This window comes from Acromyrmex echinatior, chromosome 4 (genome assembly GCF_024713525.1).
Source record: "Acromyrmex echinatior isolate Ae372 chromosome 4, ASM2471352v2, whole genome shotgun sequence".
NCBI classification, from domain to species: domain Eukaryota; kingdom Metazoa; phylum Arthropoda; class Insecta; order Hymenoptera; family Formicidae; genus Acromyrmex; species Acromyrmex echinatior.
In genome coordinates, this window is record NC_141855.1 from 12,245,982 (window position 1) to 12,360,288 (window position 114,307).

Consider the following 114,307-nt stretch of genomic DNA (forward strand, 5'->3'; position numbering starts at 1 on the left):
AAACATTTACGGGAAGTTTTACTCCATTATTTTAAAGAAAAGCTACGGAAACGCATCGTTTGCTCGTAGATATTTACGGTGAGCATGCTCCATCGAATACCACTTGCAAAGAATGGTTTCAGTGATTCAACAATAGTAATTTCGACATGCGTAACAAAAAATGTACCAAAAAAATTTGAAGATGCAGAATTGCATATTACAAGCTGCTGAAATCGTCCGAAATCGTCACTGGCGATCGTTATCGACTCAATCAATTGATATATTTGAATCAAACTTTGAAAGAAAAACGACCGGAATGGGATAATAGGCATGACAAGCTAATTTTGCTACATGACAACGCTAGGCCACACGTTGCAAAACCGGTCAAGAAATACTTGGAAGGAGTGAAGTGGGAAATTCTGCCTCATCCGCTGTATTCACCAAACTGCTCTTTCAGATTTTCGGTCCAGTCGACCCTTTCTGGAGAGCGATTCAATTCTTATGAAAGTATCAAAAAATGACTTGATGAATGGATTGCTTCAAAAAAACCAGATTTCTTCTTTCAAGGAATCCGTTTATTACCTGTAAGGTGGGAGAAAGTTGTCGCTTCCGATGGAGCATACTTTGAATGAACTCACTTTGTGTTGTGTTTGTTTAAATAAATACATCTTTTTTATTAAGAAAGAGCGGAAACTTATTCCCATACCCATATATATCGGCTGATTACTACGTAAAAATTTCAATTGTAGCGCTCTTGTACACAGTAAGAGAAGAGAAAATAAAAATAAAAGATAAGAAAAGAAAAATTATGTATTTGTGCTGGAAACGGTCAACTCTCGTTCAAGGTGAGTCCCAAAATTTTCCGAACTTTTGAAATAAAACAACAACGGTTTACTTTTTTTTTCAAATTCAAATTGTTTATTCAAAGTAGTCCCCGTCGGACTCAATACAACGTTTGGCACGATCTAAAAGCATTTCAAATGAGTGTTTTATGTCGTTCAAAGGCACGTCCTTCAGAATAGTGGTACAAGCCCTTTGGATGTCTTCTACGTCCACATACCGCTTTCCTTTCATGGACAAATGCATTTTGCCGAATAGGTAGAAGTCACAAGGTGCCATATCAGGCGAATACGGGGAATGGTTGATTGTTAAAATGTGATTTTTAGTCAAAAAATCAGTGACAAGTGTCGAACGGTGAGATGGCGCATTATCGTGTAACAAGGCCTACTTTTTGTAGGCCCAAATGTTCGGTCAAAATGCGATAAATCGTTGATTTGGTGATGTTCAATTCCATTTCCATGTATCTCACTGAAGATTTTGGCTCATGCTTGATGAAATTACGCACAACTTCGATGGAATTTTCGTTAATTGTCGATTTTGGGCGACCTGTATGTGCGTCGTCATTTATGTCCTCACGACCGTTCTTGAATCGCGTATACCACTCATAAACACTGGCACGGGCTACACAATTATCACCATAAACTTGTTTCATCAAATTATGGGTTTCGGTAAATGTTTTACCAAGTTTAAAACAAAACTTAATATTGGCTCTTTGTTCGAAGTTCATTCTCGTACCGATGTATACTGACACTTGAGACGCCATAACTTCGTTTCCACTGAACCAAATGTCATGAAATTTTTACTGGAAGTCAGCTAGGGATGTACCTTTCAAACGCGCAATCGAATACACGGATGGCGCCACCCGACCTATCCCTATTGAAAAAGTTCGGAAAATTTTGGGACGCACCTTGTATTAACTTTCATTTTGAATTTTCTTTATTTTTATATATTCGAGTGTTAATTTAACATAATGTGACTATGTATTTACAGATTTTGCGTGAAATTGATGTTCAAAGATTCTTGCATTAGAATGACACTATTTATGAACGCTATTGATGAATACGCGAACGAGTAACGTAAAAACAATATACATTTAAACGTAACGAATAATTAAAATACGCGTTAATTTAACACTACATAATACCAATTTTCTCAAAAGAGAAGAGAAAAAAAAGGGAAATATTGCTTGATCAAAAAGTTTCCGGAATTCATTCAGAAAATTCAAAATACAAGTTTATTCATCAAAAGTGATATTGTTCCCTTCAAAGTACTCTCCAGCGACTACAACGCACTTATGCCAGCGCTTGATCCAGCTCTCGAAACATTTCTGGAACTCTATTATTGGTATAGCCATCAGAGCCGTCTTCGATTTTTCCATTACCTCCTTTTGGCTGTTAAAACGCGTTCCCCGCAGGTTTTTTGACTCGATCGAACAGAAAAAAATCGCAGGGAGCCATATCGGGTGAATTCGATGGCTGTTGGATGGTATTCGTTGTTGCAAACTCGTTGTTGCAAATTCAACTCCATTTTTAAAACTGTAAAAAATCGAAAACACGCGCAGAGGTAGATGTACTCAAGACGGCATAATTTTTGCAAATGTCAAGCTGGCGATAAAATTTGATGAAAATGTCAATGATATGTGGCAACCTAACCAAAAAAAAAGAACTCAAATCAGCTGACTCAGAGCATCAGAGATGGTCTCTTCCGGAAACTTTTTGATCAAGCTGGTACTTCCAGTTTATTTACAAATTGTGATATTAGTTTCGGCGATTCAACAATGGTGATTTCGACATGCATAACAAAGAACGCGAAAATGCACCAAATAAATTTCTAGAGAAAAGAATTGATAATATTATAAGCTGCTGAAATCATTCATTTTTGGGGAATTTATTCTCTTATGTAATATTGTGTAACCTTTTGAAATATTCATCTTACTTTAAACAAAAAATATCCTTAATCCAAAAATTCGAGTGAGTCGTCCAGAATATGTAATTTATGTTAATTTGTTGCAATTAATATTTATTAGAGGTGTGCGGGATCCCAAAATTCCTGAAACCTGATGCTTGGGACGGGACAGAAAGACGCGGATCGAGTTTGCACGCGATCCTAAAAATTTCGGGATTCCCAAGAATGTTAGGTTTTCCTGCAAATTTCGGGATTCTCAAGAGTGAGTCAGATTTCCCGAGAATCTTCGAAATATCCTATATTGTATGGAATCTTTTAATATTATTTTCATCAATCTATAATATTAATATTTCTAGTACTGGATTTTCTCCGAAATATACAATATTTTTATTTTTCTGTCTTTATCTATGATAAAAGAGCCTGCTGTATGATTTACAATAAAACAGAAAATTTTGTAAAGTGAAAACTCAACGACAGAAATAAAAAATCTAAAACTATGACCATATTCAACAAAACAGATACATTCTACTTGAATTCCAACATTTTTAGAAATTCCGAACATTCCGAAAAACATTCCCGTCCCGACCCGATCTTGCACACTCCTATTATTGATATTATTGAAACATTTCTTAAGATTAAAAAAGTGTTTTATTATTGAGTCATCTCTTAATCACAATTATAAAATATTAATCACAATTATATGAAATATTAAACAATCGTTCATGTAATTTACATAAAATCAAACTTTTCATTAAAATGTGATAATTTTTTAATATTTATAAATTGATAATATATAATATTTATAATGTATAATATTTATTATACTATAATTTTTTAATATTTTTTATTTGATTCTATATAATTTTTGTTTTGTTGCTTTATTTAAAGTTCAGAAAAAGTTTACCGGTCAAGAGGTAAACAAAAAATATTTTGAAAAGAAGGCGGTGAGTTAAAAAAGGTTGGGAAATTATGATCTATATCTATATCTACGCTCATACAACAAGGATCATGCGGAATACATTTAGCTTGCACATAATTTGGCTCTCAAACATTCAAATAACGTGATTCTAATAACAAAATATTGCGCGCAAAGAGATTGCAACAAATTGTGTTAAAGATTGAGGACAACTTATTTCATTTGTGTTCGCGCAAATGCCGATTTTCCTTGTCGTTGTGTTGTTACTGTAAGGTGCTGCTTCCCAGACAGTTTACTAGACTATCGGTAACATTCTAAGATATCCGATTCTGGCTATCCGGGACATTGTTCACTGCATGTTGTACATAAGGCTTACAGCATTGCCAAAAAGAGGAACCGAAATTTGGACGATCGTCACACATAAATAACTCGTATTTTGTGACATTGAATATGTAAAAGAAATGTTTTGTATAAACAATTTTCAAATAATTTTCTAAAAAATTCGAGCCGTATGTAACTAAAAAAATTATAAAAAATTTTGTTTTATATTTTTTAGAGTAAGAACAAAAAAATAGTTGTTTAAATGATTTAAGTTGATTAAATTGATTAAATTCAAAAAAATTATTTAAAGAATGTGATTAGAATTAAGATACTTATACTTAAAAAATGCTTTTAGCTTAATGTTTCAAATTGATATATACATTATATATATGTTTATACACACACATACTCATACATGCATAAACAAATAGTCTTGAAAATTTCATACAGCAGCAAAATTTTTTTCTAAATTGCTTTAATGCCACGCGAAAATATCAATCTTTAGTTTTAAAATCCAATTTGTTTTGTTTCATTTTGAAATTGTTCCATTTTCTGAATCATTTTTTGTATCCTCAATAAATTTAGAAAAAATTGATTATATAAAATAAGATACCTTGTAAAATTTTTTAATTATGATTATTAAAATTCTAATTTTTATATCTTTATACATTTTATATAATTACAATAATGTTATTGATAACATTATTATTACAAATTTGTATTAAAATTATTATTAGTAACTATAATAATACTACTATAATACTACTATTTTTATTTTTATTAAGGAATAATAATAGTAGATATCACTATTATTAATTTTCGTGTAAGAATACAAATCTTAAAAGTAAAATATATAAATTAATTGCTCCGGTATATTGACAACCTGTACACTTCTTTGATTAAAATATGAGCTTCCTAGATTTTACCATCTTTATCTTCTGAGTAAATTTCTGAATACGCCTACTATTATGCAACCAAGTATACTTTCCTATAATAAATAATAATGCAAAAATGAATACAAAATGGACCATTCAATGAGTTTGGTGCAAGAAATTACTTGATTGATTTATTTAATAATTAAATACTCTTTTGATTAATATTATTGATTACATACATTGTTATTCCACAAAATAAACTTTTTTTTATTCTTTTTCATCTACGTTATTTACATTTTTCTGGATAATTTTGTAGAAAGTATGATCTTCCTGATTATTTAAATACTTGACGTCTCGAAACAAATTCCATAGAAGCTGGTCGACCTTGTCTTCGTTTGGAAACGTGTCAGTGCTCCTATTTGAACATAATTTGTGATTCACGTTGCAGAATAAATGTGCATTTTGCATAAGATCATCGGTTACACACATGACTTCCACGTCTTAAGACGTCTAATGAGGAAAACTGTTTGTTAGCTGAGTTAGAGGGAGTCGACTAGTTTACAATTCAAGAGCAATTATATGACTATTTGAAGATATGAGACAAATCTAATAGCGCAAGCATCAGAGAAAACGAAGGTGTAATCGGTGCTTCAAGATGATTTTAGACTCCCGAGCACTCTCTTTGTGCGCCGTTTCCGCTATATGAAAGAAAGTCATAAGTATCATGTTGCATAACGATCGCTGGGAGAAATGCAGATCATATGCAGTAATTTTAACGTCGAACGATGATTGAATCTGTTCTATTTGCCTGTTGCATCTTTCAACATCTCAGCACATAGTAAAATTTTCCCATTGAAGAATTTATGTAATTATTATATAATTAAAATTTAATTTAAAATTATTATAGAAATAATTTTAATATAAAATTTTCATACTCTCTCTCTCTCTCTCTCTCTCTCTCTCTCCCTCTCATTTTCTTTGTTCAGTTACGTTAATTAAATCGCTCATAATTAAAATAAATACATATGCATAAAATACATATGCAAGTCTCTATTTTTATAATTTTCCATTAAACATATACAACAGTATCTCCTTATCTTATTTACCGAAATATAAAAAATCCGTAATAATTCTATGATTCAATAAATAATAATTAATTTTTTTCTCGCAATTATTATATTTATTGCGATTCTGGTTCACAAATACGAATCAAATTGTGATTGTATGTTTATATTGCGGACACCATGTATATTTCGTGTATAATGTGTCAAGTATATATATATATATATATATATATATATATATATATATATATAATCAAATATTGAATAAGCTATCGCATATATTCAGAATATTAATGCGTAGTTGGTTCGAAGTTCTATATATGCCTTTCATCGTATAAATAAAATCTCGTTTTATATATAGATTGATTTTATCTTCAGCAAATGGCAGTAGAATACTTTAAATCTTAATAGATGATAAAGAAAAAGTTTAAAAGTATAAAAAGACATAAAATGATGTAATTATAATATATACAATCATTTTTATATAAATTAATAAATATTATTTGAATCATATAATTCAGCGGGATTAATATTTTTCTTATAATTTTTGTTAACCTACATTGCTTATATGTGATGCAACATTTATAAAATTTTTATCAGATTTATTAATTATGCATTTTTGTTTACAATTTTAAATGCTGTGCAAGAAATGTATGTAAATGGAAATTATTAAACAGAAAATATCTGTAAATTACAATCTATCGTTATCTAAAGAAAAAAATGACCAACAAATAAGAGATCTAAAAAGAAGATCGCCTTGGCGTAATCAATATTCACAACACATTTATTTTTACTATTGGTAATTCTACATTCTAAAAATTCTATCTAGTTAAAAAATTTCGTTTTTATTTATACTTTACACAAACATGTTTACTTACATTCAATCAAATATTTAAATAAATATATTAATAAATAAAATCATCATAAATAATTACATCTTATATTTTAAATTGTTATTTATTATCTATTATTTTTTATTTCTTTATAATATTTATATTTCCTATTAATTAATATTTTAATGTATATTAATAGTCTTATTATTATTTTGCTTTTTTATTTTTTTTTACCGTTTTTTAAAATATTTTGTTTTTAATGCATTTGTGCAATGAAAATGCACATTATTGTAAGTACGTATAATGTATACTATACGGTACATACATATAGTTTACCATGGTCATACACATCATACTAACATCGCAATAAGATTGCCAGAGCACCGTTCCGGTTTCTACTCAAATTTCACTCGCATAGTAGGTAATATTGCGAAAAGAGCATGGAGCGTTACATTTATCGTTTCGCTAACAATTAACTAATTAAATATTTTTATTACAAATTTTTTCCGTTGAATTTCAAGAAAAATTTAACTTTTTTTATCTATTAAAATAAGATTTAAAAATTTGTAAAATACATATTTATTTCTAATAAAATTTTCTATTAATCAATAAAGTAGAATAAATAAAAATCCGTTACGTTATTTTTATAGAATACTTAAAAGATTACTGAGAGATAATGGATATATTAGGTGTTGGAATTAATTCGTAGCGTTTTGAAAAAATGAAAGAATGTTATTTATTTCACATGAGCATTAAAAAATACATTAATGAAAGTACTTCCCATCACTTGTAAAACGCTACGAATTAATTCCAACACCTAATAATAATTTATAATAAATGAATAATTATTCCTTGTTCTTCGATTTTGGGATAAATTTATAAACAAATTATGAATAAAATAAAGAAAAATGTATTTAAACAAACCATATCAAATATTCTATAGCAATTATTGCAATTTTGATTATAACTATTGATTCAAAACAAAGAATTTAATATGTTATTGTGAACTCACAATTTTTTAAAGTAAAGATTATAATGCATCCAGTTTTATACTTTTTATCAAAAGCATTAAAATTTTTATATCTTAACAAGAAATAAATTGAACAAATTGTAGAACATTCTATATATTGCATGTATAATTATTTCTTACTATCTGATTATCTCATTATCTAACACATTTTAAAAAATAAATATTACATAAATAAATTATATAACATTCTACTTCTAGATTTTACTATATATTCTACATTCTACAGAAGAAACTATAAGATACTTGCTGAGTATATAGAGACATTATAATATTTTTTAAGGTAAAGGAATAGTTTGAGAAAACGATTGATGTTTCTTAAAATATAAAGTAGTAAGTTTTGTTTTCGTGTTTTACAATCATATACATCAATAAGATATTCTTTCGTTAAAAGAATAGATAATAAAAAATTTATTTTATTAATTAGGTGATAAAGGAATTTCTCTTTTATTATATGAAAAAGATAATATTTAATCCATATTTAATCAATATTTTTTAATAATCATTTTAATAATAATTTTTTAACATTTATATTTTAGTATGATTTTAATAATATTGTTTAATACTGTATATATATATATATATATATATATATATATATATATATATATATATATACACATATAAAATATGTAACAGATAGTATTTTTTAACTTTTATTGGAAAACCGGTTTAAAATTACATATTTTCTTCACAAATTATTATAATGTATTCTTTATTTAGTGTAATGTATATGTGTTCTCTATTTTTTCATATATTTTTTTAATAAAACATTCTCTATTTTTGCATATAGCTTAGTAAGATTAAAATTTTTAGTGAATAAAATCTTTATGAATAAGAACATTATTATTGAGAATCTCTTCCTCTTAGACAGACCGGTTCCATACCAGTTCCGTTTTACCTTGAACCAAATGTAGGACATATGTTGCGAGAAGGATCTAACATACAAAGCGAGATTTTGCACTTTATTTAACATTTTCTGAAATGAAAAATTATGTCGTGACTCGATAGCTATTTAAAAAAAAAAAATTATCTGAAGATATAATATTTCTTTAAGATAAATTTCTTATTAGCCAAGAGTTTTTTCCAAAATTAGATGTCATACGTAACACATCTGAATATTACTTTAAACATTTCCATGATTCTCGATTTGTTTAAACGCTATTGGAGAAGCGTAAAGCTTGCCCCTCCCCTTTAAGCAAACTGTTTTACTCAAAACGGATGATTGCACAAGCAGGTGTTTGATTGTCCGCACAGTCTTGCTGCGCTTTAGCAAAGCCAGTTTTCGCTGAGCCTCGTCGCGGTCAGGCGGCCACTCTTACTCTTGTACGGTCTCTCAGTTTCCTGGTCGCACTCTCGATTTCAATCTTCTGTTGGTTTCTGCGCGAGATAAGTACGCGAAACAGAATCTCGCAATTGTGATTGGTATATAGTGTTTACATGCAAATCTGATGTATCTTAAAATTACTTTGATATACGTGTTTTTTATGAATATTAAATATTAAAATTTTTTAATATTAAAATTTGTTTAAGAAACTTTAAAGTACTCACAATATTCATCTTTATTTGAATGTTGCAATAAAAAGTCTAAAACATAAAATTTTTACATAAAATGTTACAATTTCTAGATTCTAAACTGATACAAATCTGTTTGCGAAACTCCTAATTGTTTAAGCAATGCATTATTAAGAACTTAACTTTAATGTAATTTTGAATAAAGTGTTTCCATAAAAATCTTTAAGTTTAAACATTTTTATAATTTTTAAATCTTTTGATGTTTTACGTTTGATATTATTTCAAAGTTGTGAATTCATGATTTTGCTTAAAACAAACTAGAAATTTTACAAACAGATTTTCTTCATCTTAAAATAAAATAAAGTAATATTTGTGTAACAAAGAAAAAGGGCTACAAGCCAAAAATTATTTTATAAAATTAAACATCACTAATTTTATTATTTCTTGTATCTTTTAGCAATTTGAAAATTTAATTTTTTTTAATAAAAGATTTTTACTAAGAACTTTTATTAATTCTGCATCCTAAAAAAACTTTAATAGTTGAGAGATCTTACTAGCAATAAGCTGAAGAACTTGGATTTTGACCTTTGAATGTTCGGAAGTTACGTATACAGGATGTTCAGTAAAGGTCTGCACGATTTTTTAGACACTTCCAACAATTAAAAAAAAGTTGAAAGATGAATATTTATATTAAACGTGCGATTAAAAAATTAAAAAAAATTTTTTTTTCATAGAATGTTAATGTCATCTTAAATTTTTAAATAATAGCATTAAATAATTTTTTCTAATAATATTATAAGAATTATAGGAATATTCAAAACATTCAAATCATTATCGAAATGTCATTTTTATTAATGTTTTATTAATTTTATTGATATTTAATATCAAATTTTCAGCATTATTTCTAACAGCAGTACTTACAACCTCTGACTAGAATACAGAATATAAATACATACATACATACATACATGTTTATTTAATGAAATATACAATAAAATCAATAAAAATGATATTTCAATAGTAATTATATACTATGTATGTACTCCTTTTTGAAAACACGCGCCGAAATGATTTTTCTTGAAACACTAATAATACTAATAACACTTCTACTAAATTACCTCAGTAACATCACGAGTTAAAATTGACTAGCAATTTAACAATTTTTTATGCTTTTTCGCATTTTTGAAATCTTAATTATGCTGATTGTGAGTGACATATTAAATTTATTAAATAATTAATTCTTACTGCGAAAAATATTATCTCGACCAGGAACCCGGATCTCTTGCATTCCTTGCAAAAATTATATGATGCTATTTAAAAAATTTAAAATGGCTTTGATTTTTTATGAAAAAAATTTGTTTTTAATTTTTTATCGCATGTAATAGTATAAAATAGATGAATTCACCTTTCAACATTTTCTTAACTTAAAAGTATTTGAAAAATCGTGCTGTTACGCTTTGTATGTATGTTTTTGTACAGAAATTACGTATATTAGAAATTATTATACAAAGATGGAACAAAATCATATTTAAATCTTTTTTAATCTTTTCAAGTTTAAATTATATTAAAACCGCAACTGTGCCATTTTTTTCTGACAATTTTTCTTTTTAAATTAATTTGGATTTGTATGTGGAGTTTTAGATTTTTGTAAACTTTTCATAAATAATTATAATGAATTACAAGTAATTTTATTTTTATGGTAACAATTCTTTCTCGTAAAAAATTAGCTTTACTTTGAATCGCGATTAGATTAATTATTTAGACCCGCGGTTTTGTTAAAGTAAAGTATTATTTTATTTTTCTTTACAATATTTTGTATGAGAAGTCGCTTTTTTTCAAAGATAAATATTTGAAAATTTGTTTTATAAATTTTATATTTTTATAAACATAATTTTTGATTTTTATCTTATATTTAATGTACAAATATAGAGAAGGAAAAAAAGAAAAAAATTTTTGAGAATTTAATTAACTCCACGTTTACTTTAAAAATAAATTCTTTATTTGCTAAGTTTTTGAATATATTTTTTGATACGGAATTAACTGAAATATCTTAAATTAAAATCTCAAAGGATTTCATTATTGCTAACAAGTAGGACAAAAATTTTATTGTAAATTTGAAGATTTTGTTCTCAAATCTTGTTTAAAAGTTAAAAAGTTTCTTTTTTATCTTTAAATATTTAAAATCTTTGCTACATTTTAAGTTTGTTTCTTATTCCTGCACTCTCTAAACTGGTGCATTCGATACAATAAATTGAAGAAAACAAATATATTTGTTTAACTTATTGCACTGTGTGCATCAATTTAGAGAGTATAAAAATAAAGAACAGATCTTTTATCTATAATTTATTTTAAAAAAAAAGTGTGTGGACAAACATGTTACATCAGGAGCAAAATGTGCATGAAAAAAAGCAGAGAAGAAAATTCTTGAAGACATAACACTGCAAAATAAATCAAACTTAACCGTGTCATTTCAAACTACTATCAGTGAACATTTCAAACGATTTTCAATGATCAACAATTTTTGATATGTATTCAATAATTTATAGATAGTTGTCCAGTTGGTGTTGTGCAATCAAACAAATAGACTTGTTAAAAAAGAGACAAAACAAACCCTTAAAAATAAATTATTTAAAATATTAAATACGAAAAAAAATAAAAGTGTTGCTTCAAAATATATTTTTAAAAAATTACACTTGTAATAATTTCTGTGAAGAGAATATTTATTAAAAAGATATATTTTGACGAGTAATAGGATAATTAAGAATAGAGTACTTAAAAACATTTTTCCAAGAAACTTTTATTGAAACTGTTGAAAAAATAATATTCTACAATACTTTGTAGAAGGACATGCTCAAATACAATTGAATAAGTGTGAAAATATGAGTAATGTAAACAAGGAAATATGACTTAAGTAAAGAAGAATCGCGCAAAGGTGCTCGTCAGTCAACTTCACGTCAACCGATCTCATGCTCCAAGAAGATTTCATTCGAAGAAATTAGCAAGCAGCATTGTAGTTAACATTTTTTTCATTTAAATTTTACAGGTAAATATTTTTATCGTTAATTATTAATCTTACTGAGTCATTTTATAGAATATCCGCAAACAAAATACATTTAATACGTATATTTAATTAGTAATGCATTAATATTTGTTAATATGCAGTAATATATATGTCATATAAATATTAATATTAAGAAATAACGTTCACAAATAAGCTAAAGTTATTGGAATCTCTTTGATTGGCATTTCTGTAATGATCCTAGCGAGATTGCAGTTGACGTTTGTGCTAGCGTCATCGAATGGCAATTTTTTTCTTCCTGTAATGATATAAAGTTGACCGAATGGAAATTACCGACGCAACAAAAAAGATTTTGTAATACTTGATGCGTCAAGTTCGGAATAGAATATCTATCTTATATATCTTATGTATAACAGAATGAAATATTATATCCAGTCTACATAAAATGGCTAATTTCATTAATTATTAATTATACGCGTTCAAATTTTCTAATTTTAATAAATATATTTACATATATAGTAAAACACACACATCCACACACACATGCGCGCGTATAAATTAATTAAAATATGATTATATAATATTAGAAGTAATTTAACGAATTGTAATTTAAGTACTTATAAACTAAAGATTTTAACGAAAAATTTCTAATAATGTAAACTAATACAAAATAAAATTAATTTGAAAAATTAAGCAACAAACATTTCGACGTAAGTTAAAATTTTATTATTAGATAATGATAATCTATTCACATTTTATTATATTAGGTGTTGGAATTAATTCGTAGCGTTTTTTAATGAAAGAATGTTATTTATTTCACATGAGCATTAAAAAATACATTGATGAAAGTACTTCCCATCACTTGTAAAACGCTACGAATTAATTCCAACACCTAATATAAATTTTACATAAATATAAAAAAAATTTGAATTAATTCGGAGAACTTTCTGTGGCAATACTAATGAACTAGCTTGATAAACAGATTTCGTTTGACAACGACGTAAGCAAGTTCATCAGGAAGAAACGACGGGAGAGTCGAAAGAAAGGAAAGCGATCGGACGTAACCTTAAGCAGTCTTTCTTCGCTGGCCTCCTCTTTCGTAATACATCTCTCTTGCTCGCGTAAAGAAATGAGCAAATTACGTGAAAGCAACGGCGTTGCGTAGCATGTAGCTTACTCATCGCTCATATTTTTCGGTTACACGTTTAATGTAATAACATGTTAACGCAGATTTTGTAACACAGGTCGCTTCCTTTTCAATTATTCATCGATATAATATATTTTATTAATATTTTATAATGTCTTTAAAATCTTGGACAGATATAAAATTTTTGTCAATTTCGTTAAATTTATATTGTTCATGTTTTAATTGTTTGCAGTAAACTTCATTTATTTATTTTTATTTTCGCACAATAAAGATTTTTGGTATATAGTCAATCGCGCTAAGAACGTGTGTGTGTGTGTGTGTGTGTGTGTGATATTTATATTAGCTTATTAAAAAACTACAGAAATTACTTTTAATTCAATTTGGTGTATAATAGATAATTCATTAAATAAAATGTATTAAAAATGTATTAAAAATAAATTTTTATACAAAGAAGTAAAATTAAGATAGTACCTTTTTACATTATTATTATATATTATTCACACACACACACACACACACACACACACACACACCGGAATTATAGCAAAGATGATTGCTATGCTACCGATAAAACTCTTGACAATATGACCTAATTAATTAGTAATATGAAGTAATGATTTCTCAACGAATCGAGAAGTTACACCTTGCAATTTAGAAATGCGAATGAATCATCAAATTTGTAATTTCTCCAAAAAAAAAACAAAATAAATAAGCACAAGTGCAAAAAAGTCTTATCTTCTATATAAATTCAAATTAAGACTAAAATCTTCAAAATAAGATTACAATATTTTTACTTATATGAGCATATTACGATTAATTTAAGAATAGTCTTTTTTCTATGCGGTCATCATGATTGAATATAATCTTAATCTACTAGTTTGTTCATTTTTGCAATAAAATTTTTCTCAATGACAAACGTATTATATTTTTAAACTATAGTTGAATTAATTGTTTATACATATAACACATGATCGACTTATATCAGTGTCTCGTAAATTGTTAGTGATGTAATACCATGACAGACACTCTCACTTATCTGACCGGTCTTGCTAGAGCAAGAGATTCTGAACTCGCGCAAATATGTTGTGCAGTAGATCGCATAGGATTATAATTTATCATTTGATAGTTGAAGAAATACAAAATTATATAATTGCCAAAGAAGAAATACTAAGCTTTTAACTCTATGCTCAGTAGAGTCTAAAAATAAACAGAAGAGAGAGAAACGGATGAAGGAAGTGGAAATATATGATCTTATCTCTCTTTTAGAAATGGAGAGTGCGAACACACCGAGCACGCTGATGGAGATGAAAACACGAAGACAACCATTCCGGTCGCAAGTATCGACCTTGGACACGAGACGGAGACAGGCTGTTTGCGTAAGAAGAGCTTTCAAGAAATATGGATCCAAAAACAATCCCCATATCGTTCTCGACGGTCTCAATATGACCGTGCCAAAGGGCACAATGTAAGTATCTTCTGTGTGTTAACATCTTAGTAATGAATCAATAACAATAAGTAATTAATAAATAATTTATACGAAGAGAATTCAAGTTATGCATACAGGTCTCAAATGTTTTAGTAATTAGTATAAATTATAAGATAAAGAGAGTTAAAAAATAATAGAGTTTTTAAATATAATAAAAATTTTAATTGTTAATGTAATTATTAAATAAGTAATTTATAGATTATTAAATAAGTAATTAAATAAGTAAAATTTATATAAAGTAAAATTGTTTTCTTTCTTTCTGATTTATTTAATGTTTAATAAATGCTTTATTACGACAGTTATGGGCTACTTGGTGCGAGCGGTTGCGGAAAAACCACTTTACTGTCGTGCATCGTTGGTCGGAGACGTTTGAATTCTGGCGAAATATGGGTGTTGGGAGGCCGACCAGGTTCCAAAGGATCCGGTGTGCCCGGTCCCCGGGTCGGTTACATGCCACAGGAGATTGCGCTTTACGGCGAGTTCTCCATTCGGGAAACATTTATTTATTTCGGCTGGTGCGCCGGTATGACGACAGAAGAAGTAGATGAAAAGCTGATTTTTCTGCTCAAGGTAAAAAATTTCCGGATCATGGAAAGTCGAAATTTCGAAAGGAGTTTCTATAGAGCTAAAACTTCCAGTTCTTTTTAAATGTCTTTCTAAATATTTAATTCCTTTTCTTTCAAAATTTAAAGAAAAGAAAATATCTTCGTCACAGATATATTGGAGCACAGTATTATTTTCCGATTTTATTTACTTATGTAATTCTCTGTATTCTCTGATTACAGTTTTTACAACTACCGTCCGAAAATCGTTTTGTTAAGAATCTCTCAGGTGGTCAGCAAAGGAGAGTATCTCTCGCGGCTGCCATTTTAGCCGAGCCTGAACTCTTGATTCTGGATGAACCGACAGTCGGAGTGGATCCTATTCTTCGTCAAAGTATTTGGGATCATTTGGTGCACCTCACCAAGGATGGCAACAAGACCATCATTATTACCACGCATTACATCGAAGAAACTAGGTAAGTTGCTACATAATTATTACATTTAGTAACATTACGTCTAATATCATATTTATTACATTTTATTATATTAGTATTTTATACATTCGATACTTTCACTTCATGACTTTCACTTTACAAACTAAATCAAACCTTGTCTTATTAGTTGTACAGGAAGCATTATAAATTGAATCAGTTAATATTTTCATAACTAGAATAAGAAAACAAAAAATTAATTAAAATGTTTTGATGCAATTAAAATTTCTCCATCAATTGTCCGTTTTATTGAAAAAAAAAATAATGTTGCAGTTATAGCAAAAAATTATCTAGTTAAAATTATCTAGTAGAAAAATTAGCTAAAATGAATAAATATCTAGGAAGAATTGCAATATTGGATATGTTTTATATCTAATCAATATGGATGGCAGAAACAAAATTTATATCTGAATTATTTCTCATCAAGAAAATTTCTTTGTACCGTTCAATCAGATGATCTGTGACTGTGATTTATATTTAGCAGTGATTCATATTTGATTTAATTATAAGAAAACAAATTTTCTTGCATACGTTGTTAGAATATTGTACTATAAATTCTACATTTATGATATATAATTTTCTATTAGATACAAAAAACAACAATAATTAATTCTAGCTGGAGTAGTAAAATATTTTTTTGCGTCTTATATAAAAATTACTTCGTAATGCTGTCGGCAATTAAAATGGAATAATTTTAATAAGACGCAAAAAAATATTTTGCTATTCCAGCTAGAATTAATTATTGTATCTGATAAAAAATTATAATTGCTGACATTATTATCCAAGTTATATGATTGAAATTTTTTTTCAATAAATAATTTAAAAAATTTTAAAAATATGTATTTTCCAGACAAGCTGGTATTATCGGTTTAATGAGAAACGGTAAGTTTCTGGCAGAGGAATCGCCGACGAAACTAATGGAAATGCATCAATTAGATACTTTGGAAGAGGTCTTTTTGAAGTTGAGCAAAAGGCAGAATCTGGGATTAAGAAGGAGAAGCAGTATTTTGAGCAGTGTAACAGGCCTTCCGCCAGAAGATGTAGTAAGTACAAATGCAAAAGAATTTTGACATATTTTGGAAACAAGTTATATTTTTATATGCTGTGGTGAAATTATTAATAAGGAATTTATATCTATTTATAAAGAGTTTTATCGACGGTTATACTGTTTATAAAGAGTTTTATTGATGGTTATACTGTTTGGAAGCACGTTGCACTGTCTGAAAACACACACACACACACACATTTGTTGACTAAACATTTTATATACACTTAAAAAATGATAATAGAAATGTTTGAGACTGTGTTGTTAAATAAAACATTTCATAAGAAACGCTTTGAAAAACATACGAAACACTCGAAGATTTTATTTCGGCGTGTATCAAAACAATCTTACAATGTCGCTTAAACATGTTCGAATGGCTACAAATATGATATATATGCAAGTATGTATACTATATATATGTATAGTATATATATATATATATAATAAATAATTTACATTGAATTATTTAAAGCATTAAAAATCCAGCTTCGACCATTCATAAGTAGAGACGAAATAAAAAATGACTTACAATTAGAATATAATAAAAGGTGCAGCATGAGATTTTTCACCATTTTTACTCATAAATAAAATGATTCCTTGAAAGAAAGGAACTCTCTAAATTAATTTCAAAAAAATTAAATTCGAAAACAAAAGTAAATGTTTTGATTTTTTTATTTTGAATGGAAATTAATTCAAGGACGTGACATTTCTGGAATCCTGGCGAAAACAATTTATTGAGAGTTTATAAGAAATTTATTTAGGTAAATAATTCATTTCAGTTTTCAAACATTCATCGAATTGTTTATAAGATAAAAATTCAAGAAGTTATTTATTATTCATGAAGTTATTTAGGAGATACTCACGACTATATTTGGCAGGGTTGGCAAGAAACGTGTTATTTGTAACGTCGTTACTATTACAAGGTACTTTTTTCGGTAATAAATGGATAACGACGTTATATTTTCTTCTGAGTAATGTTTATGGTAATGCAATTACATTTTAGGGGTAACAGTAACGATTTCACTAGTTACTTTTATCGTTACTTTCTAACTACGTAAAAGTTTAGTCATAACTATAGCCCTAGAAAACAGACATGAAACATTAACGGTCTAATTGGCTGTCTAAACTCTACTCGATCACGTCTTTTTTTCATCGTATTTACACAATTCACACGTATAACTCAGATATAATCTAGACAAATATTTAATTTCTTAAAATAAAATTTTTTCTGTGTCAGATCTCACAAATTAAATATATGTATATAATGCAGATTACAAGCAATATTATTTTTTTTATTATAATATTATATAATTTTACTCTTAGGGTATTCACAATAAGTCGTTCATATCTTGTTTCTTTTCTTCGAAATACAGCACCATAAATAATTTTTTCTATCTTTTCCTTTTTAAATATACAACTTTATCAATGTTTTTTAAAGATGTTAAAATATATATAAGAATCTATTCATAATTTTTGTATATTTGCAAAAATTCTGAAAATTAATCCACACACAAACGACCCATCATGCACAGTAAAAAAAAATATTAAAATTGTATATATTTTAAGAGTTAAACGTATAATTTAAAAATATTATTAAAAATAATACGAAAAATTAATTTATTTAAGTAAAATTACAAAAATTACAAAAAATGCAGTGTATATTATGTGATATGACAGCATCTATTTTATTCATGAAAATAACGCACAAAGTTTATTATAGGCATATATTTTTGGGCTCTATTTCTTTATTAAAAAATAGAATTTTGACATATTTTTTACATTTACTGTAAAAATTTACATATAATATTCTATTAATATCAAGAAAAAAAAAGTAACGGAAAAATAACTACTTGTTATAATTTGAGTAACGATAACGGTAATGAATTACTTTTGTAAATCAATAACGAGTAACGGGAACGAGTTATTTTTTTAGGAAAAAGAACGGTAACAATAACAAATTATTTTTATGAGGTAATGTTGTCAATCTTAATGGATAGGTGTTTCGATAGAAAAGTATTGTGTGGTATTTTTAGAATGTTGCAAATGTTTAGAAGATGTCTTAATCCAACTCCCTCACACGTGCAATATTCCGAAAATACCACACAATACTTCTCAAACGCCTATCGAACGTAGTGAATATCTCCTAAATAATGCCATGTTTAAATTTCTATCTTATAAACAATTCAATAAGTACACAACAAGAATATTAAAGCCTATAATAGTAATAGTAATAGTAATAGTAATAGTCAAAGCTAGATTTTTAATGCTTTAGATAATTCAATGTGAATTATATATATTGTATTATATACATATACATGCATATATATCATATTTATAGTCATTCGAATTGCGCGCCGAATTGCTTTATTTTGCCGGACTTATAAACACAATTAAACTATCATAATAATGTCATGAATTCAATTAAATTGACAAGCATTTTTAATAATTTTTATGCTCAATCCAGTATCATATTAAAAAGATGTTAGTGTGCTGAAAAACTGTAAATAAATTTATTGCAAAAAATATTACCTGGACCGAGAGTCGAACCCAGATCTTTTATATTTCATACGAACGTATTCTAAACCTTTAAACTATCGACGCTAATTCAATAAATGTTTTAAAAGTCAAAGAAACATCTACTTAAAATTTGAGTATTTATGTTCTCAATATATCTTATTAAAACATTTTTTAATATCTCTTTGTTTTGTAGGACGAAATAGATGAAATGAGTGGTGAATTCGGAGATAATGTGAGCATATCTAGTCGACGGAAAAGTATAGCCATTGTGGATGGTGGCAATGTACGAGTAATAATTTCTTATATATGTATAGCATTTTTAACTTTACTTATTAAAATAGAGCTATTTAATTATTTTTATAGTAATTATTTATTAGTTTAAATAATTTTTTACATAATTTGATATAATTGCTAAATAAATTTTATTTATTCTTGTATGTCTTTTAATAGGTGTCAGCATTGCCACCGGAAGAAAAAGGTTCTTCCAAACATACTATTAATCCAATGCACATGAAAGCTCTTATCTGGAAAAACTTTTTATGGATGTGGCGAAACGTCGGGTAATTAAATTCGTTTAATCACATTTCTATATTAAATTTGCTTTCATTTCTTATTCTCTAATTGTAATTTTTCATTTCTTATTTTCACTTACATCTTACAGGATGATGTTATTTATCATTGGTTTACCGGTCGCCCAAATAGTCCTCTTCTGCATCTCCATTGGTAAAGATCCTATAGGATTAAAATTAGCCATTGCCAACCACGAACTCAACAACAGTATGCAACCGTGCATTCCTGGAACCGGATGCGATTGGTCGCTATTAAGCTGCCGATATCTTCAATACTTACAGAAAAAAACTATACAGTTGTTACCCTACAACAGTGATGAAGAAGCCAGAAATGCAGTGGTAAAAGGATGGGCATGGGGAGCTATAACGTTTCCATCCAACTATTCCGAAGCTCTCATGGCAAGGATAGATTTCGGTAGAGATGCCGAGGAATGGGACATTAATTTCTCAGAGATAAAAATTATCATGGACATGTCTAGTAAGTCTCTTTGAACGTGAAATAGAACGAAATAATTTTTTATGTTTTTATGTGCAGCATTTTAAATGTTGCATTTTAAAAGACTCAATCTTGAAAAATAGACATTTTCCGATAATTAATAAAAAAAAATAACATAATTTTTATTTGAGAGTTCTGATATAAACGTACTACTCTAACTCAATATACCTTCGCAGATCAACAAATAGGCCAGCTATTACAAAAGAATCTCTTATACGCATATCTGGATTTCGCTAAGGAACTCACTATGGCCTGCAATTATAGCGAGAAGTTAACGAACATACCCATAAGCGTAAGTAAACAATTATGGGTGCGTTCCGATATTCACTGCCAGTGCTGAAAATTTATAGCGCACGTAACGTATACTGTATAGTTTCAGCACTGGCAGTATATCGGAACGCACCCTATGTTAATATGCCCATATAGGGTCGCCAGCAGTTACAAAAAAACTAACGCTTGACGAACGCTACACGACTGTCAACTGACGGCCAAGATTCTATCAGGCAGTACTGGGCTATCACCGGTAAATAACTGCCTAAAAGTTGGACCCAATACTGGGATCATCCATCCAGTACTGCATCAGTAGTCTGCCAATACTGCGCCTAGTATTTCTTCTCGAGAATTCTTTCTTGAGAAATTCTTGAAAAAAACAATAAATTTAAATTTCACACTTCTCGAGAAGTTATTGTTATTTCTCGAGAAATCAAAAATTGTATTCTGAATTATTACTGGTATGAGAACTCAAAGCTTGGAACAACTTTTCCATGCATTGTGTACCATTAAATCTACTTTTACGCAAAATGAGCTCAATTTTTCCATTGCAAATGATTTTGTAACAAAAAAACTATTTCGACTAGCTAATGTTAAATGCTTCTTGTTTTTTTTTAAAGATATTTCAAACCACAAAAATAATTTCTAGAAAAGAGAATAAATAAAATCGTTTAAATTTATTTTAATGATTCATAATTTAGAAGAACATGAGAGAACACAATTATTTTAATTTTTATGTAGCAATTGTTAGTTGAAAACAAGTAATTTTTCTTTATTAAAAAATTTTTTAAAAAGTTATGTATTTAAATTAATTTATAAAAAAATTATTTGAGTACAAATGTATTTTATTTCTCATCTATTAAGTATGTAATATACTTAATAGTGTAATTATAATATGTACTATATATTTCTATATAAATTTATATATGTATAAGTATTAATATAAAATACGAAGATGTAATTAATTGTAAGAGTTAAATCATGTTTTCTTTTATTATATACAATTTTTCGAGATTTCTCGAGAAATCTTGTAAAATTAAAATTGCTCTATTAAATCTATAGTGTCAAATTTAATTATCGTTTCAGTATAAAATAACGATATATTTGGTAGGAGCAATGGCAACTCACATTAAGTTAAATTTGACACTATAGATTTAACAGTGTATTTCTCTTTCTCTAGAAATAAAAAATGTCGAGAAATCAGAAACACTAATTGCGCTAGTGCCTGGACTGTGGCAATCAGTAATGGCCCAGTACTAAGCCGATTATAAAATTCCATATATGGAAGTAGAGATAATGTAATTTTGTCTAATTTCTGTCACTATGCATAGCGTTTTAATATTATAATTATCTTTGTTACGTTATTGTAAATTATTATTTACAACAATTTATATCTATTGTTATAATTGTTACGTTAGTTTAAAACGCCAATCTTTGGACCTCATGACCCTAACTTCACGGATTTTGCAGCGCCCGGAGTAATTCTAACGTAAGTATATATTTATCTTAATGTCAACATAATAAAATAGTGTACATATACATTAAATTTAATTGTCTTCTTTCAAGAAAAATTTGTTAGCATTAAAAGAATTCGTGTTTTTTCAGAATTATTTTCTTTCTCTCAGTCGCATTGACGTCGGGCGCTATGCTGCTAGAGAGAAATGAGGGTCTGCTAGAAAGAAGCCTTGTAGCAGGTCTGTATAAAAAAAAAAGAGAAAAATATTTAAAACCGTAATAAGCAAAGATATATTCCGATCTTAGATAAATCCTAAATAAATCCTAGATAGATAAATTTTGGGGTATACACATATCTGCTGGAATTTAAATTAATAAATCTTGGAATTGATAAATAATTAATTTTGTAATCTTATACAGGCGTCACTGGTACGGAGATTCTCTTTGGTCAAGTAATCACGCAATTCACGGTAATGTTCGGGCAAGTTGTGATGGTCCTCATAGTCTCATTCGCGATCTTCAAAGTCACTTGCGAAGGCGACATTGGTTGGATCACCGTATTAATCACCCTTACGGGCCTTTGCGGCATGTGCTTCGGTAATCCATTCATTATCTTAAAATTGAATCATCGCGTGAAGTATCAAATCCCAAAAATTTTACAAAACTTTCTTACATAAAATTTTTTATAATTATTATATTTAAATGATATAATTCTTTTGCAAAGATACACTGAATTTTTATTAAATGTTTGCGATTATTCATCAAGTTACAATAACTTTGTAAAAACATAAAAAGAAGAAATTGAAGATTTTATGTAAGAGATTATGAAAAAAGTGTTTTCTTGTCAAAAAAAAAACGTTACACTACACTTTTGTTGATTATATATACTTTGTTTCTTCAAAAATTATTCGAAAACAAATTTAATTTTCAGGATTTGTAATCGCCTGTTTCTGTGACAATGAAAGGAACGCCACATACGTGGCGATGGGTTCTTTTCTTCCAATTGTGATGTTGTGCGGCATTATCTGGCCCATAGAGGGCATGCATCCGATTTTGAAATACATTAGTTTTTTACTACCTCTAACGAAGAGCACAGATTCGATGAGATCAATGCTGGCTAGAGGTTGGACGATATCAGAACCGTCTGTTTATTACGGCTTTATCTCTACTTTCATCTGGATCAGCATTTTCATGAGCTTGTCGATATTGCTAATTAAATTTAGAAAGGGTTAATTTAAAGAAAATAATTTTATAAATATTGTATAAAAGGTTCATCAAATCTCTCTATAAACTGTAATTTAATGAAGTTAAATAAATAAAATAATTCTAATTGTTATACATATTTAGATATCACATACAATCTAATTCATGTAAAATTAAATTAGATTTCAATTTATTTAAATAAAAATATATTGAGAATTTTAAGTATGACCGTATATGTGAATACATTAAATATGATAAAGAAAATCAAGATCGGTCAAATTTTGAATGTTACAAATAATACATTCTATATTCTTTTGTTAAATCAATTAAATAAAAATTTTCTCAATTTTTGTTATTATAATTATTATCAGATAATTTTAGATAAAAACTAAATCGCAGCCTTCTTAAAAAAAAAAAAACCCAAAGTTACACATATTTGTATAAAAAAGTATTATATTGTTATATAATTCATAGCATATAATATTAAAACAATATAAATGTATAATGTAATATTAAAAATCTGAACATTTCTAAATGACTTGTCGTGTTTGATGATGAAAAAGACAGAAGACTTGTAACCAATTGTATAAGGTAAATATTGCTTGCAATATTTCATTGCGTTTGACATGCAAACCATCTAGGAAGAATCTCACGAAGAAAACAATGATCTCCACAATAATGACACAGAGTTGCATGAGCAACCATGGTGTATGTAGCATAGGGTATTCCTACCAAAGCAAAGCTATGTATTTATTTAGAAATAACAATTGCTTTTATAAATCTTTATATATAAAAATATCATATATATATATATATATATATATATATATATATATAAAATATCATATAATTTTCATAATATATTTTTAAATAAATTATTTTTAAATAAATTATTTTTTAAATACTTTTTTACTTACTGTGATCGCGCCTAACATAATTAAAGTATAATGCTCGATTCCCAGGATCGACGTCATTAACTTCAAATCTCTCTCGACAGTAAAGGGCACTGCAATTATTATTTATCAATTTATAATTTATTAACTTCTTGATTACAGATGTACAGTTAAAAAATTTTTCAATTAATGAAATACTATAATACCTTTGAAATACTATCTAATAATACAATAATTATTACCTTCTTGATTATTCCTATGGCGTGATAATATCCTAGGAATTTTATAATTTATTGTGCGTATTATGTCAAAAGCCGTGACTACCTGACGAAATTTTTTATTAATAGTAAACAGCACTTAAATATTCATTTATTTTTTTTATCTGATATATGTATTTAAATTAGCAAGGGAATATTACGATAGACTAACGGTCCCAATGAGGCCCAGAACAATCACATATAATGAACTACCCATTACATAATTATTGCACAAGGAACAGGCCATTCGTCCGATTTTCTGCAAAATAAAACTAGTATTATCACAACAACAAAAATAATTGTTTTTGAAAATTGTAAGAAACATTTAATTACTAAGTGTCCACTATGGACTCTTCGTCGACTGTGAAAGACCATAATTCACTTTATATCTCAATTTTTTGAGTCTGGAAAAATTGTGTTTCTTCTTTAAATTAAATAATGCAAATAATGTATAGCAATGTTAAATAGTTTAAACGTTCCGTTTAATAACGGAATAGGTTCAATTAATTTTATTATATTTGTACATTTACTTTCCGAAAATTTTAGAGGTTTGTTTTTCGCTCTATGAAATTGCACCTTCATGCATTTTCAATATATCGCAATTTAACATGAGCTATAAATTAATATATGTGAATTGAACATATTTAATGTAACAAATTATTCCAAGCAATATAATGGATATAATTGGATCAAACACTCAATATAATTTTAACATAAAGAACAGATTTTTGACAGGATTATTTCACACGAGATATTTATTCGTACAAATACATAAATTATGTAAATAATATGTAACGTGTTAATAAAAATAGCTTATAGTTTTTAAAATCGATTCCGATCGATTTGCGTAAAATCACAAACGAAGTCAATAACGTGAAGTTTTGCAACTATAACAAAATAATTATGTAATTCTATTTTTTTCTTTTTATCATCGTCACATTACATTGATTAATTGGTTTTCCATTCTACAATATTTTTTAATCTTTATCTCATTATATCGTTTTGCAAATTTATCAGTTTGCTGCGTAATTTCTATTCTTTGTTACATGTGTATGCTACTTGTTGCTTAAAAAATAATATATAAGCCATAATTAACATAATGTATGTGCATTTTAAGTATACTAATATATTTGGCTGATAAAAACAAATTTATCAATCATTTACGTGACCTATTAATTACAATGGATTATCAATCAAGTCGCGTTCAAACCATTCATGAAGATTATCTAAAAAGAATGAAAGAACATCGAACAAAAACGGTACATCAATATAATATTATAGTATTTACATACATTATAATATAATAATAACATTTGTTTTTTAGTTGCATATGTATGGCCCACGCTCAAGGCGTGTAACATACATATAATACACAAAATATCTACTTTATAGATAGAAATATAATTATGTGGACAGTTTGATAAGTCGATGTCATTTTAAAAGAAGACTATGTTAAAAAATAAGTTAAATAAAAAAAAGTTTAAAAAAGTTAAAAAAAGTCATTCATTCACCAAATTGTCCTCAAACATAATAAGTTCTTCATATTTTTTTTAATAATATGAATTCAGTATACTTCCATATTATTCAATTTTTTGAAAAACGAATTCTTTTTCACGATTTTGTTTATCTTTTTACAGCTAGCTGAAGCTAAAATATCACCTCATTTATTTAAGACTCATTCTCAAGTAATTAAGAAAGATGAGAAATCGCTGAAAAAGAAAACGTTTTTTTACCACGAAGGTTTCAAGATAATCAGAGCAATGTCCTTGGCATTATTGATATTGATTTTGTGCTATTACGGATCAACGGAATACAATGTTTTGCAGAATGGGCAGATTCTTCGCGGTTTCCCCTCCAGAAAGGCCATCTTGACATTTAGTTTCGGCTATTCCATCTCACGCACTATACTATCTGTAGTTACAGTTAGCATGCTTATTTATTCCATTTTAATGGTAAACAAAATTATTATCAACTGATATAGTTTTGTATATACTTTTCTATGCTTTAGTTTCATTTTATAAATCTTGATTACGCATTTTAGAAGCAGCCGCAACTTAGTTTGCCTTTCATAGGCTTCTTTTTAGCCGAGTTGGTGTGCGATTTTTGTGATGTGATCATAATGATCTGGTATTTCTTCGAACATCTTCAAATACAAACTGCATTACTTTATACTACAGGACTTCTTCTGTTGCTCTGTAATTATTTTTATCCGTCTTTCATTTTTTACGGAGAAACAATTATTGCAAACAGAAATCTGATACATATCGAATTATCCCATAATTCATCCCGAAAACGGCTCATAGACAGGTAGAGCGTACTAAAATGAATCCGCTGCAAAAAACTGCAAGAGACAAAAATTGTTTATTTTCTTCTCTTAGAACTCTAAGAATTTTTTCAGAATTTTTTATCAACTTTTTAGTACTGTATTTTCTTATTTTTACTGACATGAGAAAATATTATTAAAAAATTCTGAAAAATTCTCAGAACTTTATAAGAAAAAAATAAAGAATTTTGTTTCTTACAATTTTTGTGAAAACAGTTTGTGAAAATAGTATTTTAGAAAAAAGATAGTATTTGAGAAAAAAATTATTGAAGATCATTATTCGGCAATTTTTAGTAATTAATATCTTTACTAAACTTAACTGTTGCGAATTACAAAATGGTAAAGGACTTTTCGACTCAGTTTAATCCGTTCTACCTGCCCATGAGCGTTGTCGAGTGAATTACGGGACAAATCCTGTATGTATCTCTTCTGTTCACAATAAAATAGACAAGCTATCATTATAATACTAACCAAGTATATATAGAAATAATTTAAGTTAAAGTAGAATTTTTATTAAAATTTGTATACTTTCTCTCTCTCTCTCTCTCTCTCTCTCTCTCTCTCTCTCTCTCTCTTTCTTAAACTATTTCAGAAATTTAAAAGATATTATATGAAACAAAATATCATGTATTTAAGATCTATCTCATCTATTTATTATTTATTTTATATAGTTTATTGCCATTTTTTAATTTATTTTTATATAATAAATACTTATATATACGTCAATTTTTTTATATTTAGTGACAGAAATATGGACATGGCTAGATATTGTGTGGCTCTACGAACATCGAAACTTCAAAATATATTAAACAATGATGATAAATGTCAAGAATAATGGAAATCGATAAAAATTTAAATTTCTAATTATTCTCCGAATTTCGTATTCCTATACTGTATACACGTTTTTCTCATAAATCTTTTCAAACAAATCATACATATATTGATTCTTATAAATTAAAAATATGTTTATTTCCAAAACATATAATTTTTTAATTTCGTAATAGAATTCATTTTTCATGTCATCAAAATATAATCATTGCAGATTTTTTTATTAATTCTTTATTTTTATATTTATGTTTCGGAAAGATTATATTAAATTCTATGAAAAATGAAAATTATATCTTCTATGACTTATATAACTAAATATTTAGATTATATTGTAAGTTCCCAAGATTTTCCAGACTTATATACTGTAGGACAATCGAAAGCATTGACCGAACAGTGCGATTTTAAATCAAGTACTCGCACCTCGGCACAATTATCAATCCTAAAAAGACAAGAGTTCACGAATATATATGACAACATTCTGTATATATCTCATAAGTAGAGAAAAATCGCATTATGAGATAGGCGCCTAATATGAGATAGCGGCGTTTCCGCTAAACTAGTAAACGCTCTATTATTAGTTCCATCATAAATTTATTGTTCTTGGATTGAAAACTTTAGTGGAAAATTCATTATTAGATCGTGCATGTAGTAGTTGTAAAAAAAGATTTTAGAATTTGGATATCTTGTCAAGTTTCGTTGAGATGAAATTTTAAAATCTTGTGTATTATTTAATAGAAGTAAATATTTGGCAATAAATTCTTCATGTAGTGATAGAGTAAGATCATACTAATAAAAAAATATATGATATGTTGAATTGCTTAATTATAGAAGTTAGATTTGATGATTGTAAAACTGCATGGAAATCATAATATGAGATATCCAGGTTATTTCTAATATGAAATAATCTATGCTCTCATGTCATAGTGAAAAATCATTGTTAAAGTATAAATGTTATTGTATAATAATAAAAAGCACAATCGAAATAAACATTGATATCTGTTTCTGCGATGCTTGGTTCCAACTACCTGAAGACGAGTCAGCTAGGTACAATGCATCGCATACTTATTTTATACGTGCACTGATTGTGTTTATTTGTATTTTAGAAACATTAAATAAAGTTTTTTTTTTAATTGCAATTCTGACGTACGTTTTATTATCGATTTCTCGAGACATCTCATATTAGGACAATTTTTTGATTTTGCGATTTGCTCACTTTTTACATTTCTTTAATTTATAAAAAAAAATAAAATTTGAATTAAATTTTACATAACATTATCTTAAAGCTTATTAAATTCCCTCCAAAAGAGAAACCTATTATTTTTTCAAATTCTGCCTATAGACTTCTAGCATTTACCCAAAATGAACTCGGTATCTCATAATAGGGGCCTTTTCTCTATATGTATACCTCGGACAAAATTTGTCCAATGCATCCTTCAAACTATAAATTTGCGTTGTATTCTTGGATATTTCCTGTATTAGAAAGCCTAGAAATGCTTGACAATGCACATCTGTCGCTTGTAAATCGATCGTTGGATCAATCGTAATTAATTTGTCCGGTATGCAATCTCGTTTCTCCACTTTACTACAAAAATAAAACAGAAGTGTTAAAAATAATATTAATTACTTATTTTTAAGTGTTTATCTACTTACTTCCATCGTGATTTATTGATAACTGATAAATTGCAATATGCGCTGGGATGCATTGCAACTCCGGGGAAGTTCCAAAGCAGATACGCTCTCGCCGCCATCAGCAACAATTCATTATTCAAATTTTTTGCAATATGCGATAATTTTGTTCTAGCAAGTATAAATATAATATTAAAATATAATTTTATTGACAAATTGAAATAAACAAAAAAACAATTCAATTTTAAATAGACAAAAAGAATTCGTAGTGATAATATTATGTGACATTTTATATCATACATTTTATATCATAAAAAAAATTATCTTTTTATTATTATAAATATATTTCTTATGCTAGCGCTTCAAAAATTACTTTTCATAATTGTTAAATATAGTATTATATATTAAAACATAAAAATGCATTAAAAAATGTGTGTACATTCTAAATATTAATTATTATTAAATTCAAAAATCTTATATTTATTACTTGCTGAAAAATTTGTCAATTAATAATTCGGCGATGTGAATATTAGCATTTTGAGTGGTCAGTGCCATTTTAAGATAAATTTCCGATGTGTTCGGTGTATTGGAAGTACGCATCAAATTGATTAAGTATATCTATAAAAAAATTAACTGTAATTATTCTTGTAATCAAGGTTAAATTTTATTTTCTTTGAATAAAGAAAAGAATTAACTAAGATGATAAAATCTATGTTTCATTCAAAGTTAAGATTGTGTATGTGCGCGCGCGCGCGCGCGTGTGTGTGTGATTACTCGCAAATATTTATATTAAAAAAGAGAACATTATATTAAAAATTACTTATTAATCATTTGTATGTCAAACGTAAATTAAATAGAATTAATAGAATTTTGATATACATTCAAATTTGGTTGTTCTCTTGCTGCAGCCTCAATATAACAGAATTCTTTTCCAGACCAGACTTGCGTAGCTTCCTTCACGAAATAGACATTAATGGAACATTCATCTTCGGAAATCTTCAAATCTTCACTTGAATAAATTATAATTTGTATATTTCTTGATTAAAAGGAAATCATTTAAAATTCAATTAAAATTAAATCATTAAATATAATACATTTTTACATAAATTAAAAAAATTAATTACTAAGTGTTGAAAACATCCGGTATAAATTGAAAATATTAATCAATCAAATATTTAAAACAAATTAATTTGATTATTTTTATTTGCTTTTTTTAATTTATTTTACGAAAATAAGAATTTCATCTCTTTACTCAGTGATTGTTTTTTAAATATTATTTCATTAAATTATAATTATTAATAATAATTATTAGTACCAGCAATTGTCATTGTTTGTTATGGGTGAACAAAATATCGCCGTGACAAAAGCAAGAAAAATAAAACTGAGAAGGATAAGACACGCTGTCATAAACGAACTGAAAAGATCGTTCGGCCATCTTCTTAATTGATTTGCGGTGCCCTTAAGCATCAGGCTGTGGTGGCTATAAATCGGATCTTCAACATATACATACGGAAGATCAATGACCTTGTTTTTATCTTCATTCAAGAAAGGAAGTTTGTCTTCGCTAAAACCTAGAAATTTTTTAATCCTTTTTCATAAATATATAAATATTTATAAATATATATAAATATATATAAATATATTATTGTTTTATAAATAATATTTATCAACAAAATATTATTTGAGCAAATATTAGATATTTTTATAATAAATATTCCCAAATAGTTAAATGACTTTTCAATGACATACATCTTATTGACGTTATCATTTAATGTCATCTTGCTATATGGATTATTCCATTATCATATGATGTAAATATAATAAATTTTTATAATCACATTATGCAAAAACCAAAGAAAATTTTTATAAAGATTTTGTGTTTCTTTACACGTTATACATTATAATTGCAGAATTCTGAGAATTTTTATAAAACTAAAATTTAAAAGAAATATAATATTATGTGACATTTTATATCATTTTATATCACTTTTTATATAATACTTGTTAGGATAATAAATACATACAGGATCATAAATATATACATTCACATACTTACGTTCAGTTTTCCGCATTCCAACAGTTTTATTGCACTGCACCTTTAATCGATCTACTTAGAAGCTTCAAAGTCTCGATGTAATTTAACGAGTGGACACTTTTAGCAAAGCCAAGCTGATTTAAATCCAGTCACAGCGACCGATATTGAGAAATCGATGAGTTGTCCATATTGTGCAATTCAAATGTATCACACTTTCGCAAGTTAAATGCGAATTTGCTCGATAGAGAGACGTTACATACCCTTAGGGCTTATTCATAGTCCGTTCTTATTTCAAGACTGTCTTAATAAGTAATGTCTTAAGACGCTAATATACGATCCTCTGACTGGTTCGTGATTTTTTAAGACTGTACTTAAGACGGTCTTGAATATAAGATTTGACTATGAATACCGTCCCTAAAGTATTTATCTAACTTATCCTAGTACACTAATGGTTTCTTTGTCGAATCTGTTCACCGGCATAAGACTATTTCTTTTTACATCACATCTAATTAAGTCGCATGTAATTTAATACATTATAACAAACGTTTGATTATTTTACAAGATCTTTTACCCGTGAGATTTACTTTTTAGATAAATGTAGAGCGGGTTTCCTGACTGACACGATTCAAGTCTATCGAAACGCGCCGCAATTCTCGAAGTATCGAAACAATCGCGACAATCGACGGCAATATTCGATAAAGAAAGAGAGGGTTTTCACTCATAAAGATAAAACGTGGGTATGTTTTATCTCGGACTTCTCTCTGATAAAATCATTGAAATAAAATTTGTAATATTTTACGATTAAAAATAACGAATTAATAACGACAGTCCATTTAATGTAGTACCATTCGTTATTCTTCTGCCTTTTTTATCCTGAATTATATTGTACGCATTCATTAAAGTGCTTTGAGGTTAAGTCTCTCGTCGTGAATTGTTTGAATTAGGAACGAGCTTCAAAGAAGAAATAATGTCGGCCGCAAAGCCTGAAGTAAAGAATTGGAAGGAGTACAATCGTAAACGGAAGGAATTTCGAAAACAATGCAAGGAGGAAAAATTGGCAAAGAAGATGAAGAAGGCAGAACTCGAAAAAGAATTAAAAAATGAGACGCAGGAATATACAGAAGAAAGTAATACGAAGTACGAGCGGAGGGACATCTGTACTATCAGCATAGCGGTACCTGGGTCAATCCTTGACAATGCGCAATCCCCAGAACTACGTACCTATTTGGCAGGACAGATTGCACGTGCTGCATGTATCTACAAGGTGGATGAGATCGTGGTGTTTGATGACAAGGGCGAGATCACGGAGGATGAGAAGAGGAAGGTCAAGAAGGACGATATGCTGGGTGAGGCTAGGCTCGGGTGTCTACAACTAGCCAGGATACTACAATATCTCGAGTGTCCACAATATCTGAGAAAGTACTTCTTTCCAATCCACAAGGACTTACAGTACGCGGGTGTGCTAAATCCATTGGATGCACCACATCATCTAAGACAGGAGAATGAATTTTTATATAGAGAGGGTATAGTTACTAATAAGCCCATAAAGGCTGGCAGAGGTTCTCAAGTGAATGTAGGATTGTTAAATGAGGTTCATGTAGATAAGGTGCTGATGACTGGGTTAAGAGTAACAGTAAAAATACCACCTGATCAGCCAAATCGGAAGAAAATGAAAGGTATTATTGTACCGCCTAACATGCCACGTGCAGAGACTGGTATCTATTGGGGCTATAATGTCAAACTAGCCAAAAATCTAACAGAGGTGTTGACAAATTGTCAATATAAAGAAGGATATGATTTGATGATTGGAACATCTGATAAAGGAACATCGATCGATGAGATAAAAGCAAAGAGTTTAGAATATCACCACTGTCTCATAGTATTTGGAGGTCTCGCTGGATTAGAAGCTGCCATAGATGTGGATCCACATTTAAATGATGATTCATCTGTAATCTTTGATAAATATATAAATACGTGCCCACAGCAAGGCTCACGAACAATTAGAACAGAAGAAGCTATTCTCTTGACTTTAGCTGAATTGAGAACTAAATTAGTAGCTAAAGAAATCTTAGAAAAATAATAGTTGCATAAATGGTTGAAATAGTGAAATAAAATAAATACATTTATCTGTTCTAAAGTTATTGAATTTTATCACATTAATTGATACTTTATCAAAAATACAAATTCATCATTCACATCTTTGTACATATATATTTTTTATACATATATATAAAATGCCAAATTTATTGCAGAAACGCTTTGTATATTTACAGTATCCTCAGTTGTCACCGCTGTGTTGAATGATTGTGTCCCAAATAGCAATTTACTGTGTCTCTAAGTGTCGTTATTACTTTAGCTTGATCAGCAGAATTTATAACAGATGTGCCTGATACGATCATATTGGCACCAGCCTAAAAAGTAATATTAACATGAAAATAATTAATGATTTATAGCAAATTCACACAATCACACACTAGATTAGTACACTAAAGTTGCTGTACATAAAATTAATAAATTTAATTGTAAAAACTCAAATATTTTATCTAAAATAATGATTGTCATATCATTTAACAGAAAATGTATTATTTCATTGTCAAAATTGATTATATTATGCTATTGCATTGAAACACTATATAAAAAAACCTTTTTAATATGCTTAAATCTAGTGTAATACGAATGAATCGAGATCACTATTATAATTTTACATGTGCCAACGTCTGATTGAATTATTTATATATTGCAGTAATTTTTGACAAATTGCACCTTTGCACAAGCTTCAATTGTAGCTAATCCAATTCCACCATCAACTTCAATATCTAGTTCAGGATAGTTCTCCCTTAACCATGCAACTTTCTTTAACATTGGTTCCATAAATTTCTGTCCACCAAAACCAGGTTCCACAGTCATTACTAAAATCATGTCTGCTAAATCCGCGTAATTTGTCACCACATCCACAGGCGTTCCTGGCTTAAGTGCCACACCAACCTGTTTTTTAATTGATTTCATTAATTAAATGTAATAATATTAACAAATATTAATTTTTGTAAAGAGTACCAACCTTCATTCCTGCTTCCTTCACTTTCCTGCAAACTAAAGGAACATCCTCTACTGGCTCCACATGGAATGTATACTGATCTACACCAGCTTCAGCCATGGGTTCGATCCACTGTAATTATTTCAATAAAATAGAGTTATTTCTATAAAATAGAGTTTACTTTGGTCAAAATTTTAATAATACACAGCACGTATATCAAAATTTTAACATAATACAGTTTTAAAAGTATGACATTTTGAGATGTCTTATGTCCTGATTTTGGACATATATAGGTATATGTCTAGGTATCTTTAAAAATTTTGGCCAAATTAAAGTTACTTCATTTTACAATAAATTATTAAGCCTGCATTTAAAATGTGCTTATAATGTTAGCGCATTAACATGTTACAACTTGCGTTACTACAGAATTTCAAAGATGGGTTTTTATACATAAAAAACGCACACGTTCTGAATTTATAAAATTTAAAACATGTCTTGCAGTTTCTAAGAAAAACTTTGTTTCGCGTACACCTGGGGTATTTTTTCGTTAACCAATCAAAAACTATCACAGCTATCTTCAGAAATCAAAAGACAAAGATAGCCTTAGCCGTGGTTGCTTCTGATTGCATAAAGAAAAAACGCCAATGGTCTCTCTTGAGAGCGAGTGTGGCAGAGTAGACAGCGCACTAGTCCTGCTATGTTAGAGATGGGGGGTTTAATTTCCGGTAAGACCAAAATATTTTCATACATTCGTTCTCCTCTCGGAAGGAAGCGGCAATTCATCGAGAGTATCCTTACTAAGAATATTTCTCTAAACAAAAACTTTATTGTTTGGAATCGACATTAAACTGTTAAACTCCCATATGAACTGTGTACAACTAGCATGCACACCACAAGTATATGAGAGAAGTCACTACATTTAGACACAAGCAACAGGATTAAAAAAAAGAGATACCTGCTCCGGTTTGGATACCATCATGTGTGTCTCGAGGAAAGCATCTTTTATTTTACTACGAAGACATTTGACAATCGGATGACCAAACGTTAGATTTGGAACAAAATGACCGTCCATCACATCTAAGTGCAAGTAATCCGCGCCATTATCCAATAACTTTTGCGATTCTTTATAAATTTGCGCCAGATCACTGTTCAAAATCGACGGGCCAATTTTAGCGCTCAAATTCTTTGCCATGTCCGAATATATCAACGTGCGCAGATAAGAATGTTCCACGAAGCTGCTCGCAAAAAATATACGTACACACGTACACTATGTGTTGTTCTACACATAGATAAATTAGAATAAAAAATATTCAGCGTGATGTACGTATTATGAAACGAGATTCATGTATCTGGTGATAACCTATATTGCTCAACGGTCAACATAAATCAACATGAGCATCAGTGTTGCCGCGGGTCAAAAAATAATTTCACTAAAAAAATCCCTTCACAATTCACTAAAAGGCCCCAAAATTCATATAAATTATGTAGATTGACTGCATTCAGCCAGAAAACAACTTTAAGATTCTTGATTGGTTTATGTTAATATGGTCCACTAATTTAGATCCAATGGAGGAATTGAAAATAAGATCAATGAGAGGAGTAGAGGACGCTGACATAAAAATTTATTAAATAAAGAAAGTATTGGATCATCTAAAAAGTATCCGCGGTACTTTGTCATTAGATATATGACCATCAACACACATCTAGTGACAAAAAATCGCGGATACTTTTTAGATAACTCAATAATTCACTAAATCACCAAAAGATCTTAAAAATCACTAAATTAGTGAAAAAACCGGCAACACTGACTAGCATGCTTGATTCAGATTAAGTTAGTCTTGATTTCTGCTAACACGTGGAAATTGGAAATCCATGAAATATGAATGAAATCAACAAACAATTGTCTGGGACATGGAATTTGATCATAAAACCATGATTTCAAGCTTAATTTCATGTTTGACATTTATAGAATGCTATAAGTCTTCTCTGAATGTTTATTTCATAATGTAAACAAATCTTATTAACGGAGCATATCGAAATGGAAGTTCCTATCGAGACACGAAAACCATCGAAGATTGGCTTATTTTTTATTGCCGCTACAGGTTCGTTAATATTGTTTTTATTGAATTTAAATTAATCAGTTGCGCTGATTTCAATAAGCTGGTTTCTCTCAGGCGGGATTGCAACAGCAATTAGCGTCGTGTGTTTTCCATTTATCAGTCCTGCATTTCGTAAGATATGTTTACCGTATGTGCCAGCTACGCGTCAACAAATAAAGAATGTTATTCGAGCGTTAAACGGCCGCTCTGGTTCCTTGATTGATCTCGGCAGTGGCGATGGACGTATTGTAAGTATGATAATCACGAGTCACGTGAATTATCGAATTACAAGCAAAGAATATTATGGTTACTTTTCTTTTAAGAGACATAATCGACACAAGTATCGTTTTATCTTTGTTATTTATTGAACGTCAAGGAGAGAAAATGACATTTATGCCAATTGCTTTCCTTTTAAAAGATTTTGGATACTTTCCAGCTAGAGATACAGATAGTACAGTGAATGCTTTCCAGCAAGAGATACAAAGTTTGTTTTTTATTCCTATATGAACTAGATTACATTGAATCCTTCTTTCTTGTTTTTGCCAAATACCAAATATATCTGGTTCACTTTAAGTTCTAAAAATGTATTACTACTTTTCAGTATAAAAAACAAATCTAGTATATCACTGTGATCATTTCAGCTTTATTTAATATTGACAAACAAAAAGGATATAATAATTCATTATGTTATATTGTATCATCTGTGTCTCTCGCTGGAAAGAATTCAAAGTTTTCTAAAAGAAAAATAGCCTATAAGTCGACACTGAACGCATGTAAAACTTGTGTGTAAGGTCTTCTTGACTGAACTTTTGCACTAGTTCATCTTTCTTCTTCTTTTTTCCTCCTGAAGGAAAGATGGACTGATGGGCGTTAACTTTTGTGGGAAGTGTATAGAATACTCCATCAGAATTTTTTATATATAGAATTTCACATGTGAATTATTTTTTCAAAATAATTAGTGTTGATAATAACTAGTGCTTTTTTCTGCCTTGAAAACTCTTCTTGAGAAGATTAAAAACGTATATTGTTCTATGTTGCAGCAAGTTCAATTTCAGAGATTAGTCTTTTAATTATAATATTTTTTCCTTGTTTAAAATCTTAACATTGTTCCAGTCAGTCATTTATATATGTTATATACATTATATGAGTCGTTATATACATTATATAACAGAATATAATTTTTTATGCATTAGATGTAAGTATTTAATAAAATAAAATTTCTGGAATATAATTTTTATGAACAATTCTTATTAATATAATATTTTATAAATATAAAATTTTAATTAATGACTAGAAGTTTAACAACTTTAAAAGAGTATTCTTAAAAAAATATAGTTGATAACTCTATACGCAAGACATGCTACGTGAAATGCAAAACAGGGATAAACTTTTTTTCTAAACTGTTTTCAACGATCGCAACAAATGATAATTTATAAATAGGTTCTCACAGCGGCAAAACGTGGCTTTAAAGCCTATGGTATCGAGTTAAATACCTGGCTAGTATGGTATTCGAGGCTTCAAGCACTGATTAACGGTCTGTCGAGCAACACTGTGTTTCACAAACAAGATTTATGGAAACATCATCTAGGAAAATATGATAATGTCGTTATATTTGGAGTAGATCAAATGGTACATTTTTCCTTAATATTCATCTTTGAGAAAAAACAAAATGTATATCAAGAAATCGTCTTTTTTACAGATGGAAGATATTGAAAAAAAGTTTAAAAATGAATTGCGCAAGGATTCCCTCGTAATCGCATGTAGATTTCCTCTTCCTAACACGCATCCTGTTATGACGATTGGACATGGAGTTGACACCATTTGGGTTTACAAGATACCTCAGAGTTGAATTTAAGGTAACAAAGGATATATGGATTGAATAAATTATAGTACAAAATAATTGTTGTATATTTAATACTATTATGTGTTTATTAAAGTACATAAAATGTACAACATTAACAATCTTTGTATTTACAGTAAGAAAATAAATCTGTATTATTCCTAGATTAATGTGTCGTGAATAATTAAATAAATTATGTTATTTGTTATGTTTATGAACAGCTCTGATCTACTTATATAATCTCTATCATGCTGTCTTAAATTTTAATACACTTTTCAACTCATAAATTTCTGTTATTATAACTACTCAATGCAATAAATATGCATTTTGCACGTACGTGCAACGTTTTCCTATCTGTTACATTTAAATCTATTTTTTGAAATGTAATTTTTGAACACTATAGGATTCTTTTAAAATACATAATGATATGTACGCAATTGCATTTGTAAATAATTAATATTAAGTATTATATAAATGCAATTGTATATACACAATCTATAAGATTTTAATTATATATGATTAATGATCTGTGATAAAGAATTGAGCAATGAGATTTAAAAATCCGATAACAGGTATAGCTAAATGAAATAATATCGAATATATACTTAGCTTTCCTTTTTTCTTCAAAATGGATAAATGTAGTAAATTCGGGAAAGTGAAAACGTAGATAAGTCCGCTTAAAGCGCCAGTATACCTGACAATAGTTCCGATGTAAGGTACAAACGTCGCGAAAATGATACATATAGAAACTAATACGAGATTAATGAAGAGCACTAAGCTTCTGTTAGGCGCTCTTTTCCATATCCATGAGAGTAATTGAATACGTAGCACATACGCGAGTAAAGGATAGACAGTCACTAATTGAAAAAGTAGCACCATACGAGCACCTATCGTAAGGCCATCCCATTTTTGAAAATTATTTAGTAAGTTCTACAATAAAATAAGATCTAGTTTAGAAAACATATAAATTGTTATGTCATATTGAATATTTTATCGTTTTTACAGAAAGATATTATGCGTACTTACATCTTCTATACACGACTTAGGCAGTGGAAAGCACATAAAAAACCCTACTCCAACGATGATATAAGTTAATGTGACGAGGAAATATGCTATGGTTAAATCCCTTCCCTAAAAATAAAATCATTTCTATTTACTTTTTGCAAGGGATTAATACACAAGAAAAAAAATTTAAAATAACTAACATTCTTTTCTTGATTGCGATTATTCTGCATTATGTTGATTACAATATTGTGGATAAAGAATGACATTGCTAACAGTCCAGTAAGTGCGGGAAACGTGGGCCGTATTACCCAACTTGTTGTCCATTCGACTTGGTCCATGTTGATACCCCACGACGCTGATTTTATTACAACGAAGATAATCAGATACATAACTGACACTGTTCCTGTGAGATACATATTAAAAATTTATATTTCGTAATAGCAGATTTTTAATCAGAATTGTATATACGATAAGATATTAAAAGTATATATATTCAGATGATATATTAAATATAAAAATGGCTAATGATGCATATATATGTATACTTACCGAGGGAATTAAACTTTGTGAAAAATGTCGTACTATTAAAATTTAAAAGAGGAAATATTAGTAAGGCCAAAAACATAGGCACTGTATTTCGTAAATCCCATGTTGGTCCCAGCATATCATATGTTTTCTCAATTACAATGGTATTATTGTCTTGGAACTCTTTCGGGCACAATACTGTAAATTGAAGCGATAAAACCACTTCAGTGGAGACATTATTCTCGAGGAATAAATTAAAACTTTATATCTATATATGTATATATACCTTCTTTATATGAAATGTTCTCAGATATACGATGTGTTGACGAGCCAGCTATGCTATCTGTAAAATGAAAATATTTTCCGAGATAGTTCACGTGGACACATATCTTATATTTATGTTTAGGATGAGAATATTTACCATAAATAAAATTGACGCTATTATACAGGAAATTGGCCATTAATATCCAGTAAGCTATAGTTGCGCCCAGCAATACCGCAATACTAAAAATTCTAGCGGTATGTTCTGCCCATTTGCCGAGATATATCCGGCACAAGTCTAAAACTTCTATATCTGATCCACCACCTAATTAATCGCAATATCACTAATTATATCACACGTTATGATTTATGATAAAAGTTTTATGATAGAAGAGTTTTTTACCATGATATGCATGTGCAACTACGAGACGATAAGCGGTGTATAGGCATAAACCGCTCATCAGCAAGTTGAGGATGATTCCAGGAAAGAATCCGGCCATCGTAATTCCCCATGGCATCGTCAGTAATGATGATCCCAGTATTGTATTCCAAATTGAAAATCTAAAACATAAAAATTAAATAGATTTGTATTATTTTCATAATATATGTAATTTTCACAGAATCTGTAAATTTGTTTTAATATAATCTTTATTCAAAGATCAGAGTTATAAAAGGTACACACACACACACACACACACACACACACACACACACACACACACACACACACACATATAAAATCATCATATTTTCATATAGATATATATAATACATAATCATATATATTCTATACAAGGTGTCCCAAAATTCGCGCATTCAGAGTACAAGACGTGATACTTTATAATAAAACAAACAATTTTTTCTTTTTGCAAAATTGCGCCTGACAAGTAATTTTTGCAGAAGAGCAAGTTGAAGTTATACGAGTAAACACAAAAATTATTTATCGGACGTAATTTTGCTAAAGATAAAAGTTGTTTGTTTTAGCATAAAATATGTTTTGTACTCCGAATGCGCAAATTTTAGAACACCTTAATACATACATATAATTCTATGTTAAATATCTTTCGTAGTTTTATTCTAATTCTTGAATTTATGAAAAATCTCAGAGAAAGAAATTATTAATTGAGATCGCGTCGAAAAATTTCTAGTCGTTTTATCATAAAAATGCGAATTAGCTCGGATATCCTATATACAAATGCTATATACAAGTATGGGATATACTTATCAGCAATTTCCTCTTAAATAATGTGCATATTACATTACGTTCATGTCACGCAAACATTTCTCCGATAATCGACACTTTGTATATCGTGTTCATGCTCATAAAAGATATTCCTATCTGTCTTGTTCACAAGATCAGTTGCGCATTAGAATATTTTTATCACTCGGTTATCTAATACAAATCCCATAGGCGTATTAGATACATATATATATGTATATATATACGCGTGGCGTATAAACCGCAAGTATATGGATCAAGAACAATGCGTATCTTTATCCTACCTATCCTATCTTTATTGAACTTGATTCGATATTGTAAAGGCCACTTCACGAAATCGTAATAATGCGCCTCTTTTGTGACCGCGAGATAACCGCGTGATTTCTCGGAATATTTTCGATCAAGACACACTTTCGGATATGGTGCAATCAACACTCGATTTCTTAAACTATCTTAAAATATCTTTTTTTCATTCTAATTTTATTATTTATCTTCGTTCTAATTTTTTTTACTTATTTGTCGGACGAGAGCCAAAACTTACTTCATCATTAAACGCCTTCATTTTTTATGTAAACATATCGAAAATACCGAGCAAACTGACGTTAAAAATGTCATTTTGATGTCAAATATCATCAAATTGTTTGCTGTTACGACTAATACTTATCTTATTTTTTAATTTCTAATCTTGCTATACATTATTTTTAATTTATTGTCTTCTCCTTCTGTTTATCTTCTTAAGAAAATAGATTACATTATAAAAAAATAGAAAAAGAAATAAAGAAAAGAAAGAAACACAAAAATTAATTAGAAACATTTTGTATAATTTATAGTATATAATTTTATAGTATACAATTTTATATAAGTATAATATGACACTATATATGATCGACGATTTTATATTATTAAAGTTTATACTATAAATAGTTTATACTATAAATAGAGCATATAAAGTTGCGATTTACATGACTATTTCAAACATATCCATCTCTTTTTTTTTTAATTGTTCTGTTTATCCATTGGACGAATCGGAGCGAGATTTAATTTCATTTTTAAAATAAATTTATAATGAATTATGAAATCATAAACCGCATATGATAATTTACGAGGAAAAATATCTGTAGCAAAAATTTAAAAAAAGAAAAATTCGACCTTTTTCTCTATTAACTGAATATTAACCTTTCATGAACCAGGTGGAAAATCAACATAGATCGGATATATCTTATATCCCATGCTATACTTCATTAATAATTAATATACTATAATTTAGTATAATTGATAACACATTCTTCAGTTGCACCGGCAACATGCGCGAAGTACTTTTTAGAAAGTTATAGAAATTCATCTTGCTGGGATGTCATATCCTGGTTAACGAAATGAATTCGGTTAAAAACACCGCGAGTAATCATTATTGATTGTTTCTATTTTTTAGATTAATATACAGGATATCTTGCAATTTTTAGTCAAACGTTTTTGTATAAATAGAGCAGACTAAACTAAGTCGAAAAGTCCTGTACCATTTTGCAATTTTTACAATAGTTAACAAGCTTATTTCTTTAAAAGTTGAGGATGCACAATATTATTATATTATTATATTGTAGTTAGATATTTTAATAAAATCTTATTTTTGAAAGAGTACATAAATTTGTCATGAGTTCTGAAAATCAGTAAAATAAATCTCTGTAAAATTAATCCAAAAATGTCGATTTCGACTCCATCCGAAAAAATGTGACTCCATTAGTTTCTCTCTGGTATTCATAGTCCGTTTTATTTCAAGACTGATTTAAGTAATGTTTTAAGACATTAATACGGCCTTCTGATTTGTGACTTCTTAAGACTGTACTTAAGATCTTAAACATAATTTACAGTCTTGAACGTAAGATCTAACTATGAGTATTTTTATTTTCTCTCTCTTTCTCTCTCTCTCTCTCTCTTTCTCTCTGTCATTTAATAAGACTTATCTAGCTTCGGTTTCGATTTCGTTTTCGGCCGAAATGATAATTGAAAATTTATTTTCGGTCGGAAGTCAAAATGTGGTTTCGGATTATAGCGATATGTGCAACATACACATGATGTGTGTATTTAATTAATTATATTATACAATTTAGTATATCATTCTTTAAATACATTGCTGAAATTAGGATAATTTAATAAAAAGTTACTAGTTAATACGTATCAAGTGCTCGATGTAAATTAATAAAAGAGTAAATTAAACTGATAAAATTACTCTTACATCGAAGAAATCATCAGACATTGTTGTGAATAAAAAAAACGTTAATGTTAAATCTAAGCCTATATAGGAGTAATAAGAGTAAATTGTATATACATATATCTTGAAACAAAATAGTAATAGTAAATAAAAGTAAGTAAATTTACTGGAATATTTATAATAATATTTGTAATATTTATAATATATGTATATATGTATATTTATTTCATTGTTAACAATAACTCGGTTCAAGATACACAATCGATCTCCTGATCTCATTGCACGCTTTTCAATTCTCATTCTCATCGTGAAAATTAGCTTCGCGTGCGGATCGGTGGTAGAGAGAATGAGAGAGTACCGCGGTGTATCACGGTGGCCGGTGCTCGGCAGAAGTGCAGCTCCGGTGCGCGGCGCGCGCGCCCACCGCCCGGCCTCATCCAGCGGTGACTGGTGACTTGGTGAGAGGCGGCGGCGGTGGCGGCGGCGGCGGATTGCCGGCTAAGGGCATTCACCTTCTCGGGGCGATCGTCTGTTGCCCGGGCAACAGACAGAGCGGTAACCCCTTCGGGGCGTCCCGTCGCGCCGCGCTCTAGACGCTCCGCTTTCCGATCGTCGTCGCGCGGCGCGGCGCGACGCGGAGCGTACACCTTCGTTCCCGCGTCTCGGAAACGAGCGGCCGTGTGCCGTGTCCCGGCCTCGGGCTTTAAGGATTAAGAAAAGGACACGAGGGCACGAAGCGAATCGAGAATAGAACGACCGTGCCGCTCGCCCGCTCGTTTTCCAGACGCGGGAACGGGAGGAAGCGGGTCATCAGCTCCGCGAGTTATAGTCGTTAATCGCGCGTGTGTTGCCGACAGTCAGGACGCGAATCGTGATGCACGACGATTCCATCTACGGGAAAGCCTACGAGATCGCGGCGGCTACAACGGTAAGTCTACTAAACCAGTGTCTTCGAATATACTGCTCGTTAAAAGGCCTTCACGTCGGCGTCCAGTCATGCACGATCATGTATTTAGGTTATATCAGTCACATGTAGAGACGTGACGGTGTGTTCTGTACTTTGCGCGAGTATAAAGCGTCTTGCCTCTCGCGCGTGGATTCGATTAGAGGCGTGATTGACCCGTCGATTTCGCGAGAGACGTAAGTGTCATTAATTTGTTTATGTTAACTGATAATTGACGAGAGAAAACAGTTACGACATTGATCGATTCCCCTTATATCGCTGGCTATAAAAAGAAGAGACGGAGATGATTTCTCTCTTGATTTTCATCGCAGAGGGAGATACCTTTTTCGCGCTATTTCTCCTCCGAGGACAAAGGAAGTCGGGACAGCGGAAGGGAAAAACCTGCGCGTTAAGGACCATGTTTATTTTTTAGATCTATCGTTTTTACGCGGTAACGCTAGTCGTCAATAAATCTGTTTACGTTGCTTGAAATTCCCAAAAATGTTTGCATTTAAAACGAGATAAACATATATATTTGAATGTTGAAAAGAGAGAAAGTGAAGATTCTAAGGCCTGATGAAATGTGAGTTTAACTTTAATCTCGGTCCAATTTACTTTTTTCTTTTTCTAATTCTAAGCTCGTCAGTAAACGAGAATGGATTAAAATGAATTGAAATTCTTAATCTATTCGAATGTGTATTTTAAATACAAAAACTTTTTTGGATTAAATTGAATTTAAAAAACTTTACACTTCCTATCCAGAATTTTGAATTGAGCAGATTCACAATCTCACTTTTAAAAATTGAATCTATTTTTTTGTTGAAAGACATAGAAAATGTGCTTCATGCAATACCTATAAATAAATAAAAAGAAATTGGGCATTGAAATGAATTTGGATTTGCAAACGTTAAAATGAATCTTTTTTAATTTACTGAGAGAATTAAGCCCATTATCTATTAATGTAGATTAACTTTTATCTTGGATTAATTTACTCATCTTTTTTCAATTCTAATAGAAGATAAAAAAAATTAATTAAATCGAGATTAAAGTTAATCTTGATAGAACCGGGTCTAATTAAAATAAGAATAGATACAGAGGAAGTTGTAAGATTAGAAATTAATCTACATTAGCGGAAACAAGCATAAGTATAAAAAAAATATAAACAACGCAAACAGATCTAGTGATTAGTAACGCGGATTAATTTCGTGCGTTTTGCAAACCTGAACTACGAAATTACTATGTATTAATACCGCGCTTTATCTTGACGGCGCTCGCTTTTTAACGCGCAACGCGAGATTATTTGCGCGCCATGATAGCGTCTCTAAAATAATAGTGTTGTCGATTTCGCCCCTAACGTCGCGCACACGCACGCACACACACGTATCGGTTTGATGCGATGAAGAAAGAATCAATTCAAGATGCGCTGATGCAAGTTTCGATCCGGTTGCCATCAGCCATCTACGTAAGATAAATGACTGTATCGAGAGATTTACCCCGTATGTACCGATTGTAGAATATGCTCGAGCAAAAAGAGATAAACAAAACACACCACGTTAAACGATGCACGATAAACAATATATTTTACCAGCGTTGATAAGCGCGTCGTCATCGATTTCTATTTTTTTTACTTCTTAACATCCCCTTTTCTATTCTTTTGCGTACACCATCCGCTGGAGAGTCAATTATAGCCGAGATGGGCGAGGAAGTGACTTCTCGAATCATCGGCCTGGTGCAAACGCTCCATGTGAAATATTTCTTTAAATCTTTCTTTTCGATCATAAAGTAGGAGTGAACAAGCATTAAAACTTGCTATTGGAAAAGTTATAACAATGTGTATGGATATTAAATTATTGAATATTTCACTGAGTCGATGAAATAATTAAGAATTAGTTATATCGAAATTGATTTTTTTGGAAAGTTGTATTATTATTATTATTATTATTATTATTAGGGATGGGTGTGCCGAATAGTGAATTTGTCGAATTTACCGGATTTACTTAACTTATATGAAGAGATTGGAAAAGTAAATATAAAAGTAAATGTATGTTTTTTTTTACAATAAAGCAAAAAGATTGCGAATTGGAGATTAGAATTTAATTAATTAGAGTAAAATAAATATTTCAATTCACTCCATTCACAGTTCTCAATCTCTAATGTAGAAAATAAATAGACTCAAGTAATACAGAAACATTGTATGTTTCTTCTGAAAATATGAAATTATGTAGCAAATAATAAACGCAAAAGATAATTTTGATTGTATAATTTTTTAAATTATATTACGTCATTATTGTTAAACAATAATCAAACGGTGATAAACATATTTAGTTAAATTGGCCACATATGAAATATTTGGATCTCACATGATGTTTTAAAAATCTATCATTTCTCATGTAAACATTCAAGTGATCTACAGACAACCTAACCAAATATTTATTAGTACAAATACTTATTAGTACAAATATTTATTGATAAAAATTTGGTATAATTATCTTTAGTACAATTATTATTATCATTACTGTATATCTTTATTTTTGCTTCTTTTTGCATACGTTCTATTTTTGTAAACTGTTGCGTTTCTTATGCTGCTTATCTGCATATCAGTTATTGAATTTATATTTATATTCTATTTCTTATTCCACTCATCTGCTTATCTGCGTATCTGTTACTAAATTCTATTTATTTTCAATTTTATTGTATTTTTATTTCTGCTTCGGATTTAGATTTTTAGACACAGCATTACTGCTGATGCTTCATCCATTGTCTTTCTTTATCGCGTTTATATTACTGTTCTTGTTTTTACGCATCAATATTATGTATTATTATATTTATTAGTATACCTACGCGATATAAGTTATTAATATAAAATGATTTTATAAATTATATTAATATAAAAGGTATATATTATTTACTTATTGCATTTGTAAAATTTGTGTTGTGTTTGAATAAATTTATTTAACTATCCGGCCAAATTGATTAAACATCGGACAGTTATCAGATATCCGGCACATCCCTAATTATTGTAGAAATACTAAAACAATATTCTATATATTATAAGTAAGAGATGCGCCCTACGTTAACGAATTAATATTACAAAAGTGCACACCAACACAAGTTCAAGATTCGATTACAATTTTAGTATTTTAATCTTTGAAGAGAAGGGAAATATACAAGTGATACATAAATTTAATTATCTCTTTCAATTTTCTGTAAAAAATATGCAACATTTTTGTATTACATGAGTCTATTTCTATTTTCTACACTAGAGATTGAAAATCGAACCAATTTTAATCTTAATCTGTTGAATGCTGTCTCTGCTTGGCTTAGGAAAGCGTATTTAGGGCAAACCTAGGAAAGGATATCGATCGGTGTGACTCATTGATTTTAAGGGGGTCCGTCCATTAAGAGCACATATAAGCGTAGTTCGAAAAATTTTACATGTCCCACCCTCCTATTTTCATATTCACAAATTTTTCGTATTCTTATTAAATTTTTTTCTATTCACAGATTTTATTTCAAGACACTTACATAGTGACCAGTGAACTTTGCTTCGGTTTGAGATCCTTGCAAGAAGTCTGTATGATATCAGGTTGAAATTGCAGAGGTCCAGGCACAAAGTCTATCTCGTGCGCTTTCTTTGTATTGGAATTTTCGTTCATCAGTGTCTAGCAATAAAAAAATTACAGAAAAGTGATATATAAAATTAAAGAAAATCTTTTATTATCTGCATTAATGCATTTATTGATCATTCAAGTACATATATTAACATTTTTATTTTTTATCATATTTCATATATATGAACGTATAATGAATTTTCAAATTTTTAAGAGGTTTTAGCAGTTTTGACATTTATAAATTATTTTCTTCATTAAAATTGATTTGATTCGCTATTTTTAATTAATATCGATGTAGAACTTAAATTTAAACAAATGAACTTATTATTTTTGTGAAGAAAAAAAGAAAGTGGAGGAAAAATGAAATTTGTTTATTATAAAGCTTAATTTGTATTTATATTTCAATGTATTTTATGAATACACAATAAATTAAATTAAAAACAAATGCAATATTAAATTGAATAAAAAACATGAAATACCATAATCATTTTTTAACAATTCGTCACTTAAACGTTGCTACATTTTAAACATGTTTTGATTAAAAAGCTGATTTTCGTAATCCAGAAAAAAAAAATTACACAAACAGTTATATTATTCTTACCAAGTCTATATTGCGTGGCTCGTAATTTTTTTCGCTTATTGTGCAAGGTGAATTTGCCATTGTGGAAACGAATAATTCACTATTTTTCGTTGAAGAAATTGACCTCTTTGGTGTAGCTAATATCGTGTTGTAACTGGAGTCTATGCTCCCGTATCTAGATAAGATAACAGAAAATACATATTCATAATTAATGAGATCCTTTGTAGATCCTTTATAAATAATATAAATATGATAGATACATGTTACTATATATCTACATTATTATATCCATTATTAATATTAAATCTATTATTATAGACGCTTTTAATTTATATACGTAACACATGTTAACAACATTAGCCAACAGCAGTCTGATTGAAAATAATCCCATTAATTCAATGGTAATATTAATAAAATAAATATAAATAAATCATATTCTTGCTTTAATCTTTTCAGATCCGATTTTATTGGAACCGTGCTAAAAAGTTTCTTTTTAATTTAATTCATATGCGCTTTAATAAACAATTCATATTAAACAATTTTTTTTTTCAAAATTTTGACTTTTTCCAGTATATACATTATTACATGTCGATGTTAGATTCAGATGATATCAATAGAATTAAATAATTTTATTGGATAATGTCTTTAAATTTGATATACATTACAATGTGTAATATATTTAAAAGAGTTAATACAATGTTATTTGTTTCATTAATATTGTTATTTTGAATAAGTAAGATTATTTTTAATTAGACTGTTGTTGGTTAATGCTGTTAGTACAATATTATTTTTTTCCATGTATATATTATTAATTATATGGAAAAATATAATACGTTACATCTCCCTCTCGCAGATGCATTTCATGCACATCTTACATCAAAGAGCAGCTGGCCGGGCTTGGATCTAAATCGCTGGTGTCCGAATCGTCGAATATCACCAGTTCCGGACTCGTGCGAGAGTCCGAAGAGAGTAACGGCGTGCTCTCGGATCCGCTGTCTCGCGTCAGCGAGGAGTCGCTGCCTGGGTAAACACGGATCTTATACATAATGTCTCGGAAGTTGAAAGTTAACAAAAAAAAAATGCAATGCAAAAAAGTTTCTTTTTCCGTTTAACACTTCGGCGCTTCCTCGAAGGCAGCTCAGTTGCTCAGAATGGCGAATATGGAGCGGAGCATGCAAAGATGCACTAGAAAACACGAAACTAAACGACGAGCATTCTACATCGCGTTGAACTATATAATCATGCTGGATGAGATTTCTTCTTGCGTCATCATTTTTTTTTCTTTTCTTCTTTTTTTAAACACAAATCCGATCTGTTATGATCCGAATACGTATCACCCCAAGAGGTGCGAGCACCAGATAACGGATTCAATAACTGGCTTCTTACGACATTTATTGCAGTTTTATCGGAATGACAAATGTGTCTCTCTTCGATCCAAATTAACTGATTAATAACCGGGATCGCGTGAAAAGTTATCGTCGGGAATTTTGGTGACACGATAATCCGATATCAGCGTATTATCCGTGGTCGCTGTGAAACTGAAAAATTTTGACTCACTATCTTTTTCTTTTCTCTCTAACGCGATCGATCACGACCTGGTCCCTGTGATGTAGATTGGACGACCGGCAAGATCCGGAGGATTGAGAAGGATCTTCGCTCCCGTGGGAAGCTCCCGGTTACCGATCGCGCGCCCTCGTCTGGAAAACTGGGTTTTGGAGTAGGTACGTCCCCGTTTTATAAACTCGGACTTTGTATCAGTGGTATCCTTGACTTAGCACGCCTCCCTCCAGCCGCGTTTTTCAACGAACTTGCCTCGCGCGCGTCAAACGAACGTGGCTAAAAACCGTTGATCGACCCGATCGGTTGTGACGATCGCATAATTTTCGTAATTCGAGATTCTCTTGGCCTTCTTCTTGGTACCGATGTTCTTGCGGCTCCAGGACATCCGTGACTAACACAAGGGAGATTCCTGTCTTTCTCGCCTTGTATTCCATTTGACACTCACATATGGAAAGAACAATTTTGTTATAATTTTTAAATATCTCTCAAATTTATCATTGTTAAATTCATAATGTTAAATTACATCTAATTTGAGTTATTTCTTTATAGGTCGCCAATGTTCCTACTTAATATGTCATTAATTTAATTAAAATAATTTAACTCAAGAAAATGTATTAAATTTGACTCAAATTTAGTTTATCACTTACTAAGTGCGTACTTAATATATGTGTATGGACATTGTTTATTTTAAAATTAATTATAGAAATGGAGTTTACATTACATTTTGAATACATATGGAAGTAAAAAATAACAGAATGTTATTTAACTCAAAGGATTGAGTTGCCATCGTTTCTTTGACACGTCACAGTGATCTGAAAATCTACAGATCTCAAAATAATTTTGTTGAACACAAAAAATTAAAACAATTATATAGGATTTTCAATGAATAATGCTATAAAAGGCATTTTGACATTTCAGCAACCAGCTTGACCTACATAATTATTTTGATGATACTTTTTGAAGAAAGATAAAATGAACGAAACATTGGCATTCCGAGATAACCGTGAAACACTTAGATTCTATAATTATTTCAATGGTTTATTTGATGTTATAAATGTTTTGAAGCATTCTTTAATTGAATCAATTATCAAATAAAATTTTTTTTTCTAATTGATCAATCAAATGCTTCGAAATATTCATATCATTAAATGGACTGTACATTAAATCTCTGAAAGCTTAAATCCTCTCGGAATAAAAATTGCACTGATGTGCGATTTAATATTGTTTATTTTTTTTTACAGATGTTTTTACAGATCAAATTACAATCTAAGTGGAAATAGTCGCTAACTTATTATCTAATTCGAATTGTCGACGCAAATCAGCCTGAGTGCTTATAATTTTGCTTGCTTCGCAGTTCATTCTCTTCTCACGCGTTGACTGCGAAATAACCCCGTGAATAACCTTCCGTCCATCTCAATTTCGATCATTTATGATAGGCTTTTCCCGCGGGGATTCTCGGTATTTCTCGAGAGAAGTAAAGTTTTTTAAACAGATTTTTATTATGAAAAATTAATAATATCCTCTCGATGTTAAATGGTACTCACGAAATACTACAAGACTTCTCTTTTAGAAATTAAACGTGTCTATCCTTTTTATTATTAACACTTTAAAACGTCAAACTCGCGACCCTATCCACTTATCTCTTAGCGATGCATACGTAAGACGCCCGAGACTAGTCGCTTTGTACATTTGTTATCTTAATTCAAGCAATGTAAAGCTTGCTGACGTAAGTCTATCGACTTCTTACACAGCTTTCAACTTAAAGCAACGAATTGTCACGTTTGTGATATTCTCTCATCTTTGGTCTATTGAACACTACAAGAATAAAGCCTACATTTGCAGAAAATTGTCACGCATCCATTTCTATTTTCTTGTTTAGTTTCCGCGTTATTAAACCCCACGTCATTTATCTGCAAAACTTATCTCTATTACGCAATTACATTCTTTCGTTGTTTTGCCTATTCATCCGCTCAGAAAGTGTCTACAATTTTACAAATAGAAAATCTTCGTTATTGTTAGAACTAAGAAAATTGGAGCACAAAACTCGAAAAATGGAGTAACCAACGAGTAAATACAAATTCATATACGATACATTTATTTCACATTATACACAAATATTATTCTCTTTTCAAGAATAGTTCTACTTGACATCAACTGTCGCATCAAAGATAGCATTTATAAACTCAGGCACACATTTACATGTCTAAAAGATCTTGATAGATCATGATAAAGACTTTTTTTAGATATACATGTCTAAAAGATGTCAAAAAACCGTCTTTATGACGTCTTTTAGATATGCGTGTTGTTAAGAAGATAATTTGATTAATCGAAAAAGGAAATTATTTTTCACTTATAGCGAATTCGATTGGACGCATCAGTGTGCACTAGTGCACATTAAAGTTATAATATCATACACAAAATAACATAAAGATATGTTTATACATAAACAGAGAAATCGATTAAATCCTGAAATACTCAATACATTTTATTGTATTATTAGGTAAAATATGTATTTTATAATTCGAAATATTTGCATTTCACTTTTATACTCAAATTAAATCAGTGTACAAACGGTTTTAATATGCACTAGTGCTTCCAATCGAATTCGCCAGAATCGAATATAATAAAAGTCTTTGTGTTTTTCTTATAGAAAAAAGACAGACTTTTTAGTAATCAGTTGAATGAAAAAAAACTTACGTAGCCAAGAATTTTATGTTTTTCTGTCTTTTTTTACGCGCATATACAATAGCAAGATTATTATCGAAAAGATATGGTTTTCCATAATCTGATAAGAATAAATCTGATTTATGAAAATTAATTTTTCTAGAAAAACGCGCGTTTAAGGTTTAATAATATTATTTTAACATTGTCCCAAGTTCCCAGCAATCATTTAAAAATAAGTTATAATATTTCGTGTTATAATTGCTGGTTAATGAAGAAAAAATTATACGAAATTTCTTTGAAACTCGATCTCAATTTTCGAAGTAACTTTGCGCGGATTTTAGAAAATGAGAGATAGATATCCAAATAGAACACAAGTCATGATATCAGAATGACTCCAAAATGATTACTAAAAGTCACTTTTCAATCATTTACGAATCATTTTAACGTTATTTTGTTGTTATCGTGACTGTTCTGCTTAGATTATAGAATTTGTAAATACTTATTAAAGGAATCTATAACAATTCCTTATATAATAAAATTCCTAGACAAAACAAGATGGGAGAGAATTTCAGAAAAGTATACCCAGTATTTTATTGACATTGTAATGTGTCACTGCACTTGTCTTAACACCAAGATACTACCGTATCTCTTGATTTGAGGTATTAATTAAAATAAATACTAATTACAATAAATTATCTTCGTAACGTCGTAATTATGAAAATGGAGTTACGCATTTTATTGATATACAATTGTCAAAATATGTAATCGATCTCTAGTATTCTTTCTATTTCTCCTTTTCATTCTTTTCGAATTTCTTTCCTGCAGAACGCAGGATGTCCGCAGAATCCAACCAAAATAATCAACAATTTACGATATTTTAACCTGTCTTTGTGTCCTTATGAGTTGACAAATCATTTTGAGGAAAAGAAGAAGACTACTTTCCTTTTAGACGACACAGTCAAGACAGTCGAGACAAACATCGTTCTTTTGACATTCAATGAATAACAACGGCTGCGGCGAGCATTAAGTAAGGAATACAACAAAAAAAGAACGACATTTATGTGTTCGATCGTGTCTCCTAAAAGGAAAACAACCAAAGTGTCAACGATTCTCGAGAGCACGACAACCTTAACCACTGACGGCTGATGCTGGTACCGCTGATGGTCCATGGCCATGTGATTTCGGTTGTGGCGTGCACGTGCGCACTCCCGGCTGGCGGCTCCCGCGATAACTGGCGGTTGGCGCGCGGCGCGCGGCGCGCGATCTTCCAAAATGGCGGCAACCGGGCACTCGTGCCCTTGCGTGTCATTGACAGACCAAGTTCGGTCTGCCGCCGACAGTTATCGGACGGCACGGACGGTTGTCGCAAGTGTTTGATCTCTGTACAGTTTATCTCCTCGCCAGTCACGACAGATTAACCTCAATTTCCAGTTCCTCGCCTCATCGTTTTTTTTTTCTGTATCAGTTGCAGCATTCCTGCGAAAGTACCTTACAAGCATGACCGCGATATCAGTGACGAGCCTGACGGTGAACACCCGGGTGTACGAGGGCCAAAAGCCGGGCACCTCGGGCCTACGAAAAGCCGTCAAGATCTTCCAACAAGAGCACTATACGGAAAACTTCGTGCAGGCGACACTGCACGCCCTGGGCGATCAGCTGACCGGCTGCACCCTCGTCGTCGGCGGCGACGGACGATTTTACGTGAAGGAAGCGGTGACGAAAATCATCCGAATCGCCGCGGCAAACGGGGTAAAGGCCAAAGAATAGATTGATATAATAGCAAATTCAGTCACTCGCATTACACTAAATTAGTAGCACAATTAAAAGCAGCTGTACATGAAATTAATGAAGTTAAATATGGAAACATAAATATAAATATATAATAAATATATAATATTATCACGTTTAATAGAGAATACACTTGTATTATTTTATTGTCAGAGTTGATTATATTATGCCATCGCATTTAGATACTTTATATAAAGCAGTCTTTTGATATGTACTAATCTAGCACAGTGTGAGTGAAATTCTAAGAATTAGAAGAAGATAACAAGTAAATTAAATAGAGATTAAAGTTAATCTATATTGGATAAAAATGAACATAAGATATAACAGAAGAATTCATTGATGACAGCAATTATGTTTAACAGATTTAGCAAACTTGATATTAAAAAACATAGATTTATGTAATTTTTTTATAACACATACATTATTTGATGATTTGACATTAACAACTTTATTTAATTAAAGTAATATAATTGGACAATTGTAAGAGATTATAAAATTATAAGATTATGATGTATAGACATCAGATATATTGTAATTTTTTTTTAGGTAAGGAAGTTAATAGTTGGACAAAATGGCATTCTCTCGACGCCAGCGGTGTCGACTATAATACGAAAGTATAAAACGCAAGGAGGGATCGTTTTAACTGCGTCGCACAATCCTGGTGGTCCTGATGCCGACTTTGGCATTAAATTTAATTGCGACAATGGCGGCCCGGCTCCAGACAACGTAACGAATAAAATCTACGAGATTACTAAAACGCTCCAGAGTTATAAAATTATTCCTGATATTAGTATAGATATTGACAAAGTGCAGAGTGTCTCTATTGAAGTGGATGGTAGACCATTTATCATCGATATAATTGATTCTGTGAAGGATTATGTGGAACTTATGAAAGAAATTTTTGATTTTGCGAGTATTAGAAAATTATTACAAGGCAATGCAGATAAGCCAGCATTTAAAATTCTCATCAATTCAATGAACGGAGGTTAGACATTATATAATTTGAATTTGACTTCTGCTTTTATTAGATATTATAATAGAAGCTATTATCTAGATATTATAATAGATTTTATTATCTAGATATTATAATAGATATTATAATAGAAGCTGTAATAATTTTCAGTTACGGGACCGTATGTAAAGCAAATATTTAGCACTGAATTAGGCGTCGATGAAACTAGCTTAGTAAATATAAAGCCATTAGAAGATTTCGGTGGTTTACACCCCGATCCAAATTTAACTTATGCCAAAGATTTAGTGAATGCTGTAAAGGAAGGACCGTACGACTTTGGTGCGGCTTTTGATGGAGACGGAGATAGAAATATGGTAAGGAAAATTCATCAAAAAATGATCTAAAAAATTGACCTGTAGATAAGAAATAGTTTTACTAAATTGTACTTACAGATTTTGGGCAAGAAAGCCTTCTTCGTTACTCCTTCCGATTCCTTAGCGGTGTTAGCTGCTAATCTAAAATTAATTCCGTATTTTCAAAAGACTGGTGTTAAAGGATATGCTAGATCAATGCCAACGGCTGCGGCTGTCGATAGAGTTGCTGTTAAAAATGGAGTAAAATTCTTCGAAGTTCCTACTGGATGGAAATATTTCGGTATGCAGAATTTTTATCTTACGGATATTACAAATTATCAATTTTATATTTGTTCAATATAATCTTTTTTGTATAGGAAACTTAATGGATGCTGGAAATCTATCGTTGTGTGGAGAGGAAAGTTTCGGTACCGGTTCCGATCATATTCGTGAGAAGGATGGAATATGGGCATGTCTAGCCTGGCTCAATGTGATCGCAGGACTAGGAAAATCTGTGGAAAATATTTTATTGGATCATTGGAAAGTTTATGGAAGAAATTTCTTTACTAGGTACACACACGCACACAGACACAGTCTATTATTTTTGAATATATATTTAAATATTTTTTAATTCAACGTTAATTTCTACATTACTGTATTGTTATAGGTATGATTATGAAAACTGCGATTCCGCGTGCGCAGATAAAATGATGCAAAGCATCGAAACTCTAGTTGAAAAGTCAGATTTTATCGGCAGACAATTGCAGTACGAAGGTAAAGAGTATATTGTTAAGCAGGTGGATAATTATTCCTATACGGATTCTGTTGATGGTAGCAAAGCTACGAAACAGGTATGTTCTATAATCATATTAGTACGAATAATCTCGTATTTTCAAATTAGTTATAATATTTTGTACGTGTTAGGGATTACGGATATTGTTTGCGGATGGCTCCCGCATCGTATTCCGTTTATCCGGAACAGGAAGTTCTGGTGCCACTATCCGTATGTATATCGATAGTTATGAGAATGATCCAGTTACTTTCGAAAAAGACGCACAACTTGTTTTAAAACCTTTAATTAATATCGCATTAGAATTAAGCGAACTTTGTCAGCATACTGGTCGCAACGCGCCTACTGTGATTACATAAGAGTTCGCTTCTTACGTTTTTGCGCTCTTCCGTTGCAGAACTGTCTTATAAAAACAATAACAATTTATAAACTCACGATATTAAAATAATAAAAATAAAAACGGGCAAATGAGAGTCATGCATAGTTGTCAGTACACAAATTACCAAATGCAGATAATTATTTATTATAATTATTTATTTTAATTCATTTATTTTACTTCAAACGTTTTGGCTCATCTCCAGGTCATTATCAGTGAATATTGTCGACATTTAAACTTTGAAGAATGTTTCTTAATTTCAACTGGGTAATTCGAACACATCACTGGCAGATGAGTGTTTTTCTCGCATTTTAAGTGTAACGCAAGCGAATTTATTATACAATCAGAATAGGAAAATCAATTATATGATTCGATATTATATAATTTAATTAAGATTGTAACTTGGACTTTCCTAGCAACATTATAATTTAACAGTATTAAATATTAAATCTCATAAGGTCATACATGTGGGAACACAATCAATAGGAAATAAATGCCTTTAACGGTCTAGCTAGGTTTTAAGTGCTTGTATAATTTTGTGTGAATTTATATACTACTACGTATGTAGTCTTTTAAATTACTTTTGAAAGACAAACTCTAAACTATCGTAGTAATATCACAAATAAAATTGACTAGTCATAAATAAATTTAACAATTCGATGCTCTTACGCATTTTAGAACAACGTTCATAATGCTGAATAACATATTAAAATCTGCAAATAATTAATTCTTATTACGAAAAATATTGCCCCGAAAGTCAAACTCAGATTTCTATATAGCTATTCTTTGTGAGCGTCCTAAGCCTTTAGACCATCGAAGCTTTAATATATTATAATTTAACATTTATTGAAGATGACTATCTTAATTATAAATTCGAATGCAATATCGAATCATATAATTGATCTACGACGTTTTCCGACTAGAAATACGGATAATACGGACAATTGTGCATGACTCTCATTTGAACTGTCTTATCTCTCATTCAACTTTATCTCTTATTTATCCAAAGAGATTTATACAATAAAGGTCCGGTTAAGGTATATATTAATTTGGATTGTAAAGATTCGTCCAATTTCAATCATTAAAATCATGAAGCAATAGCATAATAATTGTTACTGGCATCAATGAAGAAATTTTCCATTTTTATAAAGTGTTACCGTTTTACGATTCCATCCATATGATGTACATACTGTGCATATTGGACGAGAACTACTCAATATGCATATCCGAGTAGCAATTGTGAGAAAAGTGTTTTAGGATCTATTGGGATCCTTTGCTAGATATTTAAAGTAGATGTTATTGCTTGAATTCTCCTTACATTCATTTCAAGTTAAAGAATACGTAAACTTACTTAAATCTTAAAGTTTTGAGTGTATGAAGAATGTCGGTATTATTCCTTTTTTGAGCATTAAGAGATAACTTTGTAATTTTCTCTAATTATTGGGTAAAAATTTGATTGATTTAAAAATTTTATATATATATATTATATATTTATATGAGTTTTAATGAATATTAAAATTATGCTTATTTATATTATGATATGGATATATCTGACACATGTAGAGAGAGACTATTTGTGTCGGAAAATCTTTGGAAAAATGTTTCGCGACGTATCATTACATTATATAATGTTAATATGCAATAATCTATCTACTCGTTGTCGCAGCGTATGATAAAAAAAAACTCAAAATTTATCGTGCCCAATTAAGAATATATAGATATACTCCAAAAAAACTGAGCACAAAAACGTCTTGTACTTACCTGTTATTAAAAATTATGTTATTTGTACATTATTTCGGCGACATGTGCATTTTTTTTACTAATAGCTGACACTAACGTTGATAAGACGCTTTCGTTATTATCGTACATTTATATTTTGCAGCCATAAAATTGCAATGATATGTAATGAATGTCACCACGTGCATTCCGGTATGTAAAAATATAATTTGTAAAAATTACGATTTTGAATGGACAAAATAGGTACATTGTCAATCTTCCAAAGCTTATGTCTATCACGATTCATATCTAATATTCGTTCTATAATTTCCATTCATTTTCGTCCACACACGTGAGTTCTATAGACTTTTACAGTGAAAATACTATCTAATACTTGATTTAATACTCTAGAAAAATTAATTTGATTGATGCAATTGAATTGTTAATGATTAAATTAATATACTGTAGGGGGGGGGGGAGAATCATTTACTTACTGGTTGATAATTTTATCCGCAATATGTCAAGGGCATAAAGACTGGAATTCAATATCAGATAGCATAATATTGGAGGATTAACAAAAACGTAAATTTGATATTGTCTTGAAGGACCAGTCTTTCCAATATTCACCAAACTTATTACTCTGTCTGTATTACAGCCGATGCTACGATCCAGGCAGAGACACAAGAGATTTATTTGTCAAATAAAATACTAGATTTTTTATCTGAAGATGGAATGACTGGCCCTATGAACTGAATGTAGCGTAATGGATAATAATAAGCGGCTTTAATTTATTCTGCTTAACAAAGTAAACATTTTATTAATAAATTAAGTCATCGTAAAAAAAACGTCAGTGCAATCCACAATGGGTGGTGATGCTGCTTTCAAATTCTAATGATATATTTCAGAATCCTTTTTCAGCGTCAGATTATTATATAAAAATTATATTTGAGTCTAATGTAGATTTATTTATATCGATAAATTTATACTTAAATTGGAGTGGGAAAGATATAAATCTTTTTACACTTCTTGTACAGTAGCATATGTAAAACTGCCTATGTAAAATTTATACTATTTATTGCAACACAAACATAATACGAAGAGAATATTAAAATTTAAAAAAAAACATTGAAGTTTTTGTAGATAGTAGTGTACAACTGTAAGAATCTTTTTTTCATCAAAGCAGTCATCCATTGGTCTTTCTGAAACTTTCATATGTTCATTAATACCATGCACAAAGCTGGCCATTTCATTATGATTCCCAATTCTCTTCACTACTGCGAACTGCATTTAAATGCATACAGTTTTCCCAAAGCACTTTTTTTACTTATTTTTGTCACGGTTATTCCTTAAGCATCTGATCTTTTTACAAAAATATATTTTATTACTTTGCCTTCTCAAAACAACTCAGTTCTGACATTCGAATATCGAAAGAAGCATGGATGCTAAATTGGTGAACTCACCAAAACCTGAGAAATAGCCAGCAGGACCTTGTCATAATTTCTCAGAATTTGGGCGACCCCAGATATAGCGATGTAGGTTTGCAAATTCGAGTTTAGCGCGATACTCAGCGTTTTGCAGTCAAATAAGTAATTATTTAAATGAAATGATGCAATGGAAATTTTCATGCATTTTCTGCATTTTGTTGTGCGATATATTTGTTTCAAGACCATATAAGGACAACATAATTCACTGAGTATCTCGTTAAGATTAATCGATAGAATAGAATACGTTAACGAATTTGTACAAAGAACAGTAGAATGATTCAGAAAAGAAAGAATTGAATTTCTTTCGAGAAGGGACAAAAGTCATAACAAGCACAATTGATGCGAAATTCTATATGTAACAGTATGTCTCCACGTAAGAAAAAACGAACAATAGATATAGTAATTTGAAAGTATGAAACACGTTCGATAGTTATGAGAGGCATTTTACTGTATCTCGCGAGTGGATGTCTCGACTATCGATAACTAATAACTGCACAAATGTATTATATTACTAGTTTTCCTTTTCCTTTCATTTCGTCTTCTTTGCTTTTTTCTTTTGTACGATATTTCACTATGGGCCTTTATATCGGAAATATCACATAAGCTCGTTTTACATTACGGGAAAACGTGCGATCATGACTCACGTTTCATTTCAAATAAATTGAATAAAATTTTCACGAGGCCGGTGTAGCGATACGCCGCGGAGATAGATAAGAATATGGAACAAAAACAAAATAAACGATACCGTTTTTTTTTCCTTCTGTGAATAAATGCAGCGTGTTACGGAGAGATTTCGCAAGGCAATTATGTAAATAGTTGACGGTAAAGGAGAAGGAGAAGAGGAGGAGATACTTAGGGACCTGAGCCGACACACGCCCCCGTTTGATCTGTTAATTACGTTTTAAAAAAGTACAAAGGAAAGAAAGAGACAAAAAAAAAGAAAAAAAGTGCATACTCCGAGTACTCTTTAGAACGTAATAAAGATTACTTAACGCGGCGGCGATGTCACAGAGACCAGCACAGAGACTGCCGATTACTATAAAGATATTAACATGTAACATTTGTATCATAATCATAATAAATACTAATTATCATTATAAGTATATGAATGAGTGGCTGCTCGGAATGCACGTGATATAATTCATCGCTGCTCCAATTTTTCTTTATATCGTTCCACATTGCATTGTCTAATTCTGGCGAAGTATTCCTAATGTTCCTAGTACGATATAAATGTGTTCTCTTTATCAATTAATCGAATCAGTGTCAGCGGATTGTGTAAAAATGCACATAATTGTACTTTTGTTTGCAGACTAGCGCTAGATATGATCTATATTGATTTTCAGTACAGCACATATCTTGAACGTGTCATCTTCATGTTATAAGCAGAGACTGAACATCGAAAGATTAAATAATAAAATTAAATACATTATAAATTTGATTGGTTCGACTTTTATCTTAGTTATTATACAAAAAATATATTGATATATAGTTGATATTTTTTAAACTGTTTGCAATCTCTGGTTATAAATAAAAATTGATGTCTCATCTGCGCTAAACTTTAAGTAGTAAAAATCTTCATATTTACGTCAATACATTCTTCGTGCCCTTATGTTTAAGCGATTATGTTCAACATATACAATCTCAAGGTAGTGACAACTAATTCAATTTTTAATAAATTTATCTCATTACAAGGAATCTCTATGCGTATTTTATTATTTTATTTTTAAGACATTTGTATTTGTGTTTTATGGGAATCCAGATATAATATTACAAGAAAAAAACTTTATTTATTACTACTATAAAAAAAAGACCTTTTTTACGAACAATGATAGTATTATTGTGGAGTTTATATTAAAAACAATATTCAAGATATGTTTTATATATAAAGAAAAAATAAGAGGTAGATTACTCTCTTCATTAACAGTTTTTTTTTATATACATTGACAGTTTTTTTTATATACATTGTTGCATATCAATTGTCTTTTTTGTAAAAAACAAGAAAATTCAGTTGACACTATATCAGTTCATTCACACTATATCAAAATCATCCCTCTGTAAAACAAAAATATATATATGTATTACATATAATTACGAAAATATAATTTAACTGCAATAATGTATAATCAGAGATGCTAAAAGAATTCTCACCTCGTTATTGTATTCCAATACATGTTTCTTAATAGCAGATGTGTCTACCCATGTTACAAAATCTTCTAAATTTCTGTAGTAAAACATACAACTGATATCGTTTTATTTATTTCTTCAACATTTGTGCAGTGAACAAGACAAAATATGTTACCTTGTTACCAAAAATGCTGGGTCTTTTACAACTTCTACTCCGACTCGGACATGACCCTGTTCTATCAATTTTGTCGCCATGGGTATTGTCTGACTCATCTTGTTGCGTACCATAATGACCGGGAGTCTTCGTCTGCAGAAGCAACTGGCGGTTACTTTCTGTGTCTGTGACAAGTCCCATTTGGTGGAAATCAAGCCTATCATATATAGCTTCTCCAACAATACAGCACTTTGCTCAATACGAAAGGGATGGTCAGGCTCGATTTCCTTAATCTTCTTACCTAACTCTCGTATATTTCGTGATAATTTGTTATATCTGCAATCCATTGATAATTATCCTTTATAAAGATAAATAGCTTCAACACTCTTCGCACTTATCTTAAAAATCTTGCTTTAAAAAGTGAAAATAAAAATAAGAGCATGAAGTGTTAAAGTTTATTATTTTTATATTTATTTCATATTATATAGTCCTAATAAATCATTTATTATTGTTTATATATACTGCCTAAAAAATGTGTATATTCCTACATGTTTAATTATTACAAAGAATATTACCAAGGCCTCTGTGGTCTAAAAGCTTAGGACGTTCACATGGAATTTAGAGATTCAGGTTCAACTCTCAGCCGAGATAATATTTTTTGTAATAAATTTATTTGCAAATTTTCAGTACATTAAGGTCTTCTTAAAATTATGCCAATTAAGTATAAAATTATTAAATTGCTCATAAATTAATTTGTGATACTACTATAGTAGTTCAATTGCATTTCTAAATTCAAAAAAGCAATTCAATATGCAACTTGAGAGACTACAAATGTATTTTATATAAATTCACAAATGAATTAAATGAAATGATATTATTTTAAAATATTCAAGATCTAGCTTCGACCAGTATAAAGGTGTGATATTAGAACGCTTTCAAGCTGTGATTCTGAAATTTGACCAAATTCCATTGCTGTAAACGAGATAACTACATTTTTGCACTTCTTTGAGATATCTTCGTTTTATAAGGTTGTCAAAATCCGCTTGCATTTCCGCAATATTCCGCGAATATTTTGACGATACATGCAAACCACACAAATAGCAAAAGTTATTACGATTCGAGAACTGCATCTCTTTTTTAATTTGTACTTTGCTTCACCAACTTATTTTGCTTTTGTTTTGGAACGCGGTCTGATAAATTCTAAAACACAGTGAGAAATATTCAAAATATATACGTATATGATTATGGTCTGATTCACGTTCACAATGCTCAAAAATCATTTTATTCTTGTTGTTTGTCAAATGTTAAATAAAGACAAACGATGCTCATCAGCGTGAATCGGACCACGATTTATAAAGCATGAAAATGTGATTGCGGCGCATGTCGCATTGTAGTATTTCGCGAGTGGCAGATTTCCTAACCTCGTATAGTCGTCAAATTTAACAATTAATATCTCGGTCCACAGGGCAGAGAAACAAATTCACTACTTTATAAACAACTTCACTACTTAAAAAATAAATTCACTATTTTATAAATAAATTCATTAATTTAAAAAGACAAATTTACTACTTTAAAAACACAAATTGTTTTCATATATTATTTTTGTGTTTCGAAAGCAGTAAATTTGTTTTTAAAGTAGTGAATTTGTGTTTTAGAGCAGAGAATCTGTTTTAAAGTAGCCAATTTGTGACCGCAGTACTTCGGCTGTGACAGATCTTCTAACCTCAATAGTCGTTAATTTTAACGCTTAATATCTCGATTCGCGAAGCAGACCCAACATTTTTCTTACAAATTCTTTCGTTTCATGCAAAAACGCGTCAAATGAACCTAATTTCATCAAAATCGGAGATAAAGGAAGCATTCTAAATAATTACCTATTAATTTAATCATTTCACTTACACCGTATAATCTGATCTTCTTTGAATACAATAACGTTTCAAGATTTTAACCTCATGGAGATTGTTGTCAACTTGCCAAGACAAGAAATCTACTTTCTTCAGCAATTTCTGCTCGTGATACTTCAATTTTCGCACCATCGTAATCGCCAATAGATTGAGAGTGACTATTATCAACACCGATCACAGTACAAGCATGGTAGAAATGAGTATAAGTACCATAAGTATAAGTACATACTTATACATTACTGTGACGCCGATTAACTAAAGCCCATTCTACAATGTAGTAAAGCTGGAAACACAATGAAAAGCACAGGCAATAGGAACAGGGAATAAAAGATTTCAACCTATCAGAAAGCGATCCATTCTATTGGGTCATCTAAAAAGTATCCGCGGTACTTTGTCACTAGATATATGACCATCAACACACATCTAGTGACCCAATATTATTCATGGTTTCTGATAAGTTGAAATCTCTTATTCCTTATTCCTATTACTTGTGCTTGTTATTGTGTTTCCAGCTTAAGACTGTCGTAATATTGGGTCATCTAAAAAGTATCCGCGGTTTTTTGTCACTAGATAGTGTGTGGTGTTGATGGTCAACACCACGTGGTCTACAATGGCAGTAGCAGTAGTTGATGAGATTGTAAGAATAACGAATTGACCAATCACAGAATGTGAGAAGAATAATCAACTATGATTGGTCGTTTCTCAATTTACTCTTTAATCAACTACTGTTACTGCCCATTGACTGCGTTCAGCGGAACCATTAACTTCAATGATTAACAGCTCGTTATTCCTTGTGTCAGATCCGAAAAAATATAAATTGATACAGCAACAATCGGTGCTACTTATGCAACCCAGCCACACAAATTTTGGATTGACAAGTAGTAGTAATATAATTTCATCCCCAACGGTATAAACATAGTTATATTTATATGTTAGAAAAATTAATTAATACTTATAAATAATATTAATAAATTCTTATCGAACAATTATTTATTAATAATATGAATTTCTTTTTATACATATAGAAATTCAATTTCAATAATCTTGTATTTAACGTATATGTGCAAACAGTAATGCAGCCCAATAATTCTAGAAAAATTAAAAAAATAAAATAAAATAATATTAATGCATTAAAATATAATATAATATAATATAAAAATATAATATAATATAACTTTTATATTTATTAAAAACGCATTTATTTTATATAAAAACGCTTTTCAAATAATCAAGGTAATACAAAATACCCGAAACGAAACGAGATACATGTCCGATCCGTTCGAGTGATCTCACGGATTAGGTTAGGTGACATGCTTGTCTTAAATCCGTTCGTGTCACTGAACATTGGAGCATATGAATGCAATTGCTCCAACCGCCACCTTACCTGTGATCCAAGTGCTCTCTGGGTTAATTTGGAGCATGCGACGCGAACGAACCTAAAGTAACTTATTACCTTTAAAAAGTAACTTTCTATTTCCTGATTCTAGTACGGCACATTCCTACTAGATAGTAGCACAGCAATGTAATTTGTTCACTTTGCTATCTGCTCGCTGTTTTATCGACATACATTTTAGTAAAATTCCTGCTTGTGAACTGTATGTATTTCTATGTGGCGAATAAAAACCTTTTCGACAAATTGTGAAGAAATAATCAATTGATTTTGTTCCCTTATGACTAATTATGCTTTACTTGCTATTTGTATTTAAATTATTCAAAGCTGTCAGACCATTCGCCACCCTCTCCTGCCCCATTTAAATCGATTAAAGCATTATATGAATAATACGGCTGATAGAAATAGCTCAGAAATTGATCGAGTTTCAGCAAATTTTTGAGGAGAGTTTTGAAAATAGGTCGCAGATCGCTTGACTCCAAAATATTCTTCGATCGAAAAGAAAGAAAGAGAATAGCTGCAGGAAATACTTACCTTTAGCCCAGAAAAATTAATTTTTTTGCATTTTAAAGGCAAAATTGCCATAAAAGATTTGTTTGCAGAAAGTTGTTCGAAATGACCTATTATACAATGTACTAAAAGTCTTGACCGCTAGCAGACTTGAAAAACTTTTGACAGACTTTTCAGCTTCAAAAAACTGATCGATATAATATAGTTTTTCAAAAATATCTCAGAAAATATTCATTTTCTCAAAATAAAGGTCATTCAAAAAGAAAAAGTTGATAAAATTATGAACAATTCCTTTTTTTTTTAAGATTATATAATTAATACTTTCCGTGATAGAATTTTTTTAAATATAATTTTTTGGTCATTTTGACAATTCTAACTTTTTTCGTATAAAATATCTCAGATTTGGCTACTTTTACATACAAAATAGTTCTTATGAAGATTTTATTAAATTCCCTACAAAATCGATTTTTATTCATCCTCGTACGACCAATAACTTCTGAGAAGGGTTTACTTGCGTAATTATTCTAAAAAGATATTGTGTTTTTGTTTATTTGTACATTACTCGCGTCTGTCAATGTATTTTAATGATATAAACAAATAAATGCAAATAGTAAATTATAAATTATATTATAGATATAATAACCAAGCTTATTCAAAATTTTTTAATAAAAATTTATTTCGGTTAAAATATCTCATAAACTAAAACCTAATGATAATAAAAAATCTAATGATAATTTTATTGTATATTCGAAGTATATGAGCTCTCGATTGCGACTAGTTCGATTAAAATCTTAAAAACATCTGTATTAAATCGAAATTTTTGTATAACAATTACTTTTTTCCTCTTTTATAGATTTGAAAATTTTTTTCCATGATTAAAGTATATACATTAATACGTGTCTGTGAAATAGAGTTTATGCCGAGAATGACAACAAATTTCGAAATTGAAATCTTAAAAAAAATTTTTACTGTTTACGGCACAAACTGACAGACACATATTAATGCGTATACTTTAATCTTGGAAAAGAATTGAATCTATAAAAAAAAAAAGTAATTGTTATACAAAAATTACGATTTAATGGGTAATACAGATGGCTTTAAGATCCCTTTAACCATTCTAAAAAGATCATTTGCATTATATTTTCTAAGTTTTAGACTCACACGTATATACTCAAGTAAAGCCAGTTGTCATGCAAGGAACTTTCACAATGCTTACATATAATATTACTAAAAAATCATGCAATGTAAATGATTATTAACGTACGCACACAGTTTAATATGGAGTTAGGGAAAAAGTCTTTTTACAAGTTATCTTTGTTTTTTTTTACCGAGAAATCACAGAAGTTCTACATCGATAAAATAATGGCTCTACGCGAAAAATAGCGAAAGCTCATTGATCAAAACGGCACATGTTTGATTTAATAAAAGTTTGTAAATTATTTAAAAAATATATGTTCCAATTATACTATACGTAAACTTTTTCCCAATATTTAAAAATATAAGGGTAAGTCGAATAAGGCCTACATAATTTATTGATTTATTTTTTTAATTCTATTCATGAGGATATATTGAAATAAACAAGTAAACATATCTTTCCGTGACTCGTCGAATTTAATGAAATATTTGATATATTTCTAGAGCAGACGAAAATAATAGATACGTATTTTTTTATATCAACAATAATATAGGTTTAAGAATATAAACTATCCTTATAGTAATAAGCACGAGTACTTCCCATACAGCACAGAAAATTTTCAGAAATATTTCAGAAATATTTCAACCGAAAAATGAAACATTTTATAAAAATTACGAAATATAGTCAACATTTCTGACAAGGAACATTTGTTTGTACAAGTTAATGAAAATCCTTGATATCAGTAAAAGTTGACAGCATAAAATGTAAATTGAGGAAAATGGCGGGAGCGTAGAGGTCGTAGTATTTCCGAGAAATTTAATGTATGATAAAAGTTCTAGAACGGTTAATATCTCAAAAAATATTGATTTATCTAAAAAATGTTTGAAATGAAAGTAATAGTGTTAAAAAAGTTATCAGATGATGATATTATTTGTGATATTATTAATTTGACCTTGGAAAATGCTTTCAAGGTTAACACAAAAATCTTAAACGAAACTCTCTATTTTTCATAGCATATCTTTATAGCAAAACACTGGTAACAAACTTTTTTTTCATAAGAACTTTTCGAGTTATGGCATTTAAAAATTACCGTCGGCGTTACACAAGATGTTTCGATTGACGGCTAAAACATCTTGAATGTTGTTCAGAATCATGTCCTGGATAACATTTGTCAAGATCAAGACCATTGGAGGTTGTTCCTCTTATTTTCATTTTCGCATTAAAAATTCATTTTTACATAAAAATGAAAAAAAAATAAGAGATACAATCTCTTCAATGATCTTTAATCTTGATATATGTTATTACTTGTAAGTGAGAATCAAATCCCTATTTCGTTCATTTCCGGATTACCAACGATACTGAGAAGACTACAGGCGAGGAATTCATAAATGCCAGCAACAATATTAGCGAATTAATAGATTATGAAAATAAGAATCATGTCATAAATGACATTATTTGACCCTGAAAATCTTATAAGCACAACAGAGTAATGAAACCAATTTTGAAAGTTGTACATTTTTCCGATCTCTTTTTACTTATTGTAAAATATTTTGTACTACGACTTTTTCGACTTTTTTTCCCAAATATTCTTATTTTTCAATCTTTGAATACTCATTTAAAAAAAAAATTAATTAAAATCGATGCATGACAACCCGAGATACAAACAAAAGAAAATGTCGGATTAGAAATATCCATTGTGTATGCACAGGGATTCTTTTGGATTGTGTACTGAGAATTAATGTTCACATTTTCATGATGAAGATATGAAGATCAAAAAAGGCATATACATATATCACACTACTTAACCTTTGCGGCAACAGCCAGTCACTATCAGAATTAGTAGTCTGAATAAGATCGTACGTGTCAACCGTTGTATCTCCAAAACTATTGGTTCTAAAAATATGAACCAAACGTCAAATTCAAGGGAATATTATTTATTAAGAGGTCGTTATCATATCATTTTTCTAAATATACTGTTTTTACACAAGTTATGGACCATAATTTTCAATCAAAAAATTGTCACAGAAAACTCTTTCTTTAAACAACTGTATCATGTACAAAAATTGGACGGAGAGAGAAGAAAAAAATGCATTTTATAAGAAATTTTATAAGCTTCAATTTGTGGTATATTTTACGTAAATCTTTTAAAAACTGAGATATTTATTAAAAAATTATGGAAAACATGTTTTTTTAGAAAATATTTAAAAAAAGCATTTTGTCTCGAAGTTGTTTTCTCAAAAATAAATGTTTTGGAGAATGATACGTAACTAGAATCATATATATAATACATGTAAATTTTGAGAAAAATGCGAATATTATTTTTTCCAATTCGATTATATATATACCTGTAATGATAAATGAACTCATATTTTAACGTAAACAGAGGATCCCATAATATCCTTGAAAAATCATATCTATTATTAGTCGTATGAGGTATGACTAAAATAAAGCATTTTCAAGCTAATTCCATAAGCTTAAGATTGTTTATATATATTTAACTATTTATATATTTTATGTTTATTTACATACGATAAGTTACAAACAAGTTATCCGTTAAAATGTATTATAATTTGAGAAAATTTATTTATATCTCGGCAACTATTTATCGCACGAGGTTCAATAAAAAATGATTCTGTAAGGAATTCAGTAATCTTCAGTTTTTATAAGATGTTTTTTGTACGTAAACCAGATCCGAGATGTTTACGAAAAAAGTGTGAAAAATCTTTTCATTCTCGAAATGATAAAAAAATACAACATTCTAAAAAAATTCTATCACGGAAAGTACTAATTATACGACCTTAAAAAAAAAACGATATTGTTCGTAATTTTATCAGCTTTCTCTTTGATCTTTATTTTGATAAAATGAATACTTTCTGAGATATTTTAAAAAAACCGCATTTTTTTTTTACAGTTGTTTGAAACTGGCAAGTTTTCCAAATCCGTTAGCAGTTAGAACTTTTAGTATGTTGTATAATTCGTTATTTCAAATAACTTCCCGCAAATAAATCTTTTATGGCAATTTTTCCTCCGAAAAATCTAATTTTCTGGTTTACTTTTCAATCCACAGCATAATACGACGATTATGTACTGCGTCATCATGTGTCACAGTCGAATAGAGTGAATACATACATCTCTTACGATCACACTTCACATTTCTGGCGAAAATAATAAAGATCGAAGTGGAAATCAAATATAAAGGAAGAGTGGCAGAAACGAAATTCCTAGGAAACGAAAATTTAAACATGACAACCTAAAAAGAAACGTTTTAAGAAAAATGCGCATTTTCATTTACGTTCCAATTTTCATTTCCTAAGAGGCGCATTCAGATTTTTATTCAATAAGTGCTCCCAAATCTATTCTGTAACTTTTAACAACAGTTCGATATCGTTATATTGTCATTGCGCAGCTTTTTTACCACATAAAATACCTGCGCAACGACATCCCGAGCTAGTAAAATTGTAGTTAAAAAGTTACAGAATTGGCATACAGGTATTACCATGTTATCCTTATTCAACATTCAATTAATAACAAGAATATAATGATACCTGGATGGTACTTGAGTAGGAGTCTGAACACAATCTATACATACATATAGTTTGTATACACTTGAGCTACTCTTCACTTTTACTTAAATTCATAACAATTTTAAATTACATTTAATATAAGTTATTTTTTATCATTTCTATAGATCGCTGTTGTTCCTACTCATTATGTCACTGATTTAACTAAAATAATAAAGTTAAACAATTTAATTCAAGAAACTTTACTAAAATTTAGTTTATTATTTATTAAGTGCACAGGTTAATGTTAGCGTTGTTTACTTTAAAAAACCTATAATAATAGGTTGATTGGTTTTTTTTGATACATATGGAAAATAAAAATAATAAAATGTTATTTAACTCAAGAATTGGGATTGTTATTTGCTCCTTTCATATATTTAATGGTGTATATGTTCGTTCAATCTTTATTTTCGCTAGAGACTTTATCCGAGAAACATTCTTGGAAAGTCCTTATATCCAAGCAGGATTGGATAGTAACTTATTAAAACGTTAAAAATTAAAAAAAAATTAAAAAGTTAATAATTTTTAATTTAACTTAGTTAATTTTAAATACATTAATTTTTAACTTAATTTTTAACTTAGTTTTAAACTTTAATTTATTAACCTTTTTTAAATTAAAAATTTTTCTATCTCTTTTAATGCTAATTTTTTTTTCTATAAAATCTTAAACATTAAAGAAGAATCGGAGAAGAAAATTAATTTAGAAAAAGTTCAATAAGTTTTTATGAACTCTAGAAACTCGACATATAATAAAAGTCACACCATACGATAGTCAGTTTTTATTAGCTCGCTAGATTTTGTCAATTCCTGCTTATATTTCAATCACACTAATTTTAGGTGTCATAAATATTACATTTCAGCAATATAAATATGAAATGAGGCATAGATGAAGAATTGTAAAACAGTGTTGTACATTTACTTATTTTCTAAACTTTGACGTATATTTTTTGTAACAATCTAATCGATAGTTGTAAACATGCATGAGCAGTCGTTTCAGAAGTTAAAGAAAGTTAGATAAAGATTAAAGAAAGAGAGATAATGCAAATATATACTCTTTTTTCTTGCAAGATTTTAACAAAAATGTCTTATGGTATGACTCTTATTATATATAAGTAACTTGATGTGAATAAAAAAATTAAATTTATCTAATAATTTATATTGTATTATTTAAAGTAATCTCATTTAAGAAAAAATTAGAACATTCTGATTTCAAAAATAATTTTTTTCCACAAATTAACTTTTTTTTAAACTTAAGTTAATTCAATCTTAATTTTTATTAAGTTAATTTTTTATTCCTTCAATTTTTAACTTAATTTTTTATTTCTTCAATTTTTAATTTAATTTTATTAATTTTATAAGCCATTAACTTGAACTTAATTTAATTTTAAAAAACATTAATTTATCCAACCTTGTATCCAAGGAATATATTAAGTCAAGAGAAAGTCAAAATGACTTTATTTTGACGTAATGAAAGTTAAAATCATGATTTTTGATTACGAAATTTGATTGTTCATTGATGTTAAAAATCAAAATAAAATCATTTTGATTTTTCTTGACTTTTATATGTTTCTTGGGTAAAACATTCCCAAGCAGAACAAGTTATTATGTATATATTATCAAAATGATGTCAAAATGACTTTAAAATGTTCATCATCATCATCATTAAAAGTCATTTTTCAATCATTTCCGATTTATTTTAATGTCATTTTGACGTTGTCGTGACTTGTTGTTCTACTTAGGTCAGATGTAGATATAAGGATGTTCTCAAAGTATCTTTAAGACGTTCTTTTGATGTACTGTATGGGAAATCTTGCAGCGATGCGAAGGATCGATTCTCGATCGGCGAATGAAGAGGCCGGGGCATTTCTAATTAAAATGCCAATTGGAAGAGAAGTGTGAGCGAAAACCGTACCGAAAAGTTTCATCTTGAAAGCTTTGCTTTTGCGGAAAGTACGCCTCAGAAGCATATCGCGCGACCTCAAATCGTGAAGCACTTTGAGAATGAGAGATTTACATATTCGTTTTATACATTCACAGCGGAGATGCATTCTTTCGTAAATCTCTGTCTCTTTATTCCCGATATCATTAATCGAAAATTTTTAGGCAAAAGAGAGAAGGTCTATGCGATTCACCGAGGAATTTAACAAATAAAGGACTTGACCCGATTAAGATTCACCTAATTTATTTTATTTTTTTTTTAATTCTATTTATGAGGATATTGAAATAAACTAAGTGAGAATCAAATCTTCATTTCATTCATTCCCAAGAATAAAATATATTTTTTATATAGAATATGTGTAAATGAATGAAACAAAATTTTGTTAAACTCTGACATTGAGCCTTATTTCATGCATATGAATATAATAAAGCCCAAATAAAAAATAAATAACAAAGAAAGTAAACATTATCTTTCTAAATCAGTTTTAAAATGATTATTAATTATTAGAAGAGGAAATTCCTTAGGACTTACTTTACTTTCAAATATTACAATTATCTTTAATTTTGTTTGTAATTAACTCTTTAATCTTTAGAACTCTTTAATTCTAATAATTTGAATGCAATTTTGGCTTCTTAAAAGATAGCAGCATTGAAAGTCTTTATTTTCTGGCGCAAACTCCACACATAATAAACAAATAATAATAGCTATAATAATAATCATATAAGTGGGCCTTATTTAATAAGTACATTAAAAAAATGTTGTTTAAAAAAAATATTTATACTTATTTTAAAAATTGATTTATTAGTTATTTTTTCACAGTTAGGAAATTGAATATATTATAATGAATTATAATAAATTATGAAACATTGTACTGATACATTTTGCAGCGGATTATTATAAGAATAGCTCATACTAGCCTCACAAGTTTTGTCGTATTAAATAGGTGTATTGTTACCGATTTTTAAATCCTTTTTGTCTACTTCTTATGACACATCTTTTAAGCATATACTTTTATATGTATATATATATATATATATATATATATATATATATATATATATATATATATATATATATATAATTTCTATAACCGATCTAGTATACACTTTTGAAACTTAAAGCGAAATAGGAGAAAAAATTTCTCTGGCTGTTTCCGGCTGTTTAAAATCTCTCATTTCGATTATTACCGAAAGAAAGAAAATTTCGATCATCACCCAATGGTCTGCTTCTGATCATTTGTCTCATATCTCGATGACGAATCGAAAAAGAACGTATCATCAGATTATGAAAACTATAGTCTTCTTATCTTGTACGATCCCGATAAGCTCGCGAATAGCTCAGAATAGCCGACGGATCGTTCTAGCCCTGTGCCTATGATTAAAATTTCAGGATAAAACTAAACACAGAATAAAGAATTTTATTTATTAAACTTATAAATAAACTTATAAATTTATTTGGTTTATTAAACTTATTTCTTAAATTTATTCTATGTATATATTAATCTTATTTATTAACTTTACAGATTTATTTATCAAATTTTTTCATTTAAAATTTGAAAAATTGTGTGATTAAAATTATAAAATTGTGTGATTGCTGTTGTTTAAAAGTGTCCTTAAGAATTTAAAGTAAAATCGGAACGTATGTTTTTTTTATTTATTACTTATTTATCCTAAATTCTGTTATCTTACTACGAAGTGAATAGAGGAAAGGGGTGCAACGTGGCTGAATAGACAATCAAGTGTCGTCGCTTGTCTATTAACAGGAAATTATTCTGCAAACCAAACAGGTAGAACTCTTGCGATAATTACACACTCTGTTCAGCAAAATGATTTTACTCGAGTTATTCTCAGAAAGGGAAAATTATTCTCGTAAACGAAGGAATTTTCAGATCGTGAATATTCGAAATGAAATTCGATCTTTTTGGATCTGACTTTCTATATGACTTTCTTTTCAGGAACGTGTATAAACTTTGATATCATTACAAATATTTATAGATATCTAACGATTGAGAAATGTTCATCAGCATTGTGCGTTTGTAGAATCCGAATTGGAGGCTTTAATGCCTCAGAGCCTGTTGAGATACGAATAGATGTGGGGAATAATGAACGAGCGAAGATAATAAAAGAAGTTATACATCTGAAGATAACAATAGTCTCAGTTCTTTAATTAGCTCGGATAATACAATCCCAAATGTAGCTTTCCGAGCGTGTCATAGTCTGCTAATTTATTATTTATTGTATTATCTATTATTTGCTGATCTATTTTAATCTAGCGTGTTTTTCTGTTGACAGTAGAGACGAAATTTTTTATAATCCTCGACAGCTACAGTCTTCTTTTTCAAAGCGGCAAAGTATTTAATCGCAGCTGATTATAGTCATTCTATTGTTACTCACTTCGAAGATCTCGAGAGAGAGTACGTAGAATTAATTGTTTCTCGCCTAAGAATATCTTAGATGACACAATTTGCGCTAAAATTCAGGATAAAAATATAATTTTATACGATTATATTTAAATATCGTTTATTTACTACACAGCACAACTCAAAAAATAAAGTCTTCCAGAAAATAAGTTTGAATATTTTGAATCATTAAAGCAAAAATTACATTTGATGAGGCTATAAAAAACAAGATCAAAAATATTACAAGATATTACTGTACTTCATACTGTTTATTATGTAGAATTTTTAAATGTCAATTTAAAAACTATTTTGAACTAAAGAAGACTTTCTGCAGCTGAAATGTATTCGTTTACACATGTTTTGAACATCATTGGACATTATATTAGTTATATATATTATCTTATCATCTTGTAATTTTTTGTTCGTGGTTTTATCTACTTTCATTTTTGCTTTGCACATACGAGCTAGCGCAAATTGCTAACAAAGTTCTGTAATATCAATTTTGAAATGCAACTTTTAGGTAAATAATCGATTAAGAAAAGATATGTTCTTTTTATGTTTCAGTTCTTTTTTTCCAAAAACCAGTTTGTGACTGTCAGAAGTTTGTCATTAATTTCTGAAATTTTCTTGCGCAATATACTTGAGATAACTTTCAAGTAAAGCATAAGTCATCATAACATCGAAATGACGTTAAAATAACTATAAATTTGATTATTAAAAGTTACTTTTTAATCAATCATAATTCATTTTGATGTTATTATGACTTTGTTATTCTGTTTTGATTAATATTATCCTTATATAAAATTAAATTTATCGATAATCCGTACAATTGCTCATTAGTACATTAGATATTGAAAGGAATTTCTCGTAATTATTTAAATGAAAAAATGAGTATTGAAAAAGTGAATAAATCTAAAAGACAATTTAAAATAAAGAATTATCCTTTTCAATAAAGGACATATAGTCACAGTACTTATATTGTAGAATAATGTGTGTCCCGTGTTCTACTTCCCAAGCGAAAACTCAAAATGCCTCTTTTGATTCTTAAATCACATAAAATTACATCTATAAACAATCAAATTTTGTGACGAAAAAATTGTTATTTTTAACTTTCATCGCATCAAAATAAAGTCATTTTGACTTTCTCTTAACTTGGTGTGTTAACCCAGCGAGAACACAAAGGTGAAAATAATGTCAATTTGACATCATATTGATCGAATTTATATAATTATGTCGTCACAATTCAATCAATATAACTTTACTTTGACTCTCTTGTGCTCCTTGGAAAAAGATATTCCTTGGATTGTGGGAGACGGACGATCTTTGACGGCGGAGTCGCGTACGCGCGTGTCCGCGCGTACGCAAAATGCGTAAGCATCACGACACACGCGAAGCGAAGGAGCGGAGAGAGATGGGTCGATGCACCGCGCGCGCGGTCGTGGGCACGCGAGACCAGACATAAATCGTGGTGCCGCGATGCGACCGGAGGCCGGAGCCGGAGCCGAAGCGCGCGCGCTCGCGCTCGCGCTCGCGCGGCAACGATCGATTACGCTTTTCCGGAATTCGCCGTGCCGTGCCGTGCCGTGCCGTGGCCGTTGATGGCCGTTGGTGGCCGTGCGGCGTGAAGAGGCCGCGAGCGCGCGAGAACGCTTCGGCCGCGGCCCACCTCCGCCCGAAGTGTTTCGAAGCAAAGACGAGAGTTACGTAACCGCCATCGAATAAATGGTTCGCGCAATCACCTCGCGGTTCTCCCCCCTACCTTCTCCAATTAATTCCGACGTTGTATATATACATTTGTTATATACATTTACGCGAATTCTCATCCCTTCGCGTTATCAAATACCGTCGTGTATCAGGCATCGATTTATTCCAATTTATCCTCTCGATTGTTACGTAACAGAAATCAAATTTGTAGCCTGAATATCTTCAAATTTTGCGTTTTCTCTCGACGACGACGCGCGGAACGGGATCGTCATTGCCAAGGGGCGCGCAGATTTTTTTCTCCCTCACTTCGTCGAAAAAAGAAAAATTCACAGTGAGCGCTACTCACAGCGCTCTTGGAATTATTTCATCCTTGTTGTTTATCGAACATTAAATAAGGACTAATGATACTAATAAGTACTGTGAGCGCCAAATGGAACACACCCAAGGAGAAAACAAGAGAAAGAGAGCGTGGCCGCGCTGGTCGTCTCGGAAATCGCGAATGACGGGGGCCGCGTATACGTATATATTATAGATTATATTATACGAGCGACGCCGGACGCGTGGCGGCGGCGATTTTCTACGAAGTATTGGTATACAAAGAGCCGCTGTCACCGAAGCGGGTGGCTAGGCGGCTGCTGCCACGCCGTCATCCGATTCCCGTCCCATTTCGAAAGACCCCTCCACCCGCCGCGTCCGTCGGAGCGTTCACCCGTTTCTTTTCCGCTCTCCTCGTCGCCGTCGCCGCCGCCGCCACCGCCACCGCCACCGTCACCGCCACCGCCACCGTCACCGCCACCGCCACCGCGACGACGGAGACGGTCGCGGGCTGACGTCGTTCGAGAGGGAGACACCGACAGGTTCACGCGCGATACGTGCGTCGGGTCGCGTGCCGTTCGCACCTCCGTCCCGCGTGCGGCCAGCCGCGAACTCCACGGGACGGGACACGGGATGAGCGTTCCGCGCAACGTGCCCTCTCCCCCTATATATGCGCCGACTGTTCCTCTCGGCTCGGCGAAGAGAAATGGAGAGAGAAACTGATAGATCAACTTTGGCCATCTTGCGACCCTCGACTTTTCTCGAATTCTTCCCGAATTTCGAGACAAACGCGAGAACTCTATCGCAAACAGGAGCCAAGTCTATCATTTATATTGCGATTTTCTCAATATTTTAGCTTTTGTAATTTCGGCTTTTTTCGTATTTTTCTCTCCAAAAGTCACCAGGAAATTTTCTTAAACTTTTTGTACTTCCAAAAAATTTCTCGTGGTAAAAAGAAAAAACCTCCAAATCTGGTAGAAATTCTATTAAATTGGCAACACTAACTGTAGAACACAGAGTATAATAGCAAGTCATAATAATATCATGAAACGTCATTATGACGTTTAGTACCTAAAAAATAAATTTATAAGTAATAAGATCATGACGATATTCTTATGATATGACTTCTGTGCATTAAATTTTCTCAAGGAACACAAATCAAAAGAAAATCAAAATGATTTCGGCTGCATTCCATTGCACGCATAATGCGCATGAGATATCATTTTATCCTTGTTATTTACAGAGTGTCAAACAAAGATAAAATGATACTTCATGTGCAATGGAACGCAGTCTTTATTTTGACATCATGATAGTCAGAATGATGATTTTTTTGTTGACAAAATATGACTATTCATTAACATTAAATCAAAATTAAACTACTTTGATTACTTATTTTTTGTTGACTTGTGTGTTACTTATAGATGTTACTTATAGATTTCAAAGAAAGAAAAGGAGGGTACATGTGAGTAAACAATTACAAGGGACGACATATATCGTAGTAGCGAAAGTGATTCCAGATAAGAGAAGAGAAATGACATGGCGCGTGTCGCTCGTGTTTTCTTGAAGAAATCGACACGTTGCAATGTGCGAATTATATTCGCGGAAAAATCGATTGACAGATTAGCGGATAAAACGCAAAACTTGACGTTGATATTCCTTCTTTCCTTCCTTGAGTAGAATAAAAAATCGTAATGATCTCACAGATATATAATATTAAAATTGTAAAATGATGACTGACTGTAAAATGATTGTTTATTATTATTATTATTTTATTTAATCCTTGTCTCATAACTTAAACTGCGTTGGCTTTCGGTTTATTGTCTTATATATAATTTCTAATATTTAATATTGTTGAATTTGTTATATTATATTGTTAGAGAATGTTTCCTCTTTCCTAACTTTACCTGAATAAACAATTAAATTTTATAACTAAAAATCTAAATTTTGACATTGTAACAAAAATCTAACCTCACCAAAAATCATCATTTTGACTTTCATAATTATTTTGATATTTTCTTGATGTGTACGTTTCATGCATCGATAAAAAAAAAGGGCTAAATTAATCTAAACTTAAACTAATTGTAAACCTTCTATGTCAAAATGAATTCTTAAATAAATAAGCGAATCAAGAGAGAGAATTTTATTAACAACTCAATAAAATAAATAAACTCAATAAAAACAAAATGCTAGGGAAAACTCATTACTCTATTACTCTATTACTCATTACGCTCTGTTACACTTTGCAAACTTTACAAGCTGTAGCAAACACAAAATTATTAAAAACTATTCACTTTCATTTCAACATCATAATATTGTCACTTGGTGTTCTGCGTGAATCCTTATGTTTCTTTTTATATTTTATATCACGTTTATTATTTATTACTTGTTTATTGTTACATTTTAATTCAACTTATAGTATATTTCAATCAATTTACGCATTTATGTTTTAATTCGGAATGCGTTTTAATCTCTACATTATCGATTTTTAATATAACGATGAACGAAAGAAGATAGCGTTTTCGAAAATTCTTGATGCAATTGCAAAATTCCAAGGACTCCAAGGAAAACTGCAAGAATTCCTTCAGAAAGTTAATAATGGAAGGTAATAATTAATAATTTCGAGTATTAAAAACACTTACTCAGTGCTATTAGTATTTAAAGTATGTAATTAATCACTATTCTTCGTTATTAAACTGAATTTATGTACGGGAATTTTTCATTGTAGAAAAGTTAATTGTACCAAAAAGTATGAGAGACCACTTAATCAAACGATTTCTTCGCGGAACCAACTTGCAACGAATTCTTAGCGACTCCGGCAACAGATAACATGGTTTACTTTAGTAACCTCGGATGTGCGAGTATCTGCATCGGCGGAGATTTTCTTTCTGCATGCGTAACCTTGGTCGCACAATTATCTTTGTATTGCATAACTGCGTTATAATGTAATAAAGATGAATATGATAATTCGATAAGATTAATAATGAAATATTGCAATCCAGATCGGAATCATAATGTTATTTCAGGAACAGATTTGTAAGAAGAGATTAATAAAATCAGTGTATTCGTATACAAAACATGAGTTGTACCGTCATTATTTTCCTTTCTAGGATAACAGAGAGTAGGGAAGTATAAATGTTTTTTAATAATAATAATTACAAGTAAATAACACAGCATACATTTCGTTTGCGATGCAATTTGTTTATTTCTATCCAATGTAGATTAGCTTTACTCTCTATTTAATTCAATTTTTATTTAATTCTTTTTCTAATTCTTAGAAATGGAAAAAGATAAGGGAGATTATAGATAATCTATATTTGATAGAAATGGATATTAATGGCTGCAGAAAAAGCAGTTTTGCAACTACTGTAAGATTCTTTGAAGAATATGGATTGATTTATACATTTAGATCCAATGAGGAACTAAAAGCAAGTCGAATCATATTAAAGAATTTTACAATAATTTTGCAAAGCTGCTTTTATCTTAACTATCGTTAAGAAAATTTAATCGCAAATACACAGTGTTATTCATTTATAAATAACCAACTAACGTTAGTTGCTATTATTTTTTGTCAAAATGATAACGAATAACATTAACTTGTAATTTTTGCATTTAATTATTTCTGTAAAATGCATGTAATTACATATAATTTTCACGAAATCTTTAGAATAAAAATGAGAAAGAAGTTATGTATATTTAATCTATACTTCTATCAATATAAATTAACTTTAATCTCAATTTAACTCGCTCTTCTTTTTTAATTTTTGGACTTATTTTTAGTATAGATTAACTTTAATCTCCGGATTTAATTTATTCTTTATCTTTCTCCAATTCTTATAGAATTGAAAAAAGATAAGAAAAATAAGTTAATCTATATTAGTAAAAACAGACATCAGGACTAGAATAACAGAAAAATAAGAATCAATACAAATACAAATAAAAATACAAATTGTTTCAATAAAACAAATTATAAAAAGATTATTTAATGCTACGGAATCAATCTATCAAAGGCTCAAAAAGGCTATTTAAAACAAAATAATTATTTCGTTTCGGTTATTTAATGTTCATTTCTATTAACGGAGATTAACTTTAATTTAAATTTAATTATTTTTGTTAATTTTTAGAACTAGAATGATGAAGATTAAATTAGACAGATCAAAATTCAATTTACATTAATAAAAATGGACGTCTAAAAAAAATACGTCTAAAAAAAAATATTTAATAGCCATTTCTATTAACATAGATTAATTATACAATCTCAATTTAATTTCATATCTCTTTCTATTTCTCAAAATTATAAATAAACAAAAAGTAAGATAGAAATTACAATTCAATCTACATTGATAGAAACAGATGTCGTTCCAAAAAAATTATTTAATGTTTATTTCTATTAATGTAATAAACTTAATCTCTGTTTAATTTAACACTTTTTTTTTCGTAAAACTAGAGAGATAAGAATAAGATGAAGAGTAAATTAGACAGAAATTAAAATTTAACTTACATTGATAAAAACAGACACAAGTTATTCGAGAAAAATTATTTAAATGTCCATTTCCATTAACATACATTAATTTTAATCTCGATTCATCACTTAGTATCTTTTTCTACTTCTCACTAGGAAAAAACAAAGAGAGAGTAAGTTAGAAGAAGATCAATATTCAATCCATATTAACAGAAACGGACACAAGTCATTTCAGAAAAAAAAAAAAAATCATTTCAATAGTTCGTGATTTCGCGATCAGCAGAATGTCACTGAGTACCACTCCTTCAATCCAAAGATATCAGATGTTTCGGTCGACGTGACAGATCGGTATAATTCACGACGGGATCGTTGAAAAACGATCCATCGGTGAATCGAAAGAAAACACAAAAAGTCGCAATCGCGCGCTGGCACTGTCCTTCCTCTTTGCGACGAGAGTATGGAAAAGAAAAGCGATCCTAATTCTCAAGAAGTGTCCTGATCGAGAAAGCGTCTACGATCCGCAGCTTGCCACAGCTCCTGTCAGCTCCAGGCAACTCCGCTCGCGGCTCGCGGCTCGCGTCGCCGTCGAGTCGGTACATGATTGCGGCCATGATTCAATGATTGCGCACAACGGCGCCACGGAAACGAGCGGTCCTCGGCGGAGGCTCGGTCGTTCGGTCGACAGGCGGCGTGGACGTAGTCGCGGCGTTCCTGTCCCCCGCAACTCGCAATATCCAATCGCGCACGCCCCACCGGGTCATGTGATCGGCTGAGCCAATCGGCGGGGCGGTCTAGAATCACGGCCATTGTCGCCGAGTCAGAAGACGGGCATATTCTGACAAGCGTAGAAAAACTCGTCAACAGCGGCCGCCATTTTACGTTAGCTAACGTTAGCCGATGCTCGTGCGGTAACGGAGGATCTCGCGATCGGTTTTTCCGAGCGAATTTCTGTGGCGAGCGCGGCGGCCGCGTACGTGCCGATACCCGCGATCGCGTCCGCTTGCTCGCGTCCGCGATATCGCGCGCGAGTGCATGGGGATAAACGCTCATTTCCCGCTGATCGTTCGCGCGCCCCGTGTGTCGCAGTGTGTCCGAGGCCAAGAGAGAGAGAAGAGGAGAGGAAGATGGTACCAGAGGGCCTCGGGAGCGACATCGTCGCCGTAAGCTAGCGCCGTGCGCGCAGCCAGTCGTTTGGCGAGTCGTCGTACAGTCAGCACGTACGATCGCGTTGGATATACATACGATTGTTATATTTTACGAGAGAAGATAGACAAGTGCCGAAGGGTGATCGAGAGAGTTAAGGAGAGCGCGAAAGAGAAAGAGAGAGAGAGAAAGAAAGAGAGAGACAGATAGACAGACAGACAGACAGGCGCGCACACATTCACACACGCACGCACCACCACACATACACACATACACATATACCACATACATACCATACACACGCACACGCACACAGTGAGTTAGAGTTGAGAGCGAGCGCGAGAGTGAGAGCGCGAGTAGAGCGGGAGAGCTACGAGAGATTATTCGGCGGTGCGTCGGAGTCGCGAGAACCTAGCAGCGAGTCGAGGTGAATCGAATCGTGACGAGACGAGTCCGCGCGTCGCGCGCTCATCATCCGTCTCTCGGCGTTCTTCGGAGTGGCGGAGTCGCGATTCGCCGTCGTCGCCGCCACCGTCGACATCACCGTCGTCGTCTCGTCGTCACCGCCGCTGCCGTCGTTGTGTTCTTCTCGCTTCTCGACGCGGCTGCTGATCTGCCGTCCCGTCCTATCGCCGGCGACGCGGCGCGGCAGCCGTCTCGTCGTCGTTCGCCGGAGTGAAGGAAAGAAAGAGAAAGAGAGAGACAGACAGACAGACAGAGAGCAGCATCAGACATTACTCGTCGTCGCCATCGTCACCATCGTCGCCGTCACCGTAGTTATTCTCCGCTGGTGCTTTTGGTGTCTAGTGGTTCTATTGGTGCGTTTCTACGGTGTGTGTGCATTATTACTTTTGTATTCGTCTGCCCGTGCGCTCGCGGGCTTTGACGCCGGGGGTTCGACGTACCCCGAGTCCTACGATGCCCAATGGTTGACCGTGCACCACAGGATGCTACACGGGGACGCTCCACGCGCCGCGGTTCTCATTGTTGTTGTTATGCGCGCGAGTACGATTGCGGCACGGTGAAATTGTTACGCGGTTGCCCCGCCACTGGCAGGGAGCAAGTGGTAGCTGTATCATCTTTATCTTCATCGTCATCATCATCATCGTCGTCATCAGTATCATCATCATCATCATCACCATCCTCATCATCATCATCATCGTCATCGTCGTTGTCGTTGTCATCGGCGATTGCATCACTGATAGATTTGATAACAACAGAAACGGCGAATGTAGCAACAGCGCCAGCGCCAACCAGGACCACGGCGACGGTGGTCTTCTAGTTGAAGAGATTAAGGACCAACCAAGGGCTTCACTTAGTTACCCACAGTGCTGTTTCGTTTGCGAGACGCGTGTACGACGACCGGACGCGGTCGTGCTACCTGTGTGTGCGCGCGCGCGCGCGCGCGCTGGTGGTTGAGAGGGATCAGCGAGAGACGGGCGCAAGTGGGAAGGAAGAGCGAGAGGTTAGGTTATTACGGAAGAAAGATAACAGCCGCGCGGAGGAGCCATGGCCGACCACCTGGTGGACGGTCCTCCGCCGAAGCGGCCCAAACTCGATCCGTTCCAGGGGACGTCGGATTCGACGGGTAAGTTGTTCGCCAGTTCTTTTGTATTTTTTATCTCTTTTTTTTTTTTCGTTCACCGCCGGTTCCTCCGCTTCCTTTCAGTCCATGTTGGAGATTAATGCATTGGAGACTAGAGTCCCGTTTCACTAATGATTAATTTTAACCTTGATTTAATTTGCTGTTTATCAATAAATCTACTGTTTGAATCACCAGAAATTTTTGCACTTAAAATGAGGTAAATATATATTCGAATGTGTTGAAGAGAGAAGGAGCAAGCAACGCGAATAGACACTTTTTTTCTAATTCTTAGATTCTTTAGATTCTTAAATGTTTAGATGTTTAGAGTTTCTTAGAATCTTTCAAAAAAGATAAAAAGTAAACTGCGAGGTTAAAAGTTAGTCTTACATTGGTAGAACCAAGCCGAAGGATTGAAGATTGAAATTCAATCAGATAATTTTTATTTTAATTCATTTCGTTCTTTTTGATTGATTAAATTCTAATCTCCATTTCGTAATTCTCTACATCTTCCTCGTATGGCACAGGCTTTTCCTTCCTTCCAATGTCTTTAGGTCTCTTCTTTGCTTAACTACTCGCAGAACGAAGTAACAGTGTAATATTACATCTATATATTACATAATTTCCTACAACAATAGGTTGTAATTTTTAATTAAACTTCTTGCACCGTTCATCTTTTTTTCTCTTTTTTTTTCATCTGGAGTTTTCTCCAGAAGTGCAGTGCAAAAATTCAGCTGAAAAGAACGCAAGGTAATTGTCATATCCAAATTTTGATGCAAAACATGTGATCAGACTGGAGTTGAAAGTGAATTAAAATTTAACTCAAAGCAAAATTCACTAAACTTGAGGTCGATTTTCTTTCTCTGATTGGTTAAATTCCAATCCAATCTCAATCTTTAATTTAATCAGGGCTTTATGTTATATTTATAGGTTTGTTCGTGTTGCTTGAAATCCTTAAAAATTAGAAGAACTTAGGTACATTCGGACGGATTGAAAAGAGACAGAGAGAGAGAAGAGAGAGAGAGAGAGAGAGAGAGAGAGAGAGAGAGAGAGAGAAAGAGAAAGAATAAAGATGCTAAGAGCAATAAATACAAGTAACGCTAACAGATCTTACATTCAGTGGGAAATTATAATATTCATGTAATGTTCCTATTTGTGTTCTGCGAGCAGTGCACACTTGTCAAAATGAAATAGATGTTTCTTTCAAATTTGACAAAAGCAAGATTTAATCCAGTGCAGTGATAAAGAACAGGCCTTTTAGCCCTGACGATCATCTCTTTCTCTCCTTCTCTTTCTCTTTTTTTTTCCTTCCTTCCTTCCTTCCTTCCTTCCGGGAACCGCGCGCAGTTCCGCGACTAATCTTACGCAGGAGTACGCGGTGCACGCGTACGCTGTGACGCGCATCGCACATACACACACATACAAATACACGCACATACGGCGGAGAAGAGAAAAAAAAAAGAGACCCGGACCGAGAGATCCGGCGCGGTTTTCACGATTCTATCGGGCGCAGCTGACCGCCATGGCTGTGCTGGCTGGCCAGCCAGCCCACCGTCTGTTTGCGACGTCGGTACGACGCACCGCGTCGCGATGGATCGCTCAGGCGTCGCCGAATCTCCAAGCGAAGTCTCGCGTGAGCGCGCCAAGATGCTCGAGGCGTGCGCCGACAAGTTTCGATCAAAATCGAACGCGTTATCTATTTTCCACGGAATTAAACTTGAAACATAATTAAAAAGTACAGGCAATAGAAAGATATGATCTCAATTAGAATATCATGAATTTGTGCGGATGTATGTACACTATAGAGACGATATTCAGAGTCTTATATTTAAGATCGTCTTAAGGTGTTATAAGTCAATCACAGATCAGTATTCATAGTCCGTTCTTATTTTAAGACAGCTTTAAGTACAATCTTAAGGTGTTATAAGCCAATCACAGGTTAGTATTCATAGTCTGTTCTTATTTCAAAAACGTTAAGTAATGTCTTAAGATGCTAATGGGTTGTCTGATTGGTCCATGACATCTTAGGATTGTACTCAAGACAGTCTTAAATATAAGAATCGATTGTGAATATCTACAAGTATTAGCACTCTTAAAATATTCTTTCTAAAATCTAGAATCTTTAGAATGGATTCTAACTCTAAAGAGTAAAATCTCACTGTTAAAATTGACAGCTGAGTTACTCTTTCAACATTAGCTCAATTATAGCTCAACTATTTGTCACTTTTTAGAATTAGATTCCACCTCAAAGATTTTAGAGTTACTTACGATAATCTTGAAAAAAGAACCGACTATGAATACTGGCTTAAAATAATCAACTCTCAAATTAAAGATTATAAATTGTTCCTCTTTTAAGTACATGATAAAATGTTATGATTTCTAAAAATCCAAATATCATTCATAAAATACATTCGGTAAAAAGATACAAGTTTAAAAAATTGAAATTTAATCTCGTAACTTGATGAGTAATTTTTGTTGCGGTTTCACGTGATGTTATATTGTACATTGGGTGTTATATTTATTTAACAAATATAATACCCACAATAATAATATTGTTTATGTGTTTCATTAACAGTTATAAAAAAATGTTTATTAAAATTTAATTACGACAATTAATATAGATTTTTTTTAATGTCCCTTTTTTCGTTCTTAAGGAATTGGTCATCTAGTATTCACAGTTTCTCCAGTTGAAATAAGTCTGTTATTCCATGTTCCTATTGCTTGTGCTTTTCAATTATATCTTTCTACTATAAGCCATTACCTGAGCTTTAAGTCATAAGCCATAAGAAATTGACCAATCACAGTCGAAGAATAATTGACTATGATCGATCAATTTCTTATGGCTTCACGTTTAGGTAACGACTCTACGCGTACGCGTGAAATCTCGCCGATCTTCCTTCTGACCTTTGACGACGATCACGACAGTGTCGTTCCGCGATACTCTCGTGACGCGACGCGAGCTCCGTCGACGCAAGATGGATGATACACGAGGAGAGCCGCGGTGCGGCGCGCCGAGTTTCGCTCGGAGATTTACACGCGGACAGTATACACGCGCGAGTCTGTTGAGAGAATAACTTTGTACGTTATTTGTTCCGTTTTTTCACACTTGTGTCCATTTCTATTATTGTAGATTAATTTTAATCTCGGTTTAACTTGCTTCTTATCTTCTTTTAATTCTAGGTATTAGAAAAAGGTAAAAAACCCAGAGACCACATAAAGTCCAAAATCGAAACATGAGATGTTTGAAAGAATGTCTAAAAAGCATCTTGAAACAGAAAGAATGATTTTGCTGAAGTATCTTAAAATTTAAGTAGATACAGACAAAATTATTTTCAGATTTGTAGCTAGCTAAATTTTTAGATCAACATAATATATAATATTTAACACAACATAAAGTGTCTATACAATTTTTCTCACTGTGTTGGTATTAATATTAATAGCATGATGTGGATTTAACCTTCTAGGTTTTAAATCTTCATCATGATTGTATGGATTTTAATCCATAATATTTTTTATATTATATGTTGAGATTGACTCTTTCAGATCTGATTTTAATGGACTCATGTTAATTTTTTTTTTTTAATTTAATTTAAGGCTACAGTAATAAATAATTTATGCTAAAAAAATAATTTTTTTAATTTTTAACTATTTTTCTAACATGTACATTATTATATACATCTGTGAAGATGTCGATAGAACTAAATAAATTTCAACGGATGTCTTCAAATTTAATTTAATGTACATTGTATTCAAAATCTGAAAAATTATTAATACCAGTACAGTGAGAATTATGTAGATATTGTGTTAAATTTACACCAATATTTTTTTAATTTAAAAGAAATGTTTACGAGGATCATTTATAAAGATATTTTAGAAACGTCTTATATTCTGGTTATGCTTCGTGTTGTCTGGGAATAAATTAAAGAGATTAAAATTAATCTATCTTGATAGAAATGGACATTACACTGTCTTGCTCTGTTTTGAAACGAATGTGCCATACTGACATTGCAGTTCTGTACATTCTTCTAGACATATTCTAGATTTAAAACATAGTTGCGATCTTGTAGTGCATGAGGGTGCATGACACTTTAATGTTAAAGATTACATCTCGCTGGCATGAACGATGCGCTAATATATATCTCTTTGTTCTTCCTTTATTTTTTGTTTTTTAAATTACCCTTTTGAACACATCTTAATCATCCCTTAACAGTTTTCAAACTCGAAGTTGACGCACATAACGCTGTATTATTATCGATTTGTAATTATCTTTTTACTCGGATGTAATCGCGGACTCTTCGAATCGCTTCTTTGCGAGGGTACTCAGCGAATAAAGTCACAGAAACAGTTCGCTCGAGTTTTCACAAATGCCAAGAATCGCGAGCGTGCGTAAGAGTGCGTTGACCGAAAAGTCGAATTCTCAAACTGTTTCTGTTACTTACAATTAAGTCAGTATTCGTAGTCAATTCTTATATTTAATACCATCTTAAGTATACGGAAAAAACAGTTTTGCTGAAGTATTTAGATTTTAAATCTAAAAATTTTTGCTATATACAGATATGAAAATAATTTTGATCGTTCAGATAATTTAGCAGGACGTTTGATGACAAAAAGTTTGAAAATTCTAGCAGTTTGCTCGTCCTACATAATTATTTTTATGGTCCAACAAAATTATTTTCAGTGCTACATTTTTAAATACTTCAGCAAAATTGCATATCAGAGTATCTTAAGATATTACTTAAGATGGCCTCGAAATAAGAATTGATTATGAATACCGGCTTTAAAGTACCATAATCCAGAGAACAAGCTTTGAATAGTATATTCTCCTTCGTTCTAAATTAAACGAAAAACTGTGATATAGTAGTGGGTATGCCGCCTTTATTGATGCACCCTGCTTATACGAACTACGGGGGAGGTGGCAGTGGTAACATGCAACAAATACAGGCTCCACCGCAACAGCTACATCTGCAACAGCATCCGCTGCAACACTGGAACAACATCCAGAAAAGAAGTAAATATCATTATCAGATCAAAAAAGCGACAATCTCGAAAAAGTATCAAGTTTCGGCACCACAAACAAAAAAAATGAAATCTGTTTGGCCGTTCGATCATCTCATAGTACCATACATTTCTCTCGTTAAAGTTACTTGTCTCAGTCTCTGGTTTTCAGTGACATCTTCCAGTCTCACCACTACTTTCTGATGGGTGATAGTTTTGGCATATTGTCACTATGGTAACTTTAGTCTATTGTCGACACGGTTAGAGAAGAATATGAAAGAAATGGATGTCGTGATAATTTATCTTTGAAAAAAATATGGCAGAGCATATAGAGCGGCAATACGGATATATTAAGTATTGTCTTACTTTGATCACGGACTGATTCACTTTACATAGCAATGGAGAAAAATTGGATCGGTGGTTGCTATAAAGGTACATAAGAATTCAAGATAAACCGAGTTCCCCTCTTTTCTGTAATGAACACCGTGAGACATTTCTCGATGTGAATCAAAACGTAACATAGACATGCGACACACACGCCCCGAGCTCGTGGACTTGCGGAGGAATTGCAAAGGTGAAATTAAGTATGCATACAACACTGTGCTTCTAACATAAAGAGAGTTTACGATACAGCGCTGATAATAAATAGCGTAGGTGGGAAGTCGACTCGGTCTATATCAATTAAATCTTTTACAGATATTTATAAAGGAACGTAAATATAGAATGAAAATCTATGCGTGCGCAGACAAATCTTGTTTAAAATTTTTGAAAAATTTTTGCCTTTTTTTTTCTTCTTTTTTAGGATGAAGAGAACCGACATTCTCTTACGAACATGGCGCGCCGGGAGTATTATTTTGCTTGAACAGATATTTTCTAGAGTGACTGATTTCTTCGCATGACTCTTCTATAAAGTTTGCCATCGATAGCTTCGCTGGATGCTTGTTTAGTTTAGCACTAATTTATTATGCCGAAAATTTTCATTCTGCTGTAGAATAAGGCTCCTTTACGTTATGCTCATGCAGTGTATGTCTCATGTCTTATTTTTCATGTTTGTTTTACAACCACGTACAGTTTTCTATAATTTTTTCTTTTTTTTTCGTTTTCATTTTGATATATAGGATCTCCTTTTTGCATTTGTACTTTTCCTATATATACATACGTATACATTTATATATGTACACCCTTTTTTTCTCCGTCAATGTATATATGGTCAGTCGTGGATAGATGAGTAAGTTTCATAACAGTTTTATTTATTTAGAAATGTTTACATTTTTTAATGATGTTGATAGGAATGTGAACATTTTGTAATGATGTTAATAGCATCGGAAGTTTTTTGTAATATAGATGAAAATTGAATGCTTTTTTGCCTGTACGTGTCTCTATATACACGCATGTATATATGTATTATATATTTACATGCAATTATATGTGTATATATGTATATAAAAGGGTCTATAATACATTATGCACATAATGATGTAACACGTACATTTGTAATATCGAAGATATAGATACTCTGCTAAAATTTTGATGCTAAAAGCTATGGTGACGGCGCTAAAATCTTACCCTTGTAAAATTACTAATGATTTCTTGGTATCTATGGTACTTATCATTCTCAATATTATAATCATTTTAATCTGCGAACTGGTTATCTCGAAAAATAGTACATGTACTGTATATAATGTGTCATGATAAAATTTAAATAGTTCAGAAACAGATGAAAGTGTCATTTTGATACACAGCGAGTAAAATTAAACAATAAAATAAAATGAAAAGTCAAATTAATGAATTAATGAATAAATTAATGATACTATAAGTCACGTACACACACTGATGTAATAACAAATGTAGAAATATATTTTTCTGATAGCCAGTATGTGTTATCACGACAAAAACATGATGCTCATAGAAACGTGATTCTTAATTTCTTTCTTTTCTTCATTCTCAGATTACATTTCTAACACAGAAATGTTCGATCTTGAAAATGATCTTCCTGATGACTTGCTGTCATCTGGATCTTGGGGTTCCACAACCGAGAGCACCAAGCCACCTGCAACTGGTCCTGGTCCAGGGCAGCAAAATGGTGCTCTCGAGACAGAACTCAGACAACATGTACAGCAGCAGCAACAACAACTCTCTCATCATCTTATTCAACAACAGCAGGTATGATTACATTACACATTAGAAATCTGACAATTTTATTAATCGATATACACCTTATACTTTATAAAAAATTATTAAACAGGGAAACAAAAACTTGGTGGCGAATTCCTTAGTAATGGCTGCTGGAACGTTAGGTAACAAGAGTCCGAATATGCAATCGCCACCGAACGTTTCCGTTTCTAAGGGAGGAATAGTCGATCCACAGATGGTCGTGAGTCTTGGTAATCTACCAAGTAGTATAGCCAGTTCGTTGGCGAATAATCAAATGTCGATCGCGAATTCGATGGGCGGTTTACAATCATCTATGAGTATGGCCGGAAGTAACCCCGCGATGTCGATGCCGGGCGGTATGAATTCCGGTTTAGTGATGACTAGCACCGCTAGCGGAAACAATATGGGAGGAATGGCTGGCGGGAGCTTGATAGTAACAAACAGTTTGAACAAACAACCTTTAAATACAGTATGTTAATTTATGTAATACAATAACTTTTTCTCTAGTAAAACATTGATAATCATATATTTGACCAAGAATCTTTTAAAGGTAACCATGATGGGCCCTAATACTCAAGCAATACATCATCCCGGTGCTCCTCACGGGGTTACGCCGATGCAAAATGGTCCTGGAATGATGAACACAAGAGCTGTGGCAATGCAGCAACAACAGCAAGCGCATATGATTGGACCGGCGAGAGGGCAAAGTCCTCATCAACAGGTGCATCAAGTTGGCATCGTCGGTCCTGGTCAGGGTGGTCCCAGAATGCAGGCTCCTCCTAACATGGCAAATATGCCGACTATGGGGCAACTAGGTGCATCGAATCCGTATAGCTATGGTATATAAAATATATTTTCTTTTGTTTTATATATATATATTATATATATATGAACGAAGAAACGAACGTTGTCAATAGAGACAGATGCAGCACGATGAAGATAAAATTTATAATACAGGTTCTCCAAATACGGTTGGACCAGGGGCAGGCGTAACTGTATGCTCCAATAATCCCGTAGGTGTCGTCAAACCGCAGCAGAAGGGCGTTGGAACAAACATGAGTCCCATGCAAGCGGCAGCCGCTGCTAGCAGATTTACTAGTGCTGCTGGTCCGATCGGTGCTACGAATGTCGTGGGTGGTCAGGAAGGTGGAACGGCAGCACAACAAGCGCAGCCACCAGCACCAAGTCCAGCTCAACCTCAATCAGGAGCACCGACCGGAGGGCAACCAGGTCCGCAGCAAGCTACGCAAGGGCAAATGCCTGGTGCTGGTGTTCAAACGGGTAAGTCGAATCTCTTCATCATATATATATATATATATGTATATATATATATATATATATATATATATATATATATAATTTGAACAAAATTTGGAACTTGTAATATCTCTGTTCATAAGGTAAATAAAAAAAAATAAATGCACTTTCATTATACAATTACCTACAAGCTACCGATTGACCATACATAGAATTTGATCGTCAACCATTATTGAGATATAGTAATTGAGGTCTTAGAAAACTCACCGCTCCACGTAAAGATACACTGTACTGTCTCGCGCTAAAACGCTACGCTTTTTTTAGCGTCGAGACACTATCGTGTCTCTGGACTATTATAAATCATGTTACTTGTTACAATGCCTTCGCTCAATATGAACTTTGTTCGGTTTAGGCCAAAAATCGACACCAGATCCAGAAAAATGTAGACTCATACAGCAACAATTGGTGCTACTTTTACATGCGCATAAATGCCAGCGACGCGAGAGTCAAGCGAACGGCGAGATGAGACAGTGCACCTTGCCGGATTGTAAAACCATGAAAAATGTTTTGAATCATATGACGAATTGTCAAGTTGGTAAAACTTGTACGGTGCCTCACTGTAGCATGTCTAGACAAATTATCAGTCATTGGAAACATTGTAACCGAAGTGATTGTCCAGTATGCTTGCCAATAAAACAAGCAAATAAAAATAGGACTAATTCTGCGCAAGGTAATTTGAAAATATTTGTCACTTTGATATTCCGGCGATTCTCCAAAAATTCTTTAAAAAACATAAACACATTTTATTTATATATTTTCTTAAAAAGTAAAACTTTAATAATGCGAAGGAATAAAATGTGTTTACGTTTTTTATATATATAGTTCTGGTTTAGCAGTTATTTCAAACGGTACTTATCTGGAGATATTCTATACATTTACATTATATACGTGTTCTTTTTATCAATAGCGCCCGCAATTCAACCAAATAATCAGCCAAATACAAGTCCATCTGAAATGAGAAGGGCTTATGAAGCTTTAGGGATTCAATGTCCAACAACGACACCGGGAATTTTGCCCGGTCAAGGCGTTGGAAGAGGCGTCAGAATGCCAACTCCCGGCATGGCGGGTCCTCCAGGAGCACTGGGCAATGTTAGATTAGCGCAACCTCAAACACAGGGTGAGTTGCATGACATTTTATATTAACTGTTTATTTTTTTCAACTTAAAACTTTTTTCAACTGTAAAACATTTTATAAAATTTATTGTATTGTATGTATTGTATAAAATTATATTTTGTTATATTATTTTTTTTATATTCTGCTAAAAGTATAAAATATGATTTGTATAGATTTTTACGAGAAAAGCAACAAGCGATGGGCGCCCATGTGTGTTTCAGCTGCACCGGGACAATCTGTAGTCGGTGCTGGACAACAAGTAGTCGCTCCGAATGTATCTCTTCCTTTAAATTCCGATCCTAGCACAGTCGGAGTAGCCGGTAATCAGACGGTACCGACGACTGGACCCACATCCGCCGCAGCAGCGGCTGCTGCCAATATACAGCAATCTGTTAATATGCAAACATTGTTCGGACTGAACGAGTCTGGACAACCTGGTGTGATAGGCGGGGAAAATAGATTAGCAAATCTGCAGCTTCCAGGTGGTCTTCAACCCGGACAAGTCACTGCGACGCCGGTGCAAGGAACAAAGGAATGGCATTTGTCCGTCACTCCTGATCTCAGGAACCATCTCGTTCATAAATTGTTAGTGAAAATTTTATTATATATGACTTTTCGAAACTTATCGAGCTATAACTCAGTATGTTATAGCGTGTGTATCTAACTTTTTTAGGGTTCAAGCGATATTCCCGACTCCCGATCCACAAGCCATGCTCGATAAAAGAATGCACAACTTAGTTGCGTACGCGAGGAAGGTAGAAGGTGACATGTATGAAATGGCTAACTCTCGGTCGGAATATTATCATCTATTGGCCGAGAAAATTTACAAGATTCAAAAGGAACTTGGTAAATAATACAATTTCGACACATTGAAATATTTTTAATGCTGATGTTTAATTTTATTTAAAAACCATTTTAAGTAATAGCCGTCTTAAGATACTAGTACAAGTTTGTGATTAGTTTGATATTATTTGAAGACTATTTTAAATACATGGACGGCCTAACTTACGTAGTCCATGTTCAAGTTTTTTTTTTGTCATTAATATATTATTTTTAATGAGAGTATGTAATTGTGTGCGTGCGTGTGTTATACATATTTCAATTAATCAATTCTTTAAAAAACGAACTTTTCTTTTTAAGTTAACATGTATCTAACTACTAGCTATCCTAAGAGCAATTTGTCGAATAACGTAGATGAAAAACGACAAAAACGAAAGGAACAACAACAGCTGCAAGCGCAACAGCAACAACAGCAACAACAACCAACGCAGCCACCGGGTACATCTGGTCCTGGATTAAGGCCATGTGCGCCTCCAAATGTAGGTACCGTTATGCCAGGGGCATCGAAACCTGTCGGGACAGTACCACCTACCTTACGAAGTCACTCACCGAGTATGGGTCAACTGGCAACGATACCAGCGATGGCTATCCAACAGCACAATAGGATGCAGTTCCCACAGCAACAGCAAGCGCAACAACAACAGCAGGCCCAACAGCAACAGGTGCAAGCTCAGCAGCAAATACAACAGCAGCAGCAGCAACAACAACAAGGCATCCTGGTAGGCCCTCCCGGTCCTAGCCCAAACGGACAATCTACATCCAATGCCAATATGGTGCCTAATCCTGGACTGAGTCCGTTTGGACCTCAAATGTCCCAGGCTAATCTTACGACCACTACTGCATCTAACAACGCGACGACTAGTCAATTCCCGACGTCCAATGGCACGACTGCCGGTTTACCTAACAGTTCTCCTATTCAGAACCAGCATCAATTTCCCGATCTCATGAAAGTCCGGCTGGCGCAAGCCCAGGCTCAAGCGGCGCAACAACAGCAACAACAACAGCAGCAGCAACAGCAAAGTCAGCAACAACCACAACCGACAAGTGCTCCCAGCCAGGTCGGTACTCCAGCAACATCGATTCCGCAAACACCATCACCGTTTAGTGGTATGCAGCAACCAAGTGCACAGCAGCCGCAGCAACAGCCGCAACAACAATCGAATCAACAATTTCCAACTCGGCCATTGTCAGCTACCACGCCTAATGACAATGGTATTGCAACATCGACACCACAGACGATACCACCGCCTGCGTCCAGCGGACCAAGTCCAACGGGTGGCGTACCCGTGACGACTACGGGTACGACTAACGGACCTCAGTCGACCACGTCCACACCAAACACACCACTTGTACCATCATTAATGACGCCAAATCAAACGGTCTCTTCCGCATCGAACCAGACGCCTCCCCATTCCGGCCCAACACCGTCCCCAGCCGGCCTTGCGAGTCTTGGCAAGGGTATGACCTTGCAAGAACGAGCGGCACTAAACACTCCACGTAGTACATCCATGTCTTCGCAAATGGCTGCCATTACAGCAGCGCTTGATCGTGACAATTCACCCAGCCCGCCAATGAATAATAATAAAGGAAAGCTGGATTCCATCAAGGAGGAAATAAAGATGGAGATCAAACAAGAACCTCCGGACGAGCCACAGAATCACAGAATGGATGGTAAAAGTGTGAACAATGAGATTATTATCAAAACCGAGCCGAAGACCGAACCAATGGAGGAGAGCTCGAATGAGGCAATCGTGAAGGAAGAGCCTGGCATTAAAGAGGAGAGCATGACTCCCGTGTCCAGTCAGGATACGACTACCTCTGACATCAAACCTTTAGTGCCGGAACCGATTCAACCAAGTGGCACGTCCACTGACAAGAAGAAGTGCTTGTTCAAGCCTGATGAATTGCGCCAAGCATTGATGCCGACGTTGGAAAAGCTATATCGACAAGATCCTGAGAGCATTCCGTTCCGACAGCCGGTAGATCCTCAGGCATTGGGTATACCGGATTATCCGACTATCGTGAAGAAGCCGATGGATCTATCGACGATCAAGAAAAAACTCGACACGGAGAAGTATAGCGATCCGTGGGAGTACGTCGACGATGTTTGGATGATGTTTGATAATGCTTGGCTGTATAATCGCAAGACTTCTCGAGTTTATAGATATTGCACCAAGGTAATGTTTATCTGACGATATCATCGCTTACATGCTTTATACGTTCGAGTCTAATTTATTTTTCTCCTTTTTTCAAACGCAGCTCTCGGAAGTGTTCGAGCAGGAGATAGACCCCGTGATGCAGGCACTAGGTTATTGTTGCGGCAGAAAGTACACATTCAACCCGCAGGTACTTTGTTGCTATGGCAAGCAGCTTTGTACGATACCTAGGGATGCAAAGTATTATTCGTATCAAAACAGGTCAGTGCACAGTTACATTCAAGTATATATTGAATTATAATGTGTAGAGAACTATTGACGTGAGAGATAATACGTTATTTGAAGATACTAATGCTTAAAATGTTAATATTGTATTAAATATTAATGCTGAATCTATCAAAATATTAATACATAGATGTATTCTAACTTTAAGTCGAAGTTTAGTTAATCCATTATATTACTTTTGTTAATATAAATCGATTGAGCATGTGAAAAATGGCATTTTAAGTATTATGTTACATTAGCAGTTTGAACATTTCTGTAATTAGAGCGTGCACAATGGGGACACGTTTGCAGTATTTTGTAACATCTAGTAGTGACTTTTATGTTTTAAGTAATGTTCTATACGGTTCTACCATGCTTATAGGGCATTTGAAGAACGGTGATCCCCGCGTATTCATTTTCTGTAGACCTTTTTAATATGAAAGTGTCCTATCGCTGAATACGCTAAATGAAATTGACAGGTTAATTAACTTGCTTTTGACAATAAATGTAAAAGCAGGTCAGTCCCCTGAACTACACTTTTTTGAAGCTATATGTACGAATTTTCTTTCGTATTAAACTCACGCACTTAAAGTTTGTGTAATATATAGTTGCGCATATACTTAAAGAATATGTATCGTTTTATACGAGTATAAAATGTAGCGTTAAAGTTCTAAAATTGAAGAAAGTTACAGCGTAAGGAACGTTTATTGATCGCTGGATATAAATGGCTTTACATAGCCTTTTGGTATATGCGATTAGGATTTAGAAAATGACGTATAAATTGATATTTTTTTAACATTGGCACTGTTCTCTTCTTTGTATGTCTTCGCCCATGGGTTACGCACGCATACACAAATCCTTGTTTGCCGCTTACTTCTTGTGTTGCCTGCGACCTTGCTTCTTTTCGACTCTACTGCGAAATACTTGATTCTGGAAAAAACTGTAATCGAAAAAAAACCCAAACGATGCCTTTCCACGGTCTTTCGAAACTGAAATCGGATCCGAAACAATTGGCCATTGCATGCATGTGTAATTACCAAAAAAAATTGATTGTACATATATAAAAAAAAAAACACTTGCCGAAATTGACGGAAACTCAATACGCCGAAACTTGGACACACATTTGGAATAAATTGGCCGTCGTACATCGAATTTACATAATAAAACCGTACACACGGCGCCGATATAATAGTGGTCTTCTAAAGGGAATTGGTCTTCTTTCCGACAGATACACCTTCTGTCAGAAATGTTTCAACGACATTCCTGGTGACACAGTGACGTTGGGAGACGATCCAACGCAGCCTCAAACGTAAGTGACAAAACATTAACGCGTGTAATCTTTGTTAACATTATTTTGATTCGACGGTCTATATGATATCTTTGTTCCTCACAGTGCCATCAAGAAGGAACAATTCCAGGAAATGAAGAATGATCACTTAGAATTAGAGCCTTTTGTAACCTGTACGGACTGTGGTAGGAGAGTACATCAAATTTGTGTGCTCCATATGGAAGCAATCTGGCCATTAGGGTAAATAATTTTATTTTATTTGATCAAAACTATAACCGCGAAAAAAGATTTGACGAATTATATTTTCTCTCTATTAAAATAAAAAATGCGTTCGCGTTGTTTACTATCTTTTCAAGTTTGATAAAGCCATAAAATATCTTGCGTACTTAGAAGTTACTTTCCCTTTGACAGATTTACCTGTGATAATTGCTTAAAGAAGAAGGGACAGAAACGCAAAGAGAATAAATTCAACGCCAAACGATTACCCGTAACGAAACTCGGCACGTATATCGAGACGCGCGTAAATAATTTCTTGAAGAAGAAGGAAGCGGGCGCCGGTGAGGTCGCGATCAGAGTGGTCGCATCCAGCGACAAGGTGGTCGAGGTCAAACCCGGGATGCGAAGTAGATTCGTCGAGAACGGTGACATGCCCGGCGAATTCCCATACCGCGCAAAAGCATTGTTCGCGTTCGAGGAAGTCGACGGTACCGACGTCTGTTTTTTCGGTATGCACGTGCAGGAGTACGGAAGCGAATGTACGCCGCCTAACACCAGACGAGTTTACATCGCGTATCTGGATTCTGTCCACTTCTTCAGGCCTAGACAATTTCGAACGGCTGTGTATCACGAGATTCTTCTTGGATATCTCGATTACGCGAAGCAGCTTGGGTAAGTTTATTCAAGCAAAAAGACAAATTATAATTGAGATAATTTACAGTGTACATAATAGAAACTTAATATTGTATCTAAGATATGAATATAATATGAATTTTACATTAAAAAAATATATAAAGAAGAAAAATGTGAAATTGCAGATACACTATGGCTCACATTTGGGCTTGTCCACCTTCCGAAGGGGACGATTATATCTTCCACTGCCATCCCGCAGAACAAAAAATACCAAAGCCTAAGAGATTGCAGGAGTGGTACAAGAAAATGTTGGACAAGGGAATGGTCGAAAGAATCGTGCTCGACTACAAGGTTAACAGATAAATGCATTTCATGAATTTTTAGATCTAGTCTCTTGTGTTTCCGTTACGTGTCGTGATATCGTATCGGTGTCAAACGAGACTTAAAGAAACGTCTGTAGCAAAGCTAGTGTTCTTGTTACATTTACATAGCAATGAACACAGGATTTGCAGGCGACATTTTTTTTTGCATTTTGACTATTTACGCAAGTATTTCTCTATTTTAAAGAAATATATAAATGAAATATTTGTATGTAGGATATCTTAAAACAAGCTATGGAAGATAGGCTTTCATCCGCGGCGGACCTACCATATTTTGAGGGCGACTTTTGGCCGAATGTGTTGGAAGAAAGTATTAAAGAATTAGATCAAGAAGAGGAAGAGAAACGTAAACAAGCTGAAGCGGCGGAAGCAGCCGCTGCTGCGGCAAACGCGGTAAGTTGTAGAAAATAAATAATGTTTCTACTTGCATGCAATAATCACGTCTTATATATTTATATCCCCCGATCTCGTATTTTTTCAGATATTTTCACTGTCCGAAGACGCGGAAACTCCAGACGGTAAAAAGAAGGGTCAGAAAAAGGCGAAGAAATCTAACAAATCTAAAGCAAATCAAAGAAAAAATAGCAAAAAATCGAATACTCCTCAAACCGGCAATGATCTTTCCGCGAAAATCTTTGCCACTATGGAAAAGCACAAAGAGGTGTTTTTTGTCATTAGGTTGCACAGCGCTCAAAGTGCAGCCAGTTTGGCAGTAAGTGTTTTCCGTGTTGTACATTTCTCTTCCTTTAAAAACATGATGCATGCGATTATTAATTTTTATTTAAATCTTTTTTAGCCTATCCAAGATCCCGATCCTGTTATCAATTGTGATCTAATGGATGGTCGTGACGCGTTTCTCACGATGGCAAGGGAAAGGCATTACGAATTTTCATCGCTTAGAAGAGCAAAGTTCAGTTCCATGTCTATGCTATACGAATTACATAATCAAGGCCAAGACAAGTTTGTTTACACTTGTAATAACTGTAAAAGTCATGTGGAGACTAGATACCATTGTACAGTTTGTGACGTACGTATAAGATTATTTGGAAAAAAGTACTTTTGTTTCTTTTCATAACTTTTATTCTAACTTCAATTTTATGACAGGATTTCGATTTATGTGTGAGTTGTAAAGATAAAGATGGTCACCCGCATCCGATGGAGAAACTTGGTTTTGATTTGGATGATGGCTCTTCGCCGGCTGATGCCAAACAAACGAATCCACAAGTAATTTATCTTCTGAAAATATTTGTGTTTAATAAGCCTGTGTATAATAAGCCTATAATGTGCTCATGTATCTTTTTTATTTCTGCAATGTAGGAGGCCAGGAAATTATCGATACAGAGATGTATTCAGTCATTGGTGCATGCTTGCCAATGTAGAGATGCCAATTGTCGTCTACCGAGTTGTCAGAAGATGAAGCGAGTAGTTATGCATACGAAGAACTGCAAGAGAAAGACAAATGGTGGTTGTCCTATATGTAAACAGTTAATTGCGTTGTGTTGTTATCATGCAAAACACTGCCAAGAGACCAAATGTCTCGTTCCATTCTGCTCCAACATCAAGCATAAAATAAAACAGCAACAATTACAACAACGGTTACAGCAAGCGCAGTTGCTTAGGTCAGTAAAGTTGTATACGACTTTATGTATATATAATATTATTACACTAATGCAAAAATATATTCTATTGCCTTTTATTTCAAGCATTGCTCTATATATTTTTATTAAATAGCGAATCGTAGAATGCTATCTAAACTAAAATGCGTGAATATATTTTGATCCTTTTGCATATCTTTGCATGTCCTTATTTTTTAATTTGCTGTTAAGCTTTATTTCTTGACTCTTAATATGTCTTGCTTTCTAAATAATTAGCGTTATAAATTATTTTACTTTCTATTTACTTTTAAACTTAAATAAAAGCTTATTATCTGCTTAGTTATACTGTATCTATCAAACTTTTATATATCGAAAACATTAATCAATATTCGCGTTTATTCGTATATAGGAGGCGAATGGCTGTGATGAATACGAGGCCCACCGGACCTGTAGCAATGCAGACCGGACAGCAGACCTCAAACGTTGCCATGACGACTGGAGTCGCTATGAAACCTGGTGTTAGCACATCGAATTTGCCAACACCACATCAACCAGGTATCGGATTGAAGCCCGGAACGCAAACTCCTCCTGCTCATGTTCTACAAGTAGTGAAGCAGGTGCAAGAGGAGGCAGCGAGACAACAAGTACCACATGTTAGTTACACCGGTAAGGTAACCCCGGGCGGTGGTGTTGGTGTGGGTGTCGGCGTAGGAGGTCAAACTGGCGGGGTAATGCCGCCACCTCAGATGCAACGGCCGTTGCCAGTTCAGATGCCGAATCCCAGCGGCACTCATCTCATCCCGATGGATCAATGGACAGCGAGGTATCTATTAAATTCCTATTTTTCACATTTTTCATCATTAACTTTGATAAATAATAAATAAATATATATTATAATCGAAAAATCAAAATAGAACACGGTTTTTGCTTGCGTACCTGTGAGATATCGTGTTTTATCTTTTAGTAGGTACCAGTCGAATACAGTGATGCAACAAAATCCCAATTTGGCGCGACAGCAGACACCGCAACAGCTGATGCAACAACAACAGCAACAACAGCATCAGGCTCAACCGGGAATGGGAATGGGTGCGCAAATGGCACGGCAACCGGGCGTGATCGGGCCGGTCGGACAGGTCGGTCCGCAGGCAAGTACTATGCACAAGCACGCTCTACAGCAGCTGATGCAAACTCTCAGGAGTCCGCACACGCCTGACCAGCAGAATCAGATTCTCCAAATATTAAAGAGCAATCCACCGTTAATGGCCGCCTTCATCAAGCAACGAGTGAGTTGATTGACAATTAAAAAAATATCATACATTTGTTGTTACGCGCAGATTTGACTACTGATCTTCTTAATAAAAAGGCGCTTGTCCATCAGCAACAACCTGGTCAGCATGGTGGGGGTGTCGGCGGCCCATTGGGCCCTAATCAACCCCAACAACAACAACCTGGTTTGCAGCATATGATGTCTCAACAGCAGCAGCCGCAGCAGCAGCAACCGCAACAGCAGACGCAACAGCAACAACAACAAGGTAGACTGCAGATACAGATGCTGACGCAGCAGGCGCAACAACAACAGCCAGTGCAAGCGCAGTCGCAATGGTATAAGCAACAGATGCTGGTGATGCAACAGAGGCAACAACAGGTGGCTCAACAGCAGCAGCAGCAGCAGCAGCAGCAGCAACAACAACAACAGCAGCAGCAGCAGCAACAGCAGCAGCAGCCGTTCACTCAACCTCCGGCGCCACCATACGGTCAACAGCGACCTATACGGCCGCTTCTTGGTAATTACATGACCCATCGTAATTACTTAGGAAACAGTGGGGCTGTAGTACGTAGTGTGTTTTCTCGACACCAAAACTTGCCCAACTCCCTAGGTTACGGCGGTTTCAACGAACAGGGCTACGGTCAGCCAGGTCTGAAACCTACTCCGCCGCCCGTGCCCTCGCCGCAAGGCGTCATGGGTCCGCCGGGGATCTCCGTGCAACAACAGTTGATGCAGTCAGTCCGTTCGCCACCGCCCATCCGATCTCCGCAGCCCAACCCCTCGCCGCGACCTGTCCCTTCCCCTCGTAATCAACCGGTACCGTCACCGCGATCGGGTCCGGTGCCATCGCCGCATCATCATCCGCCTCACGGCACGCCGACACATTCGCCGGCTCACGAGCTCGGCGGCGGTCCTAGCGAGATGATGCTTTCGCAGCTGGGTGGCGGTCCAGGTGCGCCCACCGGCCATCCCGCCACTATGCCTCATCATCCCTCGCCGGCGCCGGCGCCCACGAATGGCGGCGCAGACGCCAACGAGGTAACGCCGATGACGCCGCAGGACCAACTCTCCAAGTTCGTCGAGGGGTTGTAGTGACTGTTACGGACGATCACATCGGTCGATGGTTATGTAAGTGTTTCCCTTAACGGAGACGACAACGGCGGCGCTCGGATGGCTGCGACCGTCCGCGTCGCGTGAATTTATAAATAATACGAAACGGAATTATGAAAGCATTAGATAATTAATCTTGAAACTCGCGCGCGCGCCGATAGAGACTGAAAGAGAAAGCCTGACGCGCGTACCATCAAATTTTGTCGAGCGATTGAGCCTGACACGCCTGGGGGCTTGAAACTCCCCTAGGACCGCAGGATAGTTTCCGATTTCGCGATCCTCAATATTGCGAACAAACGTTTCGGTTCGCGCGCGCGTGTATATATCTTCTCTTTCAATTTTCTACATTATGCGATGCGTCGAAAGACAAGAGGGAAAGATAACGCGATGTTGGTGCTTTTTAATTCTTCTCGGCCTGGCTCAAATAGACTCAAAATGGTTTTCGTCCTTGGTCGAGAAAGAAAGAGATATGAAAATCAGTAGTACGAGGAGGAACGAAAGACTAAAGCGAAACTGTCGAAAGATCATTATTTACGTATCCTCTACTCGTATCCTCCAGAGCCCCCTCGACTCTACCACTCTTCCTCGCTGCTACTCGTGCAGGGTGAGTGAAATCGTACAAATATATATATATATATCTCTCTCTCTCTATATATATATATATATATATATATACATATACATATACATATATGTATGTTGTGTATACTTAACGTTAATTAATAATTAATAGTTCAAATACTATTAGATCATAATTAGTATCGTAAATGTACGCAATTATATATTACTATATTATACCGTATATATTATATATAACGAAAAATTACAGAGTATATGATAAAGAAGACTTGTATGAAAGATAAACGATAATATAGATAGGGAGAATCCATTAGAGTGTTGTATGTAAGGGGACAGAAAGATAATTTAGGTTACATACATACGTTAAGTAATATATTTGTTTAATAAGGAAAAAATTTGTTATTAAGAGGATAATCCCTAAGCGCCACACCGAAGGTTGTACCTTAACAATGAAATTTTATGGATTTATCACATGTGACTCCGTATTTTCCGCATGTCACGAGTCGTCTGTGGAACTTGAAAGAAGCGGCGATATTCTCGGTAAGATGTTTAATCGCGTCTTATCGAGAATATCGCCTATGTGACGAGTTAACGTTGTCGTAACCAAAAAAAAAAACAAAAAAATAGAAATTCACAACAGGCTGCTAGTGCGCGCGAGGGAGGGTTTATATAAAACAATGTTAATTTTGACGACGGATGTGAAGAGGGTAGTTTTCTTTGATTGAGGGTCCACTGCGAGTGTACAGTTCAATCAAAATGTAACTAACAAGAATGCGTATTTGATACCGGGCCCTCACGTGAAAACTCTGTAAATACTAGATTATTATTACAATGATTATTACTTTATCAATTATTGATTAATTATTATTATTATATATATTATAATATATTATTATTATTATTATTATTATTATTATTATTATCATCAACATTAATCTATTACTGAGCAATTCATAGATCTATTGTAATATTTGCAACAAATGAGGGAAAGAAGTTCACGCGCGTTATTACTACACACGGGTTTACAGATTTGGCCCGCGTACAAAAATACACCGAACCACATTACATGACTATTGCCAGTGTTGTATCATAGTAAAGCTCTAAGTGTAAGTTCCTCCTGTCAACCATCCCCCTTGCTCGGCCATCCCAACCCACCTTCCCCGATTTACTTACACCTTTTTCTTCATCACCTATTTAAAATGACTTAGTAATAACGATGGGAATGCGTGAGCATGTTGTGGTTCAAAAGGTCCGTCGCGTCGGATATTTTTGAAGTGCATACTTTGTAATATAGCTATATCGTGTACAATTAAGTCAACTGACAATTGAAATAGAAACGTAATTCGGAAGAAAGGGAAGATTAAAACTAATATTACACATGTACACATATACAAGCGTATACACGTACACCCGGAAGCTTAAAGCGATGTAAAAAAGAGAAGAAAATAGCCGGACGCGAGGGCGATTCGGGGCTCCTAAGCTCACGAGTTGATTATCAAGCGACACCATCGATACTCTTTAACTATCTACACCGAGAAATGTATACATATACACGCCGGCATATGTACACGTCTTCGCTCAAGACGTACGTTCACTCGAAGTACACCGATGCGCTACGAATTCTCGTTTCAACCCTCAGCGGCACGCGCTTTGATCGTGTTCCTCGTTAAGTCACTCTCGCGGGATCAACGTAGCGAAGGGGAAAAGTAAGAAAAAACGGAGGGAAAGAGAAAAGTTAGAAAGAAAGAGAGATAGAGAGAGAGATCGCACGATTGTAAATTCAAGTGTGTAAAAAATAACTACTGTGTGTGTGTGTGCGTGTGTGTGCGTGTGTGCGTGTGTGTGTTTGTGTGTGTGTGTGATTAGCTTTCCGTGTAAAAATAACACTATGTTATACGTTAATTTATTAATGTAGATTAACTTTAATCTTGATTTAACTTACGTTTTAATCTTTTCTAGTTCCAAGAATTGGAAAAAGAAGAATAAGTTAAATCAAGATTAAAGTTAATTCTAAAAAGTCCAATGTTTTTTTCCCACTGGGCTAGTATAATTGGGTCTGATGCCTCATTGTGTTTTTGAAAGGAATTTTGAGCTCTAAAGAATCTGACAAAATTCTGATATTCTTAACATTTAAGAATACGATTTTATCACGATATGACCTTTTTACTTTTTTGTATGTGTCCGAATTTGAGGCAGAATAATTTAAAATTCATCTGGGCCTTCAAAGCTCCAATTGGAGAATTAATCTACATTAATGTAAATGGACATATAAATATGCAAATTCATTTGTGTGTAATATAGTGTTATTTTTATAAAGGAAACTAATCACCCACATATATTGTTGTCACTTTTTACATACTTGTATTTACTTGTGAGAGAAAGAGAGAGAGCGAGCAAGCGAGTCAACTTGGCGGAACTCGATCAAGATCAGCGGTCGACCTTGATTGAGTACACCGATTATTCTCAAGCGGATTGTTAGATTTGAGGTCCTCCGAAGCTCCCGATGCGGCCGACATCGTCGACGTTCGTTGTCCACTTGTTCACCTGCACTTCTGGCGAACGTCGACGTCGCGGGTTTGTGACGCGCGTTTCGCTGACTTTGTTTTTGCGCCCATCTGACTGAGCAACGCGAGAAGTTTTGATTAAGCAATAAAGATAGGAAAAAAAGAAATAAGAAAGAAAAGGAAACCTGATATCGAGACATTCCTTCTTCTAGATTAATGTTTCATAGAGGAAGAACGCGCGTCGCGTTGCTTCGGACGGCTTTGCTTCTCCACCTGTTCCGTAAAAGGAGAATCAAGTTTTTCCCCTTTCTTTTCTTTCATGAATCGAATTCACTTTTTTATTTTATCGGCTGCTTAGAGGCTTCGGAAGATCGAACGGGATCGTAGACGCATCCCGTGTACGCGTTTTTTTCTTTCCTTTCCGTCTATCTTCCTTTTCTTGTTTTTTTTGTTTTTTTTTGTTTATTTTAAATCGAACAGTCGTGAGAAACGCGCAAAAATTTCTATGAAGAACGACGGTAATCGAAAATGTTTAAATGTTTAAATAAACGATTTTATTAGAGAGAAAGAAAGGTAATTGTGTACACGACGAAACCCAAAAAGTATTTGGTTAGTATGGCTGTGTTTTTAGGGCAGTGTTGTAAATCTGAAAGTGACGTACACACCCTCGCAGTAGCGGCATATTTGACAAAGTACGGACATACGAACGCCGCGCGTGCCAACTCTCGCATCCAATTGATTGTCCGAGAGACAAAAGGAAGAATCTTGTATGTACCGAACGTCCAGCAAGAGAAAGAGAGCAAAAAGGAGAGAGAAAGAAAGAGAGAAAAAAAAAGAAACATGATTGAGTAGAATCCCTTTAGAGTTTCTTTTCAAAGATGACGTTCGTGGCCACCGAAAATTGAGTCCTTTGGTGAAACGATCAGCAATCAACGATACTTGTATCCAGCTGGTATTGTTCTCTCTTTCTTTTCTCAACTGATTGCATTAATGTCGGGGACTTACACGAAAAGAAAAGAAAAAGGGGGAGAACGAGAGGGAGAGAGCGATGCCACAGATAGGGATTCGTTGGTGCACGAGGCATTCGTAACGAAATTTATTATTGTAAGCGAGAGAGGGAGAGAGAGTGAGCGAACGAGCGAACGAACGAGAAAAAGAAGTGAATGCAACACTATATATATATATATATGTATATATATATATGTATGTATATATATATATATATATATATATATATATATATATATATATATATTACATTTTTTCGTTTTTATATTTATCGGATGTATTCGAAGAAAAGAGAGAGAGAAGATATATAAGCCGCGATTCGTATACATATATACGCGCGCGCGCGCGATGATAATATTATGAGTTAATTAATTATAGACGATAACTGCAGATAAAGCTATTGGAATATACATATATATATATATATACATATATATATATGTATATATATATATAAATAATTATTATTACAATATTATTATTGAAATACCGAATACATAGAGTACTACTTTTTATTATGACTTTTCGTAAATAGTGAATTAATTATCTAATTAAAGATTAATGAGACGCATAATGTAACGTTTCTCCCCCGTCCCTTCTGATCATCAAGAGGAATATAATATATATATATATATATATATATATATATATATATATGTATATATGTATGTATATATATATATATCTCCCAAGCGAAAGAGAGGGAGGATCTCTCCTCAGTTCCTCTCCCTCTTTCTTCTTCGTTTCGTTGCGCCGCACTCTCGTCCTCGTGCATTTCGCCGTTCGTGATAAAAGTTTGCACAATGACGTGGTGATATAATAATGCGTGTGTTCCTTCCTTTTGCCCAACGGGATTCCGGCCGTTCTCCGCGAAACGACTCCTAGACACCGTGTCCTAAGATCGATTGAAAGAAAAAGAAAAACCGCAGAGTGACTTAGGAAAAACTTTAGTTACATTACACTTATATCTCCCCCGCCGTCGTCCTTTTTTTTACCTATCGTTTTTAGCGTTTAATACAAGACAGAAAGAGAGAAAGAAAAAAAAAGGGGGCGATTGGGAATGTCGCGCCACCGACGTTCACCGCCCGCCAGGTTCCGAAACTTTTGCTACCGTCGTTTTTATAATTTTAGAAAACGCAAAACGGATATCTTTTTTATGTAACATTTGCAACGTATAGATAAGAGTAATGTATGTTGATCGTGAATATAACGAGTATTGTTATATGATTATTAAAAGAAAGAGTTTCGAAAATACATTCCATTTTTATTTTTCCGCCGGCTTTTCGCAAACTGTATGTGCCCGATGCGCAAAAGGAGGAGAAGGAGGTTTCTCTTTCCCTCCTTTCTTTCTTACAGCAATACTTACATCTCCGCATTTTTAGAGCTCGGGAAGGCCCACGTTGCGGACTTGCTATATGGATTTTTCTCCACTGGTGTTTGACGCACGAAAGGAGACTAAAGTTTTTCTACACATGCTCTGTAACGAACGTATCTGTTGTCACAATTCCCGAGCAATCAGTTTTTTTTTTAGACTAGGTGCTTTTCAATTGTAATATCACTAGACACTTTCGTGTAGATATATACAACACATTAAGTTGTGTTCCAATTCGTCAACACAACACTACACATCCGTACTCAGCCCAAGGGCTACTAATTAGCTGTGTAATCTTGTTTTCTAATGACAATTATACTGAAAAAAAAAATTTATTAAATCTTAATAATATTTCTTTGAATAGTACTAATTGTAAGTAAACATTTATTTACAGTAATAAATATTTACTAAATAAAAAAAGATAGTTAAATCAAATTAATGCTTCTTATATCAAATGAATGTATGTTTACATTAAATATATGTTTACATTTAATAAATATTTACTTACCAGAACTATTCAAACAAATATTATTTATTATTAAACTACTAGACTATTATTAAACTTTAGGTTTTTTTTTATGTATTTCTTACTAATCGCAGCGGCTATGAATGAAGTTGTAAGACGTTGAGTGGCGGCGTTTTTGCTTTTTTTCATTCAATATAGTCAAAAAAAGCTAATCTAACTCTGTGGACAGCGTACATTTTGTTCCAATTGAATGTATAATGCTATACTTTTTTTCCTGTGTACATGTTAAGATATCTTAAGCAATTGGAAAGCACCTACAGATTGCAACGACGCCTACCATATCTGTAGCTTTAATGGAATTCCAGGTTCATCATCTCTTCGCGGAAATTCAATATAGATGCGATATATTTCAGTATAAGATATTGCAGAATCGTTTAGAAAGTTATCGTAAGATTCTACGATTGTGTCTTCAATTTTGTATTCAATTAAAGTAAAAGTTACAGAAACAGTCGTCTGTATAAGGAAAATCACAAACTTCTCGATTTCCGTAGATTCGACAACTCCATTTATTCGCGCACGCTTTGGTCCCGTTTGCTTCTTAATTGCGTTTCGATTTCGAGAAGATCCCTTGAAAAGTGCGCTTTTCGAGAAATGCGTTTCGCAGACATTTTCTCAAAATATTGCAATTACTTTCGATCGTTTATGCAAAATCTTCGTCGCAGCAATACGATTATTGGGGCCAAAGGTCGCGACTAGTTCTCTATCGTGTGTATTGTTGGACCTCTCGTTTCCCTCCTGTCTTTTTTCACATAGCTGGCAACGCCCTAACGTCCTAATTGTAGGGGATACACTGAGAGAAGAATTGTACTAAATTTTAACAAATATTTGTTTGAATAGTGTCAATTGAATATTTACTAAATGTAAAAATATATTTATTTGATACAGGAACTATTAATTTGTGATTTAATTATTTTTTATTTAGTAAATATATATTTTTTGCAAACAAATGTTATATTAGAACTATTCAAATAATTATTTCTTAAAATTTAATACACCTTTTCATATATAAGAGATAGAGAAGATATCGTGATGTGTTTTACATGTACACATACGTTGTATATATTTATACATAAATGCATTATATACCGTTAACGTAAAACGCGAGAGAATATGACGAAATAAAGTCTCGCGTATCGTCATTCGGAGGCACCGCATGTGTTTGTACCTGTGCGTTTTCAGACACGCCTTTTTCACTTGATCGCGATGATCATTTTTATCAGAGAGAATATGAGAATGAGAGAGAGAGAGAGAGAGAGAGAGAAAGAAAGAAAGAGAGATACTTTGTAAAATGTGGATCTCCAACATAATTAATCGCCGCCAGCGCGTAGAAATATAGGAATTAAAATAAATAACGAATAAAGGATGAATTCAATTGACACATTTTGCCAAGGACGCTGATGTTCTCCGATTATCTCATCCCGTGTAATCGCGAAGGATGCGTCCTGTTACTCGCTAAAAACGATCGCTTTTCGATCGCATTGGGACCTGTAAATAATGATAAAAATAACGCAACACTTAACGATAATGACGCTGAAAAGGATACGCATTCTCCGCGAGTAAGACCAAAGTCCGAAACGTGATCGCTCGCGAAGTTCATAAGTAGAACAAAAGATTTATTCTTGTTTGACGAATGTTCTGAAATAATATACACTGGCGTAATAAGTTGGAGTGGAACAAATAGCCTACTTTTCTTTTAGGAGACACACTGTTAGATATCAAAGGTGCAATGGTCACTCAATCCTAACTTTCATATTTGTCAAAATTTAAATCGATCCATTTCTTTGATTAGTTTCAACATAAATAACATTTATATTAACGTATACACTTACAAGTAAACTTTTGGAAGCATCCTCCGATTTTGATGAGATTTAAATATATTGTTTTAAAAAATAAGGGACAAATATATATTTTTTTATAAAAGCCCAGTCGCTAAAATATTAGAATTTTCTTCAAAAGAGTGTTGTATCTTTTAAAAGTGCGATTGAACCCTTATAAAAGATTGTCCTTTATTTTTTACTAGAAAGCAATATATTCACAAAATTAAAGAGGGACACTTTCATTGGTTCCCTTGTTAGTAAATAATAAACTAAATTTAAATCAAATTTTATATAATTTCTTGAATTAAATTGTTTTAGTTAATTTCACTGTTTTACTTAAATTAACGACATATTGAAATGGTACAATCTATGGACAATCTACAGAAATGATTAAAAATAATTCAAATTGGATAATTTATAATAATCAATTGGATAATTTGACATTATGAATTTAATAATGCAGTCGATACAAACGTTCTACGAATTCTATCTTTCTTAGAATTTAATGGAATTTAATAACAAAAGTTTCACAACAGATAAAACGGCACTTAAAAAAAAAGCAATTTATTTTACTCCAACTTATTGTACCAATGTAATTAATAAATAACAAAGGATGAATTCAATTGACACATTTTGCTAAGGACACACTTTACTAGAACATTCTTCGAAAAAGGAACAGATCTAAAAAATCACGGTAACATCGAAATGGCTCCAAAATGATTGTTAAAAGTCGCTTTCCGTTCACTTAAGGAACACACATCAAAGTCGAGAGAAAGTCAAAATGACTTTATTTTGACAGCATGAAAGTAAAAATGATGATTTTTTTTGTTACAAGATTTGATTATTTATTGATATTAAAAATTAAAGTTAAGTCATTTTGATTTTTCTATTGACTTTTGTGTGTTCCTCGATCAATTATAATTCATTTTAATGTCATTTTGACGTTATCGTGAACTTTGTTCTTTTTGGATTCGTTTTTCACCGTTTCTTCCCTTTCAATATCCTCGCATTCTCGCGTGATAACAATACCGAAGAAGGGAAGAATAAGTTCAGAGTCCCTCGGGGACATGCACTCATTTCGCGCGTACAAACGACACGTGTAACGATGCCGTTGCACACAGAACACCTATCGTGGAGAGCGTCCGACACCTCCGACGATGCGCTCAATGTATAAAATATGTACGATATAGATTAGAATTTTAGTACGAGTTGCGTAGCGACGGTGAGAAAGAGAGAAGAGAGAGGCTCTTTGTAGAAATTTAATAAAAAAAAAAATGGGAGGAAGGCGTCGCGTTATATTCCTGAAATCCGCGTGTCCAGCCCGAAACGGACGTGCGAATTAATGAACCTTAGGAATTTTTATTGAGTCGTTTTGGGCCTACGCGATAGTAATTTTTAACAATTTTCCCCGCGAGAGAAGAGAAGCGGGCTTTCCATACAAGAGAGATCGAGACGTCGATAAGGAAGAACAAATATTTAAGCAACAAATGATTATATCTCCTAATCTCTCTGTTGTCGGCGTTCGTTTTTACTTCTGAAAAAAAAAAGCGACGGACATCACGGGGATTTTGACCCTCGCGTATTGGAGCGACGTTGATCAATGGCTAAGATACTTATCACCTCCAAAATGCGACTGATTTTTACTTCATTGTATATTTTTGTCGTTGGATCTCTATGTTTCTCCTTTTCTATGTTTCTCTTTATCGTTTCTTTTCAATGTTTCTTTTCGTGTATTTTTTTATGTGTATTCTCTTTTCTGTATATAAAACGTGTAAAATAAAAGAGCGCAAAACGCTGAGTATATAAAGTGATCTCCTTTCACATCTCCTTTACACCCATTGCAATAAAGTAAATTAATACCCACGTCGCAAAGAATGAATTTTAATATGAGACAAACTGGGAAAAACTGGATCTCTGTTGGTTTCTAAACAATCGTAAATATTTCTCTTCGACTGTAGGCAATTGTGATTTATTTCCTGTTTACATTTGTTTATTTTATATGACGATAATCATTTGCGGAAGAAAAATCTACGATGGATAAATCAACGTTGGGAAAGAACTTATCTAACCGAAATAACTGGTAACGATAAATGTCAAAATGATGTCAAAATGAATCATATTAACTTGAAAAGTGACATTTAAAGCTATGTACGTAAAAAAAATTTAATCATAACTGCACGTAAAAAAAATGTAATCATAACTGTAAGATTCTAAATATGATTTCCCTTACATAAATGTAGTACTAAAAGTTATTAATTACTTATTTTGGAAGCACTGAACAACAGTATCTTTATTACTCGAAGTAATTAATTATTAAAATTACTACCTAATATTAGTTTCTGTAAGGGAAATTAACAAATCAAAATCAAAAT

The 114,307-nt window shown here is 32.4% G+C and overlaps 11 protein-coding genes and 1 long non-coding RNA gene across 36 annotated transcripts; 7 read left to right on the top strand and 5 right to left on the bottom strand.

Annotated features, from left to right (window-relative positions):
* The first annotated feature begins 8,994 nt into the window (after window positions 1-8,994).
* LOC105146478 (ABC transporter G family member 23) lies at window positions 8,995-23,642 on the top strand. 11 transcript variants are annotated; one of them, XM_087405328.1, is made up of 15 exons: window positions 8,995-9,185; window positions 9,816-9,903; window positions 11,636-12,318; window positions 14,708-14,906; window positions 15,227-15,497; window positions 15,713-15,945; window positions 16,811-17,003; window positions 19,716-19,805; window positions 19,973-20,082; window positions 20,184-20,569; window positions 20,764-20,879; window positions 22,276-22,346; window positions 22,463-22,551; window positions 22,733-22,909; window positions 23,244-23,642. In XM_087405328.1, the coding sequence occupies exons 4-15, from the start codon at window positions 14,710-14,712 to the stop codon at window positions 23,543-23,545; spliced, it is 2,235 nt and encodes a 744-aa protein (XP_087261454.1). In that variant the 5' UTR covers window positions 8,995-9,185; window positions 9,816-9,903; window positions 11,636-12,318; window positions 14,708-14,709; the 3' UTR covers window positions 23,546-23,642. The 11 variants fall into 11 exon arrangements, with proteins under 11 accessions (XP_087261454.1, XP_087261453.1, XP_087261456.1 ...); XM_087405327.1 differs by lacking the exon at window positions 9,816-9,903; XM_087405330.1 differs by lacking the exon at window positions 9,816-9,903 and having other exon boundaries at window positions 11,661-12,318.
* A 181-nt stretch (window positions 23,643-23,823) lies between these two features.
* Window positions 23,824-24,882, bottom strand: LOC105146569 (uncharacterized). The gene is made up of 4 exons (XM_087405156.1): window positions 24,879-24,882; window positions 24,651-24,764; window positions 24,433-24,521; window positions 23,824-24,243 (listed from the first exon to the last, which is right to left on the bottom strand). Exons 1-4 carry the CDS (start codon window positions 24,880-24,882, stop codon window positions 24,046-24,048), a joined length of 405 nt encoding a protein of 134 aa, XP_087261282.1. The 3' UTR covers window positions 23,824-24,045.
* On the top strand, window positions 24,750-27,797 carry LOC147909982 (uncharacterized). Its single transcript, XM_087405353.1, has 4 exons — window positions 24,750-25,924; window positions 26,303-26,617; window positions 26,707-26,860; window positions 27,730-27,797. The coding sequence occupies exons 1-4, from the start codon at window positions 25,769-25,771 to the stop codon at window positions 27,795-27,797; spliced, it is 693 nt and encodes a 230-aa protein (XP_087261479.1). The 5' UTR covers window positions 24,750-25,768.
* Window positions 27,798-28,115: 318 nt separating this feature from the next.
* LOC105146480 (uncharacterized) lies at window positions 28,116-32,070 on the bottom strand. Its single transcript, XM_087405350.1, has 7 exons — window positions 31,499-32,070; window positions 30,758-31,013; window positions 30,322-30,451; window positions 29,930-30,060; window positions 29,467-29,613; window positions 29,222-29,398; window positions 28,116-28,255 (listed from the first exon to the last, which is right to left on the bottom strand). The coding sequence occupies exons 1-7, from the start codon at window positions 31,512-31,514 to the stop codon at window positions 28,141-28,143; spliced, it is 972 nt and encodes a 323-aa protein (XP_087261476.1). The 5' UTR covers window positions 31,515-32,070; the 3' UTR covers window positions 28,116-28,140.
* Window positions 32,071-32,165: 95 nt separating this feature from the next.
* On the top strand, window positions 32,166-34,682 carry LOC105146481 (28S rRNA (uridine-N(3))-methyltransferase). The gene has a single exon (XM_011056775.2). The coding sequence runs from the start codon at window positions 32,445-32,447 to the stop codon at window positions 33,555-33,557; it is 1,113 nt and encodes a 370-aa protein (XP_011055077.1). The 5' UTR covers window positions 32,166-32,444; the 3' UTR covers window positions 33,558-34,682.
* On the bottom strand, window positions 33,600-36,091 carry Rpe (ribulose-phosphate 3-epimerase). The gene is made up of 4 exons (XM_011056776.2): window positions 35,467-36,091; window positions 34,536-34,643; window positions 34,241-34,462; window positions 33,600-33,888 (listed from the first exon to the last, which is right to left on the bottom strand). The coding sequence occupies exons 1-4, from the start codon at window positions 35,701-35,703 to the stop codon at window positions 33,763-33,765; spliced, it is 693 nt and encodes a 230-aa protein (XP_011055078.1). The 5' UTR covers window positions 35,704-36,091; the 3' UTR covers window positions 33,600-33,762.
* A 164-nt stretch (window positions 36,092-36,255) lies between these two features.
* Window positions 36,256-38,614, top strand: LOC105146568 (ATP synthase subunit C lysine N-methyltransferase). The gene is made up of 4 exons (XM_087405351.1): window positions 36,256-36,613; window positions 36,686-36,858; window positions 38,051-38,239; window positions 38,310-38,614. Exons 1-4 carry the CDS (start codon window positions 36,550-36,552, stop codon window positions 38,457-38,459), a joined length of 576 nt encoding a protein of 191 aa, XP_087261477.1. The 5' UTR covers window positions 36,256-36,549; the 3' UTR covers window positions 38,460-38,614.
* Window positions 38,511-50,498, bottom strand: LOC105146483 (neutral amino acid transporter 9). Of its 3 annotated transcripts, XM_087405346.1 has the most exons (11): window positions 50,358-50,498; window positions 49,676-49,820; window positions 48,822-48,975; window positions 48,135-48,271; window positions 40,645-40,802; window positions 40,402-40,566; window positions 40,267-40,323; window positions 40,005-40,178; window positions 39,656-39,858; window positions 39,477-39,581; window positions 38,511-39,380 (listed from the first exon to the last, which is right to left on the bottom strand). In XM_087405346.1, exons 3-11 carry the CDS (start codon window positions 48,879-48,881, stop codon window positions 38,970-38,972), a joined length of 1,470 nt encoding a protein of 489 aa, XP_087261472.1. In that variant the 5' UTR covers window positions 48,882-48,975; window positions 49,676-49,820; window positions 50,358-50,498; the 3' UTR covers window positions 38,511-38,969. The 3 variants fall into 3 exon arrangements, with proteins under 3 accessions (XP_087261472.1, XP_011055080.1, XP_011055079.1); XM_011056778.2 differs by lacking the exon at window positions 49,676-49,820 and having other exon boundaries at window positions 50,358-50,485; XM_011056777.2 differs by lacking the exon at window positions 50,358-50,498 and having other exon boundaries at window positions 49,676-49,845.
* Window positions 44,175-62,178, top strand: Pgm1 (phosphoglucose mutase 1). 3 transcript variants are annotated; one of them, XM_087405347.1, is made up of 8 exons: window positions 44,175-44,594; window positions 54,490-54,773; window positions 55,359-55,797; window positions 55,936-56,138; window positions 56,217-56,418; window positions 56,495-56,687; window positions 56,785-56,968; window positions 57,042-62,178. In XM_087405347.1, exons 2-8 carry the CDS (start codon window positions 54,522-54,524, stop codon window positions 57,264-57,266), a joined length of 1,698 nt encoding a protein of 565 aa, XP_087261473.1. In that variant the 5' UTR covers window positions 44,175-44,594; window positions 54,490-54,521; the 3' UTR covers window positions 57,267-62,178. The 3 variants fall into 3 exon arrangements, with proteins under 3 accessions (XP_087261473.1, XP_087261474.1, XP_087261475.1); XM_087405348.1 differs by lacking the exon at window positions 44,175-44,594 and adding an exon at window positions 50,419-50,521; XM_087405349.1 differs by lacking the exon at window positions 44,175-44,594 and adding an exon at window positions 54,389-54,406.
* Window positions 62,179-62,388: 210 nt separating this feature from the next.
* On the bottom strand, window positions 62,389-64,938 carry LOC105146484 (U3 small nucleolar ribonucleoprotein IMP3). 2 transcript variants are annotated; one of them, XM_087405352.1, is made up of 4 exons: window positions 64,661-64,938; window positions 62,783-63,097; window positions 62,632-62,722; window positions 62,389-62,535 (listed from the first exon to the last, which is right to left on the bottom strand). In XM_087405352.1, the coding sequence occupies exons 1-4, from the start codon at window positions 64,795-64,797 to the stop codon at window positions 62,512-62,514; spliced, it is 567 nt and encodes a 188-aa protein (XP_087261478.1). In that variant the 5' UTR covers window positions 64,798-64,938; the 3' UTR covers window positions 62,389-62,511. The 2 variants fall into 2 exon arrangements, with proteins under 2 accessions (XP_087261478.1, XP_011055081.1); XM_011056779.2 differs by having other exon boundaries at window positions 62,632-62,704; window positions 64,661-64,928.
* Window positions 64,939-74,790: 9,852 nt separating this feature from the next.
* On the top strand, window positions 74,791-82,168 carry LOC147909983 (uncharacterized). The gene is made up of 2 exons (XR_015544704.1): window positions 74,791-80,218; window positions 80,342-82,168. It is a non-coding gene; the product is annotated as an uncharacterized LOC147909983 (long non-coding RNA).
* Window positions 82,169-84,667: 2,499 nt separating this feature from the next.
* Window positions 84,668-113,742, top strand: LOC105146566 (CREB-binding protein). Of its 10 annotated transcripts, none has more exons than XM_087404982.1 (24): window positions 84,686-84,806; window positions 89,659-89,808; window positions 91,744-91,958; window positions 92,041-92,418; window positions 92,500-92,788; window positions 92,907-93,230; window positions 93,619-93,936; window positions 94,174-94,383; window positions 94,554-94,965; window positions 95,054-95,226; window positions 95,575-97,397; window positions 97,480-97,637; window positions 98,833-98,949; window positions 99,034-99,168; window positions 99,340-99,816; window positions 99,963-100,128; window positions 100,374-100,550; window positions 100,639-100,869; window positions 100,954-101,184; window positions 101,262-101,381; window positions 101,475-101,776; window positions 102,162-102,575; window positions 102,717-103,035; window positions 103,116-113,742. In XM_087404982.1, exons 1-24 carry the CDS (start codon window positions 84,728-84,730, stop codon window positions 104,109-104,111), a joined length of 8,214 nt encoding a protein of 2,737 aa, XP_087261108.1. In that variant the 5' UTR covers window positions 84,686-84,727; the 3' UTR covers window positions 104,112-113,742. The 10 variants fall into 10 exon arrangements, with proteins under 10 accessions (XP_087261114.1, XP_087261108.1, XP_087261116.1 ...); XM_087404990.1 differs by having other exon boundaries at window positions 94,602-94,965; XM_087404985.1 differs by having other exon boundaries at window positions 92,967-93,230.
* The last annotated feature ends 565 nt before the right edge of the window (window positions 113,743-114,307 follow it).

Excerpts from the sequence above, each read along its gene's own strand:
- LOC105146566 (XM_087404982.1), top strand. The coding sequence starts at position 84,728 with ATGGCCGACCACCTGGTGGACGGTCCTCCGCCGAAGCGGCCCAAACTC. Across the intron at positions 94,384-94,553 it reads AGCGCAACCTCAAACACAGG|ATTTTTACGAGAAAAGCAAC; the intron begins GTGAGTTGCATG and ends TGATTTGTATAG. Across the intron at positions 95,227-95,574 it reads CAAGATTCAAAAGGAACTTG|ATGAAAAACGACAAAAACGA; the intron begins GTAAATAATACA and ends CGAATAACGTAG.
- LOC105146568 (XM_087405351.1), top strand. The coding sequence starts at position 36,550 with ATGGAAGTTCCTATCGAGACACGAAAACCATCGAAGATTGGCTTATTT. Across the intron at positions 36,614-36,685 it reads ATTTTTTATTGCCGCTACAG|GCGGGATTGCAACAGCAATT; the intron begins GTTCGTTAATAT and ends GGTTTCTCTCAG. Across the intron at positions 38,240-38,309 it reads TATTTGGAGTAGATCAAATG|ATGGAAGATATTGAAAAAAA; the intron begins GTACATTTTTCC and ends TCTTTTTTACAG.
- LOC105146483 (XM_011056777.2), bottom strand. The coding sequence starts at position 49,845 with ATGTATAAGATCCGTGTTTACCCAGGCAGCGACTCCTCGCTGACGCGA. Across the intron at positions 48,976-49,675 it reads CCGGCCAGCTGCTCTTTGAT|ATACGGGAGCATAGACTCCA; the intron begins GTAAGATGTGCA and ends TATCTTATCTAG. Across the intron at positions 40,324-40,401 it reads TAGCGTCAATTTTATTTATG|ATAGCATAGCTGGCTCGTCA; the intron begins GTAAATATTCTC and ends TTCATTTTACAG.
- LOC105146480 (XM_087405350.1), bottom strand. Across the intron at positions 29,614-29,929 it reads ATTGACAAATTTTTCAGCAA|AACAAAATTATCGCATATTG; the intron begins GTAATAAATATA and ends TATACTTGCTAG. Across the intron at positions 29,399-29,466 it reads ATCAATAAATCACGATGGAA|TAAAGTGGAGAAACGAGATT; the intron begins GTAAGTAGATAA and ends TTATTTTTGTAG.
- LOC147909982 (XM_087405353.1), top strand. The coding sequence starts at position 25,769 with ATGTGCATTTTAAGTATACTAATATATTTGGCTGATAAAAACAAATTT. Across the intron at positions 25,925-26,302 it reads AAGAACATCGAACAAAAACG|CTAGCTGAAGCTAAAATATC; the intron begins GTACATCAATAT and ends ATCTTTTTACAG. Across the intron at positions 26,861-27,729 it reads AGGACTTCTTCTGTTGCTCT|TGACAGAAATATGGACATGG; the intron begins GTAATTATTTTT and ends TTTTATATTTAG.
- LOC105146484 (XM_087405352.1), bottom strand. The coding sequence starts at position 64,797 with ATGGTGCGAAAATTGAAGTATCACGAGCAGAAATTGCTGAAGAAAGTA. Across the intron at positions 63,098-64,660 it reads AGAAGATCAGATTATACGGT|ATATAACAAATTATCACGAA; the intron begins GTAAGTGAAATG and ends AATGGATTGCAG. Across the intron at positions 62,723-62,782 it reads CCAGCATTTTTGGTAACAAG|TTGTATGTTTTACTACAGAA; the intron begins GTAACATATTTT and ends AAACGATATCAG.
- LOC105146569 (XM_087405156.1), bottom strand. Across the intron at positions 24,522-24,650 it reads CCATAGGAATAATCAAGAAG|TGCCCTTTACTGTCGAGAGA; the intron begins GTAATAATTATT and ends TAATAATTGCAG. Across the intron at positions 24,244-24,432 it reads TTATGTTAGGCGCGATCACA|GAATACCCTATGCTACATAC; the intron begins GTAAGTAAAAAA and ends TTGCTTTGGTAG.
- Pgm1 (XM_087405347.1), top strand. The coding sequence starts at position 54,522 with ATGACCGCGATATCAGTGACGAGCCTGACGGTGAACACCCGGGTGTAC. Across the intron at positions 56,139-56,216 it reads GAGACGGAGATAGAAATATG|ATTTTGGGCAAGAAAGCCTT; the intron begins GTAAGGAAAATT and ends TTGTACTTACAG. Across the intron at positions 56,419-56,494 it reads TACTGGATGGAAATATTTCG|GAAACTTAATGGATGCTGGA; the intron begins GTATGCAGAATT and ends TTTTTTGTATAG.
- Rpe (XM_011056776.2), bottom strand. The coding sequence starts at position 35,703 with ATGGCAAAGAATTTGAGCGCTAAAATTGGCCCGTCGATTTTGAACAGT. Across the intron at positions 34,463-34,535 it reads TGAAGGAAGCAGGAATGAAG|GTTGGTGTGGCACTTAAGCC; the intron begins GTTGGTACTCTT and ends ATTAAAAAACAG. Across the intron at positions 33,889-34,240 it reads CAATTGAAGCTTGTGCAAAG|GCTGGTGCCAATATGATCGT; the intron begins GTGCAATTTGTC and ends ATTACTTTTTAG.
- LOC105146481 (XM_011056775.2), top strand. The coding sequence starts at position 32,445 with ATGTCGGCCGCAAAGCCTGAAGTAAAGAATTGGAAGGAGTACAATCGT.
- LOC105146478 (XM_087405328.1), top strand. The coding sequence starts at position 14,710 with ATGGAGAGTGCGAACACACCGAGCACGCTGATGGAGATGAAAACACGA. Across the intron at positions 14,907-15,226 it reads ACCGTGCCAAAGGGCACAAT|TTATGGGCTACTTGGTGCGA; the intron begins GTAAGTATCTTC and ends TTATTACGACAG. Across the intron at positions 20,083-20,183 it reads TGGATGTGGCGAAACGTCGG|GATGATGTTATTTATCATTG; the intron begins GTAATTAAATTC and ends TACATCTTACAG.